General features: G+C 41.7%; 2 protein-coding genes across 2 annotated transcripts; both read left to right on the forward strand.

Annotated features, from left to right (window-relative positions):
* The first annotated feature begins 9,449 nt into the window (after nt 1-9,449).
* Nucleotides 9,450-121,431, forward strand: Fat1 (FAT atypical cadherin 1). Its single transcript, XM_051182317.1, has 28 exons — nt 9,450-9,813; nt 24,453-27,738; nt 61,174-61,488; nt 78,235-78,296; nt 80,260-80,589; nt 80,908-81,118; nt 83,996-84,135; nt 88,134-88,409; nt 88,537-88,747; nt 93,708-97,775; nt 98,405-98,601; nt 100,253-100,406; nt 100,901-101,134; nt 101,733-102,122; nt 103,462-103,676; nt 103,971-104,108; nt 105,147-105,290; nt 105,611-105,808; nt 106,127-106,928; nt 107,518-107,649; nt 108,945-109,102; nt 109,700-110,162; nt 111,035-111,188; nt 111,359-111,469; nt 113,039-113,670; nt 114,377-114,514; nt 119,104-119,139; nt 120,042-121,431. Exons 2-28 carry the CDS (start codon nt 24,471-24,473, stop codon nt 120,668-120,670), a joined length of 13,806 nt encoding a protein of 4,601 aa, XP_051038274.1. The 5' UTR covers nt 9,450-9,813; nt 24,453-24,470; the 3' UTR covers nt 120,671-121,431.
* An 11,855-nt stretch (nt 121,432-133,286) lies between these two features.
* On the forward strand, nt 133,287-142,878 carry Mtnr1a (melatonin receptor 1A). The gene is made up of 2 exons (XM_051182346.1): nt 133,287-133,479; nt 142,010-142,878. Exons 1-2 carry the CDS (start codon nt 133,287-133,289, stop codon nt 142,876-142,878), a joined length of 1,062 nt encoding a protein of 353 aa, XP_051038303.1.
* Nucleotides 142,879-144,179: the final 1,301 nt, after the last annotated feature.

The raw sequence follows: 144,179 nt of genomic DNA on the forward strand, positions 1-144,179 counted from the left end.
TCCATCAACACAAAGTCTCAATTCTGAACATCTATGCCCCTAATACAAAGCCACCCACATTCGTAAAAGAAACACTACTAAAACTCAAAGCTCATATAAAACCTCACACACTTATAGTGGGAGACTTCAATACACCACTCTCAACACTAGACAGGACCACAAATCAGAAACTCAACAAAGAAATAAAAGAATTAACAGAAGTTATGTCTCAACTGGGGCTAACAGACATATATAGAACATTCCATCCAAAGACAAAAGAATATACCTTCTTCTGTGCTCCACATGGAACCTTCTCTAAAATCGACCACATACTAGGAGACATAACAAACCTCAACAGATACAAGAGAATAGGAATAGTCCCCTGTATCTTATCGGACCACCATGCTTTAAAATTGGAATTCAACAACAACACAAATAGCAGAAAACCTGCAAAGTCATGGAAACTTAACAATCTGCAATTGCACCACTCCTGGGTCAAAGAAGAAATAAAGAAAGAAATTAAAGACTTTCTAATATTCAACGAGAATGAGGATACAACATACCCGAACTTATGGGACACCTTGAAAGCAGTGGTATGAGGGAAGTTCATTGCACTAAGTGCCCATATGAAGAAAACAGAGGATAGTCACATAAATGAATTAACAGCCCAACTGAAAACCTTAGAACAGAGAGAAGCGAATTCACCCCGCAGGAGCAGACGCCAGGAAATAATCAACTTGAGGGCTGAAATCAACAAAATAGAAACCAGGAAAACAATACAAAAAATCAATGCAACAAAGAGTTGGTTTTTTGAGAAAATCAACAAGATAGATAAACCTCTATCCAAATTAACGAAAAAGCAGAGACAGAACATGCAAATTAACAAAATCAGAAACAAAATGGGGAACATAACAACAGACACAGAGGAAATCCAGTCAATTTTCAGGTCATACTTTGAAAATCTGTATTCCACAAAAATTGAAAATTCAAAGGAAATGGACAAGTTTCTGGATAACTATCACTTACCAAAATTAAATCAAGAACAGACAAACAACTTAAATAGACCTATAACCCGCAATGAAATAGAAGCAGTCATCGAAAGCCTTCCAACGAAAAAAAGTCCAGGGCCAGATGGATTCAGTGCAGAATTCTACCAGACATTCAAGGAAGAACTAATACCACTATTCCTCAAACTGTTCCACAAGATAGAAACAGAAGGTTTATTGCCAAACTCTTTTTATGAGGCCACAATAACTTTGGTACCCAAACCTCACAAAGACACAACTAAGAAAGAAAACTACAGACAAATATCCCTGATGAACATCGATGCAAAAATACTCAATAAAATAATGGCAAACGGAATTCAAAAATACATCAGAGAAATCATCCACCATGATCAAGTAGGCTTCATACCTGGATTGCAGGGATGGTTTAACATACGAAAATCTATCAACGTGATCCACCATATAAACAAACTGAAAAAGAAAAACCATATGATTATCTCCCTAGATGCAGAAAAAGCCTTTGATAAAATTCAACACCCTTTCATGATAAAGGTATTAGAGAGGTCAGGGATAACAGGAACATACCTAAACATAATAAGAGCAATATACAGCAAACCAACTGCCAACATCAAACTGAATGGAGAGAAACTTAAGCCAATTCCTCTAAAATCAGGAACAAGACAAGGCTGTCCTCTCTCTCCATATCTCTTCAATATCGTACTAGAAGTTCTAGCTAATGCTATAAGACAACAAAAGGAGATCAAGGGCATCCAAATTGGAAAGGAAGAAGTCAAACTGTCTCTATTTGCAGATGATATGATAGTTTACATAAGCGACCCAATAAACTCTACCAGGGAACTCCTACAGCTGATAAACACCTTCAGCAAACTAGCAGGATACAAGATAAACTCAAAAAAATCAGTAGCCCTATTTTTTTCAGACGACAAAGAGGCAGAGAAAGAAATCAGAGAAACATCACCCTTACAATAGCCACAAGCAACATAAAGTATCTTGGTGTAACGCTTACCAAACAAGTAAAAGATCTATATAATAAGAACTTTGTGACTCTAAAGAAAGAAATTAAAGAAGATACCAGAAAATGGAAAGACCTCCCATGCTCTTGGTTAGGTAGGATAAACATAGTAAAAATGGCAATCTTACCAAAAGCAATCTACAGATTCAATGCAATCCCCATTAAAATCCCACCACAATTCTTCACCGACCTTGAAAGGATAATAGTCAACTTTATATGGAAAAACAAAAGACCCAGCATAGCCAAAACAACCCTATACAATAAAAGAACTTCAGGAGGCATCACCATTCCTGACTTTAAGCTTTACTACAGAGCTATAGTTCTGAAAACAGCCTGGTGTTGGCATAAAAATAGACAGGTAGACCAATGGAATCGAATTGAAAATCCTGATATTAATCCACGCACCTATGAACACCTGATTTTCGACAAAACAGCTAAAATTATACAATGGGGCAAAGACAGCATCTTCAACAAATGGTGCTGGCACAATTGGATGAGGGTGTATAGAAGACTGCAGATAGACCCATGTCTATCGCCATGCACAAAACTCAAGTCCAAATGGATCAAAGACCTCAACATCAATCCAGCCACATTGATCCTCTTAGAAGAGAAAGTAGGAGGTACCCTTGAACAAATTGGTATAGGAGACCGCTTCTTGAACATAACTCCAGGGGCACAGACACTGAAAGAAACAATTAATAAATGGGACCTCTTCAAGCTTAGAAGCTTCTGTAAGGCAAAGGACACAGTTGACAAGACCAAACGGCAGCCCACTGACTGGGAAAAGATTTTCACTAATCCTATATCCGACAAAGGGCTGATCTCCAAAATATACAAAGAACTCAAGAAACTAGTCAACAAAACACCAAATAACCCTATTAAAAAATGGGGTACAGAACTGAAGAAAGAATTCTCAATGGAGGAAATCAAAAAGGGTGAAAGACACTTAAGAAAATGCTCCACATCCTTAGCTATCAGGGAAATGCAAATCAAAACAACTTTGAGATACCATCTTACTCCTGCCAGAATGGCTAAAATTAGAAACACCAGTGATGACTTATGTTGGAGAGGATGTGGAGAAAGTAGAACACTCCTCCACTGCTGGTGGGAGTGCAAACTCATACAGCCATTTTGGAGATCAGTATGGCGGTTCCTCAGGAAAATGGGAATTAGTTTACCACAGGACCCGGCAATCCCCCTCTTAGGCATATACCCAAAGGATTCACATCAATGCAACAAAGCCATCTGTTCAACTATGTAAATAGCAGCACTATTTGTAATAGCAAGAACCTGGAAGCAACCTAGATGCCCCTCAATTGAAGAATGGTTAATGAAGATGTGGCACATCTACACAATGGAATACTACTCTGCAGAAAAAAATAATGGTATCTTGAAATTCGCAGGCAAGTGGATGGCACTTGAAGAAACCATACTGAATGAGGTAACCCAGTCACAAAAAGAGAAACACAGTATGTATTCACTCATATATGGATTTTAGAACTAGAGCAAATGATCACCAGCCTATAATTCACATCACCAGAGGAACTAGGATACAAGTTGTATTCTAAGAGATTCATATAAAGTCCCTCACAGAACTGGGAAGCGACAAGTCCCCCAGACCTCAGGTAAAGTGGGGGAGGACAGCTAATGGAGAGAGAAGTAGGAGAAAATGAGAGGGAGGAGAGGAAGGCATGTGCGACCAGGAGGATTGAGCCTGGTTAGGAATGGAAAATAGGAAAGAGAGAGAGAGAGAGAGAGAGAGACAGAGAGAGAGAGAGAGACAGAGAGAGAGAGACAGAGAGAGAGAACATAAAAGAGGGAGCCAATATTGGTTTGAAGATAAAGTTGAACACACAGAAAAGTCGAGGGAACTACAAGACTGCTCCCAACTAACAATCTCAGCTCCCGTGGAAAGGCTATCATAAATGCCCTTTCCGGAGAGTGAGATCAACAACTAACTTCTCCATGGAGTCCTCAACTAATGCCTGTTGAAAACAGGAGCAAACACCCATACATAAACACTGAGTCGAACTAGAACCCAGAAGCCGATAGAGAGGACAAGACCATGCGGTAGAAGTACATAGAGACAGCTTACCTGAAGAAGGAGGAGCTAAGGGCCACTAGACTGATAGCTGGGAAGCCAACAGGGGACTGACTCGGACCCCCCTGAATATGGGTCTCAGCCAGAAGGTCTGAGCAGTCAAGAGACCTCAGACAGTGGAGCCAGGATGTATCCCTGGTGCACAAAAGGACTTTGCAAACATATCCCCCATGGAGGGATAACTGCCTCATTCTAGAGATAGGAGAGAAGCCCTAGTCCCTACTTCATAGGACCTGTCAGATCTACATGACCCCAACTGGATGGCATTCCCCTACATATGGTATTGTGGTGGGGGTTGGGAGGGGAGGGTGTTTAGAGTGCATGGGAGAGGGCAGAGAGGGCCAAAGGGATGGAAGGAGGGAGGGAGGGCTGAAGGGGAGGGAGGGAGGGAGGGAGGGAGGGAGAGGGAACTGGGATCGACATGTAAAATAATAAATTAAAAAAAAAAAAAAAAAAAACGCTTTGACTCCAAAATTTAAGTTGAAGAACAAGTTAGTGGGGAAAAGTATTTCTATTTTTGTTTCCACAGAAAATGAAAAGATGTGGATTCCTTCCAGGCTAACGTGGTTTGATCACGCCAAACTGCCTGAAACAGAGTACAAGCTGATCCTACATTCCAAACAGCTGGACAAAACAGCCCTACAGACTACAGTTAGGATATCTGAATCTTCTTCGAATCCCCCAAGACAGCGCCCCTTACCAGCAGGAAGTAGTTTGTGTATAAATGTTTGTTTTCATTTAATTGGACTTTGTTATATAAAATTAAATAAAAATAAATAAATAAAAGAAAAAAAAGAAAAAAAAGAATTGATAGAATATATACGGGTGTGTGAATATGTGTGTGTATGCATGTATATGAGAATCACAAAAAGAGGAACATGGTATGTACTCATTCATATATGGATTTTAGACAAAGAACAAAGGATCACCAGCCTATAATTCATACCGCCAGAGAAACTAGGATACAAGGAGGAACCTAAGAGATTCATACAAGGTCCCTCACAGAAGGGGAAAGGAACAAGATCTCCCAAGCATATTGGGAGTGGGTGTTGGGGCAATGAGTGGAGAGGGAGCTAGGAGAAAGAGTAGGGGAGGAGAGGAGAACATGTGGGACTAAGAAGATTGAGTGGGGGGGGGGGAGAAAGAATAGATGAGAGCAAAAAATAGAGATACTATAATAGAAGGAGCCATTAGAGGTTTGAAGAGAAAATGACTCTAGAGAAATGTTCAGAGACCTACAAAGATGACCCCAACTAACAATTTCAGCAACAGTGGAAAGGCTACCTTAAATGGCCTTCCCTGGTAATGAGATTGATAACTAACTTATATATCATCACAGAGCCCCCGTCTAGTAGCTGATGGAAACAGAAGCAGATATCCACAGCTAAACACTGAACCAAACTCCTGGAATCCAGTTGCAGAGAGGGAGGAGTGATAAGAAAAAGAAATGGGATCAAGACCATGCTACAGAAACCCACAGAGACAGCTGACCTGAACAAGGGGGAGCTAATGGACTCCCAGACTGATAGCTGGGAAACCAGCATTGAACCAACTCAGACCCTGTGAACTCGGTCTCAGTTAGAAGGCCTGGGCAGTCTAAGGGACCTCTGACAGTGGAACCAGGATGGATCCCTGGTTCATGAAAGGACTTTGGGAGCACATTCCCCATGAAGGGATACTTCCCTTATCCTAGAAGCAGGAGGGAGGGCCTAGTCCCTTCTCCAAATGATTTTACAAATTTTGATGAACCCTCCTGAGAGGCATCACCCTCCCTGTGGAGTGGGGGGGTGGGTGGGATGGGAGCGATGTTGGGGGACATGGGAGGGAGGGAGAGGGAACTGGGATCAATATGTAAAATAAGAAAAATATATAAAGAATATATGCATATACATATACTATAAATATATATTCCCAATATATTTCTCACATTGTGAGTATCATGAACACAACCATAATGCAAGTGGCTCTGAAGCAAATACAACTTTGCTGATTGTTGCTGATACTGCAAAGCTTCAGAGCTGACCTGGGAGTGGCAAGGTGAATTTCAGGACAATAATGCTATTATAACAGTTATAATTCTTTATTGATAGCTCTCTCAACTAAGAACTAAATGTTTGTTGCTGTCAAAAATTTAGACTCCAGAATTCTGTGAAATCATATAAATTCAGACTTTTATCTGTCAAAGACAAAATTTACATCAGGTTTTCCAACTTCAAGCTTAATTCTCCTTTTGTTATTTCTACTCAGAATTTAAACAGTTTCTAGCTACTTCCCACTCCTTAAGAAGGTAAGCTTGGAATCCTTCAATGACTGAGGCAACCATGGCAAGGTTACTATTTCTATTGCAAAAATCTGCTCCCAAACTACCTAAAGTATATTGAGCTTATAGTTTTGAAGGGGAAGTAAAAACCTACAACCATCCTGTTCCACTACGTATGTATTTTTCAATGAACTGGAGAATTATTCTGTATTTTTTTTAACCATGTATTTCCCTGACTGAATGGCTATGGCCTTTAAAATTTCACCATTAGAATGGAAGGGTAGCATTAAGATAATACATTTTAAAAAGCCCCCCTTCCTGTGAATTGGAAAGGGAGGAGAAACATCAACATGTCTAGAGTTAAGCACAGCTGAGTCTCTTACCAGGTTGAGCAATGTGTGGCCCAAGGTCTCTTTTGAAGAGTATAAACAGATCCCAAGGGAGAGTTGGATTTGAATGCAAAGGATAAAATAATGTTTGCGGATATGGAGAGATACTTTCTGTCAAATCCAGATGTGTGTGTGTGGGAGGGGCGAAGAAGGGGACAAAGGGAGTGTGACAGACACAAAAACAACATAGACTGAATGACAGGGTGGGATACCAGAAGTCAGTCAGGCTTATGGAGAAACATCTGTTTCTAGGGCTATCACTAAAAAACGACTTAGAACTCTCTCTTGTTTAAAATTACAATTTGCCCCTGCATTCTGTACTCAGCAAAGATATAAAACAAATAAAAAGCCGTGTTAATATTTCTTAATCACTTAAACACACCTCACCTATTAGGACTTGAATCTTACATAATTTCACTTAGCATGTTGTTGGTACTTGAGAAATATTTGCTGAATGAGTGAATCCTTTCATGATTCTGCCCCTCCCCCATACTTTAGAAGTGACTCAGTCCTAGAGTAGGAGCTTGTGATTTAATGCTTGATGTAGCAAAAAAAAAAAAAAAAAAAAAAAAAAAAAAATTTAAAGATATATAACACGGCATTTCCAGGAGCACTCCTTGTCATAATCAAGATACTTTTAAATTTATGTTGACTGGAACAGTAGCCACTAGCCAAATGCGGGTATTGAATGTGTGTAGGCAGTTAATTTTATTTCATTTAAATCAAAGAAGCTCCACAGAGCTAGCCCATATCTACTACATTGGTCAGGTCAAAGGGTTTTGTTCAAAAACCTCACTTTTAAAACGAGCTATTTTTAAGAACTACTACTATCAATAAAATGTAAATTTCTCTGTGTTCTTTTAAAATCGAAAGTCATTGGCTTGCCTAAGCAACTCCAAAGTCTAGTATATCAAGCCAAATTGATTGGTGCGAATAGCAGCGTCTCGGGAGGATTTGCATCATTTTGAGGACTTGTAATATGTGGTCAATTTCTAACATCAACTATGGACCTAAAAGGAGTGCTGAGCATGCTTAGTTGTCACAGTGAAGTATAGAAGTGGGCTGGCACTGATTGACAAGCTTGCTTGACAAAGCAGTCTCCCCTTGAATTCTCCCCCCCCCCCTTTCAAGAATCAGGCCCTTTCTGGTTGTCCCTGGATATGCAGACTCTAAGATTCTTAACTCCATCCCCCGCCCCCCCGCCCCCTCCCCAGCCTACCCATTCCTTACAAGAAACCCCAGACTGTACAGGAAAATATGGGGCTCAGGAGAACAAGGGATAGGAAGTACCTTTTAGGTGCTTGCTAGACACTAAGATGGTCAGTAAAAGCGTGTTGTCTGCAGGATGGATGTTATCTGTGTGGCAAACAGATAAGACCCAGTAAGGTTTGCTTTTAGTGTACAGTTTTTTTTGTTTGTTTGTTTTTTGTTTTTTTAATCATGTGAAGCAGACATTGGTCCCTTACTTCAGGCGGGGGAGTTCACGGAGCTTGGAGCAGTCCTAAAGCTTCTGCACGCACACACAGCGCACACACACAGCACTCAGCCCCATTATCTCTTTCCTTACTATTTGACACCACTAGCCTTGTTTACTCTTAACCTCTCAAAGCTATACAGACCAATACATTTACGCAAACGGATGAAAATATGTTGATAGAAACTGCCTCCACTCCCCTCCCCTCCTTTCCAGGCTCCTTACCAGTTAATAGCAATCTTTTGGGGCAGTGTCAATTTACATAAATGGCTCCCTTTGAATTTCATGCTGTTCAGGAGATGCGTTTTGGGACTTTAGTGGCATTAAAAAAAAAAAAAAAAATCCCATAGCAGATACTTTCCCGGAGCCTGGACGCTTATATAAAAGCGACACGTTCATTTATAAAGTACGCTTCAACAGGGCTTGCATTTTTGTAAATCTATGGCGTTTCGAGGTGTAGTACACTGATTTGTGTATTAGCCACCACTATCACTACAGATCACTTGTAGGACGCGTTAAAATTGGCTCCGCCCCCATCTCTTCCCCCTACCCCTCGAAATCTATGGTTCAGACTATGTCTACAGACAGGAACACTTGCAAAGGATTTGGAGATTAAAACTACTGCGCTGTGATTTTCAACACAAAGACCACAAACAGCGATAGACAACAAGAATTATTTTTAAAAAATCACATTTCAAGAAGTTGGAGGACGACAAAGTCCGAGTCGTCCAGTAAGCCTGCAGAGACTGATCGTGCTTCCACCCAGCAAAAACCCGGGCAGGCGACACGTTGCGACGAGTTTCAGCTGCAGAAGAGGAAGAGCATCACCTGCAGTCCCAGGCGTGGGAAACGCTGCCCAGCCGGGTTAGGAAGCCCCGAGGTAAGCGCAACGGGGGTGGGGGGTGTCTTGGCGGGCTGATCCGGTGCTGAGTGAGAGGTAGCCTGTGCCCGGCGGAGCTCCAAGACTCGGCGGGGAGGAGAGGGGTGGCTATTTCATCGTGGGCACGGCTGCGACCAAGATCACTGCAGCGGGGGGAGGGGGCTGTGTGTGGCGGGGAGCCGGCGGCAGCCAGGGCGTCCTCAGCTGCAGCTGGCTGGGAGGCCGACTGAAGCCGGAGAACCCCTTCAGAGCCCGGGAGCCGGGGGCGAGGCGGAGCCTTGACGTCACCTCCCCTCCTCCAGACGCTCCTGGAGGGAGGAGTGGGGAAAAGAGGCAGAGATCCGCCGCAGTTGCGGGCCGTAACTCCTCAACTCGGCAGCTGGCTGCCTGGACATGTCCTGACAAACTTGGCTTCTCCTGGAGACCTTCTCTTCTCTCTCCAGACCTCGTGCAGGCGCTCTCTCTCTCCACCTCTTTTGGTGCTCAAACTTTCCCGGGGTCGGAAGCCGATGGAAATGCGACCAGCTGAGTCCCGACAGTACTGGAGGCTCGCACTCTGGCTGGGGATATGCTGAAGATCCTAGGGAGGCAAAGTTGGTACTTCGAGCCCGGTTCCTAACAAATCCAAACGGCGTGGGATTTACCCAGCTGCCGGGGTCTGTAAGGAAGAGCATCGAGGACCGGGCTACTGTGGTGAGTTCTTTGTTCCGTGCATACCTTGTAGAATTTAAGTTTAAACGTAAGTGAAATAACGTGTGTGTGGGGGGGTGTTTCGCTCTGAGTGGGGGAATTCATGGGGATCTCGCAGGGTCTGCGCTGAGGGAACTGGACTCCCCGCGGCCTTAACGGGGCGCGAGAATGTAAGACAAGCATGCGTGGCTTTTGGAATTTACAAAACACACACAGAGCGCTGTTCAAAAGAACTTGAGAAGCGAAGCCGTTTGTGCATTATTTTCAGTGTAACTTGTTACAGAAATGGTGCCCAGGGAGGGCGCGTTGGGGACTGGGTGATCTGCAGTGGCGCAGCGCCCTCTAGTCCGAGCACAGGGCAAGGCGCGCTCCCAGCTCTTAGCTAGCTCAGTGCAGACCTCGAACTTGGACCTGCTTGGCACTTTCTAAGGACGTGGACCAGACGGAGCTCGATCGCTTCCACGCCAGCCTTCAGTTTCATCGGTCCACACTTAATACATTTCCATAATTCATTTTGGATGGACTGGGTGCAGAGGTCGTGCGGGGGGAAATGTTTTTAGGGGGAACAGCCCCCGTTCCACCTAATTTTCATGAGGTTCTGGGGACAGGGTCAAGGAAGATGGACTATTTAAAGGATGTTCGTGGAACTTGAACTGCTCTTCTCTTCATGTGAAGGCAATTCGCTCGTAACCAAAAAGGTATCTCTCCATTTCGTTTCGTTGGTGGCTAAAGGATTAGCAAAATGTGGCAGCCTAGGAGACTGCATCTTTGACTTTAAGTGGTTCCTGTAGCGACCAAGTGCAACTTCTTCCAGGCAGTGCGGGTTGTCAGTGAGCCTGGATAGTTAGAATTCTTAAGAAGATATTTTTGTTCCTAGTAAACAAGGTCACACACACACACACAACACACGCTATGATTTTTTTTCTCATGAATCCCTGTGTGCAATTTAGAGAACCAGCGATTTAATGTTATGGAATGGTGTTTTATACTTTTTATTGTTCTTCCCCTCCTAGCATCACTACCCCAGGCCCTCTCACATCCCCTCCCCCAAGGCTGGCATTCTTGTGTGGCTGTGTTTTGTTGAGAGTTAAAATTCCGTGAGGGTCGCAAACCGGTTGGGCTTGGAGATCAGGTCGTTCACTTTCGCAGCGTTCCGGGTATGGAACTGACCGTAACTCGGCGAGCACTTTTTACAATTGTAGCCGCAGCCAGACGAGTCTTTGGGTTATGATGACGCTCGTATTTGCTGGGTATTGTGAATTTGTGTACGTTCCAAACAGCAGCGGGGAATGGAATCAGCACACTCATTCTTCAGGCACTACTTTTTCTTCCTAAGCGTAACCTGCTAGGCACCATTATTATTATTATTACTTTCAGTCACTTTCCTTCAAAGTGGCTTAAAAAGTGACATTAACTTTGAGCCAAATAAATGTTCTTTTAACTACTCTCACTGGCCCCCGGCTACCGTGCAGTTCGCCTTGCAGTCTCTTCCACCCGCTCCTAGGGAAATCTTATCTCTTGTCGTCGCGGCGTTAAAATGTTCGAGCCCCACAAACTTTCCGAGGTCAAGTCCTCCCTCTTCTCTGGGCTTCGTCCCAAAGCGAGGCTGGCTTCGGCCGACTCTTCGTTTGCGCTTCAGCCGGTACCTGGAGCTCTGCCCAAGCCGGGGATGGACTTGCAGCCCTGGGATGCGCTGCCTGAGAGCTCGGGCGCCAGAGGGAGTTCTTACTGCAAGTGGTGCGCCTGTTAGCCAGGAATCTCCCATTCTCGCTGGAGGACTTGTAGCTGTGGGGTCGGGATCTCAGACTGTGGGACTCTTGGGGGCGGAATTGAGCGCAGAAAATGCGTCCAGGGAGGCCCAGCTGCCTTTGTCCTAACAGACCCGGGGGTTGGGAGGGCGTCTGTCCCGGAGGTCCAGGAGGGTCTGAGTTCCAACCGAATCTGCATTAACAGGTCTCCGGGAAAACTCTTGCACCTCTCCCTTGCTTCCCCCCCCTTCCCCCGGTCTTAATGTGGATTTCAGGAGGAAGTAAATTCCGACCTAACTGCATTCCTTTCCAGACCCTCAGTAGTTTTTTTCACTTCGGTGGCTGCAGACTCAGAGCGAGGCATTCAAATGCCAATTTGGGGATTTCCTGGAGGTTGAGAAAAATCTAAAGAGATGCTTGGGAAGGGGAGGGGGTGTGAGTTCCTTACGCCTTAGGTGATTTCTCCTCCCCCCCCTTTACCGTCTTTTTTGGGGGGGTAAGCAAATGTTTCCCCTTTCCTAGCAGGTTACATCCAATAAAATTCCGAGCAGCAGCAACAGCAGAGCTCGAAATTCTAGAATCAGTCCCAAACTGCCCCTCTCGCAGTACTGCAAGCTCCTCGAAGGCGCTTGCCTTGCTGCACGCCGGTCACTTCTGACCGGGGGTGGGGCGTCGTAGAGCGGCGTTCACTGAATCCCAGAGTCTCGGCGCTGGAGAAACGAGAGCCGGCGCAGGCAGGCGTGGCCGCGGGCGGAGGGATATACGCCGCGGGGAGCTGGGAGCACGGGTCAGGCTGGAAGCGGCGGGTCTCGGACGGCCGGCGGCGCCATGCGGACGTGCGAGCCCAGTGCGGCTCCCGACACAGCGGTCTCCCGCCTCCGGGCGCGCTGAGCACCCGGGCTGTGCGCCCGACCGCAGCGCCGATACTTGGAGCCAACTTTGTAGTAAGTTTGCTGGGGGGTGCAGTTGAGCCCGGGGCCCCGGGTGGGTGTCCTCCCTCCCACACTTGTCTCGGGCTGCACCGTGGCGGGGGCTGGAGCCGTCTCGTTGCCCCGGCTCCCGGAGTTGAGTGGCCGATCGCGGCTCCAGGATGCGGAGGCGGAGGGGTGGAGGGAGCGGAGGGACGTGCGGGGAATGGTGATTGCGGAGTCGGGGACAGGCGCTGCGGTTCCAGGACCAGCGCGGTAGTCCACGCAGCGCCAGACTGTCTGACCCGGGTGCCGGACTACCGACTAGCAGCAGCTCCTGGTTCGACTCCTGTCGGTCTCGGCTTTGGAGCATTTCCCAAGAACTGAGATGAAAGCACAGCCGGTCACTTGAGCGTGGGATCTTTGAAATGGAGTCGCAGAGTTTCTTAGATGTTGTGTGCCCGAAGGACTGCAGCGCCGAGGTTGAATGCGGCTCTTTTTGCTAGGCTAAGCCGCGGGGAATTGTGTGGCCGGGAACTTGTCTTGTCTGTTTTCTGGAAGATAAACTGGTGAGGTCTTTAAAAGAGGGTCTGCTTCACAGTCCTCACCATGCTTTCTTTAAGGAAGCTAACTTTAGGTTGTCTTTAAGACTCCCACCCCCCCACTGATGGGAATTGCAGGGCCTTGGAAACAAGGAGGCAATTGTGTGCTATAGAAAAGTAAATTTGCAAATATTTTCTATGTAGTTAATTTTTTTTTCTTGTGCCCGCACTATGGTTTAATTAAGTGGCTTTTGTTAAGCAACTCCGGAGTGCCTGGTAGAGATTAAAAAAAAAAATAAGAAATAAAATAAAAACTGGGAATTTGCATACACAATTACAATCAGAAAAGATTACCTTTGCAAATGTTGACTTCTGATGCTTCATGTATTCTGTATTTAATAGTTTGAGAACATATTTTTATGTGCAAATGCTAAGGAATGGTGATGTTTTTCACTTCAGTCTGAGAGTTGTAGCTCATCTCCATTTATTGCACGTTCTCTCAGGTTATATTGGTTCATTTTAGGTTATTTGGCTTTTGTCTTGGGATCACTGCTCTGATCAAGCAGTTAGAACTTGCCCTCTCTCCTTGTTCAATATTTTAAGATACACAGATATTTAAAACATGGTATTTTTTTAAATGATGAACTCCCAGTTTTGACTGAAGTAGGTAGGATTTTACAAGCTTAGTATAAGTTTTGTTTAAAAGTTTGCCATTGTTTCTTGCAAAGTTAGCATCTTAAACCAGCCAGGGTCTTCTTTTAACCCCTACAGTTAAAGGAAGTAAGGTTGTTAGGGGGCCTGGGCTCTTCATAAAGCCATCTGGGCCACCTGTGAATTCATTTTTGAGGGTAGGTAGTCTCTAGATATACCTTTATTGGGTTCACATTGTGTATCAGTAGACTGGTGAGTTAAACTCATGCTAAAGATGTGTGCTCAAAGTAATAAGGTTTTCATTTAAATAGCTCTGCCTTCTGAGGGTGCATCTTCAGACTGAGCTGTAGGGCCCCCAGTGGAGAAGTCACTTCCTTATGTGAGAGAAGAGGAAGGGACCTAGGGATCCTCTGTTTAATCTTCTCATGAAGTGTCCTGGGACTGCTTGTTTTCTACCCAGGTCTGGCTGATTTTACATAGACTCCATAAACCTAATCAAATTGTCACACTATGGCATCCAGTGCTGTTTAGGTGGCTGGTTTGTAGCCTGAAGGACCTGAGTTAATAGAGGAAGCCCCAGGGACTCTGCATTCTCATCGTAATGGCTGGGAATTTACAGCAGCAAAGTATTCTTTTCAGCAGATTGTGTGGAAGATGAACCAAGGGCTATCTTGGAAGTCTCACTTAACTATTTAATTGCAGATGTGTGTTCTTAGACCCTGGAAAGGTGTTTTCCAACAGAGATACACATAATTTAAGATCAGAAAATTGCTACAATGATTTAAAGTATAAGTTTTAATTTTATGAGAGTTTTGCCTGTTTGTATATCCTGTGCCATGTGTGTTTCTGGTGCCCACAGAGGCCAAAAGAAATCCTCTGGAAATGAAGTTGCAGATAGGTGGTAGTGAGTTGCTGTGTGGGTGCTGGGAATCGAACCTGGATCCTTGGGAAGAGTAGCCAATGCTTTAAACCACTGAGGCTCCTCCAACACTTACCTCTGCTTTTAAAAAAGGTCGTCTTTTCCATTTAAGTTCTTCTCACATTCTTAATTCTAAGAGATGGTTGTATATGTGAAGATAGATACATTTAAGTACTTACATGTTTTCCATAAACCCTTTGGAAATCAGTCATTATTTAATCTTTGTCTTTTATGAAGTGTTAAAGCATACAGCTTTGTGACAAAGCTGCTCAAAGCGCTGATGTGGCATCACCCACAGCCAGTTTTGAAGGGGTTTGAAGTGGTGGTCTCATTTTAGGCCATTTAAAGGGCCACCATCTGTAATGCTGTTGCTGGCCAGGTGGTTGTACCTGAGTTTTCTGTTTAGGGGAAAGGAAGCATTCTTATATTATCCCTCTGTGTATCCTTTCCCCGGTTAATCTAGATTGCTTTTTATTCTCCATTCTTAGTCCTGTGTCCACCTGTCTATTTGTCAGTCCTGTAGCTGTGGGTCTTCTGCAAACACAGAGTGCACCGGTGAACAAGTCAGGTTTCCTGTCCTTAAAGAGCAGAAGTCCCATGAGGCAGAGGATAAGTCAATTCAGTGTAGAAAGAGGTTTGTTATGGTCAAAATAGTACATCATAACACTTGAGCAAGCTGGGGTGCCTGGAGGAGGTGGGTTTGGATGAGCTCCTCATGGTGGCTGGGGGAGTCAGGAGAGACCAGGGCAAGGGAATGATGACAGTACACAGTAATGTGTGTGTTCTATGGCTTGATTGTGGTTGGCTGACTGGAGAGAAGAGATGGTAGCTGTAGGGAAACAAAAGCCCTGGTACTTTACCACTGAAGGTGCCTCATGTGTAGTAGGTTCACTGGAGTTAGTTACCATCTGTCTTCTGTTGGCTAGGGTGGAACACAGAAGAATAAATGACCATGGTGTGGCAGAAGTTGCCTTGTGAAGACTGGAGGATAGTTTTGTTTCTGGTTTTTGTTTCATTTTGTTTTATTGGGGCAAAGGTCAAGGACAAGAAAGCAAAGAAATGCTGGAAGAGAAAGGTGAAACCACCAAAGTGTATTAGGAGAGTTACATTTGCACTGTCTTTCAGGTGGGAGGAATCATAGCGGTCAGGTCACATTAGACTCCAGCCACTGCGTGGAGTCCTTGGCTCCGTACAAGCCTGTGAGAAAGTGCCCTTAGTTTGAAGTAGCTGATACTGGGATTACATTAGATAAGTAGGTAGATTTCAGATCATCAGAATTCTTTGTAAAAACCTAATAGGACTATACGAGGGCAGGCTCAGTGGTGAGCACTTGCTTCTCTTGCAGAGGACCTGAGTACTGTTCCCAGCACCCATGTGGGTGGCTGGCAACAGCTTATATATAGCACAGCTGTAGGGGATGTGAGGCTTCACATGCATGTAATATGTTCAAATGAGGATGTAAAATCAGAAAGAAGTTTGAATGGACTCAGTGGGATGAAGTGAGAAAACAGGTTTTTTTTTTAAAGATGTTACAATTACTGTGCCTGAAGGAAGTATACACATGAACCAGGTGGTAATAGCACAGGTAGAAGGGGAGGGGCAGTTCTGAGGAATTAAAATGAAAATTGGCAAGTCTAGGTGACAGGAATAAAAAGTCATCTGAATTTGAGGGGTGGAGGAACATGGCAGGAAGCTGTAAAGAAGACTAAATTTCAACCCCCAGTTGAATAAGTAACATCCCTGACTTCACTCAGTTGGTTAATGCCAAAAGCTGTGGCTAAATTTCATTCTACATCATCTGGTTCCTTCCTTTGTGTTTGATTCCTTACCTTCAGATTTGAGTGACTTAGGGGGAATAAAAACTCTTGCCTGGGATGTGTAGTTGGCAGGCAGCAGGGTGTGAATTTGCAGTGGGAAACCATTGGGAAGACGTCTAACTTAGAGCAGAGGGTACTTTGGTACTTCCTGGAAGACTGTTCTCTAGGTACCAGAGAGGCTGGACTCAAGTGTGGGGGTTTCTGTTGGAAGCTCCAAGGATGAGGTCTTTAAGAGGGCAGTCCATATATGAATGTGAGATCCAGGAAGGTGAACACAGAAGACAGTCCTTTGGTTTACCATTAGCTTTTGATGCCTGAAGGAGCTGTGTTTTTCCAGGAAGGATGTGAAGGAGTTCTGTAAGGCATATGGATAGCAGTGGTTTTCGGAGGGGGGGGGGGATGAGAAAAGAAGTCAAAGTGCTGAGAAAGTACTTTTGATGGAGATCTTTGCCAGTATAAAAGAAAAATAAGGGTGTTAGTTTGAAGGAAAGGCAGGGTTGAGATCTTGTGTTTTTAAGCAGGGAGGAACCTGTGTTTATAGACTCGGCAGAAGATGGCAGGGGGAAGGGGTTGCTGAGGTTGGAGCCTTAGAGCTGTAGAATATGCAGTTTATGGTGTCAGGATGTTGGTCCCATCTCTGGGATGTGAGAAAAGAGAATGGGACTAATGATTCTCCAGGGGAGGAAGGAAGGTGAAAGTTTCACCTTCCTGACCTGCCGTTTAGTGAAGTACCCGTACATGCACTTGAGTGCGCAGGGAGCATAATTTGGTTCTTACTGAGCTAATTTGGGAGTGGAAGAAGTAGCCATGGTAATTGCCGTTTACTGTTCCAGAGCATCGTGTAAATTATTCCTGTCTGCAGAGAAAAGCACATTAGGTGATAGGGAGTTAAATCGCAAGAGGCAGACAGCCTGTTTCTGTGGCAAAGTTTGTCCCGGAACGTGGGTGTGACAAGCAGAGAGGGAGCAGCATCAACTTCGATGGCCCCAGCCAAGAAGAGAGGGGGGAGTCCAGGGATGCCCTGTCAGCTGAGACACCTGTGTGCACCCCCCCCCACCCCTGCACTTACTGTCCTGACTTCTGGAAAAGCTGGCTTCATGATTCTAATAGCCTTGTTTCCACAGACTCATGAACGTAGTAAATTATATTTTATATACAGATCATAAAAAAAAGTGTTTACCTTTCTTAGAATGAGAAGACCTTTAGCTTTTATGTTGGGGCCAGTGAAATGGCTCAGTGGGTTTGATTTCCGGAGCCCATGAGGTGGAAGGAGGGAGCTAACCCCTGCAAACAATCAATCCTCTGACTTTCTTGTACATCCTGTCACTGCCCTTAGTGCATACGTGCACTCTCGCATATGCACTTGAACACCCATGAAAAGGAGTAAAATGTATTTTTGTGTGTGTTTGGTTTGGAGCAGGTGAATTAGGGAACGCTGAGGAGAGTTGCAGCCCTGCACTGTGTGTGTCAGGTACTTGAAGACTGTCTTCAGATTGGAATCCGTTGTTGATCCTTTCATAGAAATATTTAAGAGAAGTCTTGCTGGAGTAGTCATAGTGTTTACCTGGTTAAAACAAAGAAGGTAAAGAGTTACTAAAAAGCAGTTTAGTGATCCATACCTAGCTTGAAGCTGCCATTCTGGTCCTCTCTTCTTTTACTGACAATTCTGTTAAGATGGTTAAAAAAAAAAAAAAACCAAAAAAACAAAAACCAAACAAAACTGGAGTGTACCCAGGAAACAGAGCTTGCTTGTGAGCTCTTTGAATGGAAGCCCCTATGATTACTGTCCTGCTTAGTTTATTAGAATAGACTGTAGTGCCTTTTGGGTTTCCCATTGTAAATATTTCTGGAAACCACCAATTATGACAACTGAATAAGTCTTCTATTTTTTTCCGGGTGGGTGGGGGATACCTTTTCACTCCTAAATAACCTTCAGGTCATTAAATATTTTACCTAGTACACAGTATTCTTTTTAAAATAAGTCACTTGAATTCAGATTTGACAACTTGTGACATTGCTTTAAAAAAGTGATTTTCTTTACCTTTTTAGAAATAACAACAAAACAAACTTAAGAATGGCATTAAGGGGGTGTTGGCTTAGTGGCCATGCCAGGACATAAAGGTGTAAAGCATTGGGCACAATCTCCATCAATAAACAAAAAGTGACAGTAAAATGAACATTAAATGCTAGGCTTGCTGATGCTGAAGAGTGAGGGTGTGAATCCGTGCAGGGCAGGGCATAATACATAGTTACTAACTTTAATGTAGGTGTTTTTTTTTTTTTTTTTTAAATCTCTTATGGAGTGAAAAGTTCAACAATGAGTTCCTAACATGTAGAGGATAAAAATGGCCACGAGGTAGGTAGGTGTGTGTGTGTGTGTGTGTGTGTGTGTGTGTGTGTGTGTGTGTAACAGTGACCTCTCTCCCAATTTGAAGTCTTGGCTTTGAACAGATTTCGTGAGTTTAGTGTACTGCCATGTCTCTGAAACATGGGAACTGCTTCTAAATCTTAAAATTTTAGGTGGAAATAGGTGAATCAGAAAAAAAAAGTTCACTTTTTTGGAGATATTTATTAATCCTATAGGAATTAGTAGTTATGGTCTTTGCACAGACACCGTATGCTGTTGTTGAATGTGCATGAGTATCAGTTGGAGCTTTTTGCATGGAGGCCTCTAGTGAAGAAATACGGGGCTATTAATATCTTACCAGAAAAGTTTTTTTTTTTCTTGTACGGTGTATGGGTTTTAGAAATTTACACTAAAGATGTTAAAGGGACCCCCTGCTCTGAAGGCTGAGTGAGCTCAGTACACACGTTCTGTTTTCATTTTGAAAAATGGAAATTAGAAGTTAGAACTTAATTCTGAGTTCATGTCCTGTGACTACCTTCTTAATATCAAAGGATAGCTAATTTTCATCAGTATGAAATTTAGATTAACACACTTTGTGTCTCCTCTCCCCTTGTGTGTAATTGTTTGGCTTGCATAGAGTAACAGCTGTGATATTTCATAGTGAAACCCCAGTCTGCAGTTCATTATTAATACTTCTGTAGGGTCAGTAATATCCCCTAAAAAGTAATTTTGTTAAGATTATATGATTGTATTTAGTGATTTCACCTAGTTACAATGAGTGGCATTCTCTTAGCAAATTCAGAGTTTAAAGCAAAGAAATCAGGACAGGTAGTGGGTAGCGCACATCTTTGATTCCAGCCCTTGGGAGGCAGAGGCAGGTGGATATCTGTGAGTTCAAGGCCAGCCTGGTCTACAAAGTAAGTTCCAGGACAGCCAGGGCTTTAAAAAAAAAAAGGGGGGGGGGGGAAGAAAAGACATTGGTTGTAAATGCTGGTCAGAATGGTCCAGGAAGTCACTCTGCCTGTGAAGTGTGCTATGGAGCTTGAGGATTAGTTATGGGTGGGGTGGGGGTTGGGAGTGGTTTGGAGGTCCTGAGATGATGAGGCTGGGTCTGAGGACAGCTGTAATGTTTATCAGTTGGGATTTCTCTAATGACTGAGGAGTTGGGAGTGGACACAGGGCTTCTCTGCGATGCTGGGAAGGTCATCACGGAAGAGGCTGGCATGTATGGGGCATGCCCAAGTCTGGATGTTAGACCTCAATCACTCAAAGAGACTGTTTCTGGGGTTTCTTGTCACCTTGTTTCTAGCTCTTTTTTTTTTTTTCCCCCTACCTCAGTTGCTAATTTGACTCCTTTGCCTTTCTTTCTTCTATTCTTCTCTGGCCTCCATCTTCATTCAGGCTCCATCCTTGCCTGGCTGCCCTCTCCTTGGAAGCTTTAAATGCAGTCCTTATTGCAGTGATTTCTCAGACCACTGCCTCTGGGCCTGAACCCTCCTACTTAACCACATCTGCCCCGACTAGAAGGCCTTATTTGCGTATGCATAGCTTCTCTGTGTTAGCTACTTGTCTGCTGCTTTGAGGAATGGTTTAATTAGGTTCTTGGTCACTTGGCCCCAGCCCCAAATGGCCCCATGATGGGAACTTGTGGAGAAGGTCTATTTACCCCGTGGTGACTTGGTGACTAGGAGGCCGAGAGGTGAGCAGAAGGGGAAAGGAGCTGGGAGTTCCAACAGCCCCTTTAGGGTCATGCCTCCAGTGACCTAGCTCCATTCCTTTAGACTGCACCCAGCTCTTAATGACTCCATCATTGCTCAAGGGTGCCACAGGCTAGCTACCAAGCCTTTGATGTATGGGTCTTTGGGGGTCATCAGTGGTAATCTGAACTGCTGACCCCATTTCCAGGTCACCCTTTTGATCTCCTGCCCTGCTAGCAAAGGTGCTGTCCTCCTTGCTCAATGCAATGGTCTGGTCTTGGAATCTTTGATACTTTTATGTTCCTTTCTGTCTCTCCACTTAAGTTCATCAGAGCATCTTGTGACAGATGCAGTTTGACCCCTTCTCCCCGCCTCCTGCATTAATTATCATGGTTCCGCCTCCCAGGCCTCTCACCTGTCTTACAGTAGCAGCCTGGGACTGGGGATGCCCTCCTCACACTGGCTCTACCCATGCTGCCCACATTTCTCAACACAGATCCCAGAGGGATCCCTTCTCACAGTCACTGACCCCATGTCCCTGCTCCAAATCCTCCTGTAGTTTCTCATTTTATTAAGAGTAAAAATCTATGGCCATAAAATGTGGTTGAATAAATGTGTATAAATGGTAAGGGTGGACAAATTAACCTCAGAGTTCTGAGTCCTGGGTTATATTCTCCACCTGAGGAACTGTTGGCCTCCTTCCAGAGAGCATCATAAAAGCAGGGAAAGGGAGTGCTGGAGAAAAGCGACAGGGTCTCAGATGAGTTGGGGATGAGGTCCGTGTCAGCACTGGGATGTCATGTATGTCACTCATATGATGTGTGGAAGATGACACTGGTCCTCTACTAGACATGGCCCCAAGCTAATCATAACAAATTGCAGTGTGTCACAATGCTGGCTCCTTAGTCATATGTTCATGTGAGATGCTTATGCAGAAACTCTGCAAATACTCTCTAAATGTAAGGTGATTTTACAATAAAACTCTCGGTGAGTCTCTTTCTCTCCCAGCCTCTGTCCCTGCCTTCTTTCCCTGCCCCACTATGCTCCAGCCCTACTGTGTTCCAGCTCTAGGACTCTCTCAGTTTTGTTTTGTTTTGTTTTGTTTTGTTTTTTTTCCTCATTCCAGTGTGTCCTAGAGAATCCAGGCATTACTTCCCAGAAATGTCGCTCATGCTAAGCTTGAGAAATACACTTGGAAATGAGGCTCTCCTTTCCCCAGGCCACTGTGTAGTCTCTGGCTATGGGTTGTTTGATGCCCTTATCCATCATCCACTGGGGTCTTCCTTTCTTCTTGCCTACATCTTACAGGGAAGTGCATGATCCATCAGGTGTGGGAAATCTGGTTCACTTTCAGTTCTCCAGCTCCTTGAGCTGTACCTGCCCCACAGTAGGAGTTCATTAAATATTTCTTGAAGGATTTCAATAATAAAAGAGTAAGCAGATGGTAAAACCTAATTAAACTAAAAATTGATACAGTGCAGGACAAATGAATGAATATCTCCCTGTCTGCTTCTTCCTTCTTCCTCCAAGTGGTTACCCAAGTGAGTTTTGTCAAGAATTGGTGAGAATCTGTGAAGAAGTTTGCTCACTTTGAAGCATCTCCATATACGTACGCACAGTTTCCCTCTCCTCCTTTGGCAAATATGAATGGGATCAGCTTAGTTTTGCCAGGTCCATTTCTCTAGATATCTTTACATATCAGTATGTTGAACATCACCTTATTTTTGATGGCTGTGTAGTATTTTATGTGTAAGACTAAGCTAAGCACTGAAGTGATTACAGTAGAATCTTGATGTGACTGTTCCCTGTGAACTGATCATAGTAACATTGTTTCCTAAAACCTACTGTGCTTCTTGAGAAGCATCATTTCTGTTCAGCATCATTTCTGTAGATAATCTTTTTTCTTTTCCTTTTTCGGTAGATGGTCTTTAAAGCATTTTCCTAACACGCGCCTTTACATTCCTAGTTCAGATGTGTTTGGCTTATGACCTTTGCCTTTCTTAAATCTTTACATACCGAAAATGGTGATATTTGATAGCGTGACCTGAATGCCTGCAGTTGAGTTGAATGGAACTTTCTGTTTTTGAAGATTACAGGATTGTGTTTTTATAAAAATTCACATTTCCCCAAATACGAGAACTGGTGAGCAGATTGAGGTTTTGTAGGAGTAGTTTTGGGAGAAGTTTTTATTTTGGTAAATAATCCTTTCTCCCCTTAGAGGTCAGAGATCTGTGTGACATCCTGACTTGCCTGCTGAGGAGGTGGCTAGTGGTAGTGCAGCTGAGGGTGCCCAACTCGAACTTGATTCAGTATCAATTAAGCTTCTAATTGCTTTAGGCATATCAGTTCCCTTCCTTTCCCCCCTCTAATAAAATGACTAATGGGGCAAGTTGGCAGTGGCTGAGTTAAGCTACTGTAAATTAATGTTGCTGTACAAATTTTGCTGGGCTGTCAAGCCAGCCCTGCAGTCTGCTGTTTCTTTCACCTTTGCTAGCACTTACAATTTATGCATATTAATCCGACAGTTACTTTGCAACGGTGCATTTCTGTACTGTGCTGTCAGGGCTGGCAGTTTGGGAAAATGCATTTCTTTTTTTCCTTTTTTCAGGATGAATTTCTTGGCATGATAAAGAACAGCTGGTCAGAAAAAAAAAAAAAAAGCCCTTTCTCAGATCTCAACCAGATGGAGCTGGCCTACCTTCTCACTTGTTAAAGGCTGCCCTTTGTTGCCCTTTCTTCAGGCCCCCTCTTTCCCTCCACAGTTACCCTCTGCCTTTTCTGCAGTTCAGCCTTCTTGCTACCTTGATGCATTAATGATTTAGTTTTTATTTTCTTTCTTTCTTCCTTCCTTCCTTTCTTTCTTTCTTTTTCTTTTTTTGTATGCATGTCTCGTCTTTTATTGGGGACTCCTAGGTTGTTAAGGATTTTGAAGATACCAGACCCTTGAACAAGGGGTTGTTGACAACAGTGATGATAAAATGGCATTGTTCAGGGTGAGATTTGCTTCTTCACCTTAGAAAGAACTGTTACCTATTCAGGTTTTATGTTATAAAATGACCTTTTACTGTCTGCTCTCTGTGTTTAGAAATTACTTGAGTACAAATTTGATGGTAGTGATTACTATAATTTCTTCAAATAGTTTTATAGTACTAAATGAGACAGTAAAGACATGCTACAGGGAGTGAACTTAATTATTTTTATGAAGAAATTATTTCAGGATAAATTTTCAAGTGAGATTGCAAGCTATCATTATACAAGAGCCTGTAAAAGCACCGTTTAAGGCTTTTCTTAGAAGCTTTGCTTGTTCACAATACTGTGTTAGCACAAGTTTGTAAGCTTCACTGGCTTAGTGACACATGCCTGTCATTCTAGCAGTGGGAGATTAAGGCAAGAGGATCAGGAGCTCAAGTCCACCCTCAACTACATAAGGAGTTTGAGGCTAGCATGGGTTATATGAAGCCCTGTCTCAAAGAGTTCCTCCTTCATTGAATGAGTTTATAAGACTTTTGAGAATGGAATTCCTGGTGTAAGAGAAGATCCATAGTATCCATGGCCTATCTTTTCAAAAGCTGATGTTGATGTTTGTCCGGAAGACTTAAGTGTAACTATAAATTTGGGGCTGTGGAGAGATGAGTCAGTGGTTAAGAGCACTGCTCTTGCACAGGACTTGGGTTATTAGGTTCGAATCCTAGTACTCACATAGCTGCTAAAAACCATCTGTAACTCCATTTCCAGAGGATCTGACCTCCTCTTATGATCTCTTAAGGCACTGCATGCATGTGCGCATTTAATACACTTAATTCAGACATACACTTATACACATGAAGACAATAACAAGAAAAACATTGCTGCCAAACCTATTTCTAGACATGTTAGATCATTGATGCTCTTAATTGGAAAGCATTTAGTTACATTCCGTATAGGTGGGAAATGCTTTGTTAAATGTGTAAGGCTTACGTTTGTAATTTGTGTTTTATTTCCCTAAGTAACACTTCTTACTTCTTCTATTACAGGTGGCCAGGAGTTAAACGATGGGGAGACACTTGGCCTTGCTTCTACTTCTGCTCCTCTTTCTCCAGCATTTTGGAGATAGTGATGGAAGCCAAAGACTTGAACCGACCCCATCTCTACAGTTTACACACTTCCAGTACAACGTCACTGTGCATGAAAACTCTGCAGCAAAAACCTATGTTGGCCACCCCAGAAAAATGGGTATCAACATCTTAGACCCCTCATGGGAAATAAGGTACAAAATCATCTCAGGAGACAGTGAAAACCTGTTCAAAGCAGAAGAGTATGTTCTCGGAGACTTTTGCTTTCTAAGAATAAGGACCAAAGGAGGAAATACAGCTATCCTCAATAGAGAAGTGAGAGATCATTACACACTGATAATCAAAGCAGTTGAAAAGATCACCAATGCTGAGGCCCGAACAAAGGTCAGGGTGCAAGTGCTGGATACAAACGACTTGAGGCCACTGTTCTCGCCTACCTCTTACAGTGTTTCTTTGCCAGAAAACACAGCCATAAGGACCAGTATTGCAAGAGTCAGTGCCACGGATGCAGATATTGGAACCAACGGTGAATTTTACTACAGTTTTAAAGACCGAACCGACATGTTTGCTATCCACCCAACCAGTGGTGTGGTTGTTTTGACTGGCAGGCTTGATTTCCTAGAGACCCAGCTCTATGAGCTGGAGATCCTGGCTGTGGACCGGGGCATGAAATTGTATGGTAGCAGTGGGATCAGCAGCATGGCCAAGCTGACAGTTCATGTGGAACAGGCCAACGAGTGTGCACCTGTGATAACAGCCGTGACATTATCACCCTCTGAGCTGGACAAGGACCCAACATACGCTATTGTCACCGTGGAGGACTGTGATCAGGGTGCCAATGGGGAGATAGCATCTTTAAGCATTGTGGCTGGCGACCTTCTTCAGCAGTTTAAAACAGTGAGGTCTTTCCCAGGGAGTAAAACATTCAAAGTCAAAGCCGTCGGGGCTATTGATTGGGATAGCCATCCATATGGCTACAATCTGACACTACAGGCTAAAGACAAAGGAACTCCTCCCCAGTTTTCCCCAGTGAAAGTCATTCATGTCCTGTCTCCCCAGTTCAGAGCTGGGCCGGTGAAGTTTGAAATGGATGTCTACAGAGCTGAGATCAGTGAGTTTGCTCCTCCACATACCCCTGTGGTCCTAATCAAAGCCATCCCTAGCTATTCCCATCTGAGGTACGTTTTTAAAAGCATCCCTGCAAGAGCTCAATTCAGTTTAAACCATAACACGGGACTCATTTCCATTTTAGAACCAATTAAAAGGCAACACATATCCCACTTTGAACTTGAAGTGATGACAAGTGACAGAAAAGCTTCCACCAAAGTCGTGGTGAAAGTTGTAGGTACGAACAGCCATCCCCCTGAGTTTACACAGACCGCATACAAAGCCTCCTTCGATGAGAATGCACCCATCGGTACTACTGTGATGAGGGTGAACGCGGTGGACCCCGATGAGGGGGAGAATGGCTATGTGACTTACAGTATTGCAAATTTAAATCATGTGCCGTTCATCATTGACCACTTCACTGGTTCCGTGAGTACTTCTGAGAACCTGGACTATGAACTGATGTCTCGAGTTTACACGCTAAGGATCCGCGCTTCCGATTGGGGCCTGCCCTACCGCCGGGAAGTTGAAGTCCTTGCCACTATTACTCTCAACAATCTGAATGACAACACCCCCTTGTTTGAGAAGATAAACTGTGAAGGGACAATTCCCAGAGACCTAGGTGTGGGGGAGCAGATAACTACGGTTTCTGCTATTGATGCTGATGAGCTTCAGTTGGTTCGCTACCAGATTGAAGCTGGTAATGAGTTAGATTTGTTTGGCTTAAACCCCAGCTCTGGGGTACTGTCATTAAAGCACTCGCTAATGGATGGCTTGGGTGCAAAGGTTTCCTTTCACAGTTTGAGAATTACAGCTACAGATGGAGAAAATTTTGCCACACCATTATACATCAACCTGACGGTGGCTGCCAGTCGCAAGCCAGTGAACTTGCGGTGTGAAGAGACTGGTGTTGCCAAAATGCTGGCAGAGAAACTTCTGCAGGCGAATAAATTACACAACCAGGGGGAGGTGGAGGATATTTTCTTCGATTCTCACTCGGTCAATGCCCATGCCCCACAGTTTAGGAGTGCTCTTCCAACTGGAATTGAAGTAAAGGAAAGCCTCCCTGTGGGTGCCAATATAGCTTTCATGAATGCCACTGACCTTGACTCAGGCTTCAATGGAAAACTTGTCTATGCTATTTCTGGAGGAAATGATGACAGTTGCTTTACTATTGACATGGAATCAGGAATGCTAAAAGTCTTATCACCACTTGACCGTGAAGTCACAGACAAATATACCCTGAACATCACCGTGTATGACCTCGGTATACCTCAGAGGGCTGCATGGCGTCTTCTAGATGTCACAGTTCTGGATGCTAATGATAACCCTCCCGAGTTTTTGCAGGAGAGCTACTTTGTTGAAGTGAGTGAAGACAAGGAGATAAATAGTGAGATCATCCAGGTGGAAGCCACTGATAAAGATCTGGGCCCCAGTGGACATGTGACATACTCCATTCTCACAGACACAGACAAGTTTTCGATTGACAGTGCGACTGGTGTCGTGAGAATCACCCAGCCCTTGGATCGTGAAGAACAGCCTGTGCATTACTTAAAGGTCGAGGCCAGGGACCAGGCCACAGAAGAACCTCGGTTGTTCTCCACTGTGCTTTTGAAAGTGTCACTAGATGATGTTAATGACAATCCACCCAAGTTCATCCCGCCTAATTACTCTGTGAAGGTTCGAGAAGATTTGCCAGAAGGAACCATAGTCATGTGGTTAGAAGCCTATGACCCCGATGTAGGTCAGTCCAGTCAGGTGAGGTACAGTCTCCTGGACCATGGAGAAGGCCACTTTGATGTGGATAAACTCAGTGGAGCAGTGCGAATTGTCCAGCAGCTGGACTTTGAGAAGAAGCAAGTATATAATCTCACCGTAAGGGCCAAAGACAAAGGGAAGCCAGTGTCTCTGTCTTCCACTTGCTATGTGGAAGTTGAGGTTGTTGATATGAATGAGAACTTACACCCGCCAGTGTTTTCCAGCTTTGTGGAGAAGGGGATAGTGAAAGAAGATGTCCCTACTGGCTCATCAGTAATGACTGTGTCAGCACATGATGAGGATGCTGGGAGAGATGGAGAGATTCGGTATTCCATTAGAGATGGTTCTGGTGTTGGTGTCTTCAGGATAGATGAAGTAACAGGCAAGTACCATCATTGCTTTTGTTGAATAGTCTTCCTCCTATCTCTTCGAGTCTTCGCTTCATAATTCCCAGTTGGTTAGTGCTCAGCACTAAACATATACATGTTTTTGTCCTTTGGTGTTAAGAAGATACATGCAGTAAGCCACTAGGCTGGACTCAAAGGAACTGAAGGATGAAGTGTGCAGAAGATGACTAAAAGACAATTGAAATCATTACCACTGATACTGATCTCTTTGCTTGGTACTCTGTTATCAAGATCATCATTGTGGTTTTGTAGTAATTTTGAAGCGCATTCTAGTTAAGGTGTTGCACGGCGTTAGGTTTGCATGTTAGTACAATAACATCAGTACCATCTGGCATGCTATCTAGAGGGTATTGCACACCTGCAAAATTATGCAATGTACCCAGAGATTTTATTGGTGAAAGCTTCTTATGGTCTGCTTTACCCCCTCTAGGATTTGAGAGGCCATTACAGGGTAATGGAATGTGGCATTGAAAAGACCTTGCTCGCAGCTGCCTCCTTTAGTTATGATCTTGGACAAGTGAAACACTTATTAAAATTAACTTCTTTTTACCTATAAGAGGAAGATGTCTAGGCTTTTTTTAATTTTAATTTTGTTAGGCTTTATGATATTGGTGATTGAACCTAGGACCTTCTGCATGCTAGGCAAGCACTCTCTACAAAGCTTGGTTTATCCTCAAGGCTTTTGTGAGAAAGTAGTAAAGTAACATGTTGGATTTATTTATTTATTTTTTTTTGAAATAGTGGCAGTGTTTTGCTATAGTGTGCTTTCTTCCAGAATACATTTCTAAAGCTGGAATCTTCAGGGCAACCGGTTCTTGGGTATGCACTGTTTTTCTTTGGGTATATGGATGGATTCTATACAAGTCAGTGTTCTAACAGGGTGTGAGTTTTTATAGGGAGAGCTTTTACTACCACCAACATCTGGCCCCAAGTGGCCAATGCCCAGAAGCTGCTCAGTAAACAATAATATAATAAGTAGGTAAATTGGTGAAGGTCTTTGCTCTGACTGCCTCTGCCTCTGACTGTGGTAAACATGGGGAAACTATAAATATGCAAGTACTGGTTAGGTCTAGGTGGGCCTCAGTTTACTGTTTTTACTGGTGTTCTTTCATAGATTTATCTGTGCTAAAAGGACCTTTATTATGTTAAAGATTGGTATGTTTGGTAATACCCCACACATAAACAACAACGAAAGCCCATAGTATTTTAGCCACAAATCACCCAAGAACCTATATCTAAGGGTGTACAACATGTGGAAATACAGACTTTTTACAAATTATGTTCTATTAATCCAAGGGGTTTTCCCCTAATTGATTATATTTCACTGTCATCCCTCATGTAGACTTCTCAGAATTAGTTTAAGACAGAGGAAAATGGCATAATCAATAGCGTTTGCTAATCTGTTTTCTGAAGGATAGACTCATTGTGGGTGGTGTGTGTCCTGCTGTCCAGTATAAATGAAAATTTCTGGTCTGGTAACGACATAGAAAAATACTCAGAATTTAAGGTTGAAATTGATAACTTTTCCTCTAAATTTTCTGGGAACAGTTATTCTTACCCTTTTTCCCCCTCTCTCAACATTTCAAAGCTTATAAGTAGCTGTTAGAAGTTAAAGTTGAGTCAGAAAATATAATTTCAGCCTTAATTTGCATTCTCGTCGTGACTTACATTATGAACACTGCCTCTGGCCTTTTTTTTTTTTTTTTTAAGTGAAAATAACTTTTATTGCTGTTTGAAAGGATCACTTGGGAACTGGTATTTGTCACCTATAAATTTAAGGGGTGGGGTTGTTCCTGCTGCCAAATGGGGAGAAGGAGGAGACAACTAGGCAAACAGGGTGGCTTCTAGAAATAGAACCATATAGCCTTGCAGCAGCCAGGTGGGGCCTGAAGCTTTCCAGTGGTAATTTAGTGGGAGGGGAGGTTGGAGAGGCACTGGGATTCTGGGCCATGATATTGGTTAGCATTCCAGAGACTGTTACCTGGGTCTATAATGATATTTAAAGGTAAGGGAAAAGCTGAAAAGTTCTAAGCTATTGTCCTGTGGTTCTTGTTTTACAGAGGACTATACTCCCTATGTGATAGATACCTGTATATGCTTCTCAAATTGTTTAAGTGACACACTAGTTACATGCTTGAACCATTGTATTTTAAGATGTAAGTTGGACAACAGAATTATCTGACTAAGTTGTTTTGTAGCTTTTTAACCAGGACAGACAGTATTAAGCACTCAATTTCTTCCGGAAAAATACGCAATTTTTTTTTTTTGGTGGTAAATATGCTAAGATGAGGGATATGGGTTGGTTAGTGCTTGACATGCAAGCATGAAGCCTTGAGTTTGGATCCCCAGCACCCTTGTAAAAAAGCTGGGCACGGGAGCCTTTGTCTGTACAATCCCTGTTCTGAGGAGATAGACACAGGCAGAACTGTTTCTCCAGCCAGCCTAGCCAAGTGGGTTGGACTCCAGATTCAGTGAGAGACCCTATCTCCAAGAATAGGATGAAGGACTTCCAAGATGGCTCATAGATAAGGGCTCTCTACTAATCCTGACAACCAGAGTTCAGTCCCTGGAACTCACATGGTAAGAGAGGTCCCACCTCTGTAAGTTGTCCTCTGCCCTCCATGTGGGTACTGTAGCATAGTCCCCTTCTCCTCCCAAATAAATGTATGTTAAAAAGAAAAAAGGTAGAGAGAGATTGAGAAGTACCCAATGACCTCTATACACATGTATAGGCATCTGCACATGTACCTGCATTCTCGTGTAGTGTATGTGTGCATGTGTGTGTGTGTGTGTATGTATGTACACACACACACACACACACAGCTAATACTAGCGAGCTGATTTTTTAAGTTTGGCCAGTACAGAAAGATTTCTGTCTACTGAAGAAAAGCTTGGGCAGCTACGGAAGCCTGGAAACCTCACCGAAGACAGTCCTAAAGTGCCAGTAAACTGAGGTGGAATGGCTGAAGTCAGGCTAGCACTTGGCCCCTTGCCCATTTCCACCGTGTTCACTTCCTCTAACATTGGTGCATTTGATGTTGCAGTGAGTGATGAGGGCCTGTGCACCATGGTAATGGCCAGTTTCTGTTCACTTGACACCAGCTAGAGCCACCTGGGAGGAGGGACCCTCAGTTGAAGATAGGCTCCATCTGATTGGCCTGTGGGTATATCTGCAGGGCCATTTGCTTGATTGTTGATAGATGTGGGAGAGCCCCGCCCACTGGGTGTTGTCACCCCTGAGCAGGTGGTCCAGGGTTGTGTAAGAAAGCAGATTGAGCAAGTGTCCCTACATGGTCTTTCCCTCAGTTCCTCCCTCCATGTTCCTGTTGACTTCCCTCCTCAATGAAGAGTGACCAGGAAGTATAAAATGCATCAAATCCTACCTCCAAATTGCTTTTGGTCATTGTTTTGTCACAGCTGCAGGGAAGCTAACTAGGACAGCTGTTTTGGCTCTGGAGACCAAGAACCTGTCTACTTACCAATCTGCTTCTTGCCTTTGGCTTTCAGCTGCTCACGATGATTGAGTAACCTGAGCAGATTTTTGTGGTGGCTTAACTATTTCAACACTACCAAGTATGCATATATCTATGTACTTTTCACAGGCCAGGGAAGAGTTCAGTGTGGCCTGACTTGGATTCTTACTCTGTTTAAGATTCTTCTCTTTATCTGCTTCCATTTCAAACACCCACAAATATAGTAATTAGCAAAATTCTATGGACTCCCTAAAGTGAGCCACCCAATACTCAGCTGTATTAGTTGTGAGTTTCGTACATATTTTGCTAATTGCTTTGCAGGGAGGTAATACGTAGTTGAAGTGTGGGAGTTACAGCCATCTGCCTGTCTCTTTTTTTCTCCAAGCAGTTTCTGGGGCTCAGCTGCTCTAAGGGTCCTGGCCTTGGTCACTCTGCCACTTGAGGTTTGCAAGGGTGGAGCATTGTGTGGGAAAACTACTTGGGAAGCCAATCTTCTCCAAGTACTAATTTCCAGAGTTCTAATTATTGTTCTTGAAGTCAGAGAAGGGACTGGGAAAGTGGTACAGTAGGGAAAGTGTTGCCACTTAGACTTGAGTTTGCATCCCCAGCACCCATGCTAGTTAGTCCAGTTAGAGCAGAGCTGGTCCCCAGCCCAGTGCTAGGGTGGGGTAGAGATGGGCAGATCCTTGAAGCTCATTGGAACTCACCTGGTAGGAGAAGAGAACGGAGTCCTATAAGTGGTCCTCTAACCTCCATGTAGTACTTTATGATGGATCCTCTTCTCACCTGCCCAAATAAATATAATAAAAAAAGAAAGGTAGATTGAGGAACATGCCCAAGGGTCTCCACACAAGCTTTTATTACACATCTGCACATGTGCCTGTATTCACATGGGTCAAGATGAAGAGGGTTGAGGAAAAACTTGACTGTAGCTCATAAGTGTACCAGCCTGTGAATGCCCACCAGCACACACCTGTTTGCAAGGACTCACATGCACGAATGTGCTTGCCTACACACAAACCCTTACCCTTGCTGAGGATTCTAAAGGACTCACATGCACGAATGCGCTTGCCTACACACACACACACACACACACACACACACACACACACACACACCCCTACGCTTGCTGAGGATTCTAAAGTTCTAAAGAGAGATTAACAGAAATGCTTCATGGGGTATCTTAGAAGCACATCTGAGTACATGTTTAGATTTGGGTTTGTGGAGATTATACTGCGCTTCTCCCTCAGTTTTTTGCATCATGCTTCTTGTTCCTTTGTGGTAAGCTTCCCTTTTGCACATTTCTGGAATAAATCGTTTAGCTCTCCTTCCCCCACTGTGTCTGTTACTGAGGACCAGGACCTTACATCATTTTCTTAGTTTTGGAAACTAAGCCAGTTGACAAATGTTCAGCCCACATTGTTGTTGTTGGTTCCCCCCTCTCTCTCTTTCTCTCTCTTTTAATTGTTGGTGGACATGTAGGTTTGAAAGAGTGTTTTTCTTTGAGTCTTTTCCCCAGGGTGGGTGGGGTAATCAGATGTCTGTGGGTGCAGTGCCTCTTCATTTCAGGGTAGTTTGGTTCAGTGTTGGCTTGTTGCTGGAACGCATCTCGGAAGTGTTCCCTGTTCTAACAGCATCTTTGGAAAGTCCATATTTTTCATTAAGATAAGCGCAAATTGTAAGCTTATTAATGATGTGTTACTTGCAGACTCAATCGTGTTTTCAGAATTGAAATTTATGTTTCCATGGAAAAGTTGGAATGATTAATATGGAAATCTAGCTGTTGTGATAAGAGAAATCCTTACCTAAGAGATGTTGGGAGGTAAATTGAGGGATGTCCCTCCCTCCCTCCCTCCCTCCCTCCCTCCCTTCCTTCCTTCCTTCCTTCCTGTACTTACCTGTCTACCTACAGATGCTAGGCAAACATCTGTATTCTCAGACTTTTATTACTTTAAATTTTTGAAAGAATCTCTCTGAGACTACAGGCCTGCCCGGAGACTGGACTGCTTTTCTTTGACAGGGAAATGGGGTGGTGTTCTCTTTATGGGAACATCTTAGTCACTGATTTTGGTATTGTTCCTCTGGAGGTTGGCCCCTGGCCTTCCCTGTTACTGACGTGGACACTGGATGAGTGCATTTCTGTGGTGGAAGCAGAGAGAATTCTCGTCCAGTCCAACCTGCCTGCTGACCTCATTGAGAGGGAGAATGTTCTGGAAGCCTGAATACATTAATACTATGTACTTTCTATTCCAGGTTTAAGAATGTCTTTTTCTAACTTAACGATGGCTACTGTGCATACATCCCAGGCCTCCTTATATTTTCCTAGTCCTGACAGGCCACAATGAGGAGGGCCCTCCAGGGCCGGGACTGCAGAATCTGCAGAAGTGGCTGGGAGCTGGGTGGCCCTTGATGGTGTGGTTAACTACAGAGTCTGCACAGTGGGAAGAGCCAAGCAGCCCTCGGTAGGGCAGTTCCCCTCATTGGAACTGGTTCTGAAATTTCTGGTGACAAGAACTTAGGAGATACTGGTGGGAGGCCTGTTAGGGAGTTAAGAAATTTGCTAGTGAAAGGGCTTTTGTGTTGCTGTCTCCTCCCTTAAGTGACAGCAGCTGCTATGTCCCCCCCCCCCCCACCACCACCACACACACACTGCTTTCTAGTCTTCTGGAAAGTTGAGGGCCAGGGGAAAGAAGTTTACTTTCCACCCAGCCCCAATGAGATGGGAAATTAGGTTATGACAGGAATCATCTCTGATGCTATGCAGTTGCTGTTGAGTTGAGGCAGGCCAGGCAGAGGTTTTTTTTTTTTTTTTTTTTTTAGGTGAAAGTAAAATCTAATTAGTAATCCAGGAAATTCCCTCTTGTTTTGAAAGTAAACAGGAGTTGCTTTTCTTTGGTTATTTGTGTGGCATTTAACCAAGTCCATGCTTATAGTGCTCAGAGTCAGGTAGCACTGTCTTTCAGGGTTGTATACACTGTAGCAGAACTTGGTACTTTCTTTACTACCACCCTCCTTCAGGTTCAGATAAAGTGTTTATTGGAGCTCGTGGGAGCATGTATATGTATCTCCTGGGAGGCAGCAGAGCTGGAGGGCATCAGATAGAAGAGACCTTAAAACAGGGTTTGTAGCCTTGCTTTCCATGGTAGGGATAATGATGGCAAGTGTCAGTGTAGTAAAACTCAGCCAGTTCCTCTATCCCCCTCCCCCCACAAACAAAATAGAAAATAAACGCCAGCCACTTTCTGAATGCTACCACCAGGAACTGTTATAATCACTTCATGTGAATTCATGTATTAATTTTTACAACCACCAGCTGCTTTGCCTGCATCTCAGGTAAGGCAACATTTATGGGGAGGCTAAGGAACTTGCCCAAGGCAGATTGGGCACTTGGCAACATAACTTTCGATGGCTTCTCACTTTGCAGCTGGGGAGCCCAGAGGGATGCCAGGAGCAAACCCATTTGAAAGCTCCTATGGCTGTGGGCTGTGTTGTAGACTTGAATCCTACTCTTCAGACTTGATTGGAGAACCCTCGAATGTAAGTGCATCCGCATAGTTTCCTCAGAGTCATATCCTGTATTTTAGTACCATGAGTGACATGTGCCTCACCCTTGTTTGCAATCAAAAGTGCAGGCAGTATCAGTAAAAATTCCGCCTCTGGAATGTTGGACAATGTCCTGAGCCTTCTCCTATGGAAAATAATTTTATGAGAAACTATTAAAGGGTCGCAGCATTAGGAAGGTTGAGGACCACTGCTGTAGATAGTCACTAGGCTCTTTCAGACCCAGTGTACCGGGCAGGGTAGCTGAAGCTAAACTAATTTGTGCTTCCCCTTTGCATTGAGTTCCTTGTAGTCATTGTCCTCTGATACTGTTCTCCTGAAGCCCTGGCTCCTGCAATTGTTCCCACCACCCATCTGGCACTTGGTAAGAAAACCAGTCTCCCATTGTCCTGTCAAGGAGCCATTTTTTATGTTCTAAGAAGGTGAAAGGGTTAGATGCTCATAATTTGGTGAATGGCCTTTGTGTGTAAAGATGTAATGTTCAGTGAATATTTGGTCCTTTTTGATTTTCATTCACCTTCTGCATTATGAGAATAGATTTCTATGCCTTAGGAGTCTGTCCATGTTGGATTTTTCTCTTTTTCTCCCCTCATAAACATTTAATTGTTTTTTGTTTTGTTTTTTACCATAAAGTGTTTTAGCCCTGACATGGTGGATTGGTCCAAGTTTTTAGTATTTCAGCTTATATTTTGTTCATTGTATTACTTTCAGTTAACTTTACAGGATCTATTGATTTATTCTTAACATACTACTACTGGTTATAAATATTGCATGTTCACCGTATAAGACCTAAGTGCCAGGAGTCTTTCATGACTTCGTTACTGGGAATAAATGGAGTTGAGAAGATTGCCATTCAAGGACACATGCCTCTGCTTGCTGAGTTGGCAGCTCTCCAGTTCAACAGCAGTGATGCAAAGCAGGAAACATGTATGAACGTGAAGGGCCAGTCTCATCGTTTAGCTCACCTTGCCGTCCTGGTTAAGCTGTTCCTCATCTCAGGGGAGCGGATACCGCCCTGAACCCGTTTCATGGCCAATGAACTAACCTACAGAATGGGATTCTGTAAAACTGCCTTATTTATTTATTTATTTATTTATTTATTTATTTATTTATTTCTCTTTTAAAGGGTAGGAGAGTCTACCAAGTGTAATTTTCCAGCAATTGACCCCCCTACACATACACACACAACAAGTAGTTAGCCTGGCTGTTTCAGTAGTTTCTTAATACTTTTTAGTTGGTTATAATGTGTCATAGTCTTGCTGCTAGCTGCTTTCTCCCACCCTACCCTTAATCCTCTTCATCTGTATGTAGTTATAGTGGCTATTTGTTGAGTACTTGCAGTACGTCACACCTGTTATAAATAGCCTTTTACATAGGCTGTTGCCTTAGCCATGTCAGGGGTAATCCATGAGTAAATTTAGATGCTGCTCTCCGGTACTTAGGTGTTTATTAAATGATACACACATGGTGCTGGGCAGAGGCTAGGCACATTGATTTCTGCCATTGCGTCTTGAAATATTCTTTCTTGATAAAACTATAACTGCACTGCTGTTTTCCTGTCCTGACTCTCCAATAGAGCTGTTAGCTGTCATGGACATTCCCTCCACCTTTCTGTGCCTTGTGTATAAAGTTCCAGCCCTGTGGTCTGCCAGAATGCTTCATAACCTGCCTCCCTGCTGTGTTTTGTGTGCGCCCCTCACTGGACCCCTTTGATCTGTGTGGAGAAAATGTCTTTCCCTGCCCCTGACAGTCCTCAGCTTCCACTGTGCCATTGCTTCCAGTCTACCTGTTTTTGGGGTGTACATCTACCCATTGATCAGCTTTTACTCCTGTCCCACATAACCCTGGTCACTAACATTTTCTGCACAACTCCTTTTCCCCCTGAGACTGGTTGTTCTTTTCTTGAATTTTGCTCATTGTGGGGAATTCTGGTAGATTTTTCTAAAAGTGTGTGTGTGTGTGTGTGTGTGTGTGTGTGTGTGTGTCTGTGTCTGTGTCTGTGTCTGTCTGTCTGTCTGTCTCAGAAGAGGTCAGAAGAAGACATTGGATTCCCTAGATCTGGAGTTAAAGCCAGTTGGGAGCCACCCTGTGAGTGCTAAGAGCAGAACCTGGTTCTTTTGGAAGATCAGTGAGTATTCTTAACCACTGAGCCATCTCTAGCCCCTGCTGGATTCCAATAATTGACAGTCACTAATTCCAAGTCATTAGTTAGGTTGGTCTAATATGCAGTTGATGTTTGTCTGGAGTAGCAACAAGTCATCTTGCTGTTCTGTGGTCAAGGGGATGATATTCTTGGTGTTGGGGTGGATCTGGCTCTTCATTTTCTGTCTCCTTGGACTTAAAGTCAGAGTTCAACCTTAATCATCTCTTTCCTGTCTGCTAAGCACCCTGGCCAACATAGCAGCACACAATTACCGGGTCAACAAGCAAGTCAACTGACACAATTATTGTAGTTATTCCTGCATCCCTGTTACCTAGATCTAAACCTCTACCAAGCAGTGGTGCAATGTGTGTTTGGTTGCCACGGAAACTGTTTCAAAGATCTTTACTTTTTCTTCAGAGGTGGAGCAGGTTGTTTATATCATCATGGGTTCACCCTGGGCTGAAGCTGTACTCATGGACCTTCAGTGTCCTTACAGCCCGGCTTTAAGTCCCTCTGTTCAATGTCTCAAAGTTGCCAGTTCTCAAAAGTTGCCACGTAGAGGGACCAAGAGGGGAGAAGGGTAGCTGATGGTCATTGGAATGATGTGTTTCAGCCTGCTGAGGAGTCTTCATTACATTGCACTTAGCCCAATGTTGCTGTGCTTTTAGTACAGTAATTTTCTTATTTCTCTTTTATAAATGAACTAGAGAAAACTCTGATGGAAACGTATGTCCTTGTGTTTAAGATTATTAAAGTAAAACAATCCCCCCATTTTCTTGTAAGATGGTGCTGCCTCCCCATTGAGGTGACACAGCTACAAAAGTAAACATTTAATCTATTTCCGTTTAAGGTAAGAAGCCTTCCGGGCTGGAATCGGGTCCTTAGGTGTGTCACCTTAACACTCTTGCTCTATTATGAGTGTTCCTTTATTTCTTGGGGTAATCTGCCAGAAAACACACACTTCAGTAGCAAAGTTAGTTTTCCTGAAGACTCAGGGTTTATGTCCTTGGACTTGCAAGTCAAGGGCATGTAGGATTTAATAAACTGTGTTAAATTTGGGAATAGGTCTCTTACTGGGGACCAAAGAAAGAGGCAAATGGGCTTCTTTTGAGAGGTTCATTATAAACGAGAGCCAAACACCCTTGGAAGACTATGGCAATAGTCTGATCTGTGGTTTACAGCCCTTGACACATATTATCACTTTAGTTTTGAAGCCTCTTAACATTAGGCCATTTCAGGTATCTGTATTTCCCTTATCCTAATGGTGACAGCGATCTTTGGATAAACCAAACCAGTGTTTACATGGCACTTTCCCATCTTGAGATTTGTTGCTCAGCTGACAATGTTTAATCCGTTTAAATGAGGGTGAGCTGGCTGTATAAATGCCAGGTTAACTTGGTTGATTGCTACAACAGAATGGAAGTCATCTTTTCAGATCCAAATGTCTTTGAAGATCTTTAAAGGTGTGGTGATACATGCCAGGACTTGAATGGATGAGGTAGGAGAGTTGCAGATTCAAAATCAGTTGGCTAAATTAAAAAAAAAAAAAAAAAGGAAAAGAAAAACATGTTTATAATACTCTGATAACATGCCCAGTATGGTGGTACATACCTTTAATCCGGCACTTAGGAGGCAGGGGCAGGTTGGTGTCTGAGTTTGAGGCCAGCCTGGTCTGCAGAGTGAGTTCCAGGACAGCCAGGGCTGTTATACAGAAAACCTTGTCTTACCGCACCTCCAAAGGAGAGAGACATATTGATAACATATAACCAATGGATGCTAATTAGGTAAGCATGAACACAAATAATTTGTGTTGGGTTTTAATTACCTGTGTTATTGGTGCCAGGAAGATCTAATTAACCATCACAACTATAACATTACAATTTAAGGCCAATGAATTTTTTTATCTGACCTAACCGCAGCTTCCCACTCACACCTCTTCCTTCATGTCCTCTCTCCTTCCTCCTTTCCCCCTCCCTCCAACAAAGGCCAGCCATTGTTACTGCTAGGATGCTGGCTGCCCTTTTTGACTTAACTTTGTACAGATCCTAATCTATAGTGAGTTTGTGAGTCTGATGGCCCAGTCATAAGCAGATGGTGTCATTTGACAGCACACCTCCCATCCTTTGACTCATTCTTTCTGCTCCCTCTTCTGTGAACCTTGGTAAAGGGAGTTGCTGTAGATTTCCCAGGTAGAGTCCAGCCCTGAGATGTCACTTATTCTCAGCACTCTGACAAGCTGTGAGTCTGCATAGATGCTCACTGCAGAAAAGGGCTTTTCTGACAAAGGCTAAGAGTTGCACTGGTTCGTGGGTTTTGAGACCATTCTCGTTCAACAAAACAGCAGTAACAGGTTCCACGCTGGGGCCTTTGACTTTTGACCAGGTTTATAGTACCAGTCATGAATTCCTTCCTGTGGAGCAGGCCTCAGATCTGACCAGAGAGTGATTACTCAGCCCTTAACCTTCATGCCACTTTTGCAACATTGTGCATTCAGAGTCTAGCACTGATTAAGACCATTGATGTCTAGTCCCCTGCATATCACCTTCCAGCACTATAAAACCAGCCAGCAGGGAGGAAATTTTCAGGTCATTTCCAACCTGATTTCTCTATGTCTCACAATCAACGTGTGTTTTGTCTTCAGCTATAGGGTCTTAGCATTTGAACAACCAAGACCAATAGCAATAATCTGTATTGTTTTGGAGATGTCTGGATCTTCTCCAGCCAATAACTTGTGGGGAGGTAGCCCACACCAGCCCTGAGAGTTTCATTTAATAACCTATGACAATCCACATAGGGTACCTGTGTTCTAATTACTGGTTTAATATTAGCTTATAAACTAGTGGGTTCCCATAAGGGGTTTTCACACATCCTTGGCTTAGCCCACCCTCTTCCACTCAGGGCCAAAGGTTTTTAAAATTTCTTCTTCATATGGTGCATTTTTATAACTATTTGAATGCATTTTAAAAATCTGCTTTGCCCTCCTAGAAAATAGTGTTTGTGGGGGCAGAGGCTGCTCTGTCTCATGTCTACAGGCACACAGCAAGCCTTCCTTGACTGTGTAAAAAATTAACATCAGATTGAGTATCAAGACAGTAAAAGCAAACACCTAAATAAATATTAATGGAAAGACCCACATAAATTTGATCTGTGGCTTGCCATGTTCTCTTTACTTGAAAAGCTGACATGCCAAGATAAGAATAAGAACAAGAAATAGTTCAATCCATGATACTGACCTCTTTCAGTTTATATTTTCCCTTTTCTAGAAACAGCTTCATTTGTTATGCTGAATACCAAAGCTTAGGGTGAAGAGTCATAGATTCTAAGACTCCTTCCCAAGCATGTTCACATATCTGGGTGGGAAATATTTTCCTGGGGTTGCAGAATGCTGATAGGGACTTACAGTCCTTCTGCAAAGTGTTTGCACAGCCGTTTCCATGGTATGTCGTTCATTTGGCCAAGCCTTGAGCTCCAGTCCAATTTGCAAAGCAGTGGGCTCTATTTTGCTTGGCATTGTTTTGAGTTTCTTAACACCTCAGTGATACACTTCTAGAGTATACAGAGTACTTTTGAAGCTGCCTGGATTAAAATGAGCACACACACATACACACACACATATATACATGTATACATACATACATATATGTGTGTCTTGCCTAAGTGCTGGTATACTGGGCATTGGGACCTGAGCCTTGCCTACATGGTAGGCAAGTGCTCTGCTGGGGAACTCTGTCTCTAGCCTTCTTTCTACCTTTTATTTTGAGATAAATCTTACCAGATTTCTCAGTGTCAATATCTGGCTTTGATCTCTCAGCACAAGAATGCCTGTGCTCAAATATACAGGCTAGAGATGACAAGAGAAGGGAGCAGACAGCCTAGAAGCTAACACCACATTTGTCTCAGGGCCTGGTGTGGCATTCATGAGGCATTCGGACCCAAATATAGATTGCCATTCTAGGTCCCACTCCTGATGCCTAGGGCACCAGAGTCAATGCCCCAGCCCAGTCTAAGACCCATGTGGACTTAATGCCTAGCTACTGGCCAATCAGTGTTTTATTTATCAACCAACAAGAGTAACAGAAGGACATCCCCTGTCAGGCCTAGTTCCTGAATAGCTGGAATTATAAACCCATGCCTGGCTGGTCAAATGTTTTTAAGGACTGTAATCCATATGAAAACTAAAAACAAAACATTAAAAACCCTTATTTGAGTGACTGTATCTGAGTAAACTTTTAATCTTTGTCTACTCCCTGCCGTTTGGGCCTCCAGCAATAGACTTTTCACCTGTATGTATACACATAAACTTGGAAGTATTTAGTTGCTCCTTGGGATGATTGAGGGTTGGGAGACCTTCCCTCTATATCTCTTCTTTTTGAAGAGATGGGTCCAGAAAGGGTTTCACAAAAGTTGAGAAAGCCCAGTTGGAGTCCTGATTATGTTGAAGACTGGCATGGAATGAGTGTAGGAAATGCCTGAGCTGTGCTGACACTTACAAGGACAGCCTTACTCCCAGCCTTATTGCAAACAAACCATTCTAAACCAGCTTACAGCAACTTCCTTATCTGTCAGTCAGTTTGTGCCTCATCTGTCAGGTGTTTTCTTTGCTAGGTTCCCCTGGGCTCAGTTGCTGTGTAGCTCAGGGCTCTGCTTCTTGTGTTGGTTTGGAATAGTCTGTTCTCGGCCTGGGCTGTTCTTGTTCACATCATGGCCCCAGGAGCTCAAGAAGATGCCCAGCCCCAGGAGGCCTACATTGTCCCCTCTCCCACATTCAGTTGCCTTATTAGTAAGCTGATTGAAAACCAAGTAGCTAAAACAGACTGCCTATTGGTTGTGAGGGATTCCAGGTTTTATGTTCATGTTTCAGGCTGACATAGGTAGCTTTATCTGATGGTTTTTTCCCCTTTGAGATTTTTGTGGGGGGGCATTGGGGGAAGAGTGCCTTAAGTGGTGAAGAAATTACAGGCTTTTGGAAATGTTTTATGGAAATAACCAGTGTCTTAAACTTTTACCTTAAGCACGCATGCAGTCAGCTCAGTTCTGGTTTTTTAATACCACCAAAACAGGAAGCCACACTAAAATACATCTTCAAGGAAATATATTTTTAATATATTTCCATTTAAACTAGAGCCCAATCCACACATCTGGTATTTCTGCTTCAATTTCAGCATAAATGGAAATGTAGTAAAAATAACGTGAAGATACATCTTAATACCACTTAATGGTAGGCAAAATTTAGTCTTAACTTCCGTTAGAGCCATGGTGGGCTATATATGCCGCAGAATAAATACGAGGATGCTCTGAGAGGTGGAAGCTGGCTGTAGCATTCCAGCCCTTGTACTAGTTTGCCAAGCATCGCCAGAGCTTTCTGTGTGGAGATTTTCAGATTGGGGTTTTGGAAACATTGACCTGATAAAAGAAACTTGTAGCCATCTTGCACAGAGTATTTTAGGGAAGTGATAGCCCCTGGTTGCTATATGGTCAGAGGACAGCTTGTAGGTTCTTTACTTCTACTCTGTGGGTCCGAAGTCAGGCTTGCTAGGAAGCGCTGAGGGCTTTTTTGTTTGTTTTGTTTTGTGTTTCCATGTGATGTTTTAAATTGTAGTGTTTTGTCTTAAATAATACAGGTAGCCCATCTCACATTGGGTAGTTCACTTCCCGTTCTACTGAGCCCTAGGACAGGTTAACAGTCAGTGTAACTGCCCTATAGATGATTGTTGTCAGCTTAAATTTAGGGAGTGGGTGATTGGATGCTATTACAAATAGCATTCATGATGTATATGACCTAGAATTAGGGTTGACCAGGTCACTCACTTAAATTAGTTATGATCTATAAATCATTCTTCCACATGTTTCTGGGGTATCAGACAATTTGCTGTTTGGACTTTTACTGTCTTAGTTACCAGTGTTGAAAAGAACAGTCATGATTGGTTCAGAGAAACCAAGTTTATGTCTCAAGTATCTGTCTGTATTCCTTTTAAAGACACCTTTCTTTCTAGTGAACACTGTCATGTTTATTACTCGACCTTTGTCACCACCTTTCTGGAGGCAGAGAGCCTAGCTGTGTTGCTCAGGCTTATCTCTCTGCATCTAGCTGAGACTTGCTGCTTTCCCATACCTTTGTACATGGTGCATTGTAGTCACTAACATTATTTACTGGTAGAGGGCCTTAGAGAGGAACGGGGTATACAATCATTAGTAACTGAGGAAGTGGCTCCTGAAATCTGAAAGCCAGTAAAATATTGAGGAAAAAATACCGTTTTCTTGAACTTCTGTTGAGACCTTCAAAGCAAGCAAAGGATGAACAGCATCTCAGCCAGGCCTTGCCACTCAGGTGAGGCCTTGGTGGAATTGTCTGAGACTGGTCGCTGAACCCTTGTGAGAAAAGGATTGGTACTGATGGCCTTTAGCAAAGACATTGCAAGCGCTTTGTAATTTTGTGGCAGAAATACTAATGGCAAAACCTAACAGTGGTGTAATTCTTGCCAAGGTAACCTAGTTAAGCTAGTGTCAGCTAAATGGGGAGCTCATTTTGTAATTATTTGGCTTTGGCACCCTCTTAATGGATGTGTGTATGTGGGGGGGGAGAAACTCACCAATTAATTTCACACCTAAACATTGTTTCTAATTAAAAACTATCCAGCTTTTGTAAAGTTCTGAGTAAGTAAACATCAATTATTGTATTGAAATTACTCCACTCACATGGCTTTTGGGGGTTGATGTGTAAATCTTAACAACTTCACCTGTGAGAACATGAGTAATTTTGCAAATGATTTATTTAATCTGGGCCTGCCATTTTGAAGTGAACTGAAAATCTTAAATTGTTAATTAGCAGGGTCCTGTGGGTTTCCAAAATTGTTAACTTGTGTAATTAATTTAAAAACTTTTTTTTTTTTTTCTTCTTAAACCTCTCTGGAAACCAGGGGCGTTAATGGAAAGTAGTTATGGCTCTGTCAACTTGCTGTCTGTGCGTATTAAGGGTTCTGTTTGTTCAGTTACGTTAACGAGGCCACTTTTTCAGGGCATGTGGGATTTTCTGTGTATATTTGAGGATAGACACGCTGGCTGACTTTACTGTTTATTCTTACATGGTCAGTACTTTTCATGTCATTGATTTTAAATGAACACGGGCAATTCACATCTGTGTCATCTTGTCCCCGCTGCCTATGGTATCTTACAAATCTACCTGTTTCCACTTGGGCTTGGGCAGTTTCACATCAAAAGTTGTGAATGAAGCTTAAGCAAATATGTTTATTTTGTGCTGGCTGCTGACCAGGAAATCCACAGCAGCCAAAAACTGTTTTTTTTTTTCTTTTCTTTCCTTTCTTTTTCTTTTTTTTTAAACTCCTGCTGGGCAAACCATCATTGTGACAGGTAAATCTCATTCCTCAATAAAGCTTGAACACCCTCCCACTTCATTTCTTCAGGGTTGGTGAATGTAGGGATTGTCTTGCTAGGAACCCTATTGATTAGGTCACTGCCTGTTCTGCAGAAAATGGAGCTGCCCAGGGCCATCTCTCTGCAGGGGATTTGCTAAAGCCCCTCTGAAAGGGGCCCCTGGGGTCTCACCATTACCTTATGAACGGGAATCAGTTCAGGCAGCGAGTACATATTAAGGACCCATTAACTTCTACAGGCTTGTCTTTGAGTTGGAAAGCACTTGGGAGCAAAGGAATAATAAAAGGAAATTATTGCCAAAGCGAAGGAAGGTGCCTCTTGCCATCTCTCAGTGGGTGCATCTGTTGAATTGCAAATTCGTTTCCTGCTGGGGTATCTGCCTGGCTTCTGAAGTCCCCTTTAAAGGTCTTGAAAGGGGGAATTTAAAAATGATTGCATAATGTTGGTACTTTTCTTGAAGAGTAGATTCTCCATAGCACTAGGACAAAATTAGGAAAGAACTACCTTTATTTTTAAAATGACTTATATTCCATAGAAGAAAAAAAGGTGCAGGGGGGAGGTTGGCGGCGAGGGGTATTGTACAACTTTGGAAAAATATAGAGGACCCCCGGAAGCTTAGGAGAAAATCCCTCAAAACAGCAGGGCAGAAACTATGAGCACATGCATCTTAGTTCTCCAACAGCATGCAGTGGATCTCCAAAGAGCCAAAGCCAGCTCTTCAGGTCTGCTGCCTGTCAGTCTGTAGAGAGCCCTTTCTGGTTGCAAACCTTAAAGAATATGACTTTTGTACAGGTACATTGTTCCCTTGTTTGTGTATTTCTTCGTTAACCTAGTCTAAGTTCCTAGGTCAGTGGGATGAGGACTTGAAAGAATTGAAAACACATCGCCACATTTCTGGCTAGCAGCTTACTCCTGCTTGACTTTTCTTGTTAGCTCTGAGTATTTGGACTTCATCCAGAAAGTCAAACTGGCAAGAGAGCACTGTCCAGTATTCAAGCAGCTTTGGTTCTGGTTTTGCTTGAAAACCTAATATATACTTTTCATAAACCAACCTTTGGGACAACATTCTGTTTTAACTTTGACTCTTTTCAGATATTAGTCCACCCTGGCCCGTGTCTCCCTCCACCCCCCCCCCCCCCCCCCCCACCCCGACATAATAAGGTTCAAGGTTCATTTCTTTATATTATTACTGTTTTGAAAGCCAGTATCTTCCAGTTGCTTGCTGAAAGTTGTGTGGCTGAGATTCATCTTTCCTGGCTGGATACTGCTTGCTCTGTAATATTACATTTAAAAAAGAAAGTGTAGGCATTGGTGGTGCACACCTTTAATCCCAGCACTTGGGAGGCAGAGGCAGGTGGATCTTTGTAAGTTCAAGGCCAGAGCTAGTTGCAGGACAGGCTCCAATGCAATACAGAGAAACCCTGTCTCGAAAAACCAAACCAAACAAAACCAAAAGAGTGTATAGTTTTAGTTGCCATGGGACTTTTAAAATTTAATTAAGTTAAGGGCGGGGGGAGAAATGGCTTTACTTTTAAAACCTGTGCTGTACATTCTTCCTTCTCTTATAAAATAGTTCCCCTTTCTGTGTCTACACATACATAAAAAGCAGTAGTTGTTCAATGACACAGGTAGGATGATGTGAGGCGATCACATTTGTATTCAGGTAACAATCACTTGTTAGCTCTAAACTCAGGTTGAGAGTTAGGAAAGGTTATGGTGATAGCTCAGTTCATAGAGTCTTTGGATCTGAGTTGCACCCCCCTCCAAAGTCCTATAAAACAGCTGGGTGAGGCTTAACACCTCAGCAGTGGGAGGCTTTGAAGGGTCCTGGGTCATTGGGGCTTCCAGGCAGTGACAGACTGGGTCTCAAGACCAACAAACAAAAGAACACAAGAAAACTGAGAAGAGGAGCAGCACCCAAGATTGACCTCTGGTCCCCCTGCATGTGAATGGGCCATTTCAAGCACCCCTGTGCTCATATATTGACATCTGTCCCTGCCTCCCTCCATTTGGAAAAGAGTAAAGGATGTAGCAACAGAGTGTTCTATTAAAAACACAGGAGGCCACATCAGCTGAAAAAACAACAACTAAAAGTCACTCCCAGAGAGTGGGACTGTCTAATTTAGAAATTAAGCATATACATGATATTTGTATGTAAGACAGAACGTACACACAAGGCCCAGATATTAGGTTAACATAGATTTACATGAACTGAGGTGATAGTGAGTCCATGTGGGGGGACATAGTCATAAACTCAGAAAAATTTATTCTCCTTTGATTCATGTTGTATCTTCATGTAATTCTAGTAATTCATAAAAGCTGCAGTGCAGAATGTTGCCAGTGAAATTATAAAGATGGGAGGAAGTATGTGTGTCAGGAGGCCTCTAGAGAATTTGGTAGAGAACCAAATGCACAAATTGCTAGGGTAGCTACTTAAACTTTCTGCTTTGGGGGAGTGGCTCATGTAGGAGGCCAGGGTGCTGAAACCCTGCTTCTTTTACTAATCTGGAAGTAAGGAATCCATTCCTTTTCTAAGCCAGACATTGGTTGTCTACTTCAATGGGACCCTTGGCTGATTATAACTCTTCAGTGCTGTATTTCCAAATGCTTGCCCGTTGGGTATTTGTGTCCTCACTGAGGGTTGTCATAGGTGGCTCAGAGAACCAGAGAGAGGTCTTAGAAGGACTGTGAGCCTTGTGCATTCATTTTGGTAGGCTTTGTTTGACTGATTGTAGTGTTACAGAATTTAAAGGAAATAGATTCCTTACAGTAGATTCCCAGAGTCTGAGTGCTTACAATTGTCCTTTACGTACAAATGCAGGAGTAAATCTTTAGTGTGTTATGGTGCAACCTACTAAATAGAATCAAGAATTCAAAACCTTTGTCAGTAGAGAGAACTCTTTACTTCAGTTGAAGGGGAAAAGTCTGAGTGGAAATAAACTGTAAGCCTTGTCTGTTACAGTAGCTGAAGAGTGTATGTTGACTTTATAGGAATGAGTTATATTGCAGTTACAGAATTGGCTAAAATATTTTTTAAAAAAAATTTGCTGGGCAAATTCTCCAAAAAATTCTAGAAAGGAACCTATAAATATATGCAAAGGAGAAGTTAATCAGAGTAAAATGTGTTGATTGCACATACTCTATCAGAGAATAAAGGACAACTAATGCTGCCACAAAATTTTCCTAATTGTAAAAATCTGCATTTAAGAATATGAAGATTTTTTTAGTTGAAATGGGAATTGCTAGGCTTTTACTTTATGATCTAACAAATATCAGTGTAGATTAAATTGCTTTTTCACAATAGTGGTCACTTAACATGCTCTGATTGCAGTTCTAAAGGGCTTTCTGCTATCAGAATATGTAAGGCCACAGATAATGCCCTGGTTTGGTACAGTTTATTCCTTTGTGAAATTTAGGGTCTGTTCTCCCTTCTCTTGCCTTTTCGGATTGCGTTATTTGCTGGAGAGTGGGTGCCCTTGAAGTGCCCCTTCCTTAATGAGAGAAAGGTGAGGGCTTCAAAGGGCTGGGAGATAAGAGTGGAATGTGTTCCTTGGTTACAGCTGTCATCTTGGCTTTGGGTCTGTGCAGTGTGGGCTTCACCTTTCTTGCCCAAGGGATTATAGAGGGTACTGGTTGGCCTCCCCCCCCCCACCCCCTTTAAGACACAGTGTTTCATTGGCTGCTTAATTCCCGAATTCATAGCTTGGCTTTGGATATAAACAGAGCTGGCAACTTGGGAAGTTATTGACCTTTCTTCCACTCAGTCTAAACCAAAAGCCAAATGTTAAATCAAAGCCATGTCTATGTTTAATAAGAGGTCACCATTTTGTTTACAGTTGTTACATTTTTGTTGAATTGTTACCCTGCTCCCATTGTTTGCCAGAAAGTGTCTGTGTGATGCCATTAATGCTTTTGTCTCTCCTGTCTTATCCCAAAGTTAATGATTAACATCTGGCTGTTCCCTTGAGCAAGGCTATTGATTGCTTTGGGAAATTCATGGTGACTGTTTCAGGCTTCCTGAAAGAGAGTGGAAGGCATTTCATTCTACCGATGTGGGCCAAGTGTGGGCTCCCCTCCTTTGCTTTGGAACTCTCAGGTGTAGAAGGCACATTTTTCAAGGGATGAAGCACAGAACAGCAGTGAGTCTTATAAGAGAGCCATCAGGGGATTTGTAAAATCATGTTCTCACACAGCTAACCTTGCCCCCCTAACCAAGGTTTCAGACACGCAGAGGGGCCTCATGTTGTCCTAGGTGTACTTAGAGTTGGGGAGACGTCTAGATTAGATAGCTTAAGACAGAATGAACCTTACTACCCTCAAATACACAATGCACAATCATTTCCATGAGCAGGTGAGATTCCTGTGTAAAGAAGGGCTTCTTACAGATAACACATTCTTTAATACAGTAAACAAATACTGTCTTATTTCCTTGAGGAGGTGGCATGTATTTGTAGTTCTAGCTAGGCCTTTACTTTTTTTCCCCGCTTATTTGCATAAGTGACTCATGGAATAACTATGTATTATTATCTCAATGGAATTAATGAAATAATCGTCCTATTGTGCTATCACCGTTAAAAACTGGAAAATCCTGTTTTCTTGTATTGTTGTGCAATATTCTGTGATCTGATTTTATTTTTGTCTTCAAAGATTTTAGAGAGAACTTAACCATTTTCAGATATTTTATCCCCATGGATATCTCCATTTTTTTCCTGAAATGAATAACTACAGAGAATAGGAAGAATGAAAAACCAAGTCTAAAAGCCAGTGATCCTTGGTGGCCCTGTACCTGGAAAACAGTTACCTTGTTTATTGAATTAGCTCAGAGCCCTGTGGGAGGTCTTGGGAAATGAGAATGGAGTGACCAGTGACAGGGAGGGGCTGTAGGGGAGATGTGGGTGAGGGTGCTATGTGTTCACAAGGGACAGGAACATTTTAGAGACAACACCAGCACCTTTCCAAAGTGAAGGAAGAGTTGGGAGAATTTCAGAGGTGAAATTGCAAAGGGAGGAAGGCTCAGAGCAACAGTTCTCAACCTGTGGGTCTCATCCCCTTGAGAGGGATGCTCCAATATCAGATATCCTACATATCAGACATTTACATTATGGTTCATAACAGTAAGAAAACTATAGTCACAGAGTCACAACAAAATAATTATATGTCTGGGAAGGGTCATCACAACTTGAGGAGCTGTATTAAAGGGTCAAGGCATTAGGAAGGTTGAGGACCACTGTCTTAAGGAAAGCTCTCTGCTCATGTTTTCTGTTCTGAGTAAGTAGCATTTATGGGCACCTCCTCCTGAAAGACCTTGTTTAGATGCTGCAGACTTCAGTGGACAAGGTAGACCCAAGGCACACAGAGCTGAGTTCTTCATGAAGCTTGCTTTCTAGAGAGCAGGCTGGATGAAAGCCACGCCATGCTCTTGCAGATGCTCCCCACACTCCCCCTTGAGCTTGGGTATTGTGTGGACAATAAACAGAGCTGCAGTGTGATGGCGGTATGTGGCCTTCAGTGCCTCTATGGAATGACTGGCTGGGGAAGGATTGCTAGGGAGGAGTTAAAAGTTGGAGCTCCAGTGAGCTCTGTGAAGAGACAGCTGTTTGTAGATACTATCTGGCCAGAAGGAGTTGTAGCCTCATCATACAGGCCTGCTTGTAGGGCTGCAAGTTTGGCATGAGGTTGGAGCAGGCTGAGACCTGAGGCTGTGGTGTGAGACTGTTCTGGGGAGGGGAGGGGGTGCATTGCTCTTGTGTCTCTTCTGACTGTTTGCATCACAGCCAGGTCTTTCCAGAACACATCTACTTGTCTACTCTGTGCATGGAGGTCAGAACTCCCTTCCTAACTGCTGCCCATGTGTTGTCCTGGAAGCCCCATGGGTAGTTTTTGTGGTACTCTGCCTTCATTGATAACAATGTATATGGGAAATGGTGTGTGTGTGTGCGTGCTCCTTTCAGTTTGGATGGTATACCAAACCAGTTTACCTCTTTTGGATATAAACCTTATAAGTAAGATTGCTGGTTTTAGCTATTTAAAATGATATCATTAAAAACACATTTTTTTTTCTGAGAAACATGTTTTTAATTTCTGAAAAGTTGTCTTCATGCATAGAATTCATAAAAGCCCTATTAGAAGCAAGTGCAGTTTTTAGTAGCAGAAGGTAAGGCAATATGTAGAAGGCACTCTGGAGGTGTGTGATTTTTATTCCTGCATTCACAAAGCCCTGGGTTTTCTTTTTCTTTATCTCTCCTCCTCTCCCTCTTTTGGTTTTTTGAAACAGGGTTTCTCTGCTTTGGAGCCTGTCCTGAACTCACTGTAAACCAGGCTGGCCTTGAACACAGAGTTCTGCCTGCCTCTGCCTCCAGAGTGCTGGGATTAAAGGTGTGCACCATCACTGTCCCACTCAGCCTGGGTTTTCTCTCAGCTCTTCTAGAAGGGTTCCTGTAATGTCTCCCATCTCCTTTATGTGATGTCTTACATAGGGAAAATAATGTTTACCCTAAGGATGAGTTTAACAGATTTGGTTAGTTTGAAACTTGGCAGTGACTAAAGTAGATGATAGGGGTAGGGGAGTGGCTCTTGAGGCCAGTATGGATGAAATTATTTTCTTCTGGGATAGTCAAATAGTACTCTCTTGACTGGGAGTCTGTGAGAGTCAGGGCTTCTCACTGAGCCTGGAACTCACTGAATGGGTGGGACCAGCTAGTTAGTCATCAAGCGCCAGGGATTCTCCCATGTCTGCTGCTGGCAGCGAGGGGATTATAGGCACACACAGTGTGAGTGGCTTTTCATGTAGCTGTTGGGATCTGAACCCAGGTCTTCATGATCACTTGGCAAGCACCTTACCAATTGAACCAGCTTCCCAGCCCCATCAATGTGTTCTGAAATTGTCTCTTCATGTCTTAAGAATTGTATTCTTGGTCTCTAAACAAATGGGCCAGCAAAAACTCTTCCCCTCTTTAATGGAGTTCATTGTTTGTGAGAACTTGACGATTTGATTCCCATCTGCTTAAAATAGTGTACTTTAGATAATTTGCATCTACACACCACAATCCATGCTCAGAAATCTTGGTCCTGAGGGTTTGTGAGTGTATATTGCCTGCTCTAGATTCCTTCACTCTTGATTACTTAATAATTTTAGAGTCTATTATTATACTATCTTTTGTCATTAAAATATCAAATTAGAAATCTTCAGTTACAAAATATGTCATTTACCAATGAAAAATGTAGATTAGAAAACACATAGTGTCTGGGTGGTGGTGGTGGTGGTGGTGGTGCAGGCCTTTAATCCCAGGCAGAGGCAGGTGGATCTCTGAGTTTGAGGCCAGCTTGACTTACATAGTAAGTTCCAGGACAGCCAGGGCTGTTATACAGAAAAACAGTGTCTGGAAAAGTAAACAAAACAACAAAAAACAACACATAATGGACTCCTAAAGACTCCTTTGTTTTAACAAAAATTCCTAGATCTGTGTAATCAAAACTTATACTGAATTGAGATCTTTATGTAGAGACAGTTGAGGTAATTTGAGGAGCTTGCTGGTATAAAATATGGTAGTCAAGGTTTCTACCAAGTAACTGATTGTGTCTGTGAAGTAGTTAAAAGTTTTTTAATTCTTAGAGATTTGGTATTTGACAGCAAAAATGAGTGTTTTGGATATTAACACCGTGTGAATAGATCCCATAAATTACTTCTGTTCGACATGTAGAAAACAGAAATTTTCAAATTGAGAAATTGCTTTATTATAGTAAAGTCTTGCCCAGCCTAGACATAGGGGTGTGGGGGTAGAGAGGTGCCATGGTCCCTCCTCAACTAGATGATGGGACAGACTTAGTAGACTTCCTAGGGGAAGCCTAACCCTCTCCAAGGAACAGATGGGTGGGGGGGGGGGGACTATTGGAGGGTTTGAGAGGGAAGGAGAGAAGGGTAGCTGGGATTGGAATGTAAAAAAATAATAAAACACTTAAGTAGAGAAAAAAAACAAAAAAGAAAAAAAATCCTTACTACACATTTGCTCAAAGATTCTAGCCAGAAAAAGAAACAGATAACTGCTACTTGGGAGTGGGAGAGGAAGGTAGGAGTTGATACAGGCTCATTATTACAAGCAAAAAGCAAGTGGAATTTTTATTTACTTGGCACTCAGTTTTCGTGGAACACACCTTGCTTCTTGTACAGCTGAATTGCATATGGATCTTAGGTTTTATTTTAAGAAAATCAGTTGCCGTCCTTTTCTGCATTTAAATTTTGTTGTATAGGAGTCCAAGCAAGCTCAGAGAAAGAAGAAGCTCTGTTCCCTTCCTGCTTGTGCATTCTAGGACTCCGGAGAAAACTGGCCCTTTTGGCAGGAGCTCTGTGTGTGCAGACAGTGACCTAGGCGGCCTGGGAAGGGGCGGGCCCCTAGCTCATTCCATTCCTTCTTTAGCAAGGAGCTGGGGAGGCTGGCACAGGACTGGTTGTTTCAACTGACATTTCACTCACTGAATGCAGCGCTTTGTCTTTCTTCATACTGAAACAGTTTCCCATCCACTCGCGCTTTGCTCTAAGCGGTTGTTAGTTTAGGAAAACCAGCAAGTCAGTCTTCACTTTTGCCTTTTACATTCTTGAGGGTTCTTAAGTTAGGCTGCTGAGACCTTCCTTCAATTAACCCTTTATGAAACAGCGGTGGCTCTCTTTAATAGTATGGTATAATCCATATCTGTAGAGATATTTCTTTTGCACACATTAGAAAATATTAGCAGTTGAGCACATTGCACAACTCATTGCTCTATCCACCCCCCCCCCACTGCCTTTTTCCCCCTGTTCATTTTTATATGGTGCGAGAGCTGTTACTGTACCTAGTTGTTAAAATACAGTGTTACCTTTCTCAAACAGTTGCTCTGCTGCTCTGGTGAATTAATTTTCACTTCGTCACTTCCCACAGGACCCAGTTTTCCTCTTTCTTAATTCCTTGAGTGACTAGTACCATGCCTGGTAGGTACATGGTAGGAATTTCATGTTTGTTGCTTGGATTAAACCAGGCAATCCTCAGTAATGTGAAGTTCTAGACTATTCCTAACAAACCCCAAGATAATACAAACCTCATGAAATGTTGTTGATGGAGATAAACCATACAGTAGTTTAAAAATATCTGTTAGGTCAGTGTTGAGAACTGCATCAGAACTAACAAGGAATCTATTCACATATCTTTCTCAAGGGGTTTCCCTTAAATTGTCACTTTTGATCTGCTATAAACTTTGATAACGGGCTTGTGATTGAGAACTCTGGGGTACTTCCTGCTTAGTATTTTAATGTTGAAAATGTATTCACAGTCATCTCATGATATCTGTTCTGATTACTAAATATGTTGTTTTATTTATTTAGTACAGTAACGTTGTAGAGGTTGTGGTGGCGTGGCATCCGGTTGAATTCTCTTTAGTTGCCTTGTGTTACCAAGCACCGGAGCCTCCTTGGTGTGCTTGTTTTATAGTTGGGCTACTTATTTTAATGATGTTGGCTTCTGGGTCATAGCAAGTGGTGAAAGACTTCAGGGTATGCAATTTCCCCTCAACCACTGATGGTTTGATAAAGATCACCTGCCCAAGTAGATGGCAACAGCACCCTGGTGTCTCACACCTTTAATCCCATCACTCAGGAGGCAAAGGCAGGTGGATCTCTGTGAGTTGGGGGCCAGCCTGTTCTAGATAATGAGGTTCAAGACAGCAGGAATTATATGGAGAGACCATGTATGTATGTATGTATGCATGCATGCATGTGTGTATGTGTGTATGGATGTGCTTGTGAAGTGCATTCTTTAGCCTACAAAGGGAGAATGTGTTCATTGAAATCTTTTTCTGAATCTTCCAGCAAACATCTAGAAATGTCACCATTAGTTTGTTGAATACATTTTGTATTGGCGGTCCCATAACTTTCCATACCCAAGGGTGAACCTCCTTCCAAAGAGAGTTTAACCCTGCGAGTCGTCATCAGAAGCAACAAGGCTCAGCATTATCGATGGTGGTTCTGTTGTGGAAATCAGAGTCGAATTATTTCTTTGCAAGGCTGGAAAGCATGGGTATGCTGAGCTTGCCCTGGGAGTGACTGCTGATTAAAGAAATCCCCAGACTTGAAACATGATACCCCAAATCAGATTATGTACTTAATTAATGTGGGGCTGGCAAGCTTCTCCTCTAAGAGCTTGCTTAGATTACTTTAAAGCTACCTCAACACTTCTAATGGAAGTTTAGAGATACATATTTTTTAATTAAGGTGTAGAAGCCAGACTAAATAGTAATAATAAAAAACAAACTTGAGCATTGCTACATTTAAAAAAAAACTCATTTGAGTTATTAATTTATGATGATGCTAGACAATAGAGTGTTAACCTAAAACATTGTAAGTTCTTGAAAATATACTTCGAAATGTTAATTGTTGAAAGTGTTAGAATATGCATTGTTAAACTTCTATTCACAAGTGGCTGGCACACCTGATTGCTACAGTTGCCATTCTTATCAAGAATTTCCTCTGCTCCCAGGTATAAGTGGCTTTTTATAAAATGAGAGTCATGACACATTAGTGATTTTGAAAAATGAGACATGGTCATCAGTAGTGTCTTCAGCTCAGCGGGAGAGGTAGGAATTATATGTGGTTGATTGTGTTCTTAGATACAGAGGGGTTTCTCTGTAGGATGTTAGTTGTCCAGCGCTTTGTCTGCTCTATAAGAGTTAAGAAATGGCTTTAGGTCATGTGGTTATTTTCACTTATTTTACTGTGTTCCTCTTTCTCTCCTTGTTTCTTTTCCTCATCTTCCCTTTCTGTTTTGTTTTGTTACCTGACTTGCTCACACCGGAACCCAGGTTGGTGTCAAACTTGGTGGCAGTTTCTTCTGTCAGTCTGCTGAGTACTGACTGAGGTTCCAAGCATGAAACACCACTTCCGGTGGTGTTTCTGTCATTTCTTATACAAAGTGTTTGGTTTTTCCTTAGTCATGTGTCTTCAGAAATGTGTATATACAGGGGGCATACTGTTTTCAGATGTACTGGAATTTAGTTTCTTTCTGTACAAAGTAAACAATTGTGTAAACTTCTTTCTGTACAAAATGAACAATTATATAAGCTCTTATTAGCTTCTTACTGTAATACTGAAAATGTTTCTTCTGTTTCTTTCTTCAATAAAGTAGACTGAGTACATAGCTGCTTCAGAATGTTAACCATCCACAGTTTGCCAGAATCTGTCTTCCTTTCTCTTTTTCTTTTTCTTTTTTTCTTTTTATTGTGGGGGGAGGGGGAGGACAGTAGCATGACTTTACCAAAAATGGCTGAAACAGACATGGGCATCTTGTGTGTGTGTGTTTAAAATCATAAGTTATATATAATACTAATTTATTTACTTACTTATTTGTTTTTTTGAGGCTGTCCTGGAACTAGTTCTTATAGACTAGGCTGGTCTTAAACTCAGAGATGCACCTGCCTGCCTTCCCAGTGCTGGGATTAAAGATGTGTGCCACCATCGCCCGGCTTAATACTAATTTATTATATATTTTGTAATAATATTTACATATGTATAAATTATATGTAATATAATGCTTTATATTATATGCTGTGTATATTTACATAGGCACGTGCATGCACACACAGACACACCCCTAATGTGATCAATCACTATTGTAAAAGAATTCAAGGGTTTTTTATTAAATAATGTTGTCTGTGAAACTGGTGATTATTTTAAAGAGCAATCAGATTTCAAAAATTTCACTCCTTTAAAAGGCATGTGACAGTTGATCGTAGTATTCTGATGGTGTGCACCAGAACAAATCTTTCATCACTTTAATTGTTTTGTATCTTTAAAAAAAAAAGACACTAAAACATGAGGTTTGGAGATTGGGGTTGGGAGGGTGAGGCATGCTGAGACTCAAACCCAAGACTTCCTGCTCTCTGGCAAGTGCTCTCACAAGGCTGCGCCCCCAGCCCCTCCCAGTTTTAGAGGGGGGTAAGTGTAAAGTTGCAGATTGAAGTTATTTTTGAGTAGAAGTAACCAAGGAGTCAGAAATAACAAGCTTTTTGTCGAAACCTGGCACTAGGACCTATTAACGGCCACGGTCTGTTAAATAAAGTCGGACAAGAGAGGTATTCTGTGGGCATGGACATTGGATGGCTTAAATTATTTTTGGTGGTAGCAACTTCACTTTGTTTTACAGAAGTTGCTGTGTTGAAACTGGGATCACTGTGTCAATTGGTGAAAGTAGTGGATGTTGAGGACAGGGTTTGAAGTAACCATAAAGCCAGCCTTGGTGGTAGCCAGAATGAGCCAGGCTCACAAAGCTTTATTTACTTTAAACTGTTTACTTGAGCAAATGGTATTATGTGCCATAAGCCTGGAAAAATCAGGGCTGATGACGATATCCATACCTGCCTAGTTAAATATCTATTGGGCTTTTTTGGAAGGAGGTCTGACATAGCTATGTTTTTTCTTAACTTTTAAAATTAATTTTCTTTCATACAGTGTTTTGATTATATTTGTTCTCTCCCCCAATTCCTAAGTTACTGTCTACCTCCTTATCCACGCAACTTACTCTTTTCTCTTCCCCACAAAAGAAACAGACCCCCCAAAAAATGAGGATCAATTTGATAAGTTAAAAACAAAACAGCAAGACAAAATACTCAAACAGAACAAAACATCTACATAAAAACAAACAAATAAAAAGCCAAGGAGTAGGTTTTGTGTTGACCACCTACTCTTGGGCACAGGGCCTGCCTTGGAGTGTGGTTGATACACTTGGTAACCCTCCATTGGAGAAGTCATTTTCCTTTTGCCAGCAGGTATTGGTTAGAAGTAACTTCTTGATTAGGGTTGAGACTTAGTGTCAACTCCCCTGTTGCAATGCATGGGTTTTGTCTGGTTTAAACCTGTGTAGGTCTTGTGCATACATTCAGCTGCTTATCAGGCCTGCTGTATCTGGAAGACACTGTCTCCTTGGCAACCTCCATCACCTCTGACTCTTAACATCTTTCGTCCTCCTCTTCCACGTAGATCCCTCAGTCTTGAGGGGAGGGATTTGATAAAGATATCCCAGTTCCAGCTGAGTGCTCTTTTAGAAACTACATGGTCTTTCTTTCCTTCAGTGCAGCAGTGATTTCAGTAGATGCATATTTAAAGTCAGTTTCCATAGTGACATCTGGCGGTGGCTTTGCAATCCCATCAAGCATGTTAGGAATGATAAATATTCTTAGCTAATAGTTTCATGTTTCCAGCTTTCCTCAGAGTGTTCAGCTTATTAACAACTGTTTGGAAAATGTCTTTATTGTATTCTCAAGGTTAGAAAGTTGGGCACTTAGGACTTCTGAAATACTTCATTAAAGTCAAGGAACAATTCCCAATTCTGCCACACTGCTGGGCAATGCGTAGAGGAAACATGTCTGAACCTGTCTCCTGTGCTCAGCATGACCATCATAGCGAGTCCCTCTGGTCGTTCATGCAGGTCCTACATTCCTTATGAAATAAGAAGCTTGTAATTCCCTTCTTTCTCCCCATTCTTACTGGATTCTCCCTCCCCCCTGCATCTGGCTGCAGGGAATTCTCTCAGAAGGCAGTGTTGCCTCTTCCTCTTGACACCTGGGCCTTATCTGTCCTCTAGTTGCACACTGTTATTGCTGTCTAAAAAGGTGAAAAGAGGAAACCAGGCATGGTGGCACTTATAATTCCAGCACCTGGGAGACAGAAGCAGGAAACTCATCACAAAGCAACCATTCTGTTTTTGTTTTAAAAGCAAAGAAATGAAAGATAGAAAAGTGTAACTAGGAACAGAGAGAGCTGGGGAAAAAATGTTGTTGAAGAGACTGTAAACTCTAGGAGAATCTGAAGATAAAGATATGTAAAATCAGTAAAATCTGTAGATTTCATTAGTCCTTTATTTCTCCCAGGAGGAATGAAAGTTGATTCATAGGCAAGAGAATTAAGAACAGGAATCAAAGTTTAAGAATAAGTGCAGTTGTCTTCACTTCAAGCCACACCCAGCGATGGCTTGAAGGCTTCAGTTGTATTTTTTGGTTTTCCCCTGTACTGGTGGTAGCTTTAGGAAGTACTGGTTGTACGAGGAATAAAGGGTCATAGTGACTCAAAGAGTAAACATTATTTCTAGCCATTCTTCTAGATGGCTGGTATGTAAGTTTTTTAGAAATGAGGCTTTCTGTAAAGCACGGACTGGATTCCTGTCTACCCGACTTGATTGGGGAGTTGTGCCTCTCACAGCCCGTGACTTCATGCCCTAGCAAAGTGGGCATCTCCATCCTTAATCTTAATCATTTAAGTAACATTTGACACAACCCTGTTTTTCTTTTATATCTAAGCAGAAACACTGTGTTTCATTTTCAAACTTTATTTATATCCAGCCATTCTCCTCCTGACCAGAACTGGGAGTTGATGATAGGGGTTCACTTTAAGAGGGATATGGCCCTTCCTACCCCTGTTGCCCTTGCTCATGTGACAGGGCAGGGAGAACCAGTTCTCACCAGAAGGCTATTCAGATGAGACTAGGGGGAAAATATGCAGGATAGTAGATAAGCAGTTTTACATCATAACATGCTGGTATTTTATAGTTTTCCCCAACTGTGTAATCTTCACCCAAATACCGACATTAAAAAGTGCATGGGATACGAAGCCCATCTCACACAGAGTTAGTATTATTATTTTTTTTAATATATATCCACTGGTTGTTCTCAGAATAGACTGACCAGGAGCCTTGCTGGCACTGAGTTCACATGAATGCTGCCCTTTACTGTGACCCTGGGAAAGTCCCTCATCTCTTGAGTTTTCCATTGTGAAGTAGGGGCAATGGCAACACTAGGGTAGGCAGGCCTGAAAAGAGGAAACAGGATACAATGCAGGACTGCCATGATGCCTGGCATAGAGTAAACCCAGAGTCAGTGGCTTATATAATTGCCATTGCTTTATGAGTTTATAATTACATGGAAAGGACTATGACTTAAAAAAAAAAAGGCAGGGGGGATAGCAACATGAAATATTTGATGATTAGAAGTGAAAGGCAGGGGGTAATCACCATGTGTCTGTCTACTTGTAATTTTCTAATAATACTTCACTTGTCCAATGAATTTAATTGCATTTTAATGGAGTAGCAGCACGGGAGAGAAGCCCCTTCATTTTGGTAATATGTATCCGGGTAGGGAAGACAGCCCCTGTCTCTGACTTCCTGCAATGAACAAGGGAAGATAGGAAAGATATGTTTGTTGCAGGTGCAAACAGTTACCATGTAGTCATTTAATTATTGAATTACTGAATGTCTATAGATTGGGTTAGAGGGAAAGAACCATTTTAGCGTGTAATCAGTTGTTAAACATAAGTGGCTGTAGACATTCATCTTAAGGTAGTTCACTTTAGGTCTGGTTATTCAGTATGCTGTGACTGGTTTTCTGATATTACCCCCAAATAAGCAAACACTGAAATTTAAATAATCTCAAATACAAATACTTTATTAACAGTAGTTAATGACCATACATTGCCTGAAAAATTGCTGAGTAGGTATTAAGTATTTTATACATACACATACACACCCCTACCTACCTATAGGAAGAGATAATGTAGAGTTCATTAGCTCAACTAAACCAATCTACAATATATCTGTATTTTAGAACATGGTGTTGTATACAGCTAAGAGTTTATTTGGTAATTTAAATACATAATCTGGGTTAGTGGTTGAGATAAGTACTGTTTTACTGCTGAACTTAGATGATTTTGGTTTTTGATTTTGTATTGTGCATCGGATGGGAAACCTTAGTGATTGTGAGGCTGGAGGACTCTGAAGTGTAGGCAGGTGTATGGTGTTGACTGCTGAAGGTGTCATCAGTTCACAGTGATCAGTCACCCTAGCAGCCAAAAGGCAAGATTGTGCCATTAAGTGAAAGGCCAGGTTTACTTAAGAGTTGATATTTCCACTTCTAATCACTTTGTTGGGGGAGGATTCTGGAGTTAAAGTTTTAATTGATTTCCATGACAGAGCCAAAATAACACCAGTCCTCTCGCTCTGTCTGCTCAGCAGTGATACACTTTCTCTCTTCCCGATTCTCTCTATAAAAAAATGTGTTCTATTTGGGATCTCAATAGAAGACTCTGTATCCCAAAGCCAACCAAGATACTGGGGCGGTTTACTCTTTAAGTGAGTAGTGACTGTGCTTTTTATGAGACACCAGAATAAATATCTTGAATACCCAAGGATGATATACGCTTTTGCAGTTTAAAATTTAATACGGAGAATTTATGTTTTTATAATATTACTGGTTTGCTTAAGATGGTTAAAAATATTAAGTTTGGTGTGGAAGAGATCTGAGCAATCTCTTACACTAGACTTGCAAAAATTTCCCATTTTCTTTTCTTAGCAGTTTTTAAAGGGTTAGGTGGGTAGTCTAACTCAGAGGAATGTTACCCCTGGTCTCTGTCCTCGGCTGTGGCTTAAGGAGTGGAGCTGAACTCTGACTCTGCCTTGTCTTTGATTTCCTGCTTAATCTCCATGAAAGCCAACACATTTCAGCCAGCCATAAATTTTATGTTGGGAAAACAGGGTAATTATTAAACCATGAGATGATCCCTTCTACTTCAGATTCAGATCATACATTTTAAAAATGGTTTGCTTGACACTGGTAATTGTAAATACTTCTGTAGTTTGTTTTATATGATACACATTTGACCATTACATAGGTATTAATATACCTAATCAATCATCAGGGAGCATGCAGTTATCTCAGTTCTGTAGGAAGGGAAACTGAGGCAGGGGGATTATGTAGCTTGCTGAAGTTCATGCACTAGTAAGTGGCATTTTTTGGGTGTTATTAACTTTTTATTCTGTTCACTTCTTTCTCTCTAGGTGTTATAGAGACTTCAGATCGACTGGACAGGGAATCAACTTCCCACTACTGGCTCACAGTCTATGCTACCGATCAAGGTGTGGTACCCCTGTCATCCTTCATAGAGGTCTACATAGAGGTGGAGGATGTCAATGACAATGCACCACAGACATCAGAGCCTGTGTACTATCCAGAAATAATGGAAAATTCACCCAAGGATGTATCTGTGGTTCAGATTGAGGCATTTGACCCAGATTCCAGCTCCAGTGACAAGCTGACATACAAAATTACAAGTGGAAATCCACAAGGATTCTTCTTGATACATCCTAAAACAGGTACGTCAGTACTTTTAAATGGACTGTGTATGTATGAGTAGACTCTCCCAGTTGAAAACTAAGAGTTAGCATTTCTTTGTTGCTGAGCTTTCTTGGTTTTGTCACTCCCCTTATTTTAGTTATTCAAAATAAGCCTTTAGTTTTGAACAGAATTTAATCCAAACCTGTACTTACTTCTTTGGGCTTCCTTTCATATAGCTCAGCAGTTCTCAGTCTATTAGTCACGACCCCCAAAAGGCCATTGGAAAACACAGACGTTTGTATTACAATTCATAACAGTAGTGAAATTACAGTCATGAAGTAGTAACGAAAATAATTTTATGGTTGAGGGTCACCGCAACACAAGGAACTGACTGTACCAAAGGTTCGAAGCATTAGGAAGGTTGAGAACCAATGATCTAGCGGTTTATGATTTTGCTCCACAGTAAAAGCTTTGTACTCTGGGCCTAAAGCAGTTTTCATTCTCTCAATAGTAGTTCAATGATGATATAATAAACCCAGAGAAAATTTTGCTACCATGTATCTGAATTTTTGTAATGGTACTTTACTTGGGAAGAATATTAGATTTTATTTCACAATTCATTGCTTTGTAAGAACTGTTTTAAGGTTTTCCCAGTGCTCTGACTGTAGGTAACATGAGGCTAAGCCACTATAGGGTTGAAAGCCATCACTTTCATGAACCAATACTCCAGCCATTTCCTTCCTTGTTCTCCCCTCTAAGTTTGGGACCTCAGAGGGGCTGGAGAGACAGACGATGGCTCACTGGTTCAAGAGCATGTGCTCCTCTTACAGAAGACCCAAGTTCAGTTCCTGGCACCCACTTTGGGGACTGTCAACCTCCTATAACTTCAGCTCTGGGTTGTCTAATGCTGGCCTCTGGCACCTGAACTCACAAGCACAAAATCATACCCAGACACACACACACGTTCATAATACAAACAAAAGTGTGTGGGACCCTCTGCTTCTAACACTGACTCCATGACTGGCAGTCTTCCTCGATCCTGGCAGCCCACAATCTCTGCTCTTCCACACGGGATACTGTGTTTTATTCTCTTCTTGGTTCTTAAGCCTCTTTATTTCCCAATAAAACAGAGATGATCAGTGCAGTTAACATTTGCATTTGCACAGTGAAAAACTTGGCTCTGTTTGAAAACTTTACTTGTTAAGTACTGAGCAATTTTATTTTATTATTAATCAGTTAAAACAACAGCTACTGTAAGACATTGAAAGGACAGTTTCCTTGTAGGATGGTGAAATGGCTTAGTCTACCAATTACTGGCCTTAACACTCCATGTGTGTTTCTTCCATCTTTGCTGGTAGAATCTGATGAACCTGGCATCCTAGAGCATATGCAGCTATCTTGATAATGCTGTCTTACCTTTGAGTGTCAGAAGTTAAAAGCTTAATCTTTGTTGTCTTGTCCTCTCCACATGTCATTCTTATTTTTACTTTGCTTCATTGGACTTAAAATGAAGCAAATCTTAAGAGGATAGACACCCGAGTTCTAAGTTTGTGGAAGAAATACACATATGTAGCTACCCTTGGAGATCATGAAGGTATACTGTTCTTTATCCCTTGAAAAAGTGTGTTTAAGGGCTGGTGATGTGACTTAGTGACCAAGCATTTGCCCAACATATGTGCAGCTAGGTTCTATCCCCTGTGTGTGTTAAGTGTGTAAGGGAGCTTAAATTGTTAGCTTGTAAAACTTTTGTCAGCATATTTCAGCCTAACATTACAAAGACCATCGTTTCTTTAATAGTTGAGTGACTTCAAGATTTATTTTGAATACTTCATTATAAAATGTTTTGTTTAGTAGGGATAATGATGCTCTAGTTTTTGGGAAAAATTCTGGTCTAGTTTGGATTCTTAGAAACCTGAGTGTCAAGACTGATCAGGCCTGAAAAGACTGAAGTTTGTAAAAAAAAAAAAAAAAAAAAAAAAAAAAAACTATTGATAGAATCTGAGAGTGTTCTGTTTTTAGGAGCATTGGGGACATGGACCCTAAGAAGTACATTAGCATCGTAGCTGGACCTTGCCGAGTTGTAGGCAGCCTTTAGCAAAAGGCTTGTTTTAGCAGTGTGATATGTACTCTTTTCACTGTGTTGGTGGTAATTAGGTTCCACTGTTGTGAAATCAAATGAAAGGTATCCAAAACCTGAGAGTCAGAAACTTAGAAAAAACTATAAAAGAAGAAATGTGTAAGTTTAAAATAATTTCAGAGGAGGGTTTAAGAGTCCCTAATGCATGCCCAAATCGATGGGGTGGTCCCAGCATCGAAAGAGAGAAAAGTCTAGAGAAGAAAACCTTGATGAGATAACTTAAGAATTCAACTAATTCTGTTTAAAACTGTTTAATGAATTAGATTTCTAAAATGTTTCAGTCTTTTGCCTGAGTCGCTCTTTTAGATTAGATTAAGTCCCCCGTGAAGAGACAGGAAAGCAAGTGATGAATGTCCTTCCATTCTCTGAGCAAATCCTGTAGGTCTGGGACTAACTAATAAGAGAAAGTAAGTTAAAATTGTCTAGGTTAGGTAGGGCTCAGGAATAATGACGCCAGTGCCTTGTCCCCTCCAGCCTTGCATTCCCTTTGGGTCTGTCCTTTGTGGCTCTTAGGAAATGATGCCTGCAGACTCATACATTCCTCCTTATCTTGTGTGTGAACGCAAGCCCTCTAGGAGTTCCCTGTGAGCTCTCACTGCTGGGTGTGAAACACAGTTATCCTGATGGTAAGATAGTAGGAGCAAATGCATCAGTCTCCAAACAGGTTGGTTTTTACAGCTTGAAGGCAGAGAGGAGTGGGGGAAGGCTAAGTATAGTGTGTGGCTCTAGTTGCTGAGAAGCATGTTACAAACTATGTTTAGGAAAGAGTTGCACAAGCCACTGTGTCTTTAAGGATCCAAAAATAGCCCTGGCTTAGCAAGCATATTGTCGAGAAAATATAATAAGTACGGTATCATGAGCTATGTCTCCCAGCTCAGCAGTAGATGTAAACGTGTGCCTCATGGCCCAAGCCATGCTAAAGGGAACCTCATCCCCCTGAGGCCTTGTATCAGACCCTGAGTTCTAAGAGGTGGTTTGTAAAAGTGGGGCCTGGCTTGTGGGAGCCAGTGAAAAACGATCTGAGAGAAGAAAGTTCTTGTGATTTACTGACCCGGAACACCACCTGCAGACCTTAAATCAGGGTCCTTAGTAATTAACGACTGAAGGAGAAAATCATTGGGCTGGAACTCAGAGATGTTAGGCTTTCCTCCTAGGACCAGGGAGGAAGCAGACATTAGGGGGTTGGGTTTAGGATTAGGGATGAGCGATCTACATTGTTAATAAGGCTAGTCCCCTTGGAGTCCTTTGTGGGAAATGTGCTGCAGCCTGTTTCCCTTGCGTGTTTCAGTTTCATGTTTAATGTATATATGACGACCAAGGTTTTAGTGGATTGATACAGTTGTGCATTTTCTTTGGATAAACAAAAGTAGGGTGAAGTGTACATTAGCTTCCCCGTAGACTACAGAAAAACCTACCAGTCAAAGTATCTGTTTGGACATGAAGTGTTTTCTGTCTCTGCACTAGGAATGTGGCTCCTTGAGGGGTGCTTTACAAGCATGTCATTTGGAGTGTAGGGAAGGGTGCGTATGTGAGGCAGTGTGACACAGCCTGTAATGAAGGTGTGTGCAAGAACGGAGACAGGTTGATGGTGTGGGGACAGTCAGGAAATAGCCCCTGGAAGTGATTTTGAAGGTGGGGAAGCAGATGGAGTAGTTAGCATCCAGAGTTAGGTGAATGGCTGTAAGCCTGCACACTTGAATACCCGAGTAAGGACTAAAGATATTGTTTGTTTTGCCTTTGTGAATGTGAACTTATTTTCCCAGAGATTAAAGTCCTTAGGACATTTTGTATACATGACCTGGGGAACATCCCAGGCTTTTTTTTTGTTGTTGTTGTTGTTGTTGACAATTTTTTTTTTTTTTTTTTAAATAAGCTTCCTGGAACAGAGTTCCCTAATTTATTTGAATTTTGGTCTCCAAATGGCGAGCTTGAATGAGCTTTTCCTTTTAGTATCTTCCAGTGTTTAATTATGGTGCAGAGGCTGTCTTTCTACATCTCAGACATGTGTTAGTATCCTAATTATAAGTAGACTCTGATGAGATTTCTCATTTAGGATACACAGGCAAAAGGCTTAATTCATCTTCCTTCCCTAACACAGACACTTTTGTTAGCAGGGGAGATTTCAGTAACTTTTTGTTTGGATATATCAAATATCAGTTAGGGTCAGCCTGCTTCTTTTAACATAAATTGTGCCTCTGCTCAAGGCAGGAGAGAGACAGGAGCATAGATATTTTATTGTTTGGAGCCTTGACTCTGCCTGCTCACGCAAGCCGAAGCATCATAGCTCTGTGGTATGCCAAGGACAGAGGAGGATCCCCAGACAAAAGAGACCAGTGTGAGCTTTACATGCTTCCTTATCCTCCAGTAACCCCAGGACCGACTCCACTTGAGTGTGTGTTGTCATGTGATCAGCAGTGAGGAGCTACACACAATTTAGATAAGTTTGAAGGTTACTCTTGAGGCGTGTGCCTGCTACAGAAAAGACCACAATCTTTGCCTCAGTGTATTTGTTTTCTTCCTGGTTTTTGATACAAAGGTAAGTCCATTTTACTTTTAAGAAGCTTCCTTGAGGGACGATTAACATGCAGTAAGTATCTCATACCGGGAAGCCGTCACCTCATCAAGCAGTGGGCATACTCTTCAGTACAAAGGATGATCCCTCTTGGGGTTCTGTAGTCCCTGTCACTCTCATTGTCCCCCATCCCTAGATGACCTCTCATCTGCCCTTCACATTAGATTAGTTATATATAGTGCATTTGCCCTTAGGATTTCACATAGGTGGGCTGACATGGTGTAGAGGATTTTGGGGGGAAGGGTTCCACACTTAGCATGTTTGTTTGAAAGTCATGCATGATGTAGCTCTGGATGAGCCTTAAGTCCTTCTTTATATCCTTGTGCACATACAGTTTATTCATTCAGTAATCGATGCACATTTGGCTGTTACCATGTTTGGTTGTAGTAATAATGCCACCATTAACATGGCTAAAAATCTTCAGGAAATCTTATAGTTCTGAATCTCCTGGACTTTAGGCAAGAGTGAATGTTCTGAAAACCATGAAGACTAAAAGCTGATCAAGACTTCTATTTTCTTTTGTCTGACATCTAACTCACTGTAAACTATTACTTCATCTATTTTGTTTGTTTCTGGTATCTTTAGAGTATAATTCTGATCCCTTGATGCAGATATGGAAACTCAGTAACTGCTTTTTTTTTTTTTAATCTTAAAAAACGCTCATTTGGTTTATTAAATATAAAATAAATATGCTTATACTCCTCCCCAAAAAGCTTCATTAAAGGAATAGTAGATAATTACAACCAACTTTGTGTATGGTTTTAAAGAAATCAAAAGCTAACTTGCCGATTAATTTTAGGCAAGAATGTATTAGTAGCATATGTTTCTGGAGTTGGTAGAAAACCATATGAGAGTTCACTTTCTGTTTCTCCAAACTATACCATCAAGGACACCCAGAATGGGCTGTCCAGTTTTGGCTAGTCTGTGCTCCTCATGATGACCGTTCATCACCTGCATTCTGTGCCTACTCACACTGGGACGTAGATGTGTTTTAATGTCTGTACACGTGCCCAGGGATCTCACACGCCCTCTGGAATATATTACTTACTTTAGTAAGTAGTGGATTCACATGGTGCAGGATTCAAAGGGCACAGAAAGATTGCCCAAGAAAAGTTTGACTTTTGCATGGTCCCCTTGACTCCCCCCTTCAGTATCTTAACCACACATTCTTATTTTCTGTATTGGTGTTCTAGAGCTGACTGAGGATGACTGAGGGAGGGGTTGCCTTTCACAGGCAAGCTAACTGTCTTAGTTAGGGTGACTGTTTCTGGAATGAAGCACCATGACCAAAAGCAGTTGAGGGCAGGAACTGAGGCAGAGGCCATCAAGGGAGGGGGCTGCTTACTTTACTGTCTTTCTCCTCCTGTCTTGCTCAGCCTGCTTTCTTACAGAGCCCAGGACAGGGATGGCTGCACCCACAACAAGATATCATATATTATCAATCACTGATTAAGAAAAATGTCCTTCAAGCTTGCCTACAGCTTGTTTTTACAGACGGCGTTTTTTCAGTTGAGGCTCCCTCCTCTCTGACTCTAGCTTGTGTCATGTTGACAGAAAACTAGTCTGCATTAAACCAGCCCTGAGCTCCTGCTGGGCCATTGTTCTGTGCTGTCCTGTCCTTTAGCTGGAATCTTCCCAGGCAGCTAGGGCCAGCCTCTGTGCCAGCAGCCTCTTGATGTTCTTCAATCCAGCCAGCTCCCAGCTCCTTTTGCTACCTTTTTTTTTTTTTTTTTTTTAAAGGACAACAGTAAAGGCTCTTGTCCTTGCTTTCTCCACACCCTTTCTGCCTCTTGACTGCTCCCAATGCTTTTCCATGTCCCTCTGCTTAGAGAACGTGCAATGGGACCTATGTAAACAGACTCATCTTTTGGAATAATAATGCAGTCTGCATTTCCAAACACAGAGGCAAAACTGCTTATATTTCCTTTTACTCTTAGGTAAGCAGTCCAAAATGCTTGTTATTTTGCTCTCATCCCTCCTGTGCAGGAGTTGACAACCTGTACCCCACTGACATCTTTAGTTCCTTCCTTAGGTGCTATGCTTAGAAAAATCCCTTTAGTATAGTTGTTGATGAACTTGGCAGATTGTTATTACTTGGCTATAGGTATATATACCTCCTCCTTTCTCTACTTATTCCATTGACCTTCATCTCTTCTACTAAATGGTTACCTTTTACAGATTTCCATTCACTGCTGTCCTTTCTGTCTGGAAAGAAATATATGAAGAATTTTTATTTTGTGGCCACACTAAATAGATTAGAAATTGCATCTTTGTTTTGATGTGTATGGTTATATCAGCAGGCACATTGTAAGTCCTGATCCACTGCGTCATTTATTTCTGTCCACTAGAAATTTTAAGAAGAGTTCTGAAGTTTTATGGTGGCTTTTTTCCTCCTCCCTCTCCCTGACCCCATACTAGGGACTGAGCCTTAAGACCTGTGAATGTTAGGCAAACACTCTACCACTGAGCTACATCCCCAGCCAAAATTGCATGGGTTGGATTGAGGTCGTGCTCAAAGTTTGCTCATTTCTGGATGACTACTTAAGTACACGTTTGGCTTTTACTAATTGTTGTTGCTGCTCTTTTTGGACTAATTCCTTTGTTTATCTCAGTAGTCTTTGGGAGTGAAGCTTCAAGGAGATGGCCAAAGAGACCCACAAATCTTGGCTTCCCTTTCTTTTCGTTTTTTCTAGTTTATTGTTTACTTATACTTTCTAACCCTTCTGCTTTCTCTTAGCTTCATGCTGACCCTTCATTGGGAGTTTGAGACACTCTCTATGCTTTGTACTTTGTTTTACAATCAACTTTCCCATCCTTAACTCTTTTAAGTCTTTATAGAAACCTTGTGAGGAGGGTAGAGACTCCAAACACTATACTTGCATTTTCCCCGCTTTATAAATAATTACATGACTTCAGAGAGGTCAGGACCACCCAGGGGCCCTGGCCACAGGCATGAATTTCCTAGCTGCTGCTTCTTGGTAGAGTGCCTTTGATGTATGAGTGTGGTTGCAGCTATTATTATGTATCTTGAAGAATGCTGCATCATGTAGTAGTTACTTTTAGGCTGATAGTGTTTCTGTGGCACTTTTCAGATTAAAGCCACAAGGCTCTTAAATGACACTAGAAGTTTAAGCTTGCTACCATTAATTGTACTGCTGGAATCTTTGGACTCGTGTTTAAAAGGCCACAAAAGTTTTCAGGTAGGCAGGCTGTCCAGTGTCTGTCACATCCATTCAGCTCTGTATTTTTTCTTTGTTTTGTTTTTAAGCACAGTTGGCCATGTAGAAATGAAGGTCCATGAGCAATGACTCAAGTTTGAAGTTTAATTTCAGTATCTCAAAATGTTGTGTTCAGCCATTCACAATTTAAAGTCCATACAAGTTGAGCAGTGGTCCCCTGCTTCTGATGTTATTTAACAGTGGAAATAGTTAAGGTGTTGATTTTTTTTTTTTTTTTTTTTTAAACTGGGGAAGGAAGGAAGTAGATATTTAAATTGAACTCTTTCTGGAAGAAAAATGTATAGCTTTTCTCATTGCTGCCAGCAAGAGTACATGGAAGGATGCACTGAGTGTTGCCTCTCCAGGTTCTTAGTTATTTAAATTGTACAGTTACACTGTTCTTTATCAAGATCACGTTTCTGAGGTTTAGCGTGTTCATGGTAGATGCTTAGAAGTGAATGGTAAACTATTTTCTCCTTCAACAAAGAAATATTGTTTCTCACTTGAAGATCATATATGCCTGAATTTTAGAGAGCTTTGTACTTGTGCTGCTGGTACATCTTATTAAAAATAACTAGAGCTGCAAATGTCAACTCACAAGGTTAGCTCTTGGTGCTTGGTGGACTTTCACTGTTTTCTCCATCATTCTTTTCATAACCTTATCTGGGCCTGAGTTGTTCATGCTCAGATTATAATTTCTTGTGCTTTTTAGAGGTCACAGATACTCTGTTTATTTCCCTGTGAACATGTAGAGCAGTGTATTTAATATAGGACTGCTTATGTTGGATATAAGTGATGATGTGAATGTTCAATAGAATGGTAGAGATAGGATATTTACATTTAGTAATCTGTAAATCATTTTTAAAAGCACAAAAGTCCTACAGTGGCGAGTAGATGTCCTGGCCACCTATCCATGTTCCAGCCCCATGTTCTTTTAGCAATGAGTCTTCTATTACTTACTGAGTAATGAGGTAATAAGTAAGTGGTGTTTTATTGTGGCTGGAAAGGAGACCTAACAGAGTGCAATAGGAAGCAGTACAGCTGCAAATGACTTCCAAGGGTTTCCGGTGACATTTGATAGCTCTAGAAAGGAAGGAAATGGAAGGCTACTCACACCACACCACAATGGCAGGAATTCATGAACAAACAACAACAACAAAAAGTTTACCTGTGTGCCTTTTTAAGGACTTTGCACTATTTTCTTGGCCATTCCTTATACTGGTTTTTATTTTGTAATAGATGTCTTATCTCCAAGGTCTTAAAAAAGTCAGATTTTTCAGGCTCCAAAGCAATACAGAGAAAGTCACATTTTATTCTCTGCCTTTTCTGTATGGGTCAAATCTGGTTGCAGGGCATCCATGGGATCAAAGAGAATTCTGCTTTTCTATGTCACTGAATGTCAGGAACTAAAATCACATGTAAGATTTTGCACTTAGAATACTTAAGTTGAGGTGAGCTCATAGTTACCTTTAAGTAGGTTGAGTATCTGCTCTCCCTCTCCCCCTCCGCTACCTAACTTCTGTAGTGTATGGAGAACAATTAATTCCCTGTAATTGCGTTTTGCCTTGATCTGATCTTGTGTTTCGAAACCACCAATTTCCAAGAGAGTGTAAAAGCAGAAGACAAGTGACCTCAGCCACTCCCCGTGTGACTTTAGAATGGCCATTTGATTAGTTTTATTAGTGTTTTCTGTGGAGCTCTGGAAGTTCGAGTTAAATGAATGCCAAGCTGCTTTCCAGCCTTGACAGCCTATGAATAGAATTCCATTTTTGGCTCCAAGCCTAATCCTGCCGGCACCAGTACCACAGTGACAAACAATAGCTGCTCAGATGGCCACAGCTGCCAGAGAGCTCCCAGCCGACCGACCGGAGTTAGATGTGGTCTCAGAACACCACCTAAATGAAGACAGTGCATGCTGCAGAGACTCCAGATAATCAGTAGGAAGCTCTTTGAGAATGCAACGTTTGCGCAGGGTCTGCCTTACAGCATCTGCGACTCTAGCCTAGCACGTTGGGAGAAGTGTTGTCCTGCCTCCCTGTTGAACAAGGCCTCTGACTTTTCATGGTTGGTTCTGATCTTGCCTGTTGCTTGGTTCTGTGCCTGGCTCAAGTCCTTAAGGGCCAGGACCTTTCTGTATCCAGTTATTGTCTCCATGACAGAACCAAGCACAACGCTGAGTGTGGGAATGCTACTCAATTCCTGCTTCCAGTTCACTGCTAAAGGGTTTTAAAACTCAGCCATTTGGAATGGTTCTGCTTTTCCTGTGCCCTCTTTAGCATCCGTTGCTTGTCTGTCTTCCATCCGTCTTCTGTGATCTTCACAGCTGCTCCAAATGGCTTCCTTCTGAGGCCACTTTTTATTTTATTGGGGCTTCTTGGTACAGATGGGCAGGCTAGAATGTTCTTAGAGAAGGCGCTTGCACTGTCATGTGTCACATGGGCTTTTGTAATTACTGTTTTCTGTGTGCATGTCTCACAGTACTTTTAATATGTCATTCTTATACATAATGATGTTTCCTTTTTCTTTCTTTTTTTTTTTTTTTCTTTTTGGTTTTTGTTTGTTTGGTTTCTTTTCTTTTTTGGTTTTTCAAGACAGGTTTTCTCTGTATTGCTTTGGAACCTGTCCTGAAATTAGCTCTGTAGACCAGGCTGGCCTCAAACTCACAGAGATCCACCTTCCTCTGCCTCCCAAGTGCTGGGATTAAGGGTGTGAGCCACCAACTCCCAGCCCTCATTATTTTCCCTATGACTGTAGTTTCTGAGGTCCTTGACAGCATAAGTAATGCTAAGTGTATCTCAACATTTTACCACAGAGACAAGGAACTTGCTTAGCAGCCCAGGGTTTGAGATGCATAAGGTTCTATCTAGAACACTGACTTTAAATGCTATTTTATTCTAATAATTGACATTAGTTTTGAAGTAAAAAATGGGTATCAGTGTATAAGAGGAACAGAGAGATGGCTAAAATGGAAAAGATGGTTTGTGAATGTAGGGAGCATTTTATGACTAGAGGGGTTATATTACTGGCTGGTTCATTTTGAGGATAATGTCTTGATTAATCTCATTGTGCCCAATGCATTGCTTGTTAACTCTTGAGAACATAGAAAAACATTGTTTTGATTCTGTCCTGATCCTTAGTTGAAACAATTTTATAGTCAAGATTTTCTATTTTATAGGCACTAAGAAATATTTATAATTGTTATTAGTGTTACTGAAAAAATAGCAAATCATTTTTTTTTTCTTTTTGGTGTTGTTTTTTTTTTTTTTTTTTTTTTTTTTTTTTTTTTGTTTATTTGTTTTGTTTTTCAAGACAGGGTTTCTCTCTATAGCTCTGGTTGTCCCAGAACTTATTCTGTAGACCTCAAACTCACAAAGATTCACCTGCCTCTGCCTGTCTCCCAAGTGCTATGATCAAAGGTGTGCGCCACCACCTCCTGGCACTTTTTCTAGAGGAGAAAGTATGCGGAATATATTCAAAGACATCTGCTGAACAACTTAATGTCATGCTAATAACAGAAAAAAAAAAAAATCCATCTTAAGGTTACCAGTTCAGTCAGTCAAATTAATACCTTCAGTTAGGGACCACTCATGGCCTCGCCTTCCCTTGTTCTCAAGCATTTTGTTGAGTCACTAGGAGGCGTGTTCTTCCTTTTTTTGGCCTAATCAAGCACAGCTGTCACAAGGCATAGCAGCCAGCCAGGGTCTGGGCCTCAGGAGTGGCTGTAGGCGAGGTCATCTGGAAGTCACTAAGTCTTCCCTTGCTTGCTGGCTGTGAATTCTTCTAAGTTGCCCAGAGCTGCCCTCAGTGGAACAAGCCTTCGAAAGAAAGTCTGTAGCTTTAGGAAAACCTTGGTTCAATATTCCTAGAGTAGCCTGAATGCATTTCCCTCAGGGCGTCTTTGTAAAGTACAGAGCAGCTGAACTGCCTTGATAGCAGTTTTGCTGGTCCCCTAAGTAGGTGTAACTTGCTTACAGGCACAACTGAAGGAGCTGTGATAGATGTCAATCAAAGGTCAACTCCTCTGGTCATTCTGCAGTCTGCCTTGTTTGATGAGAAAGTAAGCATGAAACAGTGCTTGCAACTGAAGACCCAACCCCACCGCTAACATTCTAAACATCATTAACGCTCTCACATCAGCTCCTAGATGTATACTTCAGGCCTCCCTCCCTGCCTCTGATCTGCCTTACCTTTCAGGACAAGTGCTTTGGGTGTCTTTCAGAGGACACATTTGGGGAGGTTGTTTTTGCAAACACATTGAAAAAAACTTGCAGGCAGAACCACTGGATGTTTGAACTGGTAAGTAGTAGGACAGCATGACTGCTGTTTCCAAACTATTAGAAAGCAGCCATGAAATGCCAAAAGACTATACTGGTAGACAAATTAATTTTCAGAAGTTGGGGTCGAACTCAAAGTTGCTACTTTTAGGTATAGGTCAAAGCTATAAAGTAGTAGTAAGTGGTAAAGTAGGACTGTTGGTCTCCAGCTGAGCCCTGTGAAGTGAGTACTAACTGGGGGATATGAGGAGTGGAGCTTGGCAGAGTGGTAGCCCCCACGCTGGAATACTGGGGAACTTTGCATTTGTAAGGCAGAAATTTATAGGATTTGGATTTTTATAATGGATCTATTTGCTGTGAATTATAGCTTTAGATTCTTAACCACAGACATTTTAAATATTGTACATTCATGTTGGCATGTACTTTGAAAAAAAGATACTATTTAAAGAAGCAGAACTCGATCTGTAGACCAGGCTGGTTTTGAACTCATGGAACTCTGCCTACCTCTGCCTCCTGAGTGCTGGGATTAAAGCTGTGCACCACCACTACTTCCTGCTTTTAATATACTACTTCCCTGCTTTTAATATAGACTTTAGGCACTGATGGTCTGAGCTCCTAAACTGCCAGCTTGCCAAGCAATTTTTGAATAAGAATGAATGTTTGGAATCTGGGGGAAAAAATGGAGATGTTACCCAGTAGGTTATGTATTTAAAGATCAAAGAATAATCCCTGAGCATTTAGTAAGGTCAGTAGATTAATTATGCTAGTCGCTTGCTATATCAGCTGGACTTAAAGAGCAAGCTCTTCTAAACCTGGATAAATGTAAAAGAAAAAATTCATAATATAGATCAGGACTCTGTTGGAGTTTCTGGCCTTGTACAGATTTGTTTGATCTTTTATACAAGGGTGGTTAGCTGTTAGCTGGCTTGGGGCTGGTTGTTATTGGATGACCAAACTTAGATGTTTGGTGCTTGACTATAGGTAACAAAGGGGTGACTACAACTTGCAAGACTACAACTAAATTGTAATGCTCTTGGACATTTTGTTCTCAGCAAATATTTTCTGTAGGCACACCACTTATGTGTGTCAAGTTCAAGTTTCTACTCTTGTTTCTCAGAGATATGACTCTTTGTTAGTCACAGCTGGGTTCTGAGTAGACAGTACATAATAGTTAAATAAACATGGTATAGGAGGAGCTCCATCTTCATCCAGTAAGCCTTTGATAGGCATCTGTGTGTGCTGTCTACTTCTTGAAGACATTTTCTTGAATGACGTCCCGAGGTAAAGACTTAAAATTAGATGAATTTTGAAGCATTATGGTGCATTGAACAGTCTGTCTTAAATTTCTAAACATTGGAAGTAGTGTGAAAGACTGAAAGTGAATTTGAAATTATGCTCATCAGTTTCAGAAAGGTTTGGTGTGGTCTTTTAGTTTCACATACATTTATGAAGTAAATTTGTTGATACCAACTAGTAGGAGGGTAGGAAATTTACCCATTTTTTTTTTTCAGCCTTCCCTGTAGGATTTGTATAGAGAATGTAGTGTTTTGTTTTTTTTTTTTTTTTTTTTTTAATCAGGGAAGGAAAGTTTCTAGTCTTTGTCCTTTTTTCCTTTCCTATTTTTAACTTCAAGGTACTTGCAGAAAATGCTAAGATACACAGTTACAAAAGGAAGCGCTTGCCTGTGCATATTTTCTGCTTTTATCTTCTGTTTTAGTTGCTGGCTTACTCTCTTTGGAACTACTACATGAATAGTGATGAATCATGGCCACTTGTCCCTTAAGTTTTGAGGAAGTCATAGTTAAGACTTTATAAAGAATTAAGATGCCATGACACAGTAAGTTATGTGTTTGATGTAAAGGGAAGTTAAAATCCTCATCTGGGTCACAAGGGAACTAAATTCTAATGAGTTACTGGTGGCCTTGGAGAAAACTTAACCTTCCTTTTAGCTCAGACACCTGACCTTGAGTATTGTGCTGTTTTTGTTAAAGTGCGTGCCTCCCTGGAACTCAGCGAAAAGCGCGGCATACACATACAGTTTTTGAAGGAAAGGAATGTATAATGCTATTTATTTCTTAGGCTATTTAATGCCACTCAGATACTGACTACAAGATAAGTCACCCTGTGAACATTCAGGTTTGAAGCAGGTGTTTGTCCAAGTGGGGAAGGGGTTGCGTGGGACTCAGCAAGAAAAAGACTTATAAAAGTGGAATGGAGAGAATGAGTATACACATAGATTAAGTGCACGGGCCAGGGTGTAGGATGCTTGCTACCTCAGGAAGTCTACCCCAGGAAGATGGAACACACCACTGAGAAGCTCCCAGTTTTCCCACTGTGTGAAAGAATTTTATTGTTCCTTTAGAGTTCATTTTGTAAGAAAATTCTGTAGAAAACAGTACTTTGCTCCTCTCAGAGAATTCGCATCTCCTCAAGGCTGTGACATCAGATGCACAGGCATGGCCTCTTCTGGTGAAGGGGCTCCAGGGAGAAAGCTCAGGCCACCTTTGATAGAATTCTCTTGGTGGAAGTATTAGGAATCTAGGAAGGCTTCACTGGAATTATCATACACGTTGTGTACAAAAACATAAAGCACACATGCAGAGTTTCTTAGGAGATCTTGTTTGTGGGTTGCATTCTACATTTGGATCAGTGCTTTGGTGTGAACATCCCTTGGTGAGGGATGTGACCCACGCATGTTGTCGTCTCCATCCTTGGGTCATTAGCCCCAGGGAACAGTTGACTGCAGGACAGGAGTTTAAAATGAGAGGATATGGGAGTAAATTGAGTAGACCTTTCAACTCACTGCATTCAGATAGAATCTCTGTTCTCTGAGTTACATTGGGGCAAGGGAGTGGAGACTGGGGCGGGGGGGGGGGTAACTTGAAGCATGTAGGATATTTGAGTAATTGGGTGTCATGTAGCCTGGCAATACAGATAGTTAAATCCCTCTTTAGTGGTTTGTTGTAGGTGAAATGTAAAGAGAATTTGTGTGTTGGGTGCTCTTGATGAATGACTGAGTTGGGGCCAGGCAGAAGTTCGTCTTGTGAGCATGCCATGCAGTTTCCAGTGCCATCTTACTAGAGGTGGTGACTGATGGGAGCACCAGGACAATTAAGTGGGACATATCAAAATGATTTCTGTCTGTCGTTTTTGAGCTGTTTTAAATGTATAGTTTGGGGGTGGTAGAGGTGATGTTTTCATGGAAACAGGATTACCAGGTCTATGACACTGCAAGGGAAACTCAGTGCTACACTGGACAGTGCTGTCATTTTACAAAATTGGAAGAATCTTCCTTGAGCTCCATTCATCTGTGGCCATACTGTGGGGAAATTCCCAGTGTCCAGCTACAACGTAGGCTTCTGTATGTCACTAAGACAATACTGGGTCATCACATCCTGTGGCAGTTAGCTGAGTAGGTATAAAAGAGCAAAGAGCACCGAGTTACCAAAAATACACATCTTGTATTTAAAAATTTAGAGAAACGTTTTAAATAGTCTGTCATTGCTTCTGTGAAAGCAGTTAGGGCTGTAGGAGAAAATTGTTAAGGAAAGTCAGTTTTCTGTCTAAGGAGACATTTTGTTAGTTGTTGGAGAATTTCCTAAGGTGCTTTTTGATCACACTTATTTCCAACCCCTCTCAGATCTACCCTTACCCACCCACTCCCAACTTTATATCCTCACTTTTAAACTATCCTACTAAGTCCAGTTGGTGCTGTCCATAGGCTTTTGGGTATGGAGTCACCCACTGGAATATGGTCTATTCATAAAGGGTCACCGGCTTAAGAAAACTCACTTTGCCTCTCCCAGAAGCCATCAACTGCCATTAGCTCTGTGGTAAGTGGTAGAGGCTCATGGGCCCTTCCTTGTTCCATCTTGGAGTGTTAGCTAGCTTGGCTGTGTGTGGACAACCACAGCTGTAAAGCTAGTTCCTGAATTGCTTGAACTGTTTTCTTGGCAATTCTGTGAGGGAGAAGGACTGCCCCAGCCAGCATCCACCCCGCTGAGTAGACTTTGCCTGGTTCTAGGTCTCCTGCTGACTCCACTCTGATGCACCTGTCTCTGCTGATGGCAAATTTACAGGAGGCTTTAGCACAGTGACTCTCAATCTGTGGATCTCTGCCCATCATGATGGTCAAATGACCCTTTCACAGGAATCACTACAGACCACCAGAAAACACAGATATTTACATTATGGTTTATAACAGTAGCAAAATTTACAGTTGTGAAGTAGCAATAAAAATGAACTTAAGGTTGGGCGTCACCACATGAGGAGCTGTATTAAAGGGTCGCAGCGAGAATAGGCCATTTCCTAATCTCTGGAGCAGGTAATAGAGGTATAGGTAAAGATGAAATTCTGGGTAACTTCATCTTATCTTTAAAATTTTATCCTGACAGAATGTCTTAGGGCCAGAAAATGCAGTAGATTCAGGCCTTTCCTTTTTCATAAGAGTTCTGTCTATTGCCCAGTGTTTCCAAGGTCAAAATAAAAATGTGCAACGAATTCCCATGGTTTATAAATAAAATAACCAGGCATGGCACAACTGATAGCTTTCTTAGGATCAATAAACTTGTAATGTCTTACAGGCCTCATCACAACAACGTCGAGGAAGCTGGACCGGGAGCAGCAGCATGAACACATACTAGAAGTGAGTCTTGCTTTGTTTCTAAACATCTCTAAGGCATTCACATCTTAATCACCCGAGGACATTCCCACCTCTGTCCTTCATAGCTGCTAATGTTTTGTAATGAATACCAGCCCCCTGCACTCCCCCCCCCCACACACACACACACTTCAACCCATTCTCACAGTAAAGGAATTCTGTCAAAACTGCCTTTCTGAATTTTTTTCTTAGCCCTCACACACACTTGGAAACCAATGTCATTTGAATCTCCTTTTTGTTTACAGATGTCGTAATTTTCCATGTACCTTCTATGGATTACTTTTCTCCTCAGTTATGCCTTTAAGATATGTTTTTATATAGAGATCAAATTAAACTGTTTAAACTGTGTTCTTTCCAGATGGGTTTATTCCTAAATCATTGTGTTAGTCAGTGTTAGTCATGCAGTTTTACACTTGAATTTGTTTGTAACCTAAAGACATTTTCTAAAAATAGCAAAAGTAAAAATAGGTTGAAACCAAACATTGCTAAAATGTTCTGGATAATTTAAGATGTTTCTGCACTTCATTTCTTTACTCCATTGTGGCTGGGGACCAGTATGCAGAATGAGAGCAGGGGTGACTTGAAGGAGACAGGTAGATTGTAACATGGGGACAGATAGGGGCAGCTAAGAAAGGCCACCTGGGGAGCCTCTGTGTAGCAGATCAAGCCTGTGCCTCTGTGGTATTTCTTACCATGTGCTAATCATACTCACTAGCAGAGTTAGGCCTGAGGGTCAGGTGCTTTGTTATTTGTGAACCTCCTGTGGAATGTGTTCAAACCCTAACAATGTAGTTTGTAGAGGAAATTCTAAATGATGATATGCTGTTTCTTCTCTTTCTCTCTCTCTCTCCCTCTCCCTCTCCCCCCCCTCTCTCTCTTTCTCTGTCTCTCTCTAAGGATCTTATAACTGGCATTCATAGAGATGTCTGCTTACTTTCATCTTTGGGCAAAATATCCTGTTATTACTAAAATACTAATAATTCTTTTTAAGCCTGAATGTTTGTGTATGTGCCTGCATGCTCATGTGTGTGTTACCAGCTGGTTTCGAAAACCATGGTGTTTCCCCATTTGTAATTTTGCATTTTCACTTATTGATTGGGTAGCTCACTTGCATTCATTTTCTTTATTACAAAGCAGGGTTTTGCATTTTCATTCAGTTACTGCAGAAATTGACATAAGGAAGATATGGACACTAGAGAAAGGAAGCATGGGGAAATGCCAAGAACGGCAGGTTACTGCATGCTCGCAGGGAGCTCCTCCCCACACTCTGGTTGTAGCTGCAACTTTCATGTCAGTTGTACGCTTGCTCTAGAACCCTGATTCACAGTGTCAGGCTGAGTGGAAGCAGGTGTGAGCTTTGAAGACAGTACAAGGTGTGGAGAGGAAAGGTGCAGCAGGAGTTTGTGTACTTGCCTTATGTGGATGTCATTCTCTTGTGTGTTTATTTGAAGGCTAGCTCCTGTCAGTTTGACTGTCTTAGAGAAGAGAGTCTTTTACTTCAAATGTTGGAAAAACTTTTATTGACATGATTTGCTAATGAAACCTACAATGTATTGTGTTTGGTTATATTGCCTTTCCATTTTTCTCCACCTGTAAAGTTGATCTGGAGTATTCAGAGAGGTTAAAATTTAAAAAATAATTTTGTTTTATCCTAAAAAGCTTAGGAAGATAAACCTTAATACTTCAGTGAACAAAATCAACTGTTAATCTCTTAAACTCTCTGTGACAAGTCCCTTGTCAATATATTCACACTTTTATAAATAGGATTTATAACTACCAAGTTTCTCAAAGAGCATATTTTAGTGAAAATTTCATTTCTCAAATGTTTTTAATATTCTCAGTTAATTTAGAAGACATAATAGTTTGATTGAAAGAGGTTGTGGTCAAGGCCATTTTTTTTGACACAAACTGCTGTTTAAAAAATAATTTTCTTACTTTTGAAACCCAGGTGACTGTGACAGACAACGGTACACCACCCAGATCCACCATTGCGAGAGTAATTGTGAAAATCCTTGATGAAAATGACAACAAACCCCAGTTCCTACAGAAGTTTTACAAAATCAGGCTCCCGGAGCGAGAAAAAGCAGACGGAGAGAGAAGTGGCAAGCGAGAACCCCTATACCGCGTCATAGCTGCAGATAAGGATGAAGGGCCCAATGCTGACCTCTCCTACAGCATCGAGGAAGGGAACGAGCATGGCAGGTTTTCCATCGAACCCAAAACAGGAGTGGTTTCATCTAAGAAGTTTTCTGCAGCTGGAGAATACGATATTCTTTCAGTGAGTTGGTTTTCTTTCTTGCCTTTTCTTGGGAAATAGTCTTGTGGGGTTTTTTTCTCTGTGTGAAAAAAGTGCCTTCAGTGTTGGGACCTAACAGGCAGAGCTTGAAAACGTTTGGAAAGTAAGGGTTTTTATTTTCTTTGTACGGCAGGCAACACAGCCCTTACTCTTGTCACCAAGTGTTGCCCCTGCATTGTATTCAGATACAGCTTTGGGGTATTTGAAACCGACTCAACAGGTGATCAAAGCAGTCTAGGCTTTGGTTAGGAGATGTCACTTGTGATCGATCTTTTCATCCCTTCTGTTCATATTTTATAGATTAAGGCAACTGACAACGGCCGACCCCAGAAGTCATCAACCACCAGACTCCACATTGAGTGGATCTCCAAACCCAAGCCATCCTTGGAGCCCATTTCATTTGAAGAATCAGTTTTCACATTTACTGTCATGGAAAGTGATCCCGTGGCTCACATGATTGGGGTGATATCAGTGGACCCTCCTGGTATGCCTCTGTGGTTTGACATCATTGGTAAGCATTGCTCATAACTTTTGTCATTCTTGTGTGGATTGTACTGAGAACCTCATGTGGTTTTCTGAGTTTTGTTCACGTTAGAATGTTAATTTGGGGGAAAATCTGTAGGTGAAGAATTTTCTTAAACTACAATGGCTTGAAAGCAGCCAAAAAAGAAAAAAAAATCTCAGAACACATATGAAAATTACTTAAAATCTCAGTGCTCCTGGGTGTGGAGGGATGGCTGAATAACAGAGACCAGAGTTACTTTTTACCATCTACAGGACAGCTTACAAACCCTTTGTAACTCCAGTTCCAGGGGATCTGATGCCCTCTTGTGGCCTCCACAGTCAAGTCTCTGCATGCACATAGGACACAGACTAACAGGCAGCAGGAAAAAAACCACATACATAATTTAAAAGGAACAAACATAAAATTCGTATTCTAAAACCATTAAGTCAATTAACATTTTTATAAAAATGTTTTTGTGGACACACAGGGAGTTTCAGGAACCTAAATGTTTTATACCAGTCCATCCGTACATAAATACATACATACGTCACATGCCACATTATTATTTGTGATTATATGAAATTTATAGTGCCTGCAATAGCTTCTTAGTATTATTTACCTTACTTTCCAGGAAGCTTCACCCTCCTAGAAAATAAATATGCTTAAGTCAGCATATTTGCTATTTGATGAGTTCAGACTTAAAACATTTGATTTATTTTTTTAAAGATTATTTTAGGAGGGAGGAGTGATGAGCAAAGGGGTTAAGACCAGGCAGGAGAAACTCACAGAAACAGCTGACCTGAACAAGGGGGAGCTCATGGACCCCATACTGACAGCTTGGAAACCAGCATAGGCCCCTTGAATGTGGGTGTCAGCTAGAGGCCTGGACAGTCTATGGGGCCCCTGGTTATGAAACAGCATTTATACCAAGTGTACAAATGGACATTGGGAGCCCACTTCCCATAGAGAATTGCCCTCATCCTAGATACATGGGGGACAGCCTAGGCCCTGCCCCAAATGATGTGACAGACTTTGGTGATCTCCCATGGAAGGCCTTACCCTTTCTATAGAGCAAAAGACGGATGGAATTGGGGGGGGGGGTCAGTGGGGGACATGGGAGGGAGGGAACTGGGATTGATATATAAAGTAAGATTATTTCTAATTTAAATTAAAAATGTATGTATTAGGACTTTATACCTCACATAATCCCCTGCACTTCCTACTGCCTCTTAGACAAACCCAGGCCTTGAACATACTAAGAAGCTCTCTGCTACTGAAATACACACTTACCCTTGTTTTTACTTTTGAGATAAGATTTTATTAAGTTGCTCAAGGTGGCTTCAAATTTGTCACTGTTTCTACCTTGGCCTCCCGAATAGCTGGGATGATAGGTATGGGCTACAATGCCTAGCCTTAGGCCTTTTAAAAATTCTTTTCACACTTTTTCCCCCCTGTTTTGGTTTCTTTGAGGGGGGATTTCTCTGTGTAGCCCTGGCTGTCCTTAGAACTCCCTCTGTAGACCAGGTTGGCCCCAAACTCAGCAATGAGTCTGCCTCTGCCTCCGAGTGCTGGGATTTAAAGGCGTGTGCTACCACCATGGGCTCTCCACAATATTTTTACTGCAAGTATGTTTGTTTGCAACCACCATCTCCAGTTGGAACTTTGGAACTTAACCACTTCCTCCTTCCCTTCCACCTCTTGGCCACGTTGTCTCCCAGTATGTGAAACATTATCTCTGAAGCTGTCACTGATGTTCTTGAGGGGGAAAATGATGAATGCTCTTGCTAACCATAATCATAATGTTTTCTTTCTCTTTTAACTTTCTCCACGCTTCCAGATTAACCAGCTTCTGTTGTACTGTATCAGACTTGCCTTTAATTCCTTACTGTTGGGGACCAGTTTGACTGACTGACTGTTCTTCTCCTATACTTGCTTTCCACGCTTGCTTGCTTCGTTTGGCTGTGCCAGGAGATACACTTGGTAGAGAAGTCTTTTACGTCTTTCAGATGACTTGTGACCTGAACTGTACAGCAGAAGGTATCTGCTGTGATCACATAATTTACCCCATGATTATGAGATCAAAAGTGGAAGTATGGATGTTGTTCTCAGAGTTCACCCCGCCCCAGCCCAGTTCTTTTCATAGTGTGTGCATGGCCACCCATCCCAGTCACAAACATGTCGTTTCTTAGTTGTGCCTGCATCAGTAGTTTCAGGTTTGAGATGCATGTCTAATGTGTATCTCTCTGTGTGCATGTCAGTATGACATTAAGCCTAACTTATTTTCATTCCATTTCTTTTCATATTGGTATGAGTGTCTCGGGTTCTATTTGTTTGAAGATAGTTTAATTTAGAATGTAATTAGGGGACATCTGGGTAGTAAATACTAATGGGACAGAAACTTGCTTCTGGAAAGTAGTTTTAAGGAATCTGTATTAGGTGTGATTCAAGGTAAATGTAACTATTTCTTTCAGAGTTCACATTTGTTTTTGATAGCTATCACTAATGTAGAATATTCTAAATAGTACAATTCTTTCACTTTTTTTTTTTTTTCTCCAGTGAGGCTTTCACAATCATGCACAAATTCTTATAATGCCAGAAAAATCCAAAGTAGTTGACAGTTGTTAGAGGCTCTTGGCTTGTGGAGTTGCTTTTTTCTCAGTTCTTGACCTCCTTAACATCAAGATCCAGTGTTTCCCTAAAAGCACTCTAAAGAGCAGCCACTCTTTTCCCATGTTTGGAGATCCTAGCTCCTTGGTGTCACTTTGATCATTGTGTTAAAAGTCTGTTTTCAGGGCCATTAAGTATCGGAAGGCTATAAAACACATGGCAGATCTTTATTGTGCGATTCGCTCCAGCAGTTCTGTTTGTCCTAATTTCAACTAGGTGGTAACTATGACAGTCACTTTGACGTCGACAAGGGCACTGGTACCATCATTGTTGCCAAACCCCTTGATGCAGAACAGAAATCCAACTATAACCTCACAGTGGAGGCGACAGATGGGACCACCACTATCCTCACTCAGGTAAGTGGCCGCTGGCCATGCATTTGTCAGGGGGACTAAGAAAATGCCATCATATCAGGATGCACAGTTGTGTGTTGATGTAGTCTACACATATCCACACTTAGAGTCCTTATTTGGGGACAGAAAGTGCAAATCCTTAGGGGTTTTGCCTTGTGTTTAGCAGTCTCATAAAAATGTCACTAAATCCAAACCACACTCTTAGCACCTTCCCCCAAAGTCTCCTTAGTCTTGTACTTATTTTAAGTTGTGTTGGTAGAGTTTTATTACAGGATGAATTATATACATCAGTTTCATGAAGATCTTAATATTTTAAACTGCTGACAGATTTCCTCCCTCCTTCCCTTCTTTCATCCTTTTTGGGTTTTTTTTTGTTTTGTTTTGTTTTTTTTTTTTGTTTGTTTGTTTGTTTTTTTTTTTTTAATTTGAACTAAATCCAGACACGTAAAAATGGCTCGTGAGTGAGGTTGTACCAACAGTTCCTTTTATACTTATATTTGTCTGATCATCAGTAGCTGGCTAGATATCTGTCTCTCGATTATGTTCTCTGAAGTCTTAAATGACACAGGTCATCCCCTCTCTCATTTAGTTACATTAGTGATTAAAAATTATACTGTGGGATCTATTTTCAGTTAATAAATGACTAGAGAGTTTAAAGGTAGCTGTAAAAATAATTTTATTCCTCTCACCAAATACTTGTGATCTTAATTTATGTAAGATTGATACTGTATGCCACAGTTTATGCTTTAGGGGTCATTTTGAGTTGCTGTATGGAAGGAAGGTGTAGTGCCATACCATACATAGTCTCTGTTTCCACTATTGCTCATCTCATTAGAGTAAAAAGCAGTGTACATTGATTTTATTTTTCTCTCTTTGAAAATAAGCCCTTGATGTCAAACTGTAGAGAATGAAAGTGAGAATTAAAACATAAAAAAATCACAGTGAACTTCACCAGTCATTCTTGGAGAAAAATTTAAGCAGTGTCACTGTACACAGTCTGCTTCAGATGAGTATCTGAAAGTGTGGTAAGCTGTGGGAAAAGGCCCTCTGCAGCAGCCATTCTTGTGACTACCACTGTGTATCCACGTGGTGTTATCTCATTAAGGAAATAACTACCAGTGTCCCCTCTTCCCCCCAAAACTGTGTTTTTAGTATGATTGGGTGCTTAGTGTGAAGTTTTGATGTGCAGTCCTAAAATGCCCCTGAAAGGCAGGAGATGAATTAGTGCCCATTGCTCTTAAAATTCAGGGCAGTGTTTTTAGTTTAGTGATGCCCGCTCAGAGTCCTGATGGTGTCCCAGGGGATCGCTGGCATGGAGAAGTTGGCGGGATGTAAGACAGGGTGACAGTGCCCAGGCTGACCTGTGATGCTGGGGACAAAGAGAACAGGCAGTAATTAGGTTTAAGTTTCTGTCTGGGACTGTGTGAAGGGAGATAGACATCTGGGATGGAGTGGAAAGGACCCTGTGAAGAGGCCCACAGGCACCTGAGCTGCACTGATAAAAGCTTGGAACAGGTTTGTTGGTGAAAATAAGATCCTTGTAGCAGCATTCAAGTGTGTAGCCCAGGTGCCGAATGTGGGAGGGACTGGGTGAGGGCTTGGGTCAGACGAGTCAAGCAGGGAGGCAGCAGTGTGCATGCTACTGTTCTGCACATCAAACTTGATGTTTCTACTTAGAAGGTGCCTGGCACCAGGTTGAATTGTTTTCCTTTCTCTCCTTGATGTCTGCAGATAACTTACAAATTCTTCATCCTTTTTTTTTTTTTTTTTTTTTTTTTTGGTGAGACAGGATAACAAGGATGGGGTGATGTTGCATGGAAGCAGCTGTGTTCAAGTTTTCTTGCAGTTTGCCTGGAACGCCATTGTTGCATTCTGGGCAAGCAGTCTGGTTGGAGGCTTGTCTCCACCTCTTGGTCCTGGGCAGGGACAACCCTCAGACTCACTCTGCTTGCCTCTGTTGCATCGCCTGGAAAGTGAGGAGAGTGGATAGTCCTAGCCACTTTCTTAGTTCTTACGTTGGGGGGGGGGGGTTGTTGGTGACACGAAAAAGATGACTGGCTCTTCATGCTCATGCACTAACTGCCTGTCCTCAGGGCATGCTCCCATGACATAGATGTCACACAAAGTCACTGTGCAAGCTCCTGATACCACATCTCTGAAACTTGGCTTGCTTTCCCGTCTCTGGTCCCTGAAACTCATCTGGGGCTACTTGCCACAAAACTGGTCCACTTGACTGACAAGAGGGGATAAAAATACATTTCCAGTGGTGAAAGAGTATGATGTGTATAGAGAAGCTAGCTCTCCATCCTTAGCTTGGAAGTTTAGGCTGTGCGGCTTCAATTCCATATTCTTCCTGATCCTTCATTCTTTCAGGTCCAAGTCTTTCCAGTCTCTAGAGATAGGTCTGCACTCTCAACTTTGACCTTGCTGGCTGAATATCTTCTTCCCAGTATTCCTTGCTTTAGAAAGCCCCATGAAACCTCTGGACTTTAAAAACAAAAAAAAAAAAAAACTCACCTTATGGTGTGCCAGCAGATTTTTAGGTAGCATTGCCTATAGAGACTGAAAGTGTGGTAAGTACAGTGACTGTTGCTCACTGGCTTTTCACCTTCAGACCTTGTGGATGAGAGCTGGGCCAGTGCCTCAGTGAATGTGTCTCATGAATTGTAAAAATTGCTTGCTCATTCTTTCTGGCCTTTTGTCTGAGATGGGTTGACTGAATGGAGAATATCATCAAACTTCTGCCTAGTTCCCACTCCATGGCCAATTCAAGTTTTACACTTGAAAACAGGGCATGATTTGATTTGGAGAAGAACGCCCCTTAGCAACTGTGTCTCCTGGGTGCTCTTTGAAAGTGAGCTATCGGTAGTTTCAAGTGGTTACATACCTTTCCCATAAAACATTTTTTGTGTATGTGTGGTTTGGTGAATGAATTTAGTATTCACATGAAATTGAGCATGAAAATGCGTCCGTTGGCACTGTGGTTTCCTTTGGGAATCCTGGTACAGTCTCATGAAAATCCTGTCTTTGTGTGGGGACAGCAGTGTGGTCAGTCTACAGGTACCTGGCATCACTAGAAATTTGGCTCCTTGTTCCTCTTAAATTCCTCTTAAATTAACAAGTCACCATGTTCTATAGAAGTCAGTGAAGTCCAGCTTGCTTGTTCATGAACTATAAGCTGTATTTTATGATTGGTACCGTTTTTTATGCTGTCTTATCCATATAAATCACTTCATTCCAAAAATGGAACATCTGTCAGGGTATATATTTTTGTTTCTAATTACGACAAAGTTTTTTGTTTTGTTTTGTTTTGTTTTGTTTTTTTGACATCTTCCCTTTTGCTCTAAAGCTTCCATTTATGTAGTCACAATGTTTGACAAGAGTTTTTCTTTTCAACCTACTTGCCTTTAGGAAAGAAACATTCGCTACTTATATATATTCGAAAGTTACAGATCTAATTTAAGAACATCGTTTTGGCAATAACTAGGGTTCTAACCCTAGCTGACGAATGCTAGGAAGTACCCAATCACCAACTACTCATTGGTTTGTGGTTATTCCTTTTGTTTTAAAGTCTTTCAGGGAACTTGTAGCCTCACATTAAAATGAGAAACTTACCATTACCAACTCTTTCACAGGCCTAAATCTAATGTAGGAAGTGGGTACACTGTAATCCTGGCAAAGTAAATTCTGATACCTTTCCTGAATCATCTCCAAAGGTCTCTTGTCAAGACCTGCAGAGAAATTAGCCTGCATTTCATACTTTTCAGCTGTGACCAGGATCCTATCTGGTTACTGTTAAATATTAAGTAAATAATGTACCAAAGATAAGAAGATGTAGAAGGTTTCTTTGATTCTAGACTTTAATTGCTTTTATTTCTCATGTTAATATTTAATTCGGTTTGATGGCAGTTTTCAATTATGCATGGGTTTTTTTATTTGAATCTTAAAACAGCATCATTATGAATACATCTTTATTCGAGTCCCTTTGCCATTCCTTCCAGGTTCTCATCAAAGTAATAGATACAAATGACCACCGCCCTCAGTTTACTACATCAAAATATGAAGTCACTGTTCCTGAAGACACAGAGCCAGAAACAGAGATTTTGCAAATCAGCGCCATGGATAAAGATGAGAAAAACAAACTGATCTACACTCTGCAGAGCAGCATCGACCCAGTGAGCCTCAAGAAGTTCCGCCTGGATCCTGCAACGGGCACGCTCTATACTTCAGAGAAACTTGACCACGAGGCCATTCACCAGCACGTGCTCACAGTTATGGTACGGCACCTGCTTACCCTTTTCAACTGGAAGCTTTCCTGTGATGGGAAGGGATGGTGATGCCTTTTTATTTCTACTCCTCGGGAAAGAGAACCCCAGTAGAATGATGGTGTGTTGATTCTTTCAGGTACGGGACCAGGATGTCCCTGTGAAGCGCAACTTTGCTAGGATCGTTGTTAACGTCAGTGACATGAATGACCATGCTCCGTGGTTCACCAGTTCGTCCTATGAAGGCCGGGTTTATGAATCGGCAGCTGTCGGCTCAGTTGTGTTGCAGATTACAGCTCTGGACAAAGACAAAGGGAAAAACGCTGAAGTGCTGTACTCAATCGAATCAGGTATTTTTTGAAGCAATGGAGTCTTGTCTGTGTGCTTGAAAAGTGTATCTTGCGTTTTCAAAGATTACTTCTAGGTGCTGAAGCATTTCTATGTACCACTGCAGGAGTATATTAAAATTTTAACTATTAGAAAAAAACAAAACAAACAAAAATATCAAGGAACAAAGATAAAATTCCTATAAGTCTGAGTGACAAAAATTCTGGAGATTACCAGTATTAATGTTAAGTTAAGACTGATAATCCTGCAGGGGTTTTCTAGTTCAGTATTTCTAGATTTATTTTAGGCAGTCATTTTAGGCTCTGAACCCAGTCAGGAAAATGTTGGCTTAGTAATTCAACATTTTAATGAGAGTATTTTCTCTGGCTCAGAGTAACAAATGTCACAGTAGTGTGGTGACTCACCTGTCTTGGGTCAATTCTCAGAGAGAAAAGGGCACCCTGCTTCCTACGCATGTAGACTAGCTCCACATTCCATCCCCCGTGGCATTAGCAGTCGAGTCTCATGCATAGGATTGAGTTGTGGGAACAAGCTACAGAAGTGGTTGGTTCTAGAAAGAGAAGTGTTTGGTAGGGGCCTCTAGAATTGGCTAGAGGTAACACAGAGGTAGGCTGAGCCAGGAAGGTAAACTGAGCCTGGACCTAGGAGTTCCAGAATAAAGACAGGAAAGACTCCCCCCCCCCACACACACACACAGTTGATCATCAGAGCCACCACAGCAATGGGTCAGGCTTTGTTGTGTCTTTGCTGCTGTTCACTCATCCAGTGGATGAAGGTAGCTCCGTTCATGAGCCAGATACTGTGCAAGAAGTCTTCATGCAGTGTTCAGTGGTTGGGGCTTTCCAGTGGCCTCAGGCGGATGAGTTGAGAAAGGTTCTATTGTAGAGCACATGCTCACACAGTTAGGAATTCCTAACCCTGCTCAATACCCAGTCAGTGATGTGTATGGAGACACACTTCAGTCTCCTCCACTCCTCACAGCTATTGTTACTATAAGAAATGGAACCATTTTCATTCTTTGTAAAGATTTTAGAGCATTTTAATACTTTTTTCTTTAAGTGCAGGATTCTACCTACTTATATTTGGTCTCTCCTAGGCATTGAATCCATAGAGTTTATAATTATCTATAGATCTATATATAGATCATAGACTCTAAATCTGAGAGATTGATTTTGACATAAATACTGGTGTGCTTTATGCGCTGACTAAACTATTCTTATTTCCTTACACATTGGAAAACAACTGGATTGACTTCATTATTCACAAATAAGATTTTATATACTTCTGTGATTAGAGTGTTAAAATGCATTGTCGTGTAGTTAGTGCCTTGGATGGAGATAAAGAAATTTTTCCCCCACTGCTTGAGAAATTTAGCCGTTAGAAAAACAGTACATTCCATTCGTGCATGCTCGAGCATCTCAATGAAGTGACTTTGTCACAGACAAATAAACTGGGTTTATGTAGGAGAAAATGTCCAACTTTCCCTTGGCTTTCACATAATTTTCAACAACTGGGTGGTTAAAATATGATTGTTGGTGCCTCAGTGAAGGCATGTGCATTCTTTGAGTGTTTGTAATGACTGATGGGATTAGTAATTTGGTATTTTAAGAATGGAACTCTGTCTCTCCCCAAAGAACAGACTAAGCACCAATGGACTCTTCCCATGTGGAATAGGATTTTTAAGACACAGCTTTCATAATGCAATATTATGCCCAAAAAGTGCATTCATAGGAAGCCACTACCGTGGAAGTGCAGTAGCATTTGTGTGTGTCTGTATGAATGCATAACACCTACTGGAATGAAATGAACTATATAAATGTTCATACTGCCTTTCGTTTAATACTTTATTCATAATCAGCTGCTTTTAACTTGTATCCAATTTCCCTTAATAAAGTCCAGAAAAACTGGTTTTAAATTTTACTCGTAATACTGCATCTTTAATTAGGAGAAATTTATTGAGCAAAAGGTTTAGTCGGACTTGAAGTCTTCAGGGAAAGGAATTTAATGAAAAGGTGTTTCTAGTTGCAACTGAATTACACACCAGAGACACTTAAGTGCCATACTCCAGGCTGGATTGTGTTGGCTTGTCAAAAAAGTAGATGAGAATGTTATTTCACAACTGCTGTCACCCTGGAGAGAGATAACACTTGGTGAATGTATTAAGTGATTAGAATAGGATTTGTTCTTCCAACTCATATCATAATTGCCGTTGAAACTTGGTAGAGGTTTCCACTCTGTCAGCAAGTCCTTACTGCACACAGGCTGTGTATCACACATCTCTCTTTTGTGTTATATAGGAAATAGTCATGGTTTCATGGCAACATTGGCTTGTTAGTCCTGTTGATGTGCAGAGAACAATTTAAAGTAGTATTGTTCCAGCTAATGCGAATGAGTCAACCCCACCCTAGTAAAAAAAAAAAAAAAAAAACTTCTGGTCACCTCCTTATTTCCATTCATAGCGAGCAGACATGTATCTAGGGCTTGGGAAATGCACCTGTTACCCCAAAGTCCAAAGCCTGCATTGCCTTCTGTATATCTGAAGTTTTGTTGCCTTCTGTATATCTGTTGCTTTGTGTCTAGTTTCATACACAAGTGAGACCCAAATACTGAACCACTAGCTGGGCTCCCAGTGAGCATTTTTTATGTCAATGACAAACTCAGGATTCCTTGATTCAATGCCAGGATCTCCCAGCTGATAAAGAATAGTTTTGGGTTTTACACAGCTGATAAGTAGCAAGAATGTTCTACATACAATAAAGGACATTCAGGAGCTGGGTGTGGTGGCTTCTGCCTTTAATTGCAGCCCTTGGGAGACTAAGGCAGGAGGATTTTGAGTAGGAGGCCAGCCTGAGCTACTATACTACATAATGTGTTCTTGATTTCCCTGAGCTACCCAAAAACAAAAGACAAACCAAAAATGAATGGGAAGAAAGAAAACACTTAAAACGGAAAACTACAGTAAAGAATAAGAGTAGCCACACTGGACAGGTAAGTCAAGAAAGGTCTTCAGGCAGGGGCCTTCAGGTAAATTCTGAGTGAACAAATAAATAGGTGGATGGAGAAATTCTGAGAGTAGCTAGGGAAGACTGTTTTGGGAGAGAATATGGTGGATATAGAGGGCCTGGAGTGAGGGAAGAGCAGAGAGGATGCTGAGAACAGAGTCATGCATCATAACACAGTCTGTCTCTGTAACATCGAAAACTTTGATTTCTCTCTTCTTTTGAGGATGAGACTTTATTGGCCAATAAGATTTCACTATGCAAAATAGGATAAGTACATACAGAGGGGTGGATATAAATGGTGCCAGATGGGCTTTCCAAAACAGGCATAGTAAAGAAGACTGGGGGTTGGGGGTGCGATGGGCTGTTAAAAGTCAGTTGGCAAAAATGTGAGCTGGTGCACCTGTTAGGCCAGGCAATCACCACAAGTTTGGAAGGTGAGAGTAATGGCAGTCAGGACAAGGGAAGGATCTGAGTTTTAATGTTTGCCTAAGACACAGTGACAACCTGAGATCATGGATGTTCCTAAATACAGACAGACCGGAAATCAGTGTCTGAGCAGCCTGGCAGAGGCTTGGGCCAATGTTCAGCCCAGACCTTCAGGGTCTGGAGAAGCCTTGGCTTCTACCCCGTTTCAAGCCGAGGCATCGCCTTAGGGCTTGGACCCAGAGCCAGGCCATCTTAATGGAAACCAGGCTATGTCTGGCTTCAGAAAAAAAAGTCATGGAGTTTTGGAAAATGTATTTAATGAAGGAAATGAACACTGTAGAGGAAATACTTGCTCTTAATGTGCAGAAGGAAGTGCTTGTTAGTTAATCCTCTGGTTTATAGATCACGCTAAGCACTTCTGGTCTAAGGAGTTAGCTGCTAGCAAACCCCGAGAAAGAGGAGTGTGAGAAAACAGTTGAGAGACAAGTGAACTTAGTTTTGCCATAAAGTGTGCATTTGGGAAGAATGAATTCTGTGCTGGGCTGGTTTCTAGACACTTATTTATGCAACTCAAAAGGGGTGGTATGTAGTCAATGATGGGTAGAACCCAAAGACCCCCTACACACTGTGTACCCTGGCTCCATTCAAAACATCTAGCAAATTCCCTGTGCTGTGGGGTGTTGGGGAGTTGAGGGAACTCAAAACTAAGTTTCTGGTAGGATAGCCTGGAAAGGTTCAAAGAGATGCCAGTAAAGCCATCTGCTTTAGCAGTTTGCTTCTCAACTGCATAAACACCATTGATGTTTTGAAGCAAATAACTACTTGTTGTGGAGGCTCTCGTGTGCTGCATAAGCTGTTGTGTCTCTTGGCCACTATCATCTATGCGTCAGTGTAGCACTAACTCCCTTCAAGTTGTGACAGCCAAACTGCCAGATGTCTCTCTGGAAGCAAAATTCCTCCTACTCGAGAGCCTAGAAGATAAGTTAACTCAGAAAAGGTTAAGAAGGGAGTATTGTTGAAATCTGCAAAACTGGTGAAGTAGGGTGGGCTGCAGAAAGTTGTTTTTTGGCTCCTTAACTACTTACAATACAGGGCTTTCTTCAAGCACAGTGTACATTTTCATAGTGGATTAAAAATTTCCCATGTAAGTGGTAAGCAATAAAAAAAAAAATGATGCAATCTGCAGGATTTCAAGGCACTGCTGGAAAATCCTTAACTGAATTGCTTTGTGTGAATAGAGTCATGTGTTTTTACAGCACATTTTTCATTTCAGCAGAAAGAGAATTTTGGCTTTAGGTACAGAACAGTATTCTTTCTATTTCTTGCTTTTCATATTTGACAGCCAAAATTCTGAACAGTAAAAATGAAGTAAGTTGAAGGTTTCATTCAACTGTTGATATCTCCTGCTTTTCTACCTAATTCAGGATATAAGTTTTAAATATCTCTTTCTGTTTCTCTGCTATTTCTGTCATTGTTGGGTTTTTCTCTAACAGAATTCTTTCTTTCTTCTTTTTTTTTCCCCTTGCCCTTCCAGGAAACATTGGACATTCTTTTACAATTGACCCCATCTTGGGCTCTATAAAAACTGCCAGAGAATTAGATCGAAGTAACCAAGTGGACTATGATTTAATAGTCAAAGCTACAGATCAAGGAGATCCACCCATGAGTGAAATGACCTCTGTGCATATTGCTGTCACAGTGGCTGATAATGCCTCTCCAAAATTTACATCCAAGGAATATTCAGTTGAAATCAGCGAAGCTGTCAGCATTGGAACTTTTGTTGGGATGGTCTCTGCTCACAGTCAGTCATCGGTGATGTATGAAATCAAAGATGGGAACGTAGGTGATGCCTTTGATATTAATCCACATTCTGGAAGCATCATTACCCAGAAAGTCTTGGATTTTGAAACCCTGTCCATTTATACATTGACAGTACAAGGTACCAACATGGCTGGCTTGTCCGCCAATACAACTGTTACAGTGCATATGCAGGATGAGAATGACAACCCACCAGTTTTCACGAGGGCAGAATATTCAGGATTCATTAGTGAATCAGCTTCAGTCAACAGTGTAGTTCTAACAGATAGGAATGTCCCTCTAGTGATTCGAGCGACAGATGCCGATAGGGAATCCAATGCTCTGCTAGTTTATCAGATTGTCGAGTCATCTGTGCATAACTATTTTGCTATCGATGCCACCACTGGTGCTATTCACACACTACTGAGTCTGGACTATGAAGAAACCCGTGTTTTTCACTTTACTGTTCAAGTGCATGACATGGGCACTCCCCGTCTGTTTGCTGAGTGTGCAGCCAATGTGACTATTCATGTAATTGACATCAATGACTGCCCTCCTGTCTTCTCTAAGCCATTGTACGAAGCATCTCTTTTATTGCCAACATACAAAGGAGTAAAAGTCATAACCGTGAATGCCACAGATGCCGATTCCAGGCCATTCTCACAGTTAATATACTCCATCACAGAAGGTAACATTGGAGAGAAGTTCTCAATGGACTACAAGACAGGCACAATAACAATACAAAACACAACTCAGTTGCGAAGCCGCTATGAGCTAACCATCCGAGCCTCTGATGGCCGATTTGCAAGCATGACCTCTGTGAAAATCAATGTGAAAGAAAGCAAAGAAAGTCCACTCAAGTTTACCCAAGATTTCTATTCTGCAGTTGTGAAAGAGAACACCACAGAAACCAAAACATTAGCTGTCATTACTGCAATAGGGAACCCAATCAATGAGCCTTTGTTTTATCACATCCTCAACCCGGATCGCAGATTTAAAATCAGCCACACTTCAGGAGTGCTCTCAACCACTGGAATACCATTTGATCGTGAGCAACAAGAAACATTTGACGTGGTGGTAGAGGTAACAAAAGAACATGAGCCATCGGCAGTGGCCCATGTCGTGGTGAAAGTCACCATAGAAGACCAAAACGATAATGCGCCTGTGTTTGTCAACCTTCCCTACTATGCAGTTGTGAAGGTGAATGCCGAGGTGGGCCACGTCATTCGCTATGTCACTGCCATTGACAGAGACAGTGGCAGAAATGGTGAGGTACACTACTATCTTAAGGAGCACCATGACCATTTTCAGATCGGCCCCTCAGGTGACATTTCTCTGAAAAAGCCATTTGAGCATGACACGTTAAATAAAGAATATCTTGTCACGGTAGTTGCCAAGGACGGAGGAAGCCCAGCTTTCTCTGCTGAAGTTCTAGTTCCCATCACTGTCGTGAACAAAGCCATGCCTGTGTTTGAAAAGGCTTTCTACAGTGCAGAGATTCCAGAGAACATCCAAATGCACAGCCCGGTGGTCCATGTCCAAGCCAACAGCCCAGAAGGGTTGAAAGTGTTCTACAGCATCACAGACGGTGACCCTTTTAGTCAGTTTACTATTAACTTCAACACTGGAGTGATAAATGTCATAGCACCACTGGATTTTGAGTCCCACCCAGCCTATAAACTGAGCATACGGGCAACCGACTCCCTGACTGGCGCTCACGCCGAAGTGTTTGTTGACATCATCATCGAAGACATCAATGATAACCCTCCTGTGTTTGTACAGCAGTCGTACACCACGACCCTGTCAGAAGCAGCTGTCATTGGTACACCTGTCCTTCAAGTGAAAGCAACAGATTCTGATTCAGAGCCCAACAGAGGAATTTCCTACCAGATGTTTGGAAATCATAGCCAAAGTCATGATCACTTTCACATAGATAGTCACACTGGACTCATTTCACTAGTGAGAGCTTTGGATTACGAACAGTTCCTGCAGCACAAGGTTTTTGTAAGGGCTGTTGATGGAGGAATGCCCCCACTGAGCAGTGATGTGATCGTCACCGTGGATGTCACTGACCTCAATGATAATCCACCTCTGTTTGAACAACAGATTTATGAAGCCAAAATTAGTGAGCACGCATCTCATGGACACTTTGTGATGTGTGTAAAAGCCTGCGATGCAGACAGCTCAGACCTAGACAAGTTAGAATATTCCATTTTGTCTGGCAATGATCATAAAAGCTTTGTCATCGACAGTGAAACGGGGATTATCACACTCTCAAACGTGCGCCAACATACCTTGAAGCCATTCTACAGTCTCAACATTTCTGTGTCTGATGGGGTTTTTCGAAGTTCTGCTCAGGTTCATGTAACTGTGATGGGAGGCAATTTGCACAGTCCTGTTTTTCTTCAGAATGAATATGAAGCAGAACTAGCTGAAAACGCTCCCTTACATACCCTGGTGGTCCAAGTGAAGGCAACGGATAGGGATTCTGGAATTTACAGTCATATAACTTACCATATCGTAAATGACTTTGCTAAAGATAGATTTTATGTGAATGACAGAGGACAGATATTCACTTTGGAAAAGCTCGATCGGGAAACCCCCGCAGAAAAAGTAATCTCTATTCGTTTAATGGCAAAGGATGCTGGAGGGAAAGTTGCTTTCTGCACCATAAATGTCATTCTTACAGATGACAATGATAATGCCCCACAGTTTCGCTCAACCAAGTATGAAGTGAACATCGGATCCAGCGCTGCCAAAGGGACATCGGTTGTTAAAGTCTTTGCAAGTGATGCTGATGAGGGCTCCAATGCTGATGTCACCTATGCCATCGAGGCAGACTCTGAAAGTGTGAAGGAGAATTTGGAAATCAACAGACTGACTGGCTTAATTACTACAAAGGAAAGTTTAATTGGCTTAGAGAATGAATTCTTCACTTTCTTTGTTAGAGCTGTGGATAATGGGTCTCCACCCAGAGAATCTGTTGTTCCCATCTATGTTAGGATACTTCCACCAGAAATGCAGCTTCCAAGGTTCTCAGAACCCTTTTATACCTATTCTATTTCAGAAGACATGCCTATTGGAACAGAAATTGACCTCATCCGGGTAGAACACAGCAAGACCGTTCTTTACACTCTAGTCAAAGGCAACACTCCTGAGAGTAATAGAGATGAATTCTTTGTGATTGACAAGCAGAGTGGGAGACTGAAACTGGAGAAGAGTCTTGACCATGAGACCACTAAATGGTATCAGTTTTCCATCCTGGCCAGGTGCACTGTTGATGACTATGAGGTTTTGGCTTCTATAGATGTTAGTATCCAGGTAAAAGATGCAAATGATAATAGCCCAGTTTTGGAATCCAATCCATATGAAGCATTTATTGTTGAGAACTTGCCAGGGGGAAGTAGAGTCATCCAGATCCGGGCGTCTGACCTAGACTCAGGAACCAATGGCCAAGTCATGTACAGTCTAGATCAGTCCCAAGGTGCAGACATCCTCGAATCTTTTGCCATTAACATGGAAACCGGCTGGATTACGACTCTGAAGGAGCTTGACCATGAAGAGAGAGCCAGTTACCAGATTAAAGTCATTGCATCAGATCATGGTGAAAAAGTTCAGCTGTCCTCCACAGCCATTGTGGATGTTACTGTCACTGATGTCAATGACAGCCCACCACGATTCACAGCTGAGATTTACAAAGGGACTGTGAGTGAGGATGACCCTCCTGGTGGTGTCATTGCCATCTTAAGCACCACTGATGCTGACTCTGAGGAGATTAACAGACAAGTGACTTACTTCATAACAGGTAAAATGCTCAAGACGAATGGTTCAATAGAAACTGAATCCATATTATATGGGATATCCTAGGTATGAATTTATGAATCTGTGAAGTTGATGTGATTTTAGTCAAGCTTGTCTAAAACTAGTAGATATATCATGTAAGCTGAATTTCAACGTCTTTAAGTAAAATTGTTTCAGCCAAGACTCCTATGACTTCTGTTAAGTTGATTTATTGCAAGCTAAACTATTGCTCTTTCCATTTGATAAACTTTAATCTCATACTTGAATTGGTGTTGCTGCTGTTGTTATTATAAAAAGGAAAACTAATGTGTAGTAATACATATAGCACATACCTATTATCCCAGCTCAAAGGAAACTGAGGGAGAAGGAGTCTGTAACTTAGAGGCTAGCCTGGGCTAGCCCAGACTACATAGTGAGTTCAGTCCAGCTTAGGATACAAAAACAGAGCAACAGAAACAAAAGAAAGCTAATATATATCAAATTGAATATACTTTCAAGAGTTTTAATCCCCTTTAAGCCATAATGTCATGCATTTTTTTGGGGGGGGGGTATGGTTTATTTTTTCTTGAGGTTACCTAATTCACTTTCTAACCCAACATCCTTGGCTGTCCTCTTCCTCCCTTAATTTACTAGGAGGGGATGCTTTGGGACAATTCGCTGTTGAAAATATACAAAATGAATGGAAGGTCTATGTGAAGAAACCCCTGGACAGGGAACAAAAGGACAATTACCTTTTGACCATCACAGCAACCGATGGGACCTTCTTTTCCAAAGCTAGGGTTGAAGTGAAAGTCCTCGACGCCAACGACAACAGTCCAGTGTGTGAGAAGGTAGGCGTGCTTCCCTCGGGGGACTGGACATCATTAGTCCACTTCATCCTTTCCATAGGACAGCCATTGGAACGTTAATAATTCACATATGTCCTGTGTTGTAGCTGCTTATCTTTGAGGTGGATGAGAGTCAAATGAACAGGACTTGGGAAAGTGTCAAGACTACTTAGCATGCTAAGTTGGTCAAGAATTTTGGTCTAAATTACTGTAAAATGTGGGCCTCTTATACTAGTGCCTGACTCTAAAAACTTTTTATAGAGATAGTCTCTTCATTTGACAATGCACTTGTTTGGGGGGTGGGGGAACATCTGGCCAGCAGCTTTTCCTGCACAGCACAGGTGTGCTGTAACAGACCATTTAGAGGCATTGGTTGTTCACACCAGAGAAACCAAGAGGTCAGTGGAATAACCTGCTACTGCTGGATTCAATTTAACTGGGGCCATGGGACCGTAGAAGGAGTGATCGCTGGAGCTGAGCCATGAAAAGCTGCCTGCTGGGTTTAGCCTTCAGAAGGTAGCACTGTGCTAACCAGGAGTAGATATGGAAAGCCTTGCAGGGTGAAGAGTGAAGGCAAATGTAGGGATGACAGCTTAGTTTGCCAGCAGTGCAGGGATGTAGTAGCAGCCATGGAAAAGGGTCCAGGCATAGGGCACACACCTGGTATCCCAGCACTTCTGACTGAGGGAGTTAAATTGTCACGAGTTCTCAGGGAAGTAAACACAAAATTCATCATCAGAAGAAGTGTGATCATTGAGGAATGAGCTGTTAATTCCAACATGTATTTGTATTTTTGGAAGACTGTATTTCATGACAGTGATGTTAGCAGGATGTTATCTTTTTTAGAGCACACATATAATACACACATATATAAAACATTTTCCCCCATTCATATCTTTTAAATATCATACCACTTTACCTTAGGTAACAATATAATTGACAACACGACCACTTAAAATAATCACTGTTGCAAAATACCCAGTTTTGTGGATCACAAAATCTATTCCCCTATATTAAGCTCTTGCTGAGAAGTAATGCAACAGAAGTGTAATCTCTTTTCCTTATGTTCTATTTATGGCATGGCTAATGTGATAATTGGAACTGGAACCAAGTGTCCAACTGTGTGAGGATTTAGACAGATGGAAAGAAAGAGGAAACCAGGCAGGGTAGCAGATGTGCTTGAGCCTTACCTTTCCCTTGTTTTTTTTCCCCCATCCCACAAAGAACATTTCTTTCTGTGTTGTTGTTGGTTGTGCATAGTAAAACTCCTGTGCTTCAAACTAAGTAAATATAATGTAACAGCTATGCATTTCCTCTAGCTCTTCCATCAGTTCTGGCTACCACTTGGCATTTTCTCATAAGTGTTTGAATTAAGTATGGAACTGTTCAGCAGCACATCATATTTTGTATCCTGTGGATTAAATGTCAGGCCAGGCTCAAGGATATGGGGCCGGTGCCTGTTACAAGGCTCTTCCTTGTTTTCACATCTGTTTTATAAGAACGATCATTTTAAAAGCTCTTCGAGTATTAACGTCAGCTATTTCCCACGTTTTCCATGGCCAAAATGAAATGATTTCTTTTCCATCATTCCCTTGGTTGTCACTGCGCACTTTCAGTGCTTCTGTTAAAACAGTGTTGTGTGAATGTCTTGTAGACTTTATATTCTGACACCATTCCTGAAGACGCCCTTCCTGGGAAGCTGGTCATGCAGGTCTCTGCCACAGATGCAGATATCCGGTCCAACGCGGAGATTACTTATACTTTATTTGGTTCAGGTGCAGAAAAGTTCAAACTAAATCCAGACACAGGTAAGAATAGAATTTGGAGGTAATTTAATTATGTATTTCCTCTATGTGGGTGACATGAGATCCTGCACAAAACAGGAAATTACATTTTTCTCTTTTCAAATTTGTCCTGATGCTGTGGAAATGGCCCCTTAGAAAAAAGTTGGGAAGAGGTGAAAAATAAGCAGCCATACATAGTATCACCTACTTGAACTAAGGACTTTAAGATTTGGAAGTTAATATAATTTCTTGGAATAAAACTTAAGAGTATCTCAGAGTTTCACTTCTATAGTGTATTTCCTCAATTTGTAATTGGAATTTTGTATAATGAAAGTGATCCATGTTTTCTTCATCTCTAAGCTTTTTAAATTGATAAGGTAGTTGTTGTTATTATTTTTCTCCAAATGAGAGTTGTGGTTCAGATTTTGTAATTACAAGAGGAAAAAAACAAAAGATGATGGATAATTGTAGCTCACATCTGAAATCTCCAGTGGTTCCGTTCATTTGTCTGTTTCTAGGTGAATTGAGAACGTTAGCCCCCCTTGACCGTGAGGAGCAAGCCGTTTATAATCTCCTTGTCAAGGCCACCGATGGAGGGGGAAGATCCTGTCAAGCTTCTATTGTGCTCACACTGGAAGATGTGAATGATAATGCTCCAGAATTCACCGCAGACCCATACACCATCACTGTGTTTGAAAACACAGAGCCTGGGACACTGTTGACCAGAGTACAGGCCACTGATGCAGATGCAGGTACCCTTGAGTCAAGGAGAATTTCTTCCCTTCTGCTGGATAGCTTTGGGACTCCCGTGGTGGAACACACTCCGGTGGATTATGTTTGACCATCTTCTGTGGCTTCTGATGGGGGAGGTGTCAGTTTTCTTTAAGGCTGTGGCCACTGGTTAGTCCCCCACACTGGTGGGTGCCCCAGTGAGTAAAGGGCAGCACAAGTTGTATGTGGTGAATTATGTTTTAAAAAAGAAAGAAAAGAACATATGAAGATGGGAAGGAACGAGGGGTGGACCTAGGAGGAACCAAAGCAGGGGGTAGGTATTACCAAAAATACGTATATTATGCATATATGAAATTCCCAAGAAATTAATAAAAAAAATACTACACTGAAAAAGTCTTGGCTACTGTCTGTGTAGTGTAGATGAGAGCCTAAAAAGTCAGACATCTATGGATCATATTTCTAGTCTATACATTTGTAATTCAGGGTATGTTTTTAGATCATCTACACAGGGGGAATCTTTAAATTATGTGTTTGCACTTTATCATTTAAAAATGTCCCATGTTTTAAAATTTTTACAATTCTTGCTATGAAACCTGATAGAATTTCATGTTTTGACAGGATTGAATCGGAAGATTTCCTACTCACTGATTGATTCTGCTGATGGGCAGTTCTCCATTAACGAGGTGTCTGGAATTATCCAATTAGAAAAGCATTTGGATAGAGAACAACAGGCAGTATATACTCTCACTTTGAAAGCAGTGGACCAAGGATTGCCCAGGAAGTTGACAGCTACTGGCACTGTGGTTGTGTCAGTTTTGGATATTAATGACAACCCACCTGTGTTTGAGTACCGTGAGTACGGTGCCACTGTGTCTGAGGACATTCTCATCGGAACTGAAGTTCTCCAGGTGTATGCAGCAAGTCGGGATATTGAAGCAAATGCAGAAATCACCTACTCAATAATAAGTGGAAACGAACATGGAAAATTCAGCATAGACTCTAAAACAGGTAACCTTCCCTGTGATTAAGAAAGCCCTCGTTCCATACTGAGGGCTGGATCTGTCTCTTACTTCACTTCATGCTAAGGGATGGGTCACAAATGGTCAGTCAGTTAGTGCTCTGAAGAGATAAAACTCAAGTTTTCTTTCTAGTATTTAAAGTGGGGTTGAAAGTGCTTTGGGAAACTTCATACTCTTAATTCTACATAGTATCTACGTTCTGGAATATCCATTGTAAATTACAAGCCAATGTAGAAAGCTGTTGACTCTCACCCAGTCTAGTGATGATGTACAGTGTCCCAGGTGTGCCTAAGTAGGATAATTACTAAGTTGTGTAATTACTTGTTTTATCCCAAAATCAAAGGCATAATGGAATGGCTTCCTCAGCCACACTATCCTTTTGACCTCTTAGATCTTAGTTCCTATACAGGAGAATTGTTAGCTTTTTAAGTTGACTTCTTTACCATGCTAGTTATACACTAATTGAAGGACTGGATTGCACTGAGACAGCAGTGTTGCGGGTCAACCACTCCTACTAACTCCTGTTTTGTAAGTAGTGGTTTGGTTGTATTAGCCTGTGGTCTAAAATACCTATTAACTCTCAGGATATTGTAAAATAATACTCTTGCAGTCCCCACCTTGTTGAATGTCATGTGTGATTGTTTCTGATGAAGAATAGGTATCTAATGAGTACATTTTTAACACCTATCATAAAATATCTTTATAGGAGTTTTGTACCAATTTTTCAAGTAGGATAGACTAGGTTGAGCCAAGGAGAAGTTTTACAAGTGTTGTAAAGTCAGTAAGGGATTTTATTTTAATTTATTTGATTGTTTATTGAAATGGGTATATTGTCCAGGCTGGTCTCAAATCTTCCAGTTGCAGCCTCATAAGCATGTATCTGTGTCCCACATCATTCTAAGAGGGGATGTTTATTAACGTGGAGAGTTATCTTAGAGACACCTTTTTTTTAAAATGCATGACAATAATAACAATAATAAAAAAACAAAAGACACTGACTTGAATTTCAAAAAAAGTTTATTAAAGTATATAGTAAACTGGGTCAAAGAAGGAATAAAAGCTACCATCCTTTTTAAAGTGTTATAGCCATTTAAAGCAGAGGTGGCATTATTAACCAGGACAGGAAATTACATGTCACTAGGAATATAAGGAAAACAAAGAAAAAATGGGAATGTTGGATGGGTAAAAATCCAATTTTTTTTTAATAATTAAACCAGAAAATGTACAGAGTTTTTACTGTTTTGACATAAGAACAAGTGTGTTTAAACTTATTAATGTTGTAATAAAGAATAAATTACAGAGTACTACAAGTAATTCTGTCCATACAGGGGCCATATTTATCATCGAGAACCTGGATTATGAAAGTTCCCATGAGTATTACCTGACCGTGGAGGCCACTGATGGAGGCACGCCCTCATTAAGTGATGTTGCGACTGTGAACATCAACGTCACAGACATCAATGATAACACCCCAATGTTCAGTCAAGACACCTACACCACCGTGGTCGGTGAAGACGCAGCTCTTGAGCAGTCTGTCATTACGGTGCGTATTTTCCCTTACAGATTTCCCCTTCTGGATCTTCAATGAGCAATTAGTAAAATCATTCTAGTTCTTCTACTGGTTCTGTTTAAAATATGTTATGTTAGGTCATTGCAGTTGCTCAGCCAGAGGGATGAGCTCAGTGCTAGAGCTTACCTAGCCCTTTGAGGGAGGCCATGTGAGTCCTCACCACTGCAAATTAAGAAAGCCCTTGTTCAATTATTGGCTTCAAGTAACTGCTGTCATTTCTTCCGTCCCTTCCTCAGCCGTTTCCTAAATGAGAGTGATGTTTTCTAGATTATGGCTGATGATGCTGATGGACCTTCCAACAGTCACATCCACTACTCAATTATAGAAGGTAACCAAGGAAGTCCATTTACAATTGACCCCGTCAGAGGAGAAATCAAAGTGACGAAGCCCCTAGACCGGGAAACGGTAAGCTCAAAAATGGGGATTTAAACTATTAACAAGGCACTAAAACATTGCGTTCATATCTACATGGTATAATGTGAAGTACAGAAAAGGAGCCTTCATCTCAGGAAGTGACATGCTAAGATATACAATTTGAAAGTCGATTAAAGTTTCAGCTCTTCGGATTTCTTTTTTCCCCTGAGTTACTTAAGAGTGTGTGAAGCATGACTGTTAGGCAGAGTAAAATGTGGTTTTTGTTGTTGTTTTAAGTGCAGGGTCTTGCTGTATGGTTTAGCCTGGCCTCAGCCCTGCAGATCCCTTTCACCGTACCTAACTGAGATTGAGTAATTATAACTAAAGGAACCAGTTCTTTAAACGCATTTGTATCCACCATGAGATGGTGGAGGTGACCTGTGAAGTTCTCAAGGCTGCTATGGCTGAACACCTATCTAGACTGAAATTTAGCCATCTTCCTGGCTTCTCCCAATGTGTATTCTAAAGCTACCATATCAGGGAACTACCCTAGCAGGGAAGCTGTCTCACTTGATTTCTTTTACACGAGGCCACACATATTACCTTGAGGGATTTAGATGACTAAGTATAATCCAAGTGTGAAATTGAAGGCGAGGGTGTATCTGGCATATCTTGAGGTGTTAGAAAGGATTGTACACACAGGATGAGAGGCAGCTCTTTCTGGCTCATCAAGATTTAGCCCCTTGGGAAGGTGACACCTATGGTATTACCAAGTAGCAGCCTGTGGGCTAGGTCAGCAGTTTTTTCTTAGTATTTGCATAATTTGTCTTTTTTATTTCCGACAGAGCTGTTTTATATATGTATGGATGTATAATATTAAAATATATATATACTTTTTTTAAGATCAAATACTTATATTTAATAAGACATGGGAGGATCTGCTTCTTATAGCACACTCACTTACTGGCTGGGAGTTTTCATCTTAATCTCAGGGAATTGCCTAGACAAAGGCTTGGCAAATGAGGTCAGTGATTCCCTGTTGATTGGGCCTATACAAATGAATGGGTGTTCTGTCTTCCCCTAAAAAAGATCTCAGGTTATACACTCACGGTGCAAGCTGCTGACAATGGCAATCCACCCAGGGTCAACACGACCACAGTGAACATCGATGTGTCTGACATCAATGACAATGCGCCTCTCTTCTCCAGAGATAACTACAGTGTCATCATCCAGGTAAGTGGGTCAGTGTACTGGGTGGTGTGGCCTCCTCCATCCTTCACTGGCCCCAGAACCTTGTTTGACATAGCTTTGTGTTGATCTTCCTCCCCCATTGTCCTCCTCACTACTACTTGTCTGTACCTAACACCCCCCCCCCCCCCCCGTTAACGCTTCCCTCTCTACTCACCCCAAGGTCTCTCATGTGTCCATCTCACTTCCCTCTTCCTCGATTCATCAGCCATAAGGCTTTATTATCTATATGTTAATCAGCGAGCCTCACATGCCCCTTAACATAGGCATGCTGATAGCTCTTTGTTCCGTTTAACATTATGCAGGAAAACAAGCCGGTGGGTTTCAGCGTCCTGAAGCTAGTAGTTACGGACAAGGACTCATCTCACAATGGTCCCCCCTTCTTCTTTACCATCGTGAGTGGAAATGATGACAACACCTTTGAAGTGAACCAGCATGGGGTCCTCCTGACGGCAGCAGCCATAAAGAGGAAAGAGAAGGACCATTATCTTCTGCGTGTTAAGGTATTACAGTCTTGGCTTCGTGGTTTCACCGGGTTTTGTAGAGAACAGCTGCAGATGGTTGTCTTTGTATGTTTAGACAGCTTCCTTACATGTTACAGGGAAGCTAAAGGGAATGTAGTTTGTGTTTGGAGTGCACTTCCAGGTTTGTCTCAGTAGCATATCGGCTACCTTTTCATAGGTAGGGCTGGAAGTTAGTGTCCATATGAGTAAGCAACAGAACAGTTCTTTTCCTTGGCGGGCTTCTGTTGACAAATGACTATCAAAGGGATTTTTATCAGGAAGTTGTAATAATGACAGAGGCGGTTTCTGCTTTTGTAGGTGGCTGATAATGGAAAACCTCAGCTCTCCTCCTTGACACATATTGACATTAGGGTTATTGAGGAAAGCATCCACCCTCCTGCCATCTTGCCACTAGAGATTTTCATCACTGCTTTTGGAGAGGAATACTCAGGTGGGGTCATAGGAAAGATCCACGCTACTGACCAGGATGTGTATGACACATTGACGTACAGTCTGGATCCTGACATGGACAGCCTGTTCTCTGTTTCCAGTGCGGGGGGGAAGCTGATTGCACACAGAAAGCTGGATATAGGCCAGTACATTCTTAATGTCAGCGTAACCGATGGGAAATTTACAACGGTGGCTGACATCGCCGTGCATATCCAACAAGTGACACAGGAGATGCTGAACCACACCATCGCCATTCGCTTCGCCAACCTCACCCCTGAGGAATTTGTCGGTGACTACTGGCGCAACTTCCAGCGAGCTTTACGGAACATCCTGGGTGTTAGGAAGAATGATATACAGATCATCAGCTTGCAGCCCTCTGATCTCCACTCGCATCTAGACGTCTTACTCTTTGTAGAGAAATCAGGTAGTGTGCAGGTTTCAACGAAACAGCTTCTGCACAAGATCAATTCTTCTGTGACTGACATTGAGGAGATCATTGGTGTGAGGATACTGGATGTATTCCAGAAGCTCTGTGCAGGGCTGGATTGTCCATGGAAGTTCTGTGACGAGAAGGTGTCTGTGGATGAAAGTGTTATGTCCACTCACAGCACGGCCAGGCTGAGCTTTGTGACTCCCCGGCACCATAGAACAGCTGTGTGTCTCTGCAAAGGTAAGAGCATGTTAGTGAGTGAAAGTGATATTTTATATCAGGGGCACTAGAGAGATGGCTTATTGGACTCAGGTTTAATTTCCAGCACCCACATCGTAGCTCACCATCCAGGGATGCCCTCTTCTGGCATCCAGGGACCCATAAGGTACACAGACATACATGCAGGCAAAACACTCATATGAAAAATATTTTTAATTTTAATAATTATTGTTATTATAATTAGTTGTTGTTGTTATTATTATTATTGGAAAAGGAATGTGTTTTGACCAGACCTGGTAATAGAGGCCTATGATTCCAGCTACTTAGGAGGATTTAAGTTCAAAGCCACTCTAGGCTATCTAGTGAGTCCAGGTCAGCCTGTGCAACATAATGATATCCCATCTCAAGATGAAACAATGAAAAAAGGGCTAGAGCTAAATGTCAGCCAGTGGAAGTGTGGTAGCCTAGCAGACAGGAGCCCTGAGGTTCCACCCTCTATTGCCACAAAAAGAAACAGATAAATAGCTGCAAAGAACAGTAGTAACCTTGTTCTTTTTCTTACTCCTGTTTTGTTTTCTCTCCTTTCTTCCTCTTGTTTTTCTACATGCAGATGGGAAGTGCCCACCCATCCACCATGGGTGTGAAGAAAACCCATGCCCTGCAGGGACTGAATGTGTGGCTGACCCCAGAGAGGAGAAGTACAGCTGTGTGTGTCCCCGGGGCGGGTTTGGTAAATGTCCAGGTGAGTGGTCCTATGACCATGTGTGAGTTCATGTAAATCCATCCCTTACAGTGTTAGGCTACTTATGCAGTTTGTTCACCACAGCAAGCTAAGTGTAGAGGTGAACAAAGAGAGTGGGACCTCCCTGAGCTGTCGCTGAGCCCCCACCCCCCAATCAATGGCTGGATAATCTTCAGAGCTTCGTGGTTTTTTCCTTTCTTCTCTCTAATCCTTTTTCTTCTTCTCATTTTTCTTTTTCTCTCTAATCCTGATTTCTCCCACAGCCCTCAGCTTCTTGTGCTTTATTCCTCGACTTAGCTTATTAAGGACATGTTCCCAATCCCTTGTGTGTAATCCTCACTCTTTTTAATAGCTGAACCAGGATTTAGTTACCAATCTTTATGTGTAGAGGCTGTAATGTGTCTTTCCCACTAAGAATCCTTTTAAGTTTGTCTTTCCATGTGCTGGTGCCTCCCCCCCCCCACCCCCCCCCGTATTTCATGATATTCTGAGGCTAGAGTCTGCTGTCAAAATTACATACATTTAAAAAATACTTAGATATACTGTTCTATTGGTTTCCAAAAGAGTTGAACGGTTCCCATTTCTTCCAGGCATACATGAAGGTCTCATGTCTCATACTGTTATCTGAATTTAAAACCCTATTTCTTCCTTACTGGCCCTGGACTGCTTCAGTTTTGAACTTCTCTGGCTGCTGCTGAGAGGGATCACTGTTAATTAGTTGGTGTTCACATTTCCTGTTATTGTGGCTTGCCTCTTGGGCTGTCTCTTTCTAAATGTGTATAACTCTTTATAAATTATGAATGTTAACATGCTTCCTATTGCAATTTGCCCTCCCTTGTTATTGGCCTTTTATTTTGTTAAATGTGCCTTTTGTCATTTTGAAATTGAAATTTTATTTAGTCAGTTCGGTATAAGTTAATTTTCATTTCTGGAGGCTGATACGATTTTCATCTTCTATGAAGAATGGGGATTGCTTTGTGTTTTGCTCGACAGGTTTTGCCAAATCACCTTGAGGCTACATCACTATTTCCTGAAATTGCCTCATAATAAGTTACACAGAACAGTTTTATATTTAGTCTATTATTGTTTTAGAACTTGTTTCTCTGTGGTACAGTGTTCACAATCTTTTCCATGTGGAAAGTCAGTTGTACTGTGTCTTTTAAAGCCAATAGACATTTTTTCATATTGCTGTAATCTTACAAACACACATCAGCCTCTGGGGAAGGAAGGGGATCATAGTTTTAATAGTATGCTTAAGTTTGATGCTGATAGAATTTTTCTTCTATAATCCATAGGGAGTTCATCCATAACTTTTACTGGGAACAGCTTTGTGAAATATCGTCTGATGGAAAATGAAAACAAATTAGAGATGAAACTGAGCATGAGACTGAGAACCTATTCTTCCCATGCAGTTGTAATGTATGCTCGAGGAACTGACTACAGTATCCTGGAGGTGTGTATTCATACATCCTTTTACCCACAGATTGTGGGGCACTGTATGAATGTGTTAATTCTATTTTGTGTTCTGATTTTTCCACTTACAAACCAAGAAAGGAAGATGCGTTTGTCCCATGCCTTTGTTTCATGGTCTGGATAACTGTTGACACTTGGGTGGGATCAGAAGTTCTTTCCAGTATTCAGTAGCCTAGAAATTTAGAAATTTATTCTAACATTCTTTAATGGTTTCTTTTTTTTTTTCTTCTTCTTCCTTTTTTTTGGATATGTGACAGCTAACATTCAAGTTGGTCCATTATATCTTGCTAATATTGCCATAGTTTATATAGAGATCCTACATGATGCTGCTTGTGTTCAGTTAGTTTTGGATGTGCAGTTGGCATTTGGTGATCCTTTTCATCTTTTTTTTTTTTTTTTTTTTTTTTTTTTTGTCATTTGTATAAGTAGGTGAATGAGTTTGTGGTCTTCAGCACCTAAACACAACTTTATATTCTTTTTACCCTCATTCACTCAACACACCCTTCCTATAGATTGTGCACAGACAAACATTGAAGATTGCATGCAATTAGTGTGAACGCTATTTATTCTGTCTTAGATTCATGCTGGAAGACTGCAGTACAAATTTGACTGTGGAAGTGGCCCTGGGATTGTCTCTGTTCAAAGCATTCAAGTCAATGATGGGCAGTGGCATGCAGTGTCCCTTGAAGTGGAGGGCAATTATGCTAAATTGGTTCTAGATGAAGTCCACACTGCATCAGGCACAGCCCCAGGGGCCCTGAAAACCCTGAACTTGGATAACTACGTGTTTTTTGGTGGCCATCTCCGCCAGTCAGGAGCAAAGCATGGAAGAAATGCCCAAATCACCAATGGTTTCCGGGGCTGCATGGACTCTATTTATTTGAATGGGCAGGAGCTGCCTTTAACTAGCAAACCAAGATCCTATGCACACATTGAAGAATGGGTTGATTTATCTCACGGATGCTTATTAACAGCCACAGAAGACTGTTCCAGTAACCCTTGTCAAAATGGAGGCGTTTGCAATCCCTCGCCTACTGGAGGTAGGTATCATAAGGCTATAGTTGCTCCGATGTCCATTTGAAAGCATTTTCCCAAGTAGTGTTGGTGTGCCTCCTTTTACTCAGTGATGTCACCTGACATGTCTTGTGTTCAGCACAGATAGAGTAGACAGAATTAAGCAGCATGTGTTGTAACTTTGGACTGGTCTGAGGGGGCCAGTGTTTTTTAACCATGTTCTTTTTCCTCCTGCTGCAGTGACCATGGCCAAAGATAAGTTAGGGCCATGCCCAGCCTTTAAGGAAACAGGAACAAACTGTCTTGTCATGTTCCCTAAAGTCATATCATTGGAAATATACTTGGGGGTGTAAATATTTTGTTGAATGGTATTACTTGTATGTATGTTTACCAATACTCTGTATATTTGGCCCACTAGCCTTATATAATTATCATTAACTAAATCACAAATATCTTCCTACTTCTCTGTTTAGCTTATACAGGATAAGCATGCTAAATTTTAAAATCCAAAATCTAAAATGCTACAAAATCCAGAACTTTCTGGCTACCAATGTATTATTCAAATTTCCAGGGTTTAGGACATTTGGGGGTATCAGATTTCCAGTTTAGGAGGGTTCCACCAGTAAAATCTATTTAAAAAAAAAAAATTCTGAAATCTAAAATCTCTAAAGTCAAATCATCTCCGGTCCCAGAATTTTGGATAAGAGATATTCGACCCATGGATAGTAGAAGGAAGGCTTACCCATATGGATAGCTCTTCACCCAGAGGGAATGGGAATTTTCCTCTACCTTTCATAGACATTGGGGAACCATATCTTCACTTAAACGTAAAGGTAAAAGCAAATAAAACCTTCTGGTCATTGCGTGACTGGAGTTTTTGTTCTTTTCCACTGTGTAGGTTATTACTGCAAATGCAGTGCATTATACATAGGGATATACTGTGAAGTGAGCATCAACCCATGCTCCTCCAACCCCTGCCTCTATGGTGGAACATGCATGGTGGACAACGGAGGCTTTGTTTGCCAATGTAGGGGGCTGTACACTGGCCAGAGGTATGTTTGTTTTTCTTAATGAATTGTAAAGCTAAATATATAAAGCATGGAATTATTCTGCATAAGAGAGGTCACTGTGTTCCTCACTAGTTAATGCTTTCTGTTTGGTATTTATTTGCGATGAACTCATTTTTTTTTTTTTTTTTTTGCATGTTTTTTTCCTTATTTAGATGTCAACTTAGCCCATACTGCAAAGATGAACCCTGTAAAAATGGTGGAACATGTTTTGACAGTTTGGATGGTGCTGTCTGTCAGTGTGACTCGGGCTTTAGGGGAGAAAGGTAAATGGTTTCTTTCAAGCATCTTACTGACTGCCCTTTTCCACAGTGCTGACCATTAACACAACTTCATTAGCTTGCATGCATCTCTCCAAAGTGTGGTGTGGTGATTGTCACTGGCATTATGATTTCCAGACAAAAAGTCTTTGAGCAAAAGGATGTATCAAAAAGACTGACGCAAAGCTGGAAAACCTTGCCTCTCTAACGTAGAGCTGTTATTTATAGATGAATATGTGTGTCTTTGGCTTGCAAACTGGTTGCATTTATGATGTTTTCTATAACAGGTATCTGTGACAGTGTCATCTATCCTTGAGATGGTACTAATCACGATTTCTCAGTGTGTTATACGAGTGTTGATCCAGCATCTAAACCTTACTGTTTTTCTCTTTTGTAACCCCCAGTATAAGCCTAAGAGGTAGTTATAATTTAAATATGCAGACTTTTAGAGTACTCGAAATAACTCACATCTATATATGGTAGGGAAAAGTATACAAGAAGCACTACTTTCAGATGCAGTTTTGTATTTGACAAGTCATTTGTCAGTTCTTTTTTTTAGGAGTTAATGGAATCAGGTGGTAGCATACTCCTTTAATCCCAGCACTCAGTAGGCTGGCCTCGAACTCACAGAGATCCACCTGCCTCTGCCTCCCGAGTGCTGTGATTAAAGGCATACACCATCAATGCCTGGTGGTGCATGTAGTTTTTGAGTGGCCAGCACAGAACATTTAGATAAGCCTCTCTAGCTCTCATTATGGTGCTAGTGTGGCCCGCCTGTCCTTCTATAACATTTTCCTCTTACAGCCATTATAACCCCGATTTTTACCATTAGTCATGTGGCTCCATTCATTAGCTGATCTTTTTCCAATCCAAATCAATAAATATTCCTATATATTTGACAAAAATATACCAGTATTCAGAGTTTCCATTCTAGTTGCTTGTTTTTAGCAAATACAGTTTTCTTTTTTCAGAAGTGAGGAGTAATGTATACAACAGTCCCACATGCCCCTGTTTAGAAAAGCAGAAGGGACAGGTTGTGATCTGCTCTGTGAGAGTGACATGTCCAGGGGGATGATTCTATAAGTCATAACACTTTAAAAATGGAAAGTGTGTTTTCTGTCCCCTCGTAGGTTTAACAGGACTGCCATAATCCCAAACAAGACCATTGTCATTGAAATTTAATCTGGCCTATGAGACTATTTGGCAACAACACACACTACTTTACTGACACACACCTCATTTTCCCTGTTTCTAAATGATAGACTGTCAGACCTTAATACAGATAATGTTTTAGCCTATTGAATTGATTCAGTTATCTGTTAATTCCGGAAACATGCAGCTAGATAATGGTTACCTCTCAAATACACACTCAGTATATGGGTGAATGACTATTCTCCAAAAGGCCTTTTGTTCAGTTCCTGTTCCTATTGTTTTCTGATTGTTTCACATTTGATTTAGCCTTGTTTTGGTATCTCTTAGGAAGGAGTAGCATTGTTTAGTGTTCATTCTGAAGGATTATAGGACCGGTGTGGTCTGATACCTACTGCAGAGATCTCTTATTTTTCTCCTTGGCAGGTGTCAGAGTGATATTGATGAATGTGCCGGGAACCCCTGTCGGAACGGGGCCCTGTGTGAGAACACACATGGCTCCTATCACTGTAACTGCAGTCAAGAGTACAGAGGGAAACACTGTGAGGATACCACTCCCAACCAGTATGTGTCCACTCCATGGAACATTGGCCTGGCCGAAGGAATAGGAATTATTGTGTTTATAGCCGGGATATTCTTGCTGGTGGTGGTGTTCGTCCTCTGCCGTAAGATGATCAGCCGGAAGAAAAAACCCCAGGCTGAACCCGAAGACAAACGTTTAGGACCAACGACGGCTTTCTTACAGAGACCTTATTTTGATTCTAAGCTGAACAAGAACATTTACTCTGACATACCACCCCAGGTGCCTGTCCGGCCTATTTCCTACACTCCAAGCATTCCAAGTGACTCTAGAAACAATCTTGACCGAAATTCCTTTGAAGGCTCGGCCATCCCAGAGCATCCAGAATTCAGTACTTTTAATCCTGAGTCTATGCATGGACACCGAAAAGCTGTGGCTGTGTGCAGTGTTGCTCCAAACTTGCCTCCGCCACCACCTTCCAACTCTCCTTCGGACAGTGACTCCATACAGAAGCCTAGCTGGGACTTTGATTATGATGGTAAGATCACATTTTCCATCTCTCCAAAATGCTGCTGGGATGGCATTGAGGTTGCTGGCGATAATGCTCTTCCATCTGAAATGGCAACGAATATTCCAGTTCCTGGCTGGGATTGGGAGTTTGGCATTTACCTTGATTAAATTAGACCTAATCGTGTTCTAAGTAATATTCTGTAAAGATCATTTCACTTTTGTAGCCAATACACATTCTCAAGTATGATTTGGGGTGTTTCATTATAACAAATGATGGGTCCTTTTATGCTAATTATTTTTATTAGTGTTTATAATTATTATATATTTTATTGTTGTACTATGATTATTGTGTAATAATGGGTCATTTCTATGCTAATTATTTTTTATTACAGCAAGACAAAGTAATTGAGTTCATTTGATCAGTGTATGTATCAGCAGCTTGGCACACACCTGAAGCTTTAGAAAAGGATATATATATATATATGTCATTTTAGGGCAAATTTGACTTCATCAGAAGTTCCCCTTTATAGTCTTCTCTATGGAGAAATTCTGATTTGTTGAGTCTCCTGAGAATATCTGTACGCCTTTTTATTGTTTGGTTTCTGAGATGCTTCCCAAGCTACTACTTCTTCATTCTGTAGCTCCCACAGTAAGCTCAGCCAGGTCCTTGATTCTAAACTATGAACCAGGGGGATCTCAGAACTCATTGCTTGCCTGCCATGTCTTCCTTTCAGCCAAAGTGGTGGATCTCGATCCTTGTCTTTCCAAGAAGCCCCTGGAGGAGAAGCCCTCTCAGCCATACAGTGCCCGCGAGAGCCTGTCCGAGGTGCAGTCCCTTAGCTCCTTCCAGTCAGAGTCCTGTGATGACAATGGTGAGTGTTGGGTGGTCATGTGCTGTGGCCACTGGGCATTGCTGCTGATGTTCATTATGTTGTATAGTGTCATAGATGGACCGGGTCCCCTAGTTAAGTATGAGAATGCCCCATGTTTCCCTTGACATACTAGCTATAAGTACTTGCATGTACCTATGCCACGGAAAATAAAGTTAGTTCAGTCATAGGGCACCTGCCTAGCATAGACAAGAGCCTGGGTTCAGTCCCTAGCATTGCAAAACAGCGTTTTTATTGAAGTGCTATTTTAACTATAACAATAGGAAAGAAAAAATAGTTCATTTCACCTGTTTGGCTATTCTTGTACTCTTTGTGTTTTTTTGTGTGTGTCTGTGTGTGTATGATAACAGTAAGTGTTACAGAAAGGTTTTATTTTTTTATTATTATTTATTTTTTTATGTGACCATGCACTGCACACACGTGTGTGTACCCTCTGAGAATAGATGTGTAGAAGTCTGAAATGTTCACTTTCCGTCACACCTTTGGTATTACAAGGTTCTATTTGTCTCCTCCCCACCCCACTGCTGCCCCAGCTCCCATTTGGATCAGAGCACACTGACTGAGAGCAGAGTTTAAGAGATGGCTAGTAAGTAGGATTATATTTCTAATGAAGAAGTTTTGGCAGCGGGATCTAGGGCACAGTTGTGTTTATCTGGTTGTCCCAGGATGGATTGTACTAGAAGGCTTTGCTGTACTAGCATATGTGCAGAAAATTATCAGTACCACGATAGTGATTTTCTACTGGAAATGCTTGAATCTCAGAATGTGTAGGCTCAATTTTAATTTGTTTCCATGTGTAAAAATGCAATGGGTTTACATATTAATATTTTACCATTGTAAAGAGGAAATTTGCTAATACTATCCGTTTCAAAATAATCTGGTCCATGACCAGAGTAATACAATTTTTAGTGAATCACATCTATGGGTCCCTGGGTCTGCTTGTCTGTAAAACTTGGCAGGGCTCTTTTCTCATTAAAGGTGACTATATGTTCTATTCCTTGAAGATTTCAAGCATGCTTAACATTATTTAAAGCACACCCTTGTTTACTTCTGGGTGGAGAATATGGATGTATTGTTGCTTATTAAGCCAACAAGAACAAAGCAGGATTATGTCCTTCATTAAGTCTCAGTTTTCTGACGTTTATATTGCTAGCTTATGTGACTTATACTTTGGCCCCTGAATGCTGTTCAAAAATACATTTGAGAATTCTGTCAGTATTTTCTTTCTTTTTTCCTAGGTTCCCCCCCCCTTTTTTTTTTCTTTCAACCCTCAGTCTTAATACTCAGATGCTTTTGAAAAGTCATTGCCAGAATAGTTATGAAACTTAATTTGTAGCTGAAGCAATGTGTAAGGGAAGGTCTACACTGCTATTGGTGGGATGTTACTACATCAATATTGTTACATGACATCAATCATTTTCAGTCATAAGGTTCACGTCTGTGCTACTACAGTAGGGAACTTACACTTAACAGCTCAAGAGATCACAGACAGTTCTTGTGTGGTTCTATAGTTTAGGAGTCCACCTTGTCTCGGGGCTGAAGGCGAGTGTGTTGGAGTCCACCATGTCTCCGGGCCAAAGGCAGCTGTCAGCAGGGCTGTATCTCCGCAAACTCTCTTGGCTTTCTTGTTTCTCCATTGCCTAGAAGTCATTCACCTTCTTGCTAGTTAAGGCTTTTAGCTTTCACAGTTCATTTTGATCCCCATTCAGTACCTGTAGTAAAAATGCCATGCTCCAGCCACAGCTGCAATGGCTGCCTTTACTCAGCCCACTCAACAAATTCAGGAAGGTCTTTCCTTAATGACAGCAGGAAGGTATATTGTTTCTCAGTGTATTAGGTAAAATAGTCACTGGACCCGACCCCCCCCCCCCATTGGAACCAACTGTTTACATGCTCATTTATGTTGACATCAGTACTTTAAAATAATTTCACACAAATGGAAAAGGAGTCCACACAGTATCTGTGAGATGAGAAATACACACTAAGCAAAAGGGACACAACCAGTTTATGTTGCGGTTATGTTACACACCCTGGGTTTCCTTATTCTCAGGCAATATACTGGTTACTTGAATGTGTAATCTTTTGTTCAAGAGAAGTAGATCTGAATTGGTTTTTTTTTTTTTTTTTCCCTAATACAATCCATAGTTGTAATTGCAGAAAAAAAAAAGCTTAAGCTTTCCCCCTAACATTCACTAAAACATAGCTATTTCATTCACTTGACTAATAGTAACAAGACTATAGCTTGATTAAAAATATCCTGAGACCCATAACTTGCAAGGGGGGGTTTGCAGGGGTCATGCATAACTATCTAATGGTATCAAAGCATTATTGCATAATTTTAAATTAGGAAAGAAATTAGATTTAATTAAGAAATTTTACTTAATGCACTGCTTTCTACTAAATAAGGATTTTCTAATTGATCCTTTTGTGCCTTTTTACAAGCTTCCATAGTGACTGTAATACACCTTGTCAACGCTGTCGTTGACACGGTGACTAAAGAAGGTATAAGTGCTTGTGTTTTGTGTTTGTGATTTGAAGTGGCTGCGGGGGGAGGGGGTAACATGTTTCTGGCTATTGTCCTGTTATTAAAATAGTTCGTGTTTGGGGGAGGCTTGGTTGCTTTCCTTTGGGGAACTATACGTTCACAGTGTAAGTGCACATGAAAATATTAGTATGTCTTTTCGTTACTTGTTTTAAATATTGTGGGGACGCCAACCGAAAACTAGGGGGCTGGTTCCCAGCACCAGTTTCTGACTGAGTAGGTCTGTGTTGGTCCTGAGAACTTTTCCTTTTAATAAGCTGCCAGTCCATTTGGATCTAGAAATTTTCTGTTGTAAAAATCATCACTCAAGAAGTACTTAAATAGACCATCAGGAACATGCACAGTGTTGGACTTGGGCAGGAGATGGCCCATGGGTAAAGTGTTGGCCACACAAGTATGAAGACCAGTTCAGAGCCCCAGGACCCTTGTAAATGAGGGTGGGCTTGATCAAAGCCTGCTGGTAATTCCTGCCTTGGAAGGCAGAGGCGGTCACACACACACATACACACACACACACACACACACAGAGAGAGAGAGAGAGAGAGAGAGAGAGAGAGAGAGAGAGAGAGAGAGAGAACTCAAGCATCTATCAGTAAACACATGGGTTCTTCCACAAGGTCAGCAGGCACCTTTTAGGTGGAAGAGGCAAGGTTCCCTGCCAGATTTGGAGGGAGGGGAGCTGGGCAAGTGTCTCACATCAATGGTTACAGTTACTAAGAGAACTTAGTTTTTCTTATAAATACTGTACTTTCACTTTGTAAGTCAGAGAAGTATCTGTATTTTGTCTACCCAATTTTAGTTGAAACATGATGGCATTCCAATATGTTAAATATTGATGGCTTAAAGAATTAGAAATTTAAACAGTTTCTTCAGTGTAATTTCTGCTGATTTTTTTTTTCCTGATCTAAAGTGAATTTAAAATTGAAAACTTACCAAAGTTCCAAGGGTTATTACATACATAATCCATAACAAAAATTGCCAGTCCTCATTTAAAAAAGAAATTTACTACATTATAATAAATAAGTAAATATCTCCAAGATACTTTTCCTAAATGCTCACTTTATTCATACTTTTTGAAACCTGTGTCTTTTCCAGTTTTATTTAAACTCCTGCCAGAGATATCAGTCAACACTAATTTGCCAAAATTAGCCCACTGTCTTGGCTTTTACTGACATTATAGCATGCACAGAGAGCATTACCCCTGTTTAGAAGGGTGACCATAGTTCTGCCATGACTGCTGCACTTACAGAGATGACGACTTACCTAAAGGGTCATATTTGATCCATATTATCTTGTTTAATTATACCATGATCTATGGGCAGCTTTTCACCTCATTTCTTGTAGAAAACCAATCTGAAGCTTGTGCAGGCTGAGCACCCCATGGTCCTGAGATTTTTCCACCCACTTTTGTGGACTTGGGGCCAGAGTTCTGTCTGTAGTATAATCACTGAGAGAAAAGATAGCTACAGATTTGGTGGGAAGAGGCCAAACAATAAATGTAGCTAATTAAGGAGTTCCCCGGGGAAAGCTTAACAGTATAAATCTAAAATCATAGTGCAAAGTGCATAAGGTCTTGGGAGATGGTCAGTGTCCAGTTGTTGCTAAGCATGTAGCATCAGTTTCTCTGAACTTGTACTTTTGGTGGTTGTGATGATGTGCTGTAAAGTGTGTGCATTGTGTGGTCCCTTGTGTTTTTAGATTATCAGTTAAATAGCCAATCATTATGTTTTGCATTGGTGCCTATAGTTTATAATTTTGCTAAGAAAATTCTGTTTCCAGGATTCATAGCAATGTCTCTAGTTTATCATCACTCATCTTCTTTTTCTGTTTCCATGTCCCATTGAGTTTGTGCAACATGAATCTCTCATTTTTGCTCATTAGAGAGAATGAGGTAAAGACAGCGTGTCTGTCTGGCTGGATCTTTACGAACACATTATATTGTACTGTGTGCTTATCTGTGTCGCCATTTCCGTCGTCTATCTATTTTAATTATCACTGTTTTCTTTTCCTCCTACTCTGCCACCAAAAGAATCTTTGGCTACTCCTGACCTCAGCAAACCAAGAGGTGACTTATGCATGCCAGCTGTGCATTAATAATCACTAAAAATCTTTGGGAAAGATTGACCCATGCCGACTTGCCTCCCTGGGGTGCTTGGTGCTTTGGCAGTATCTAAGGTCGTGGTTGTGCATCGCCTTGTAAGATGGGTGGCCTAACCTTCTCTTAGCTGTCAAAGGATTTTGTTTTAAATCCTAAGAAGAGAAAAAGAAAAACACCAACCCTTGAGTTAGGGCTTGAAAAAAAAAAAAAAAGATATTTTCATTTAGTCCTTTTAAATGTAACTAAGATTGATTGGTATAGCCTGTTACAAACTTTTAACCCTTATTTGGTTATATTTTGTTTGATTTAGGGACATGGTTTGATACATAGTCTATAATTCATCATGGCTAATAAAAGTAACTGTTACTGTTACCTGAATTTAAACATGTTAAAGGCTATTTTTTATTATCTTTAGATTTGCCTTAATATAGTGTTTTGTTTTGTTTTGTTTTTTTAATTTGGGTGACGGCAGCACAGAGCCCCACTAGAGACCTTGGCTTCAAAAGCTTTTTACTAACTTCCTGCACTGCCTTCGTATGGAGCAGGGCCAGCAGTTACAGAAGGGAAGCTGAAGAGTGGTTAGGACTGTCTGTAGAAACTGCATGTGTTTTAAACAGTATAGCTGCTTCTGTTGGAACTCTATTGCCTTGAATGTCAGATATGGACCAAAACTGCAAGTCTATGTTCCAGAAATAGAGTCATTGTGTTGGGGTGGGGCTGTGTCTTCAAGGCAAAGGGTTTGCAGAGAGATGCGCTTGGAATGAATGCACGTACACTCCTGTGTCTTGCCTCTGATACACTGAGCTCTTCCCCCAAGGCACAGAGGCTAAAAGAAACCAACTGAAATCTTGTTTTTCTTCTCTACCAAGGGTACCACTGGGATACATCAGACTGGATGCCGAGTGTTCCCCTGCCCGACATACAAGAGTTCCCCAATTACGAAGTTATTGACGAGCACACGCCCCTCTACTCGGCAGATCCAAATGCCATTGATACTGACTATTACCCTGGGGGTTATGACATTGAAAGTGACTTTCCACCCCCACCAGAAGACTTCCCTGCGCCTGATGAACTGCCACCATTGCCTCCAGAATTCAGCGACCAGTTCGAGTCCATACACCCACCCAGAGCCATGCCTGCTGCAGGTAGCTTGGGATCTTCCTCCAGAAGTCGGCAGAGGTTCAACCTGAGTCAGTATCTGCCCAGTTTCTACCCCGCCGATGTGTCTGAACCTCAGAAACAAGGCACTGGTGAGAACACTCCATGTAGAGAACCCTATGCCCCCTACCCTCCAGGGTATCCAAGAAACTTCGAAGCCCCCACTATCGAAAACATGCCCATGTCTGTGTACACCTCCACAGCATCCTGCTCTGATGTGTCAGCTTGCTGTGAAGTGGAGTCTGAGGTCATGATGAGTGACTATGAGAGTGGCGACGACGGCCACTTTGAAGACGTGACAATTCCTCCACTAGATTCCCAACAGCATACAGAAGTGTGACACTCGGACTCCTCCCCAAAGTGCCTGGACTTTAACAGACCTAGAGATGGTATCAGTGAGCTGCAGTGGGCATGGCTGCACGGAATCACACGCCTCTTGACATGCTAGCCATTTCCAGCATCCTAACCGACTATACTTGATGGGGTTCTCATCACCTGTGCCATTTCTGAGCATCTTTTTGTATTTAGATGTGTCTCTGTTAATGAAACCGAAATCAGTCCTGTCATCCTGTTAGCATGAGTCATGTATTTATATAGATTTGATTATTTTAATTTTGCTTTTTGTGTGTAAATTTTCTGTACAGATTTGATTTTTTTTTTTTTTTCTTTTGTAGTTTTAACTGTTTTCAGAACGCGTTGTGTATTTTATTTTCCTCTGGATCTGGGTGGTGTTAGTGTTGCCTAGCACCCTGATTTTCTGATGTAACCAGGGTTTCACTGTTTTCCCACTGAAGTGTGACATTTCATTAACGCATTTCAGTCCAGTCATTTATTTCTAGCTGTACATACAAGATGAGGAAGACCTGTTACTGGACATGTCTTAAATGGGTTGCTGTATTAGGATTGTAAACATTTTTCATTATTGGAAAATGTAAAGGGGACCTTCTGCATACCTGTTTAGAACCAAAACCACCATTGACACAGTTTTTATAGTGTCTGTATATTTGTGATGCAATGGTCTTGTAAAGGTTTTTACTGAAAACTATCATTAGCCAGCCTTTCTTACTGACAATAAATTATTAATAAAATACTTTAGCTTTACTCCCTGGTATTCTTCTGCATTTATAGCTGTTCATGATTCACCTGGACAATTGGAATAGAGGAATCAATACAGATGACAAAGCCAGGCCAGGCCATACTTATGTGTGTAGCCACTAGGTGGCAGTATATGGCTAGTTTTTTTTTTTTTTTAAGAGCCTTAGCATGTTCTTAGACCCTCCTATACCAGCTTCCCTACTGCTGGGATTATAGTTGCCTACAGACATGCCCAGTTGTAAAACACATCTATTACAATTATTTACATACATACATATACATAATTAGATATGTGTTGTATATATACATATATATCTTATCCAAGAGAAGTTCCCCCTTATACATTTTTAATTAATACTTTTACTAGCCATGGATTTAAAATCTTTGTCAAGGTCTTGTATCTATCTGTAGCCAGCTTTCTTGGACCACCAGCCCCCAAATCATGACATGGAGGCTATAATATTAGTTATGAATGCTCATCCTTATGATTATCCCACTAGTTCTTATAACTTAACCTGTTTCTCTTCATCTACATTTTGCCTCGGGATTTTTACCTTTCTTCCAATCTGTATTTCCCACTCTTACTGCTGCTTCCATGACTGGCTGACCCTCTCTCTGTCTTGTTCTCTTCCTCCCTCTCGAGCCTAGATTCCTCCTCCTACTCATTCTCTCTGCCTGCCAGCCCTGCTACCCCTCTACTGTCTAGCTATTGGTCTTTCAGTTTTTGATTAGCCCAATCAGATGTCTTAGGCAGGCAAGTTAAAACAGCAACACATCTTTACATAATTAAACAAACGAGCATCAACAAGTGTAACACTTCTTTACATAGTGAAAGTACCATTCTACAGCATATATCAAAGTCACTTATGAAGCATTTTTCGCACTGTTGTCATATGCTCATACTTTTGTACGATTTAATATGAAATCTACAGTATTTTCTGCTTATCTTTATATATTGTTAAAATCCATCTATTCAAAAGATATTTAGAGAATTATATGCCAGCCCTCATGGTATGGATTATAAAGATTTATGATTCCTTAGAACTTTAGAAAGATAACTGGCCTTCTACTCAGCATAAAACATCTTTGTCAGATTGTCTCTTTGTGTATGTGTGTGTGTGTGTGTGTGTCCATGTATCAACGTGTGTACAGTCACACAGTTTAATGGAGCAGAAAGCTCTCATGTGTAACAATATCCAACTAATCCCATGTACTCTGTTGCTGTGACATGCAACTCTTTGAGCTGTTCTCAGTGTTCTCCTTGTGAGTTTCCAGGTTGACACTTAACTAGTACATGATGTTGCCAATCTTAAGCCATTCCCTTAATTTTTATTTTCCTATTTTTTTTAAAGCTTTTGGCTAAATTAATTAAACTCATATGTGTGTGTGTGTGTGTGTGTGTGTGTGGCTTGCTTACATACAGTGCACAGATTGACAAAATCCTCTACTTTTTTGAGGCTTACATTATGGTGTACAAAGTGATAGACCAATGAGTTAAGTATAAAATAGTGTATAGAGCAATGTGAGTTAAGGAGACAGATTTTGATTTGGAAAGCAGCATGTCTATGAGGGGAAAAGAGACCTGGAGTCTGGAGAAGGCAGCAGCCATTTGAAATCCAATGGGTCAGGTGGATGAAGGTCGGGGGAACAAGTGTTCTAGGTGGAGGACGCTTAAACTTGTCAATCATGTAATAAAGCTGGGGGAAAACATCTACAGAGGGCGGTGGAATCCCATCTTCCTTCACCGCTACAGCCCTTTAGCGTTTGCCACTTTATGGAATGCTGAGTCGTCTGGGATAGAGCCACAGATGCAAGGCACTGCTCTACTGTAACCCTTCACGATGCCATTCCTGCCAATATTCTACTGGTAACATCGGTAGGCAGGATGGGGATGGACAAGTGAAATGACAATCCCTTGCATTTTATAATGACTTCGGTAATAAAACCAACCCATTTAAAATCAGCCATTCCATAATTACTATTACCTTCTAGTTTAGAAAAGCACATGGTTTTGTACATATTCAGAATCAGCCCATGGGCTAGAAGCAGTTGTCATTTCATGTGTTTGCTGAGGTAACTTTGTGGGTGCCTCACTTAAGTGTGATACACCTAAATTGGGACTTGAACTAAGCCTTGCATCCTGCTTGCTCACTTCAGAGAGTGGGGGCATTTTTCAAATACTATCTTAAGGAGCTGCAAAGCAGTTCTTGGCCAAAAGTTAGCTATTCACCTATACTACTTTGAAGACATTGCTTTCATTTCTTTATTGTGAGTTTCTCCCACTGCAAAGAAAACTTATCTCAATGAAAATAAAATTTAGAAAGAAAATGAGTCATCTTTGTGACATTAGCTTTAATTTTGATTCAGTTTCCAGGAACTTGTGTAAAGGTAAGTTTGGAGTTTGTTGTGCACGAGAGACCTCACGGCAAACTATCCTGACTGCATTCCACTCGGTTTGAGATATCGGAACCCTGTGAAGTACAGCCTCTACCTTCACTTGCTGGCAATAAGGAATGTTATATCTGAATGTGGGCTACTGAGACTAGTCGGGAACTCTGAAGGTCACAGTGGACTGTTTTCTCCATTGCAGATTCAGTCAATGTAGCTTCTGATTGCTCTTCAGCGAAGACATTAGGTTCAATTTCAATTAGTGCTCCAGCTGACGGGAGAGCTGTTTGTCAGAATTTAATTTCCTCACTAGCAGTTCACAGCCTCTGCTGTGAAGGGAATGAACCACTTGAATAGAATGGGAATGGAAAGTTCCCCCCACCCCAAGAAAACCCCAGCCTTTATGAACACTTAGGCAGTTAATGCCCTTAATGCTGAGCTTGGTGGACATGTAAGAGGCTACCTTTCCAAATGATGCTAGACCCTGGAGGAAGAAAACATGATACATTTAAATAAAAATGTCATCAGGCCAAATATATCTTGTAAAGAGCTAATAGTGTACATGGAAGAGATGATTAATAAGAGCTATTTTTTTTCTAGATCGTAGCCATTATCCAATTATCTCAAGAGGTAAGATGAAATTGCCAAAGTACCTAATGACTATCACTCCAATTCATTTTAATGTTTATGGGCCCTAACCAATAGTTTTGATGCAAGAATACACTTTTCCTGAGCCTGTGTTGACCTCCAGTCAAACAGTTCTACTTTTTTCAAACCCACAGTGTTAACCTACAGCAAGTGAGGACTGCAGCTACATATTTCAAGTTGTTTTAGTTTTGTGATTGGCTTTTATTTTTCGTCTCAAATGGGACTTTTATGTTGTTTTTCTAATTACAGATGTTAAACATGCACCGTTTTGATACACATAGTAAATAATTAGTATTCAAGAAAATTCATTCTATTTCACAGATGTTACTAGGGGGTGTGTGTGTGTGTGTGTGTACACATGTGAAAAGTACTGAGACTTAGGCACAGTAGCACAGAACTGTAATGTCAGCACTTTGGGAGGTAGAGGCAGGAGAATCATGAGCTTCTTGCCAGTTTGGGCTATATAGCAAGAGAAAGTCGATAAATGAATAAACAGTTCCTAAAATTTACTCTGTTGTGAAACATCCTGTCAATGAGAAATGCCTTCCACAGGCTCGTGTATTTAAACACTTGTCTGGGGGGGGGGGTGGTTTCGGTGGTGGAGCCTTGCTGGAAGAAGTCTATTAGTGGGGGTGGGCTTTGAAACGTCATAGGCGAGCCTCACTTCCCATTGGTGGGCTTTGAAACGTCATAGGCGAGCCTCACTTCCCGTTGGTGGGCTTTGAAACAATGTCATAGGCGAGCTTCACTTCCAGAACTCTCACTCTGCTTCCAAGACTTGATCTTTTCTTCAGCTGCTTTGGCTCCTTGCTTTAATGCCTCCCTGCTGTTATGGATCCTCCCTCTATAATAGTAAGCCCAAAGCAAGCTTTGGGTGTTTCACCACAGCCACAGAAAAGGCTGCATACATAAAATGTTGTGCCCTTTGGCTTCCACCTCTCCTCTCCCTCATGCCCCTCACCCCCAGTAGTCATTTTACTTCTCGCGGTTTCTATGTATCAGTATTTGTTGGTTTTGTTTGTTCCAGATTGAAGTGAAACCAGGTATTTTGCTGACTAATCTGATTTAGCACGAAGGCTTAGGAGATCATTGACATCACGGCAAGTGTCAGAATTTCCTTCTGTCTCACAAAAAGAAGATACCTGGTTGTTTAAGAAAATGTTTAAATAAAATATATTTAATTTCAAAACCAAAGAATGAAAGTATTAAGTAAATGACTTTCAGGCATGGGACACTTCAAATGTATCATGCAAAAAAATAGGCATTTTTTTTTTTTTTTTTTTTTCTTTTTTTTTTTTTTTTTTTTTTTTTTTTTTTTTTTTGCTAAAAGCAGAATAGAGGAAATTTGAAGCCCAAAATGCAGGGAATCTGTATTTGCAAATTTATGATTAGCCAAGGCTTAATTTAATTTCTAAAGAGATTTATTTTTACTGTGTGCCTGCCTGCACCCTGAAAAGTCAGAAGAGGGCAAGGATCTCCCTGGAACTGGATGCAGGCTGTTGTTAGCAGCTAATATGAATGCTGGGAATTGGACTTTGGTCCTCTCTAAGGCTTAATTCTATAAGGAATCAGGCCTTTGAGATTTGTATAAAATTTAGCCTTACCAAAATGATCAGTCTCCTTTCTATTTAGGTAATTGTCATGCATTTGACAATTTGGAATCTTGCAGTCTATTGCCCTCATAAATGCTAACAATCTTCAATGCTACTTTAAGAAATTATGAGCATATATACCCATGTGTATGCATGTGTGCTGAGTGTACCCATGTGGGCATGTGCTTGTGTGTGTGTGGTGTTTGTGCTATACACATGTATTTATGTAACCACACATGCCATAGTATGTGATGGTCAGAACACAACTTTGTAGAAGCAGTTCTCTGCTTCTGCCATCAATGTAGACCCCAAACATTAAACTCCAGTCACCAGGCTTGGCGAGCAATTGCCATTACCTGCTGAGCTATCTCTCTGACCACATCTGGAAGTAAAAAAACAAACAAACAAACTACCAGTACCAGTGTTAATGTTACATCTTGTTAAGTCTCCCATCCCCATTGAGTCTAGACCATATAATGAGGAAGATGCTGAAACATACTAAAGTAAAAATTGGTCTTAGAAGGACTTTATGAAAAATGGAACAAGTGTTTGTGGAAAGCCTTTATTTCCAGCTCTAGAAAGAACTAGGCAGAGAGGTCCTCTGCCTCCAGAGAGCTCAGCGTTTGCAATGCAGCTGATCAAACACTGGCTGTGAGTACAGTGAACCTGCATCTAGAAAGATATACAAACATTGATCTCCTCTATAAGGGCAAGTGAAGTCTTATTTACACACAACGTTCTCCAGATTCCAGGAAGGGATATTTTGACATCTGCATGTTACTATGGCCTGTACTTGGCTTTCTTGAATTGCCTTCTGATACCGAGGGCTAGGTGAAGCCCATCTTCCTCTCCAGCTCTCACCAGCACACTCTTGGCAGTTGATGCAGCTTTCTCTATGAGACTTGAAGCCATTTTCTGATCCCCTTCCCTGTTGTCAGTGTTGCTTTCTCTTGCCCAGGCTTTCCCATCTTCCCTTCCCTGGTTTCCTATCCACTTGAATGACTACTATGACCACTTCCTTGAAATTTAAGCTGTCAATGGGTGTAACTCATAAACATGTCTTAATAAGTATTTCTTTCAACTGAATTGTAAATTTCAAATCTCTGCAACAAAGTTCCTGCCTCTGAATGCTCTTCCAAAAAAAAAAAAAAAATGTCCTCTAGAGGAATGGTTTCACAAGGATTTCTTTCCGAACAGTTTCATTAAGATATATTGATGGAGCTGGCAAGATGACTCAGCTGATGGAAGAGATTACTGCTGAGCCTGAAGACCTGGATTTGGTTCCCTAGGACATACCTGATAGGAGAAAACGTAGGACTTGTCCTCTGATCTTCAGATTTGTATATATGCAATCATTTTTAAGTGCATATAGAAAGGAGTGCATAGCACAGCAAAGGATGCCCCTACAGTATTGTCAGTTCCCACCATTACAAGAACTGGATTCTGCAAATCACTGTTGGTGGTGAGACATGGTAGCACATGACTGCAATCCTTGCACTATGAAGAGGCAAGAGAATAGGAGCCCATTTCATTCCAGGCTAGCCTTATCCTCAAAGCAGTCTAGGCCAGGCCTACCAGTGCTACTTTGCCAGACCCTGTTTCAGACCAAACCAAATAAAACCATATGAACTATTTGGTGCAAGACATCAATCTTCACATGTGGTTAGAGCCCAAGATTCAATTTTTACTTCTTTGGTATTAAATTTATCTGATTGAACTCACCACTTAAAACACAAATGGGAAACTGAATAGTGCATTAAAAGCCACATGTGGCTTTGGAAATCCTGCCCCTAGTGACATAGTTCCTTCAGCAAGGCCATACTCCTAAACCTACCCAAATGGTGTCATCAACTAGGAACCAAATATTCAGATGCCCAACAGTATGGGGGACACCTCATTCAAACCAGTGTAGTGAGGGCTCGACTGGATAGTCCATGCTCTTTAGGACTGTGAGGGGGTGTCCAGAGTCTCATTCATAGCTCTCGTTCTCTCAGCATGCTTCATCCACACTTCTCTGCTATCTATTTCACCTTAGCTCAAAGTACTGAAACAACTCAAGTTCTGCCCTTTGTCCTCACGATGCCCCTGGCCTCATCGATCCCTTCTATTCTTCCCTATTCTCCCCTTAGTTCATTTACCTCACGATCTGTGTTCACAAACGTTAGCCTGGGCTGCTTTCTCTTTACACACTGTCAACAGAATCACAAGCAGAATTTACTTCTGAGGTCTCGCGCTCTGACTGAGAAACAGTTTCTCAATGAAGTCAAAGGGTCACGTGCGTGGAGCTGTGGAGCAATCTAGTATTAAAACCAGACCCATGGAGTTGGAGAAGCAGCTGAATTGAGTTTACTTGGCCTGTAAGAAGCCCCTGGCTCAATCTCCTGAACTATGGAAAGCTGGGCATGATGGTCCATGTCTGCAGTCCTAGCCTTCATGAAATAAAAGCCAGAGAGGATCCTAAGTTCTATGTTATCCTCCAATACATAAGAAGTTGAGATCAAAAATACAAGAGATCCTATCTCATAACAGACAAAAACAGCCCTGCCCACAACAACAAATATCAGGTTTTTTTTATAATTGTTTTGTTTTTGTTTTTGCCTCTCAGTGAGTAGATAAAAATTAAAGGGCCTTCCTACTCACTTTGTAACTTTTCTTTCTAAAACTGAATCACTTTGTTGGGACATAATTCAGTGGTAGAGTGCTTGACCAGAACAGATGAAGCCTTGGGTTTGATTTCCAGTACACGCACAACCAACAACAAAGGACAACAAAATACTACAGAGGCCTAAAGTACCATGACTGATACAGTCCTGAATATTGGCACCACAGACCTGTAGCAGATGCTTCTCATAGCATCAACTGAAGAAGATAAAGGGAATTCCTGTGAGTACATTTCCAGTTCAAAACACAGTAACAGTACCTTCATGGACCACTGGAGGGCTTATGCCTTCACTGAAAGGGCCAGGAAGGGCCTCCAGTCTGTCTGTCCTTGCTGGCATAGGTGAGGGAGGTAAGGCTGTTGCTCCCATGCTTTGGAATTTTCCCGGATGCTCACAATTTCTGGGAGGTGGAAAAGGAAGGGATTTCTGTCACTGTGGGAATGATACCACTCGATTGTCTGTAAACAGTGGAAGTACTTCCACCTCGTCTGCTCCATTTGTTGCTAACCCTTCCCCAGCATGGCCACACACAGAGAAACCTCACCTGCTCTCCTTCTGGCAAGGCCCCTCGTTTTCAATAATTCTTCTTGGGTTACTGATGTTTAGACTTACTGAAATTTCCCAGAAGTGCTCAAGAGACACTTGGTATGAAATTAATCATGACAGTCAGGCCCCAGTTCTAATCTGAGCTTTATGGATAGCCCTCTAGGAAAAGAGAACTCCCACTTAGATCAAAAGGATTAGGTTCCCCCTCTCTGGGATTTAAGATGAGGTCTGAGCCCTGGTGTAGATGAACTCACTCACGGCTGAAACCTAATGTTTCATCGAGGCAGAACTCCATTTATTAAATATTAGACAAGTCTCTCCCATAGATTGTGTCAACTGTCCTCTCTCTCTCTCTCTCACACACGTGTGTGGGTGTGTGTGTGGTGTGTGTGTGTGGTGTGTGTGTGTTCATGTTCCAATAACAGCCTTTATATGAGCCCAGCAGGCAGTGTTCAGGTGTATAACGTGTAATCACACACCTTCCTCTGTGGCAGAAAAAAAAAGCAACCAAAATATGCTTTTAATTTATTTAGGACTTAAGTTCAGCAAGTTTTTTGAGCAGCAGAGAACACATTCATAGAGAAATTAATTATGCCATTTCTTCCCTATAGTGGAGAAATGTCTTTCACTATTGGGGTACTGTGACAGATAAATCCTCCTATCCTATGGGGAAACCTCATTCCTTTCCCTACCAGCCTTTAGAGACCTGCCCCTCCTCTGAGATAATACAATGCTCAGGGTGGCCTTGATCTCAGGCATTCTTTTGTGATCTGTCTCCAGAGTGGCCCGGATTGTAAATTTGCACAGAAGCTGTGTCTCAGTGGTTATCCCAAAGATCACAAATTCACCCTTAGCCTGTTCTTATCCACTGTAGCTCTTACTATAATCCATACATTTGAAATGCAGCCATCTTGTGTAACCCAAGTTTTAGACTTTCTTGTTGTGTGTATGTGTATGTATGTATTCATTTGTGCATGTTCATGTATGAACGGGTATATGTATTCAAGGGTGTATAGGGAGGTCAGAGGCCAACCTGAGGTGATATTCTTCAGGACCTGAATGCCTTGTTTTTTGAGACAAGATCTCACATTGGAACCTAGGGCTAGGCTGCATGACCAATAAGGTCCAGAGATCTTCCTAAGTGTGACTATACCTGGCTGTTCACATAGATTCTTGGGATTTGAACTCGTATCCTAATGTTTGTGTATCACATACTTTATGACTTGAACTGTTCTCCAGCCACACAGTATCTATATTTAATATTTTAATACATCTATATGCGTTCTGAACCACATCAGTCTTGTTTACCTCCACCTGTGTGTGTGTGTGTGTGTACATGTGTGTGTTGCAAAGGAACAGGTGTAGAGGACAGAGGCTAACCATGGGCCTTGAAGGAGTCAGTCTTTACACCTTATGTAAGGCAGAGTCTCTTGCTCACTCTTGGGAACACCAGATCATGTGACTGTGAACTTCTGAAGATTTTCCTTTCTCCCATCTGGATACAGAGGCATTTTCATGGGGGTTTGGAGATAAAACCTCGGGTCTTATAAAAAAAGGTGGGTTGGGAGGGAGGTGGGGAAAGTAGAGGGAGAAAAAAAACATAATTAGGATATATTGTATAAGAAGAATGTATTTTCAATAAAAAAGGGGGTAAAAGAACTCATTGGACCATCTTTCTAGCCCAGTCGTTGTTTTTTATTTTTACACACAAAGTTTACAAGAGCTTCAACGAGAAAATGGTGAAAAAGAGCTTCAACGAGAAAATGGTGAAAAAGGCTTTGTGTATTTTATCAGATACTGAGCCTTTCTGATTTTGAGGTGTTGGCTCTGGAAATCAAACCCAGAGCTTAAGGTAGGCTAAGCATATACTACATTACCAGTGATACCTCCAAATTCTTAATTTCATTTTTAATTGTTGTCTACCTCAGTTTTAATCATGTTGCTATTAGTTTAACCACATTCACTTGAAAAAAGATATTTATATAATTAATATACATTACACTAATATATAATCATATGAATAATTTATACAAAATATTTTGGAAAATAAAAATTATATAATAAATTTATTGTATAAAATTGTATTAATAATATAAATAATATACAGTATGCCCACCAATACTTCATTATTAGCTACACCATATATCGCTCTCCTGGTTTATTTGTGTTTTAGTAGTTTGCAATTTATCTATTTTCAATTGCAGGAGTCAGACTTTACCTGTGGTCAGTTCTATCCTACTGAGAGACACTGTCACTTAGAAATGTGGTATGAAGCTATGGAATCAGAGGGACTCAAGTTCTAAACCTGCCCCCATCAACTGGCAGCTGGTTACCTCTGTATATTACTCACTTGCCAGTGTTATGGGTTTCAGCCAATGTGTGGTCCTCACAGTGTCAAACCGTGTCAGATGAACCATGTCAAATGTACACTATGTAAGACAACCCATGTGAAATAGCTGTCCCAGGGCTGTTCTGGAAGCCCTCGTTCAGCTGTGACAATGGTCACTGTTCTTCCTATGCTCATGCTAATTTTCTGTCCTGTATGTATTCTTTCCTGTGTTTACTGAGTCATTTGCTACTCTGAGGTTATAGAAACATTTGCCCATGTTTCTCCTAAATGTATCTTTGCTTTTAGCATCTATTATTCCTCTTCTTGTTAATTCAAATGGTAGCTTTCTTAAATTTGTGTCTTATTATTTTGTTTGCATAGCATCGCACACATTCCATGATTGTCCTCAGTAGCCAAGAATAGCCTTAACTTCTGACCCTCTGCCTTCCCTCCTGGGTGCTTGGTTTACATGACTGAGCTGCCATACCTACTTTATACAGTCCTGAGAACACTCTATCAGCGGAGCTATGTGTTTGGGCCCCTCTGTCCTGCATTTCGTTTCTTCTGGAAATGGTTGATGAATGCATCAGCTATACTTAATATACTTTATTGAGACAGGATTTTAACACTATAGTACAGGTTGGAGCATGCAGATCAAGAATCCCCAAACTGGTTCCCATCCTCCTGCCTCGGCCCCCAGCTCTGTGACAAAAGCCGCTGTGCCTCCTTGTTTAATTTGTCTATTTTAATATTGCAAGGCCACATTTTTCTTGTATTCAGCTTATTCAAAGTTCCTATCTTCCATTTGATTTAACCCTTAAAAAGTACTCCAGAAATGTTTGAGGATTGGATTCCTATAAAACACAGAACGTGGGAATTTTAAGTGTTCAATATGAGGGCATCATATGTCTCCTAGTTTGCATAAGATCCCTTTAATGTGTCTCAGGATTTCTTGGGGTTTTGTTTCTTTCTGTAAAGACTTCGCTAACCCATTCCTCAGCAATCTTGCATCGTGATTCTGCATCAGCTTTTCTAATCGTGTGTTCCTGTTTACACTGATACTTTCAAAAGAAGGTATACACCAGGCATCTTTAAATATTTACATTTTTTTTCATTTAATTACCCAAGAAATCCAGCACAAGACATTAAATGGTGTGTTGTCAGAACAAAAAGATGTCCTTAAAAAAATTTTTTTTCATTATTATTTTAGTTCTGTGCATCAGTAACTGGAAAGTTGAAGAGTTGAGAGTGTTTCATCCCCACTCTGCCTATAAGGAATCTAAGGAATGCAGTGGCTCAGTTATCTACTCCAGTCCCAGTTAGGGTTCAAGTCTGTGCCTCCTGCCAGCCCAGCATACTAGGTCCAAGCAGGAAACCCAGGGTCCTCTAAAGCTTCCTTGTTTACCTCAGCTTGCCGCCTTCCACCAATCTTGCCGAGTCTCCCCGCACGGGGGCGCAATGTGCACGCGCTGCGGGACCTTGGAGTCCCAGATGCCAGGCAGTGGACAGCAGGTGTCAGCAGGCGGCAGCGGGCAAGGAGGGGCTGGAGCGAGCAAGACCGCTGCGAAGCAGCCTTAAGGAGGGCTGCGCCAAGGCATAAAAAGTGGCAGAGAGGGCGGGGGCAGAGCTGGACACTCTGGGGCGCGGGGCGACAGGACGATGGCTTTGGCTACGCTGCGGTGAGACACCCAGGGGACCATGAAGGGCAATGATAGCGCTCTGCTCAATGCCTCGCAGCAGGTACCAGGCGTTGGGCAGGGTGGGGGCCCGCGGCCGTCGTGGCTGGCCTCTACACTGGCCTTCATCATCATCTTCACCATCGTGGTGGACATCCTGGGTAACCTGCTGGTCATCCTGTCTGTGTACCGCAACAAGAAGCTCAGGAACTCAGGTAGGGGCTCCCTGCACCTTTCCCAAAGCTAGCCCGCTTGTGGAACACCAAGAAAAGTCCATAAAGTCGGTTTCTGGGACATGGGACTTGGGGTCATTTTTCCTCCTAGAGAATAAGGGCTACCTTCTCTTTACCCCTTCCCTCTAAGATGCCTTGTCAGAGATCATCCACAAGGCTTCCATCCTTCCAGATGGAAAGCCCTTAAACAATTTCTGCTCCCTTCAGGATCATCTCTTTACGCTAGCTTTCTGATTCTTGGGTTCATTAGATAGGGTACCGACTGAGTAAACTCCTCAAGACACCTTTTCAAATTAGATCAAGGAACTCATCAATTGTTTGGATTTGCATATAAATCAGTTTTCCCAACTTTGCTAAAATACGAGATCCATGGGCTGCCAAAATGGCAAAGCCGCTGTTACTTATTTCTTGTCAGATGCAGTGTTTTTGAGCTAATAGCATCAAGTTGCAGGGTGGAGGGGTTTGTTCTAAGAATGTCGGAAAAAGGGCAAAATGACTCTTTCTCCTCAAGCCAAGAAGTCTGCATTTGAAAACTGGACATTGTAGTGAGGAATGCATTTACATATAATGTAGGATGAGGCTTTAATTCAGAGTTTCTGTTATGTTTGGGGGTCCCCCCCAAGCAGTGAGTGGAACCAGTCTCCCTGGGTAAGAGCAGGTCAGTGGTTCTTAATGAGCTACCACTTTTCACCTTTAAGTGGTGTCAGGTGAGTTGGTTTGCTGCCCTTTGTTTGGAAGTAAACTTTGGAAAGAATTGTGGAGAGGAAGCCATTCACTTAAATACTAGTCAAAAGTGGTATGTGCAAAGTAGAATTAGTTTGAAGACTAAGTGGTTTCCATTTGGCTTAGAACATGGGATGAATTACTTTCATAAGCGATTGGCTTGAAGTAGAATTCTGTCTTCAGAATTCAATAGTTTAATGTTAGCGTTTGCCCAGCATTGGTAAAGCCCTAGGTCTGATGGCCAGCACTGCAATACAGGGATAGTTGGGGGAGTGCACGCCCTCCTGTGACTGGGGGGCCACTTTCTGCAGGCTGCATGTGGCTCTGAGCACACCCACACAGAATTCTTTGGTCAGCACAAGGGTGGGGTATCAGGCTTACCCACTTTATAGAGAGGGGCACATGATGCTCAGAGGCTCCAAGATGGAGGGGCTGATTCACAGAGCTTCAGCCCAGAGCCCAACCACACAGCTTCACTCCAGTCTGTAACTTACAAGTGGATAGTCTGAATGACACAAGACCTTTCCTGTGAAGAGTGTTCGCTTTCCTAGTGGCTTTGGAAAAGTACTCAAAACTGTCCTATCACTTTGGACTTTATTGGCTAAGCAGCTTCTTGAGAGTTTATATATTGCATCCCTGAAGCTGTATGAAAGATTCAGGTGACCTTTAATCCACAAAGCATTAGAGCAACATATTTTTATAATTGGACTGTTTGCTCAAATACACCACCATTGAGTTCAAACCATTTGAGGCTTAAAAACATAGTGATTTGGATAAGAACTAGAGATAGCTGGTTCAAATATGTTGCTAGATGCTCCCACAGCTTTAATTCCAGTACATGGAAGGCAGAGACAAGTGGGTCTCTATGAGTTTGAGACCAGCCTGGTCTACATAGTGTTCCAGGCAACTGGGATTGCATATGAGACCCTGTCTCAAAATAAATGTTTTAATGACTGCTCACTTTGTATATTTGTTCAATTTTTTGGTTGGTTTTAAAAATATGAAGATGATAAATAAGCTGGAGAGATAGCTTGGCAGTTAGCAGCACTGGCTGCTCTTGCAGAAGACCCAGGTTCTGTTCCCAGCACCCACACATCAGTTCCCATTCATCTAACCTCCAATTCCAGAGGATCCTACACACTTTCCTCACTTCCATGAGTACTAGGCATGTATGTGCTGCACATACCCACATGGCAGCAAACACCCATACATAAGAAAATGAAAATATATAAATCTTTTCTAAAAAGGGAAATAGAACAGGAAAAAAAAAGATAAGAATGCTAAAGCACATGCACTTTCAAATAGTTCTTTGGAATTCTGTTACAATTGCAGAATTATTTTTAACCTCTTCCTTTTCTCAAGAGACTAGGATGGCCTTTGGTGTCTTAAGGAAGAAATCCCCAATATTTAATTACCTGAGGGCTGACCAGTCACAACAAGCACTGTCTCCAAGCAACCAATCAGATGCTAAAGGTTGACTGACTGTCTCTCTTTCCCTGTCCAAGTTTTGTTAATGAGAAATGCTACATCCCCAGTGGGTGTAACATGGTGGAGAGATTCCTGCATGCATTCCAATCCAAGAAGTCATTTGCCATCCAGCCTCACTTTCCACATTTGTCAGATAGGGATAACGCCTAAACTGCAGCCCCACACTATGCTCTATTGTAACTGTTGCCAAGTATCAAGCGAAATGATGCCTATGAAAATACTTTGAAAAAGATGGAAAAGTAATGCTAGGCAGGCATCTGGACTTGATTTTTTGTTTTGTTTTGTTTTGTTTGGGGCAAAATTGCAGGCTCTGAATTAGTGCCTGCAATTTTTCTATATGTGCATTTTACTTGAATAAAACTTTTCATAAAACAATACAACAGCATCCTGCCTGTTCATAATTCAGGATATAACAAAGGGTGAAACTTAACAATCCAGTAGGCTTTTATGCAAATAGAGTTGGGCTCTATAGAACTCAGAATTCTACAAAGTTGTCATGCTAGGGTCTGGGTGCCCACGATTACAAGTTACAAATTGGTGGAACATAGGTGGTGCTGTTCTGTAGCGCCAATGAGTCTTTGGAAGCCACCCATCTTACTCTTTCCAAGCCCCCTTGGAATTCAGTGAGAATCAGACAGAGCCATAACCAAAGGATTCAGGGAAAAGACAGACAATGGGGACAGAATGTCATGGCAATGATGAGAAAACCACCCCAGTTCTTTATGGAGCTGAAGGAAATTCAAGTTAGAGGATTGGCTCTCACAGTCTTGCTGGGGCTTGAAAGGAGGAACTCTAAGGCAACAAAGAAAGCAGAATTGGGCAAAGGAGAGAGTAAACAAGGTTAGGAACTCGGGTACAGCCTTGCTTACTTAGCTTAATCTACAACTGGGATCCTCTGGGTATAAATGCATCCACAGCATTGCCATTGCTGGAGACCAGGCTTTCTGTCTCCCTGTATCAGATACTGGTCACAGAGGGCAGTCACTGTAGAGCCAAACTCCTATGAGTCTATAGAGAGTGCGTGTGGTCCTCAGAAGTTTCGGAGAGAAACGGGGCTTCTTGGCAAACAGAATCTGAGATAGGTATTAGCAACAACCTTGGAAAGGCCCTTAAAGAAAGGAGGGTGAGCAGATTAAAAGTCCAAGAGGGCTTCTGCAGTCAGCATCCTGAGGAGAGCACCCGAGCGGGAATCAGTTCACTTCCTATTGTAATGATGTACAGATGGCCAGTTGGAAGGGGTCAATGTAACAGCTTCATGTACAAAAGCCTAAAGCCAAGGATCTGACACCGCAGTGTCTGAATGATGGCTTCTCAAAGTGATGCAGAAGCACTTACCCAAAGGCATGCCAGAGTCAGGCTTGCACAAGACAGGTTGCTTTTAAGCAACAAAGAGACTAATGAGCCCTACGAATCTGGTCCGCAATAGAACTCATGGAGCTTTCTGCATGGAGGAACTGCTCCAGCGGCTAACAAACTACTTTAAACTCCCGAGCATGAAAAGGACAACGGACATCTCGCTCTCATCTTTTGGGTCATGTGAAAATAAAATCTTTTGTGAGTCATGCTAACCCATAACTGTACAGGGAAGGAAATTCTGGGAATATGAGACTCAATACAGTATCAAATCAGTTGTCCCTGCCCTGGCATCATGACAAGTAGATATTTCTTCTAGTCAAAGGGTAACTTCCTAATAAAGGAGATACCAAAATGATGTCCCTGCCTGATAAAATATGACCACTCTTTAGAAAATTGGAACACACCAACCCTCTTTCCCTAAGACAGTCATGCCTTTGTCCATCTTTACATGACTTTTGTTGTGTTTATAACTGAAATACAGGCTTCACCTCTCTCACAAATTAGATGGCAGGCCAATAGCAAAGGGAAAGAGAAAATAGTAGTTAATAGGGAAACAACCATGGTAAACAAGAAATATTCTTAATTATTTTTAATGTGCATCTCTGCAGTTGGTCTCATAATCATTATAAATATTTTTAAACACTTTTTAATTCCCCCACTTTTTCTTGCCTTTTATATACATACTTTCTGGGTCTTGTGTATTGATAATCTGTCTTCCCACTTGATAACAAGAGAGATTACAGTAATCGGCCCCTCCCATTGATTCACTGAAACAAGGAGCCCAAAGTACACAAATGTCAGCCTCAGTTTCCAGTGTAATGAAACCATGGGCTCACATGTTGGTGAAAGGGTATCTTCCTTGGAATTAAGCTTTTAGCCTCTCAAGGCTGTTCAGGTCTTTGATGTTGCAGCATGATGTTCTAATGTATACAGTTGTTGGGCAAGATTTATATCTTAGAACACAAGGGGTCCATGAGCTGCAGGTTGGTAGGATAGACATGCCTGCAAGACCAAGGGAACCTAAAGTTGCAAAGGCAGAAGACAGAAGCAAGCAGGAGTCAATAGTGATAAAGCATCCATCCACCTTTGATTTCATGACCAGTGAATCTTTGGAATGAGGTTAATAATACTATAGACTAATCACAGATTTAACCCTCATATACCATCCTGGGGCATCTCATCCAGTTTGTTTTAAATTGACCTTCAAAACCAATATTCTAAGGTGGGAAACATAACAAATCCAGAGAATTTCAAAAGCATGTCCCCACTATTGTACAACAAATTCCTTAGTTATTAGTATGCCCATTCAGTGTCTAGAATTCCCTTTTATTTAAGTCAGAATAAACTATCCTAAATGTCTGTAATCCTAGGAAGAAGACCAGAGATAGCACTCATCTAGGTGGGGGAAGAAGGGGTATCAGCTGTTTAGATTTTTTTCCTCCTCCAAAGGCAGAGATTTGCATGCTTTGTTTGTTAACTTGTTTCCCTCCATTTCTAGAATGTCTCCCAGAGAGAGTGTGTGTTCCTCATGTCTGTATATCAAACAGCACCAACGGGGACATTTCCTGGGTTTGATCATGTAAATTACATTGTTACCTTCAGACATTTGAAATAAAATAAACTTTGTACTGAAAGCTCCTGTTTCTTTAGTTACAATCAAAGAAGATGGAACACAGTCATGACATAAGAAGTGTACCAAAAAATTTCAAAAAAATGCTATAAAAGCAAATTCTTTGTGTGCCTGTTTGTGGTACATGAACACATATGTTTGTACATGTTACATATGTGTAGGCATATGCATGCATTCGTGTATATGTATATAGGTCACAAGTAGACATTGGATATTTTAATCATTTATTCTCCACCTTAGTTTTTGGGTCACAGTCTCCCAGTGAACCCAGAGCTCACTGATTTGCCTAGACTGTCTCACTAATGAATTCTGGGATGCTGTATCTCCAGCCTCTGGCAGCAGGACTGTGGGTGTATATAGCCATGCATGGCATTTTACACAGGTGTGTGGGTATTAGCTCTGGTCATTTGATTGTGAAGTAGTCACTGAACCCCCTACCCCATCTCCCCAAATTCTTTAAAAGCCCATGAAAATCTGGTGATGAGTCCAAATGAAAGGCTTAATGGCAAGTTATTTTTCCATAGATAATTTTAAATTACAAGTGAGATGGTTAAATTCAGGAGTCAGTCCATATTAGCTCAAAATATTGAATAGTTTAAAATGATGAAGCTACACATTGAACTAACATCCAAACAGTACATTTAAAGCCAGAGTGGCAGGTAGCAAAATGGCTTAATGTATTCTTACTTTTAAAATGCTTAAAATACAAACCACAGACAATGTTGTAGTTGTATGTGTGTGTGTGGGGGGGCTTTGATTCTTCATGTCTTTTACAGCAATTATGCTTTATTACTATTCAGTTAACTGCATTAATTAAATCATTAGTTTAATCTTCTTTGGATTGATCTCATTTTACAAATGTTTGGGGGAACATTAAACCAGAGATTCTATGTAGATGTGTTTATCATGTGGCTTTGTCCCCTTCTGCGATAATGTTTGCTTGTGTTTGTTTAGGGGATGTGGGGAGGAAAATTTCTTCCTTCTCTTTTTTCTTTCCTTTCTTTTATCTTTCCTCCTTTCTTTCACTTAAGGACACTACTACATGAGAGTAATATATCATTTTGTCATAATTATTGACATTTTAAGACTATGTATTCTCCTGGGGGGATCGGAGGTGGGTATGGTACACGTATGTTGGTATGTGCATGTATGTGAGAAGTGAACATGTATGCATGCTTCTGGAGGCAAAAGGTGTTATTGAGCATCTTTTTCCCAATGTTTTCTTCCTTAGTTTTGAAACAAGGTTTCTTCCCATCCTGGAGCTCATCTGTTGGCTAAAATGGATGGTCAGTGGGCTCTAGGGACCCACCTACCACAGTTCCCAGCACTGTGCCAACATGCTTCACTTTTTACATGGGGATCCAAACTTGGGTCATTTTACTTGTGTGTCAAGCATTTTACCACCTGAGATGTTTCTTTATCCCTTGAGGCCACGTATTCTATTCTCAACCCTGTGTCATTTCACATTGGTTAGCATTCTATCCATTTCTACAGATAATATCAAACTTGCTCTTGATTCTGTTCCTGTATGTTCCTTCTCAGTTCCCCAGAACCCTTTATATGTGGTTGCCAAGTCCTTATTGGATGGAAAGTATTTTAACATTCCTATTCTAAATGCAGCACAAAAAAAGAAATGGCATCTTCAAAGGAAGAGCTGCTTATCTCCAGTTGGGCAAATAAGAAAAGGATGTCCACTTAGGATGGGCTTGAAAAAATTTTTCAAAACTTGATTGAGGAGTAATTTAAAAGTGAAGGGATATTAAGAAATTAGGCTTTTTTTTTTTAAGCCACAAAAGGTAAACAGTTATATTGGTAGAACATCTCACAAAATTTAACTAGAGTCCCTTTTCTACACACTTAAAATGTGTTCTGTTATCAAATTAGGACGGAAGACTGCCATTTATTCAGAATATGTGGTGTTTAATGATCTAATCTTGTTATTCATAAACACAAGAATTTTTTTTTATTTTGAGGGAGTTGCAGAACATATTGAACTTTCAGATGAGTTGGAGGCAATCCACAGTGTTTGACATAACTTCCTCATCAAAGACTCACTTGACACCATGAGGGAGACACCATCAAACATCCCCATATCATAGGAGAAGGAACGGAACCTTGGCAAAGTGAAGTGTCTCTGTTCTGTTCCACAGCTAGTGTAATGACAGCACTGTTCAAGTCCAGACACTGGTGGTGGGCCCTTTTCTTTTTGGACAAAGATACATGACTCTACAACATAAGAAGCTAGAGGCCCTTTTAAAGCTTTGGAAGAACCAGACAGGTCAGAGATCTGGAATTTAAGGAATAAATGGCAGACATGAGAAGTGAGGTGACGTTGGATTTTCTCAGATCAGAGCTCAAACAAAAGATGGCATGGGTATGTAATGATCTTGAGATTGGTCATGAGAAGAGAAAATAGTCTGAAATTTCATGCTTTGGGAAATGGAATGTTTTGGAAATACAGAAATTCATAAAGTCGACTTGACTCAATAAAGGCAACACTGGGGCAGGCTTATTGGTGGCATTTATTCCATTTATTCATGACTGTCACATCGTTACAGGTCATCCAAGTTTTGGAAAGAGCTTTTCCACTTCCACCCCCCACTCCCACCCATCCATCTGTTTCTTCCTCCACCCCTCCCTTCTTTTCTTTAGCATGCAGAAGTATATAGGATATATATATATATGGAATGTGAGCACACATATTTGCATGTCTGTCTGTATAAGAATAAGTTCACGGGTGTGCAGTTGGGGGTTGATATTGATGTCTTCAATCACTCTACTATAATGTGGTAAATAATCTGGGAAACAATAGGCTGATGGATGTTTATTGGGGAGAAATCACTTACACCAGAAACAGATGACTGCCGCAGGTTCTCATCCCAAGGATGCCTCGGATGCTCTCTGTCTCTGACCAGGAAGTAAGAGAGCAACCCATCACACCTGCAGCTGTCCCCACGCCGCAATGGGCATGGTCAGCATAGTAGGTGCGGGCAGGGTGGATATTTCACTACACTCTACAACTTCATTTTTGAGTCAGGCTCTTTCAGTTGAACCTAGACCTTGACGCTATTACTAATGTGGTTAGCCAGCTTGCTCTGGGGAATCCCACGGCTCCTCCTCCCATTCACTGGGACTATAGAAAGGCACTCAAGCCATCAGGGCTTTTGGATGGGTCTTGAGAATCCAAAATCTAGTCCTCAAGCTTGCATTCTCAGTTGCACTGGCTAACTTTCCAATCCCCGTTTCTTTAACATTTGCTTAAAGATGCGATGCATACTAGTGTTAACCTGTGTTCTGTACATCTTTCTCTCTCAGGAAATATATTTGTGGTGAGCTTGGCTGTTGCAGACCTCGTGGTTGCGATTTACCCTTATCCTTTGGTGCTGACATCCATATTTAACAATGGATGGAATCTGGGATATCTGCACTGTCAAATTAGTGCGTTTCTGATGGGTTTGAGTGTCATTGGCTCGATATTCAACATCACTGGAATCGCCATTAACCGCTACTGCTACATTTGCCACAGTCTCAAGTACGACAGACTGTACAGTAACAAGAATTCCCTCTGCTACGTGTTTCTGATATGGGTGTTGACGCTTGTCGCCATCATGCCTAACTTGCAAACCGGAACTCTCCAGTATGATCCCCGGATCTATTCCTGTACCTTTACACAGTCTGTCAGCTCGGTGTACACGATAGCAGTGGTGGTTTTCCATTTCATCGTGCCTATGATTATCGTCATCTTCTGCTACTTAAGAATCTGGATCCTGGTTCTTCAGGTCCGACGGAGGGTGAAACCCAACAGCAAGCCCAGACTGAAGCCACAGGACTTCAGGAACTTTGTTACCATGTTTGTGGTTTTTGTACTTTTTGCCATTTGCTGGGCCCCACTCAACTTCATCGGGCTCATTGTGGCCTCAGACCCTGCCACCATGGTCCCCAGGATCCCAGAGTGGCTGTTCGTGGCTAGTTACTACATGGCATATTTCAACAGCTGCCTCAATGCAATTATATATGGACTCCTGAACCAGAATTTCAGACAGGAATACAAAAGAATTATCGTTTCATTGTTTACAGCTAAGATGTTCTTTGTGGACAGCTCAAATGATGCGGCAGATAAGATTAAATGTAAGCCTGCTCCACTCATAGCCAATAATAATTTAATAAAGGTGGACTCTGTTTAAAAAGCCAGTGGTGCTAGCAAATTATCCACACTGGTTGGGGGGGGGTCTTACTGCTTTCTCTTCTGGAAACCTGCATAGCCCAACCTGGAGCTCTTTAGGGTTACTTCTATACTAGTGGAAATGACCCACTGTCTGCTTTATGTAGAGATAATGTTCTGCCTATCAAGCAGAGTACTTACCATGTACAGCCATGTGTTAATTGAACAACATGTGTCAAGGGAGGAGATTGAAGCAAGATGTGAGTGAAATGAATCCAAGGAAAGAGAGACTGTGGGGACCTTTCTTTTATTGTAAACAAGTGATGCAAATGCAGTACAGGTGTCCCTCCTTACCTGTGGTTGAATTAAAATAATCACAAAACACCTGTGTTGAACATGGACATACTTCTTTTTCTTGTCACAATCCCCTAAACAATATAGTTTCTTATTTATAATATCCTAAGAATTACATGCAACCCAGCAAGGACATAAAGTACTGTATGTGTAAGGAACATAGGTCGGTTGCATACAAATACTGCCTCAACTTTCTCTAAGTTATTTGAACATCTTCAGGTTTTCATATGCTTGGTGTTGGGAATGTTGGAGCTAATGCACAATAGATACTGAAGGCTGGCTATAATTTCTTCCTCAAATCTTCAAAAAGATCTCTAACAGGGAAAAGATTAGTTTCTTTTATTTGTAAATGAGTGAGTGGGACACAAAGGGAATGTGAGAGAAAGATGAAGATGAGTCTACTAATGACCTCACAGCAATAGCAACAGCCAAAGTCACCAGCTGGCAGTCTCACAATATTGGGCATGTCTATCTATAATCCAAATATTGCCATCCTGAACCATGCTGCATGGCTCAATGGACAAAGAACTACTGTATGATCAAGTTTATGTCAAATGTCAGTTATTGTGATGTTTGAAGGCACTAGCTAAGTACAAAGTCTTGTTCAACTTTATTAGGCATGTGACCTAGTGTTCTGTCACTACTTTGTATTTCTGTTGATTGACTGGATTATCCACACTGTTCATTGAAAAATGAAGGGTTTGGGAGAAGTTAGGTATGGTACAGCAAGTGTTCTAGATTGATGATCTGATTCCATAAGTAAATAATTTAAACCAAAGACATCTTACCGACAGAAAGTGCAAAACCAATACTCTTCAATAATTCACTTCCATATTTGTGTGTCCCAGTAAGATTTTAAGTCTTAGAGTGAAAACCAACAAAAACAAACAGCATTTGTCAGACAGAACTCTGGTTTTATAAATGCTGGCTATACTTTATTCCAGATGTCTGCTAGGGAGTATTGCAGTG

This window comes from Phodopus roborovskii, unplaced genomic scaffold (assembly GCF_943737965.1).
Source record: "Phodopus roborovskii unplaced genomic scaffold, PHOROB, whole genome shotgun sequence".
NCBI classification, from domain to species: Eukaryota; Metazoa; Chordata; class Mammalia; order Rodentia; family Cricetidae; genus Phodopus; species Phodopus roborovskii.

Excerpts from the sequence above, each read along its gene's own strand:
- Fat1 (XM_051182317.1), top strand. The coding sequence starts at position 24,471 with ATGGGGAGACACTTGGCCTTGCTTCTACTTCTGCTCCTCTTTCTCCAG. Across the intron at positions 81,119-83,995 it reads TCTGTGGTTTGACATCATTG|GTGGTAACTATGACAGTCAC; the intron begins GTAAGCATTGCT and ends AATTTCAACTAG. Across the intron at positions 105,291-105,610 it reads ACTACAGTGTCATCATCCAG|GAAAACAAGCCGGTGGGTTT; the intron begins GTAAGTGGGTCA and ends AACATTATGCAG.
- Mtnr1a (XM_051182346.1), top strand. The coding sequence starts at position 133,287 with ATGAAGGGCAATGATAGCGCTCTGCTCAATGCCTCGCAGCAGGTACCA. Across the intron at positions 133,480-142,009 it reads CAAGAAGCTCAGGAACTCAG|GAAATATATTTGTGGTGAGC; the intron begins GTAGGGGCTCCC and ends TTTCTCTCTCAG.